The following is a 144,179-nucleotide window of genomic DNA, read 5'->3' as shown; positions in this document are numbered from 1 at the left end:
ATCAGTGCGTTTGTTTTGTCTGAAGATGCACCCCAGTAATGTTTTTTTCTAAGTATGTTTATTAAAATTACTTAAATTTCCTAATTGAACTATGGCCTAATCCTGGCTTAGTCTAAGTCCTGTCTGTGAAACCGGGCCTAAAGTGTTATCATCAAACTCGGAACGAGGTCATAACAACCCAAGTGCATCCTTCAGCTGGCCAGTTTCGAGCTGTTTTACTAGATCCAACAGCAGAGGGCGCCATAGACTAAATTAACAAGTAGCCGAAAACAGAAGACGTCTGTTCGCTTTGTTCAGTAAACAACAACCGAAATGATAAAAGCTACTCTATATAGGCATAAATTATGGTATATAATCATCTCTATAAATAATATAAACAACGTATTTGGCTAAATTATTTACTATATTTGAATATGCTGTTCTGCAGCACTGTAACATCTAAATTTATGTCAGTCTACAAGACAGCTGGATGCAAAGTTAGAAAAAAGTTTTTATTCTCAAGTTCTCTGTACTGAAGCCAGAAAACCAATACATTGATAGCCTATGAAGAATATGTTATGTTACCTTTTTCAGTCATGGAGCCAACTCAAAAGCTCTGCACAGCATAATGGTTCTTTGCTGAACCCAAGGTGCTGGAAAGGACCGCTAAAGAACCTTGATTTTTAAGAGTTAATCTGGTACAACCCTTTTTTACAATAATTTACTAACATTAACAGTACATATGACCATTCCATAGGGGAAGAAAAAAAACTTTTATCTGTATCATTTGCTAAACTTTATAATTTCATAGTCATGTCATGCTTCAAAACATTTGAATCATTTACATCATTCATTTACATAGTCTCAAGGGCTACATTTAGAAGGATATATTTGGAAATGAACCAATGTATGCAAAGAGGTCTGTTTGAAATTCCACAGATGTGTTCATTTATGTGTTTATATGTCGGAAATAAATATTTAAACTACAAATACAGGATGCCTTTGAGCACATTTGGTGCGTTCTATAATCATATCAAGTTTACAGAGTTGAATTTTGGACTCAATTACTGTCATTGACAGTTTGTCCTGAAATATTTGACATTTTTCACATATCCAAACATTATTACCTGTTAAAATATTTACATATGCCATTTTGCACTAAATACACAGGCCGACATAAATCATTTTGGCCCTCAGATGTCTAAAAATTACTGGTGGTAATTTCAACAAAAATATAGTATAGTTAATGTAACTAAAAACATTCAGTAATTAAAGTCTCTAAAACAGCACCATTGTTCCTCCCACTGCAGCATAATGAGGTATTATGTTTAGATTTTTTTGCACTTTTTTCCATTTCAGCCGAGAAAGAATGTTATCCACAATGAGCTTTTTTCATCATCTTATTTGAGGGACAGCTTGGCCTCAGAAACGAATATCTGACCTAATCTGAGTGCAGGTGGGTGACCGGTGTAAGGAGTAAAATCGCTTTGTCATCGCACGTGCTCTTGAGCGCGGCCCATGTTAAACAAGTCTCTCTTCTATTCTCTGACAGTAAGATAATTCACCCATTTTTTTCTCTCATGCCCCCCCCCCCCCCCCCCATTAAAGAACCACACACACACTCTCACATATACACACAAACACAAAAAAATACATATCCACAGGTATGGGGTGATTAGAAAGGGTTTTGTTGACCCCAAGGGGTGATGGTGATATTGATAACATTTTCAAACAGTTTCGCTCATCAAAAGGTTTCCTGTTGAAGTTGTAATCTTCCTTGAAATAGGGCTTTGTTAGCCACCGCGCAATTCACTTGACCGAGAATTCCTCGGCAGTAAGCTAATGGGGATCATTTTGAGCGGGGTCGGCATTGGGGATCAGAGCTGGGGACCCGATCGCAGTGGCCCTGGAGCTCAGAAGTGCCTTGCGGCGATTTGTAGTCCAGGTGACTTTGCAAATTCCCCTCCTGCTTAAAACAGGCCTAGCTGGATGATTATTTTCTAGACTTTCCCAAGTCTGCATATCAGGGATCAAAAACAGCAAATTAAGTATGTGATTAAAATGCCTAGTTGACATTATTTGACTCAAAAAACACTATTGTTTAAAAGCTTGGAGGCTTTGAATGAAAGCGATACTTTTATTCAGTAGGGATACATTATATTAATCAAAGTGAATGTAAAGGCATTTCTAATGTTACAAAAGATTTCTACTTTACATAAAAGATGTTCTATTGTAAATGTATCATACTTTACACAAAAAAATATTAAGAAGCACACACAAGTTGTAAATAAAACAAAGGAAAAGAAAATACCATTTGATTTGTTTTTACTTAAAAAAAAATCTTATTTAATTCAGTGCTACATGTTTAATGTTGTAAAATTGTTAGTAATTTTTTTTTTCAACTTTACGAATAATAAGAAATATTCATTGAGCAGCAAATCAGCATATTAGAATGATTTGTGATGGATCATGTGACTGAAGACTGGAGTAGTGATGCTGCAAATTCAGCTTTGCCATCACAGGAATAAGTTGCATTTTAAAATATATTAAAATAGAAAAGTATTATTTTAGATAGTAATAATATTTCAGATTTTTGTTTATTTATTTTTTTCATTTTACAGTACTTTTGATAGCCTTGGTGAACAGAAGAGACTTTTGAATGGTAGTATACAACTGTATTTATTTTCACTAATGAAACTATTGATTGTATCAATCAATAAATCAACCAAGAGATGGATGTTGGTCATTACTAATGTGATTCATACATCAAAAATCTATACTTTGCTCCTTCAAAACACACAAAAAAACGATTTTATACATAACCGTGCCAATGATAGATCAAAAAGTCCCGTGATGATTGATGGTCTGCCGCTGATAGCTGCAGATAGAGATCAGAGTACCTCAGGTTTACAGGTGCACTGCATTCTTGGCCAGCCAGCGCTGTGTCACAGGTGAATGTCACTGCAGGGTGTTAACTGATCTTAGATTTCTTCAAAAGCCAAGCTTGACCCTCAGATAAAGATATTATGAAGGAATTCAGACATTTTCTAATACAAGTAAGACACTGGTTTGTGTTATACTATCAACATTTTAGGAACAGTCTATGTTTAAAGCTGGAAAGTGAGTTGAAATAGTAAAGCTATTTTTCCTATAGGCTACTAACTTACATGAATTGGCCATTGTTTTTTTGTATGTGCTCCAGGAGTCCAGAAATACCTTGGCTGTCAGCACCGGGACAGAACAATAGCCTCCCAGTCCTGTAAAACCCAGGATCACTGAGGGAGAACATACTTTCCAATAGCAGGTGTTTGAGTCTGTCAGTACCTGCTCCTCACCACGACTGCCGGTGAAAGGCTCGGGTTGTCCAGGTGTGCATGTGCATGTGTGTGTGTGCAGGACTTATTCCTCTAAGGTTACTATTTGGCAAAGCTGGGGATTGAAACATACTATATGGCGATCAGATTGCTGAGCATGTTCATATCTCACGTGTTTTGTCAGTGTAATTCACACATTCACAAAGCCACTGCTTTTAAAAATGTTTTCACATCCTTTGTGCTTAGGGTTGCTGAATGCATTTGTTTCTCAAATCATTTTCTCAGAGGGTTTTTGTGCTAAAAAGAACAGTGTTTATTTAGCTGGAAAACTCAATTTTCTTTGTTTCAAACTTCCTCCCTGGACACATTTCAGTGTGTTCATAAAGCCGCTTACAATCCCACAAACCAACATCACTTGCGAGCCACGGTGCTTTTATTAATATGAGCAAAAGACTAATTATTCAGAGTTAGTATTTTATAAAGGCTGTGAGAAGCACAATAAAAGTTTAAAACTGACATAATCATCACTACAAGTATGATCTAAGATTTTGTGATGTAATCCTGAAACATTAATTTCATATCACACTTAATCCTAGAAGCAAATGATATTCTCATAGGCAGTTATACATATGTGTGTAATGATCGGCCTGCTCAAACTCCCATCTGTAGTTCATAGTCTCTTCTCTTGATAATTTTACACCTAATCACCACTTCTGCACCCAAATATAGCGAGCTCTAATGACAGATGATAATCATGCAATATATGCCTGAAGCATATTGATGTGAGGTTTCCCACACAGAAACACTGTGGTGATTGAATTTAAGAAATAAAGCACTCTCATTTGGCACCCAGTGGGTGATCAGAGTTATTCGGCTTTTGCGTTTAATAACATTTGCAAAAGGCGGCGATGGTAGATAAACATAACCATTAGACTGTCACAGTTTGTATTCAGTCGTCTTCACAAAGTATTCTTTTTCCTATTGAATACCTTAATACACGATTTAGAAATTTCATATATATATATAGATAGAGAGAGAGAGAGAGACGATAGATACTTTTTTCTAATCCTTACAATAAGGTGTGTGTATATATATATATATATATATGTAGACAGTAGAATTCTTTTCTAAGTCTTACAATAATATGTATGTGTGTTTATATATATATATATATATATATATATATATGTGTGTGTGTGTTCTTAACATTATATAGCCTACTGTTTAAAGGCAAGTTTTCAAATAAAACCAACTTAATCTTCTCTATCATTATTTTTAAAAGAACGATCTTTTCATTGATGAAGTAAAAGCCAGAGCAATCGTTTCTTGCTTCTTCTTTTTTGTGCTCTACACAATGTACAAGGAACAAAAAAGGTTAAATGAAAAGAACAATCATGAGATTTTATATCCTCTCCACAGAGATGCATTATCACATTGCAGTTGCCTAAGAAATTAAGCCAAATTGTGGATATAATGGCTGAGGCTTGAGAGAACACAACGTGGGGGCCTGGACGGGGGGAGAGCGGATGAGTGATTCCTGGCACAAGCGGAGAGAAAAGAGAGAAAGAAGGAGACAGAAAGAGTAAGAGCGAGAGAAGTATACTGACTGGTGCTTAGCTCGAATGAAAGCTCCTGCTTTGCGGACCAGAGATCAAAACTGAAGGGGCCGGTCTGGGTCTTCACCTGGGCCCTTTGTCATTGATAAGTCTGTCATCCCTGCTGATATTGGAGCAGTAATGGCAACCGATGATTAGCCCACTCCTGAGCCATTAACCACATTTCTTATCCCTCTGCTCATGCTCCGCAGGGGAAAGACACACAAAGAGATCCTTTATAGCCCTTCAGCCTTAAACTCCAAGGCCGCGTCCACCTGACCTTAAAAGCACAACTGTTACGTCGATCCCTTCACCGGATCGCAAAAGAAGAAGTAGTCCGGGACCAGATACATGTCAAAGGTCACGGTGTGGTGCAACGCCAAATGAGGGGGTTCTGAGTGACCGGCTCGCTGAAAGAGTCCCACCAAGAAAATTATACAAAATTGTCTGTTTTGTCAACATTTAGATTTGCACAAGAAAAAGACCCTCCGCTCGCCCTCAGACAGCTAGAATGGGTTCAGCTCGTCAGAATTTGACTGACAAACAAATCTCCTCATTATTTCTGTCTCTATCCTCCCTCAGTACGCCTCTTAACCGCCGATATTTAATATGATCTCTTTTTAATGATCCTTAAGTGGCTGAAATTACATCCCCCGAAAAACATGTAAGGTTTGATGGAGGTATTTGAGTTATGGAGCCTCGACTAAAAAAAAAGGAAAAGAAAGAACGAGAAGAAATTTGTCTCGGTTGATCATTATATAACAGAAACTGCACAACAAAAAAATAGTATTGGTAGCTACTTTTGCAGCATCAACACATGGCGGTTCACCTCCAGTCTACGAGATGTTTTCTTCAACTTTCATGGACCCTAAAAACCCTTTGCTGAAAATAGTTTGCCGTGGCCTGGGTTAATCCTGTAAAAATATTTCTCCAAACGCAAGTACCACGGTATGTGGCTCAGACACTGTCTGCTCCCAGGATTTAAACTTCCTGTTTGTAAAGGACGCAGCAGGAAGTGTCTTGACTTTTCACACACCTCTTCAGGGTGCTGACCGCTCACTTTAAATCACTTCCACTAGTCATGTCATGCTTGTGTGCTGTTCATGATAAACTGCCTGGTATGTGATGCCTTGGTTACATCTGATAAATCTGGCTAACTGGACACAGAGGGTTCAAATATCTGAGACCACCAGTGAAAATGCTGTAATTTGTTTTCTAATTTAATAATTCCTCTGATACATTCATATTATTATTTCAGTCTTTTTTTTTTCAAATGGTGGAGAATTTGAATATTTTTTTCCAAAAACCTTAAATTAGATTTAAATTAGATTTTGAATCCCAGTTTCTCAGATTTGTTTTTTTACGTCTGAACTTTTTACCCCATTCAGCATATATATACAAAATACAAAATCTTAATTTGCCGTTCTACAAATTAAAACCTTAAATGGTCTTAGTGTTGGAAAAACAAATGAATAGAAATGTATAAAGTCATGGCATTAAATGTATAAGCTTGTATAAAGTCATGGCATTAAATGTATAAGCTGTCTTAGCTTGGCAGAAGTCTTAACCCACAATGGCAGGGTTTGGGAATCTGTGGTGGACCTGCCGGCTCGCTGTGCCGCTGAAGAGCCGAACAACATGACATGATCACAAATAAACTGAAAATGTAGTTTTAACCCAGCTTATCCTCAGACAGGAAACAGGGTCGCGCTCAGAGTCGACGCATTCTTTTTATTCTCAGCTTCTAATTGGCCAGCTGTTGAGTAAGACATCATTAAAGAATAATGGATATGGAGAATGCTGCGTATATATATTTGCTTCATATATATATATATATATGAAGCAAAATGAAGGTTTTACGAGAAATTCAAATGAAAACAATTATCTGTCAATGTGGTATGAAATCTTGTTTTCTCTTTGAATTAAGCAGATTTTCTGAGCCCCTAGGCAGATATTTGAGCTTTTTAAAATCATAAATTCACTTCATTTGTAAATATTTCTCAGAAAACAAGACTTCTCATCACATTGTTTTCATATCCTGATTAGAATTTATTTTCCATATTCCAGTATATTTATTGAAAACGTAATTAAAATGTAATAGAGATTGGTGGTAAGATGTATTTTCAAACTTTGAAGTGCTGCTAATTAAACTCATTGTTCTTAATTTATTCCTTAGATTTCCTTTAATTGGTCTTTGAAAGGTCTTTAAAAGGTCTTCAATTTACCTTAATAAAACATGCAGAAATCATATTCACATGCAAAAAAATACAATGCAAATGTACTTTGAGGGGAAAGAGAATACATATTGGGTAATATAATAAATAATAATTACATTTAGAATGAAAGTATATTTTAAAAATACGAAGCATTATAAGTAAATTAACAAAACATATTTATGTAAACGTATTAAAATCTAATTTAGCAATTTATTTTTCAAATACATTTAAATTTATCTGAAAATGTATTTTTGCATTATGAGATTCCAAGCATTGTCTTATGACTCAAGCCAAATAATCTGCAAGAACAAGTACGCTGCTGAAGAAACTGTTCAAGACTATGCAACACTCAACCTTTCCATGCTTTCCAGTCAAAAACAGGTCAAGATCCCACAGAAGAACTGTTCCTCTCACCCCCAACTGGGTCTGTGTGTATGCTGTTGTATGAGAAGAAGGGCAAAATATCTTTCATTAAGTTACACAACCTCAGGAATAAGATGGCGGCTCTTGATAAGATCTGGTAATGCTGTAACATGAAATTATGGAAAGGCAAAATTGCCATTTTCAAAATAAGCACCTGTGATCTTGCATGAAAGCCTGAAAGCCCCTCATTTATGGCTCAATCTGCCGACAGCAAAAAAGAGAAGGAGATAAAGAAAGAGCGGGAGGGGGGTTTAACCAGAGCAGCAGCCTGGAGCAGTAATATCTCAGTCTTGAAGGGTCAGCGCTCGGGAGCAGACACTGAGCTCAGGTGCTCGCCTCAGAGAATTCAAACCCCTTTGGACTGTACTTCTCATAATCCAGCCAGACCAAGTTTAACCAGGCCTGCATGACCTATAGCTGTGCTCACTCACGTTCATTCAGGTGAAGTAACTGGTGGATGCCCACAGCTGTGTAATGCAAATTAACCTTTGCACCTGACCAAATCAACCTTTGACCTTTGGTGCTGTCATGGCATTTTAATTAGAGTGGGCTTTTTTTGTAGTATTACTTTCATAATAAAAGTAATGATTTTCTTTAAAATGCATTAAAATCAATGACAACAGGTCAAAAGTTTCTTTATTTTATATGAGCTAGCTATAATATACTGTATATATATATACACATACACATAAAACCTGTTCAATATGAATATACAAAAAACATACAATAATAACAACAAGTATGTAAAATGAAAAATCAAGTATTTAATTAGGAATTATTATTATTATTATTATACATAACAACAGTAAAATTAAGATTTTCAATTTCATTAATTTCATTTTATAAATTCAGGAAGATGGTTGGCACATGTGTTTTCAAATGATTCACATCATTCATTACATGACTTATAACAAAAAAGTTGAACATCAACAAGAACAAGTAACAACAACAACAAATAAGCTGGAAATTCGACTTTTGGTTCAGTCCGGAAAGGAACGCAGCATTCTCCATATCCATTATTCTTTAATGATGTCTTACTCAACAGCTGGCCAATTAGCAGCTGAGAATAAAAAGAATGCGTCGACTCTGAGCGCGACCCTGTTTCCTGTCTGAGGATAAGCTGGGTTAAAACTACATTTTCAGTTTATTTGTGATCATGTCATGTTGTTCGGCTCTTCAGCGGCACAGCGAGCCGGCAGGTCCACCACAGATTCCCAAACCCTGCCATTGTGGGTTAAGACTTCTGCCAAGCTAAGACAGCTAGTAGTTGACACCTCATAGAGCAAAGGGGGGCAACCTACGCTCCTCTGGTCTGGCTGCTCAGCTTCACCTAATTACCTTCCGATTACGCTGACAAATTCTTTATTTCCGTTCCTAAATGGAGGCTCTGGCAACAGCTCTTCCTGTGGTGGTTAATGTTCCCTACCCGTTCGTTTCATTTTCCAATCTCTATAAACATAATCCTCAACACCGGCAAAGTGGCCAGCGAGTAACACCTCACCTCCACAGCTACCCCGACCCCCGGGGGACGGGCCCGACACAGCTAGCCGGGAGAGAGTGGGTCGGCCGCTCTGCTCGTGTGTGTGTTTAGGTGGGAAGAGAAAGGGTATTGTGCTCCTACCAATGTGTTCCCTTCTCATCTGGATAGCTTCCTCATCACCTCTTTAAATCTTAAAGTGTTTGGCATGAAGCCTGAGCCGGGTTCTCCTGAGGCTTTCTACCATGAGCACTCGGGGTCAGTTGCCGCTGTAAATCTCCCGATTCTTTTGCTTTTGAGCAGAATCGTTCATGAATACAAATACATTTTCCCTGCTGTTTAATTGCTCGGTTTCTTTGCGATGCCAATAGATGAAATCATTTTTATGCCACTTTGAATATCTCAGTAAATATGTATGAATTTTATTTCGACTATATAGCTCCCTGCACATTAGGCTTGTCAGTCTCCCATAGGTTATGATGTTTTAGGTCTTTAATAAAGAAAGTGCACTGCCATTTAATTGGCTCCCTGTGGAAGGGACCTAAAGACTGCGAAAGCCACTTGGCAAAAGGTTCATATGAACGGCGAGAAATGTGATAATGAAAGGCCTTCAGACGTGTGGAGAATTTCCACACACGATCATGGCAACAGTACAGATGCGGTAAGCGTCGTGCGTTAACTTGGATTACCCAGAACCATCTTCCATTTCTCCCAATACTGTTTCTCCCAATATGATGTGTGAGTTGATAAAGGCTCCTCATAAACCCGAGATGAACGCCAGTCTCCTGCTTTTAAATGGGGCTTTTCTGGAGGCGAAATGATGGCAGACGTTTTGTTCTCACTTCATTCCAGAGCAATGCAATAAGTGACATGACCGTGGCCCCGACCAAGGCTCAAAAAGTCATGGCCTTTACCGTGTCTGTCTGTGTCCCTTAGTCCCTCCCACTGATGTGGGATCTCAACTCTGGATTCCTAAATAAAACAGACACATGTCCGTGTGGACACAGCTGAGCCAGAAATACATTCTTGGGCCCCTTTTAAAGAACACAAAGGGAAAAACACTGCAAGTATGGATCAAACAGGTGGATGACGATGTTGTGGAAATACTTGCAGATGCTTGACTGGAACACAGAGATCCCTGCACTTTTGTTATTACATCTGGAAGGATTACTGTGCGATTGCTGTTCGCTACGGTACCACGAGGAGGCAAAGTTAAGGCAAAAAGTTAAAAGATATACAGATAAACAGACAGACAGATTTGTTTCCTGTTCATTTTTCATGATAGTTAAGAGTAAAGTCTTAATGACATATCTTACTCTGTAGGAAAGGTCAAAGCAAAATCCACTTATTTATGTATACACAGCAAAGTTAGTGATTATTCAAGAGGGGCAGAAGTTCAAAACAATATTTACAAGCAGTGTGTGTGATTAAAAGCATAATTCAATTAGTCAGGGACTCACCCTTCTTTGGGTCAAAGTTCAGATTGTCAGCGGAAGGATACAGCGGATGTTTCTGTTAAATTAAACTGATTTATAATCACTGATAATGCTTAAGACCTGAAATCTGAACTAACACTAATATAAATACTTATAAAATGTATATATTATATTATATATTGTTTTTTATATATCATATATTTTTGTAATTAAATATTAATTACAGTAATAATTATACCAAGAATATAACAAAATGTAAACTAGTATTGCTTACAATTTTTTAGCTATAAAGTAAATTATTGTGAATTATTTATTATAAATAATGAAATTAAATATTAAATGATATAACTATTGTACAATTATACAATGTTATATTCCATAAAATGTATATAATATAATATAATATAATATAATATAATAATGATTTATTATAGTTTTATCTATAAAATATTTTTAATTATTTTACATTACATTTAAAAAAAAACATAAATTACAGTAATAATAATACTAAGTATAGTAAAATGTATAATACATATTTTCAGCTATAAATTATTATTAATATTATAAATATTACAATTATAGATGGAGAGAATGCTAATAATACAATAAAATGTATAATTAATAAATATTAAACTAAATATTACATTATATAACTATTGTATACTATGTAGTATTACACAATGTAATTTACTATATTTATTTAAGTTATATTTCAGATTTGTTTTCACAGCTGTGGTTTAACATTGCGGATGATTATATAGGGCTGTAAACGACAGAAATCACAGCTGTTTGGCCCTGCAGGAGAAAGTGCTCTACTGATATGGAAAAACAAGTCGAACAAGAATGAGAATTTATTGCATGCTGTGAGATGTCGTGACAACTCCGTAAAGGACATGCATAAATCAGTAGCAATTGGAAAAGTTGCTGGTTTCATCTATTGTGGCATGGAGGTCCACATGCAATTACTTGACCTCCTCTCAATGTGATGTAAAGCTACTCTAGTGACAAAAAAGGCCAGGAATCAAAACATTATCCAACAAGATGACATGGTGCTGAAAAGCTGGCTTGTCTGACAGGTGCAGCCCACACAAGGACAGATGTGCAGGAAATATATGTTTGTACTATATTCTTGGATGATATTGCATTGTAAGATTGAAATCTCACTGTTGGCATCAGATTAGGCTGGAGAATGGCCTGTCAAAAAATGGTAACAATAAAACAATATAGTTGACATTCACAATAAAAATGTCAAAGAAAAAAAACAAACATTCAAGACAGGACATTTGTCTTAGTACAGAAAGAGCAGTCGACACTACAATATATGAAGCACAGAAACAATATTTTGGACATCAGCATGAAATGAATCTGTATGAAAAGCAGCCAGATTTGCAATGTTAGTTTTATGTTTACTCAGGCCTCAGATTTATCAGCGTTTCATACAGCAGACTTAAGAAAATACATACCTTTCAATCATTTCTCTTAGTTTTCTGGATGTGATGAGGCTAAAGCTTCTAAGAGAACTGCACTGGATGCTAATGCTAACTTAACATCTCTGCTACATTGCTGTTTTTAGCAATGTAGACTTAGCATAGGCCATTCAGTGCATGGCCTGCAGCTAGCCATGCTAAGCTCTTGTGTATTTACGCAGATGGCGTTCTGTCCTCTTCCATCGACTGCTCCTATAATTCCCAGCGTAACAACTTCCCCTAAATGTAGCCTTTGAAAAATTCCAAAAGCAACATGCACTTAGCATTTTAATAAGAGAGTGGCTTGATTCGATACATATTGCCCAGTGTCCCGGTCCTCCCAGTCCATCTAAGACTGGATTTCCGAGCCTTTCATTCCAACCATCTGAGAATGTCTCTGTGAGAGAAGGACTGGAAGATAGCACTGAGAGATTTGAAGAAACGCAAACCATATGTAAGCAGAGATCTCTTCAATGCCCAGTGTCTGCTGTTTGTTTTCATAAACTTCACAGTCAATGCACCCCTGAAACCTCAAGCCATGGAGAGTTTGTGTCAGGGTGTTATGTTCTCAATGTCTTACTTTGCTTTTAGAGTACTGAAAAATATTATAATGGCGAATTTGATGCAACTGAACCACTGAGATAACTGAGAAAAAAATATAAAATGTTCCAATGATAAACAATTGCAAAAGTGTCCCAATTTACCTGAATTCAACCTAAACAGCAAACATGTATTTCATTGCTGAAGACAAATAAATTCACAAATGCTGATTACAAATTGTTGTAAAATCCATAAAAAGATTATTTCTTGCTGATAGAGTCAACTTAACAGAATTTATCATGTTCAAAATAAGTAAAAAATTGTGACCTGTAACAGCACGGCCAGGCTCTCCACCCAGCCAACTATCACGATCTGCATTACCTGAATTCTAACCACGCGCACCTGCACCTCATCATCACCCTCATCAAGAGCACTATAAAGGCACTCACCACAGTCACTTCATCGTCCGATCTCGTTTATGCAACATGGACTCCAATGCAACCAAGCAATGCTCGATGAGTATAATCTCTCTTACCATTCTGACATACTTATCTTCGTTCTCCGCTCCGTTGTAATCTTCTGTGCAGATTGCCTCCCGCTGTGGTCAGCCTCCGGTCCTCCACGTCTGCCCAGCTCCAAACTCCTGAAAAGCACACGGATTCCATTCAGTGCCTTTTCCACTGCCATCACCAACATATATAAGAAGAGCACTCACCCTTCGACACCTGCTGCACTGTTCTCTGCACTAAGCCAATCAATAAAGTCACTGTGTGTTAATCACTTACCTTGGTGTCCGACTACGTATCATAACATGACCTTAATTTGAGTTTTTAATAGAAAACTGAGAAACAGTTGTGTGGTAATTAGCATTATGCTACAAATGCAGTCAGCAGATTTTATACAACAAAGCAATGTTCAAAACAATATGGAGAAAAAAGTGAAAAATCTAATGCATAGCCCCAAACTCAAAATTTTACACTAAGAACTTACTATTTTTAACCATACAATCAAAAAGCTCACAATATCATAAACTCAGAAAGCAGTAATGAATAGAATGTAAACAGAAAAACTCTTTAATGGTCCCTAAACCTAAACTATGCCTCAATTTTAGCTGTAGCTCTACAGGGGCTGCAGGAAACCAACCGGGAGAAAGTTGTCATGTGTAACATTCAGCTTCAGGCTGAGAATATTGTTTTCTTATCAATTATTCAGAATGTCTCAGATGGGAAGGTGGTAACAAAGGGAAATCAATGCTGGGAAATTGCCAGTGAATCAATGGTGAAGAATTCTTCTCTATGGCCTCACATTTTTCCCCCTGATCTGTGGTTTACTGGCAGCTGACAAAACGCCATAGTGCATTATTAATAGACTCTTTGCTTACCTATGATGCTTTTTCCCACGAGTAAGCATAAAACAGAATCTTATTAAACCTTATTTACAACCTCAAAATGTCAAAGGGTCACATAATAACAGGGATGGAGAATGCAACAATGTCTGTTTCTGTCTGCAAGGAAACTACAGCAATGGGACATCCATAACAAGCTCACTAAAACGTCTTTACAAATTAGTCCATTTGGCTCTCACACAGATGAGGACCCCTTACTGTCTGTCATCTGTGTAATTTCTCTCCAATTTGTGTTATGCCCTTCAAATTAATCATCATTGCAAAAAAGTAAAAGGGAACAGTGTAATGATACGATTGTGAAACAGAGAGAGGGAGAGAGAGAGAGATGGCTGTCATCCTGGCTCTCAGGTAAATAATAAGGGATTAGGGTGCAGGTGAAAGAATTTTGAGTATGATGATGACAGATGATACGGACAAGGGGCTGAGGAGGCCTCTCACGGGGACACACGCCCGACTCAAGGGTAGGTGCTTCATTAAGACAACCATGCAAAAACCGCACTATTTTTTGTGGCTTTATTGCATTTTTTATATTGAATGTTATAGGGCTATAAAGCATTTGCAGTTTTTCAGTTTTATAGAATTAATTCATTTAAAACCTCCTAGTGAGCAAGTGAAAATTGTCAGTGGTGGTCTCAAAACTTGAAACCAGGAGGAACAAGAAAAAATGTATTCTATATTGTTTTGCTAAAAATGTGTGTGCTCAAGATACATTTCTTATTATTATCAATGTTAAAATCAGTTGCATAACATTTTTGTGGAAACAAGTTATTTATTTGTGACAATTTATATAGTTTTTCAAGGTTTTAACAAGAAAGTTCGATAACTCTATTTTATTTTATGGTCTCTTAACTAGTTGCTTATTAGCATGCATATTACTAGAATATTAACCATTTATTAGTAGTAATTAAGCACATATTAATGCCTTATTCTGCATGACCTTATTCTACATCCCTAATCCTACCCAATACCTAAACTTAACAACTACCTTACTAATTATTAATAAGCAGCAAATTAAGAATTTATTGAGGGAAAAGTCGTAGTTAATAGTGAATAAGTGTTCCCTATTCTAAAGTGTTACCGAAAGTCCAAAATCATTTATTTGAAATAGAAATCTTCTGTTACGATCACTGATCTATATAAAGTGTCTCTATTATAGATCAGTAGTAACAATGTCTGGTTACACTTTATTTTGTTATCCCTATTACAGTGTAATTATACATTTTAGTACTGAGTAATATTAAATAACTACATGTACTTACTATATGGTTAGGGTTGGGATTAGGTTTTGTTTTAGGGTTACTTGCATGTAATTATGCATATTTAATTGTTATTATAATAGTAAGTACATGGAATGTGTAACAAGGACACATTAAAATAAAGTGTGTGTCTTTATTGTGACCCCAAACAATTAAACAATAGCTTATATTTATATAGGGGAAGTTGTGGCCTAATGGTTAGAGAGTCGGACTCGTAATCCAAAGGTTGCGGGTTCGAGTCTCGGGCTGGCAGGGATTGTAGGTGGGGGGAGTGAATGTCCAGCGCTCTCTCCACCCTCAATACCACGACTGAGGTGCCCTTGAGCAAGGCACCGAACCCCCAACTGCTCCCCGGGCGCCGCAGCATAAATGTCTGCCCACTGCTCCGGGTGTGTGTTCACGGTGTGTGTGGTCACGGTGTGCGTGTGCACGTTGGATGGGTTAAATGCAGAGCACGAATTCCGAAGGGTCACCAATTGGCAGTATGTCACTTCACTTCACTTCACTTCTTCACATTTATTTACAGTATATATTTCAGGAAATGACAAGCAAGTTTCAGTTTAAAAGTACAAAAGGTGCCATTTCAACTAATATGTTCAGTTCTGACACATTTAATATCACAATGGTCTAATATCTAAGTAAAAAAAAAAAGATGTTTAATAACACTTCTTTGACCTTGAAGTTGACCTTCAATACAAAGTATGAAAAGCAACTGAAAGATCCGAATGATGAAAGTAAAGCTAATAATTTCGAAAAGGTTTCCTAATAATCAGTGGATGCAGAAGAGACAATATCTTGCCAATCCACACCGACTCTAATGAGTGACAGTTCAGCATCCTCTTGATAATTGTTTGTATATTTGTGTGTGCATATCATGTGTTTGCATGTGTACTGTAATGTCTTAAGAGTACTCCATCCTATGGGCCGACGCTTGTCTCAGGTGTCTTCCCTGACCTCCTTCATTGTCCAGTTCTAGAATAGGGTCTTTTGTCTGCTGTTTTCTGTAGGTCATTGTGAGAAGCTCTTCTTAGTGTCTGCCATAATTTGGCCAGTTACCCGATCTGGGATGACTCCACCGCCACGCCATTCATCTCATCATGGGACAGTGAGCAGGCAGTATCGGCCCTCTTAAATGCACCCAAGGGAGAGCTTGTAAAACTTTGTTGCTAAAATATTTAAATGGCAGTAATAGATGTCTAAAGGGCTGCACAAAGAGTTATAATTTGACCCGAGAAGCAATTGCTATAGAGAGGAATTCGAAGAGACCGTCTACAAATAAGCGGAAGAAACCATCTTATCTGAGGAGAGGACAGACGAGGGTGGAAGATATGGAGAGAAAGAAAGAAAAAGAGACAGATAACAGTTAGCAATACTGGACGAAAACACAACAGAATTAAATGCAGCTTGAGTTTCTCAAGACAAACAAAAGGAGCTACTGGAATAAACTGGAATAGATTTTCTCTCAAGGTCAAAAATATCGCTCATCCAAAAATGACAAATTATTTACTCACCCTCAAATCGATCCAAACCTGTATGACTTTTTTTTTACTCTTCTGTGGAACATAAAAGAAGATATTTTGAAAAACATTGCAACTTTTTTAGTCCATTCAATGAAAGTCAATGGGGTCCAAAAACAACATGACACCTTTGATTTTTGCTGTATGCAAGAAAAACATTTGTCAAAACATTTTCATTTTTCAACAGAAGAAAGTCGAACAGGTTTGGAACAACATGAGGGTGGGTAAATGATGACCGAATTTTCATTTTTGATTGAACTATGCCTTTTAACTTTTAACACACAGACGCGACTCCCATTCTCCGTTTCACGAGCGCACTGATCAGCATGTCTCCGTGTCATCACACTTCAGTGAACACTTTCAAGTGGTTACCCTAGCCGCACACACACACACACACACACATACACGAGAGAGAGAGTTCAAACATGTACATCTGATACATAAGAACATGTAGAGGCCATAACCCATTGCTTTTCAACAGTCAGACTCGGAGTCAGATCTACATAAACATTACAGATACACATGCTCACCAAAGCATCTTTATCTCTTTTATCTCACTCCCCCTCGTTTTTAAAAAAAATATATAATTAAGACATACAACACAAAAAGATGGTAGAAAAATTTATTTTCTTCCCTCTTGAGCTACACAGAGCAGTTCAAGGCATAACTTTTAATAATTTGCAGATTTTTTGAATTTCTTTCTCTCTCGACCTCCCCCTCCTACACTCCATAGTTTGGATCACAGTGATGCACAGAGACAGAAATATCAGAGGATCGGTTTTCCAACACGGCACACCCCAGCGAGTGAGCTGCTGCGGATCAAAGGTTCCCGAACCACCCCCTCATGCCTACCGCAGTGCATCCCTGACAGGCTCGGACAAAGTGCGCCCATTGTGCGGGTAGTACCAGTCAGAGCTAATGGACAGTGACCAGAGACGCCCCCTCGGTGGGGCTGAGGTGGGATCGCTTGCCTGCTAGTGCAGCGGAGATGCACATTCCTCCTCTTCACGAGCCTGTGTCATCGAACTGTGGCCTTCTCATCCAGAAAGGTTTCACAATCAAAGGGTTTTCTGAGGAGCACCATTTGCATTGAAGACCTGCTGGAGTCTCTTGTATAATGTGCTACAAATGCAGGAGAATTAAGCAAATCACATGAGCAAATGTGCTGTCGTACTGAATATCATCAGAACTGTAATTAGGCTGTAAACTGAAGGCCACAGACACAATGTAAGCATGATATTGTTTTATATTAAAGATTGAGATAGACTACCGTTTAAAAGTTTGGGGCGTATAAGATTTTTCTTTATGTTTTTAAATAAATTAATACTTTTATTTAGCAAGGATTCGTCAAAATTGACAAGAAAGATATATAATGTATACAAGACTTCTATTTCAAATAAATGCCACCCTTTTGAACTTTCTATTCATCAAAATCTTGAAAAACATTTTTATAAACAACTATTAAACAGCACAACTGTTTTCAAAACTGATAGTAAGAAAGGTTTCACCAAATCAGCATATGCATTAAAAAATATATGCTGTCAATTTAAAGGGATAGTTAATCCAAAAATGAAAATATGTAATTAATTACTCACCCTCATGTCGTTATATATTTTTGATGAATTCCGAAAGCTCTCTGACCCTCCTATAGACAGCAAGGATCCTTACACGATCTTACACGACAATTGTAGCAAGGACATCGTTAAATTAATTCATGTGACATCAGTGGTTCAAACGTACAAAGCTACGAGAATACTTTTTGTGCGCAAAGAAAGCAAAAATAACGACTTTATTCAACAATTTGTCTCCTCCGCGTCACCCTATAGCGCCATTTTAGAGAGTAGCACATACATAAATAACATATACAAAGTATGTACGTGGATACGCCGTTTACGTTTTTTACGTTTTGATCTGAACGTAAACAACGTATCCACGTACATATGTTGCATACGTTGTTTACGTATGTTGAACAAAGTTGAATAAAGTCGTAATATTTGTTTTCTTTGCACATAAAAAGTATTCTTGTAGCTTCATATGTTTGAACCACTGATGTCACATGGCTTTTTTTGACAATCTCCTTGCTACGTTTCTGAGCCTTGATCGTGTGAGGATCCTTGCTGTCTATGGGAGGGTCAGAGAACTCTCGGAATTCGTCAAAAATATCTCCGAAATAGTTCAGAAGATAAACGAAGGAACGATTGGAATAACATGAGGGTTAGTAATTAATGACAGAATTGTAATGGGTGAACTATCCCTTTAATACAAAGTAACTGTTTTCCAGACAATAATTTAAAAATTTGTCTAAATATTCTTCTTTTTTTTATTTCATACAATACATTTATATCAGGGTTTCTCAAACTGGTTTGTGAATTTATGAAAAGTGGATCATCATAGTTTGGGGGTCACTAGCAGCAAAAAGTTTGAAAAACCCTGATATAAACAGAGGAGAAACATCCCAGTGCGTTGGACTATATATCAGCACTTTTGGAATGCCACTCAGCCAATCAGATTCGAGGACCAACTGTACTAACTCTAACAAAGGAATGTTTGAGAATCTGCTGCTTGATTGAAGGAACTGATTGCTAAACATTTTTAATGCTGAAATTCACTGTACAGTGCCCTCCAAAAGTATTGGAACAGTAAAGACAAAATTGCTCTGTTGGCTGTCATCTGTAATGTTTCTCTCCTTGAAGGAAATCCAGGAAACCAGGTATAACAAAAAAGGTTATTTTAATAAGAAACACGAACTCAAAACAAAGGTTATACTTCATCTAACAAAGGTTACATCAATTCCAACAAAGGATGCGTTTGGATGACTGGACAAAGAATTGAGGGGAACTGAGGACTTAAAAAGGAACCGGAACAAATGAGAAAACGAGATAATTAATTCAAAACAGGTGACAGGACTAAACGAGGATTACCAATTAACTAAACCTGAACAGGAAGAACCAAATACGGGCAAAAGGGGACTAAACAGAAACTAAACCATGACACTGTGTCCTGTTGCATTAATTCTTCAGATATTAAAAGCAGGGAATGCGTCGTATCAGTTATATCCATTACATTCCATTCTGAATCTTGCATTCGATGATGACACACACAAACCAGGATGAAGACGATGGAGTGGACTTTGAGAGAAAAGCAAGCAATTTGGATGCTTAAAGAAAAGAGAAAGTCAATTAGAGCTCTAGCAAAAACAAAGGGCATGGAGAAATCAAGAGTTTGGAAACCACCAGTGACCAACAACGACCTGATCGAGAAAACAACAGTAGTTGATGACAGACAAATTATAAAAGCTGTGAAAATGAATCCTAAAAGACGTGTCTGTAAAATCACCAACAACTTCCAGAAAGCTGGGGTGATGCTCTGACAATCTACTGTCCTCAGGAGACTTTGACACAGAATTACAGATGCTACACAGCAAGATGCAAATCTCTGACCAGCACCAAACATAGAAAGGCAAGATTAGAGTTTGCAAAAAACAAAGGCGAGCCAGAAGAGTTTTGGAACTGTGTTTATGGAGCGATGAGACAAAGATGAACCTTTATCTAAGTGATGGGAAAGCAAAAATGTGGAGAAAAAAAGGGAACTGCAATGATCCCAAGCATACAGCTTCATCTATAAAGCATGGTGGAGGTGGTGTCATGGCATGGGCATGCATGGCTGTCTCTGGAACAGGCCCTCTCAACTTTACTGATGACTCAATGCATGATGACAGTAGCAGAATGAATTTGGAAGGATACAAATCCATCTTGCCTACCAGTATTCAAGAAAATGCCACCAGAATCATTGGAAGTGCTTCCTATTGCATCAGGACAATGACCCAAAACACCCTGCCAGTTCATTCAAGGAATTTATAAGGGCAAAGAAATGGAAAGTCTTAGATTGCCCAAGTCAATCTCCAGATTTAAATCTGATTGAACAGAATTTCACCAGCTGAAGAGGAGAGTAAAGGCAGAAACTCGCCAAAACAAGCAACAATTGGAATTGGCTGCATTAAAGGCTGGGAAAAGTATTTCAAAGGATGAGAACAAGAGTCTGGTGATGTCTATGGGTCACAGACTCACTGCTGTCATTGTGCTCAAGGGATCTGCAACTAAATAATAGCTTTTAATCTTTTATATCTGCTTTATGTTCAACTGTCCCAATACTTATGCTCACATCAATGAGTGGGATGAACACTAAAAGTGCTGTTCTTTTTATTTGGTAAAACATCTATGTGTTGAAACGGCTAATAATAAAATGTGACATTCTGTAGTTTTGTCTCATATTCATCTTTTAATCATAATTGCAAATTTCTTGACTCCACAGCCAACAGAGCAACTTTGTCTTTACTGTTCCAATACTTAGGGCACTGCATATCAAGAAGCAGGAAGAGAACGGCATATTACACGGCAAACGTCCCCCTTTCTCCTTGTTTGGTATTCTGCTGAAGCAGCAGCGTACAGGATTTGGTTTTCATCAAACCAGAAAACCTCTTTTTTCTTCACTCCATCCAAAGAAGCCACATCCGCTCCTGTTCCTCTTTAAATTCTCAGTGCTAAAGAGTATTGTGCGATGAGAGCTCTGATAACTATTAAAACAAACAGACGCTAAGAACACTTTTGTCACAGTAAACAAATCCTCACTGAAAACGCAAGCGTTGTATATGTGCTACAAATGCCTGAGAATTACTCAAATCACACAGGCACAGGCAAAACAGCACGCTTGATTTTGCTTTTATGTAACAGTTTGGTATACACGACAAGTTTGGGTAAGCTTTTTCTTTTTTCATATAGTAAAATAGAAAACAGTCATTTTAAAAACTGTAATAATATTTCACAATATTACAGTTTTTATTTATTATCAAAAAAATGCAGCCTTGCATTTATTTAAGAGACTTATTTCAAAAACATTTAAAAACCATACCAACTCCAAACTTTAATGCACATTTAAAAACATTTAAGTTAATTAATTTTGTATAGCATATTTCTATTCATCTTCTCCTTGCCACAATCACTCACCTTTATCTCACAGAATTCTCAATTCTCTGTAAAGCTGTTTTAGAAAGAAATTAATGTAAAAAAACACGAATATATATATATATATATATATATATATATATATATATATATATATATATATATATATATATATATTATTATTATTATAATTTTTTTTTTGAAATTCTTTCTCTTTAGGTTTACTGAACCAGAAAAATATAATATAATTTTCCAGATAATATTTTAAATATTTTATATACTGACAAAAATCTAATAATAAATAAAATCATGAGAATTAACCAAATCTCGAGAGCAAATGTGTTGTTGTACTGAATATCAGCAGGACAGTTATAAACATGATATTGCTTTAATGTAACAGTTTGATCTACACAACCATTCAAATTTTTTTTAAAGAAATCAATTCTTTATTCAGCAAACATGCAATAAATTCATCAAAAGTGACAGTGAAAGTAAAACTTATTTTTTCTTCTCAGTTCCAGAGTAGGACAGTATGAGAGTTTAATTAATAATTAAAACTTTAAAGAAATTTATACTTTTTAAAGATATTAATACTTTTATTCAGAAATGATGCATATATATATATATATATATATATATATATATATATTAGGTCAGAGGTTAAAGCCTTGTAAGTTTAAAGAATTCCAGGATGGTAGTTTAGAGCAGGGATTGATGGGAATTGTGTTGATAGTTTGATAGCATTGAAAAGTTTGGGATCAGAAAGTGTTTTTGGGATCAGTAAGTTTTTTTTTATTTTTTTTTTTATATAACAATGCTTTTATTCAGCAAGGACTCATTCAGTTGTTCAAACGTGACAGTGAAGTAGTATAATGTTATGTTATAACATAAAACCTCTTTTTTTCTTCTCTCCATCCAGAAAGGCAACATCCGTTCCTGCTCATCTTCAAATGCTCAGTGCTGTTCCAGAGTATTGTGCGATGAGATCTCTGATAACAACTAAAACAAACAGACGCTAAGAACACTTTCGTCTCAGAACAAATCTTCACTGAAAACTCCAGCATTTCGAGGGCCTACCAAAGAACTGCAGCGCTCGCCACAATTCCCGCTCCCTGTAGTGATTCATGCTATTTTTCTCTTACAGACAAACAGTGCCTCTCCTCTCTCTCGAGTCGCCGATATGAGATGTGTGTCTGACCCTAGCGTAGCGCTCGTCCTGAACTCTGCGTGCACCGCTCCTCAGTCTGAACTTCCTCACAAAGGCACACATTATTACCCGCACTCTCTGAGCCTCATCCATGGAAACTCTGGGAATCGAACCTGGCATGAGGCAAGCTGAGACTTAGATGAGACTTAAAAATGAGGGGGGGGGGGGGGGGGGGGGGGGCAATGTGCGGTCCAACTTTTGCTGAACCTACTCGCTTACACGTACGAGACACCAAAAGCACGAGGGGGTCAAGAATGTGCATCAAATAGGCCTCCTGCGGTACCCGTGTCCCTACCTAAATCTTGAGGCTCCTCAGACTCCCACAAACCCTGCACCCTGCCAGCCCTCTCTGCCCTGAAGGCTCCTCCAGACCCCTCTCAGGAATTTCACATGGGGATCGGACCAGGCCCGCAGCTGGGAGGGGGATTTATGCCCTCGGTTCGTTCTCCATTGTCCAGACTGGGATCCCGTGGAGCACTGTGCCTGCCTTTATGATTCTCCAACTCATGGATTTCTCGGCCGAGGTCAGAGGTTAAAGCATCGTTAGCATACTGTAGGGCATATTAGGAATTCCAGGATGGTACACTCTTAAATATTTCGGCTTTAACATCCATGGAACCTTTCCATTGTACAAAAGGTTCTTTAGGTATTTAAGATCGAAGAGTGGTTCTTTGCTAGAAAAAAATGGTTCTTTTTAGAATGTTCACTAAAAGGTTTGTTGGGGAACCATATGGTTCTTCTACGACATCTCTATGACAAACCTCTTTTTGAATGTTGTAGTTTAGACTAGGAACTAGTGGAAATTGGCTTTGGAAGGAGATGACGATGAGAAGAACTGAAAGAGATTTCAGTAGTGTTCTCAGGAACGATCATGTAATATTGTGTAGAATATGAAAGCGGTGATTTGAGCCATAACTCAGGTTAGCGAGCAGGCGGATGGGTCTCCAGAGGGGTCATGTCTGATAATGATGAGTTTTATGGCCTTTTGATTGAAGGCAAGCTTCTCTTAATAGCATTAATTTTAACGCACACTCATCCTTCCCTATTGTGCTGCTGTTGGACATTGACGAGCATTTATGATTACATCTAATAAAATTACAAATACAAATTAGATTACTGCTTTTTGCAGTTGAACGGTGCGAACAGCCCTCTGTAAAATTCAGAATCATTAACATATCAGTCACTGAATACAATAGCGTGCATCTGCAGAAGAAAATCACTGAACGCACAATCAATACTCTCACCATAATTATAATTTCTTCATTTTGTTGTTTGGAAAAGTCGTTAGACATCAATACACTCTAAATAAATAAAATAAAATAAAATAAAATATAAAATAAAATATTGTCACAATTATCATACATTTAAATAAAGAGAGGAAATAAAAATGTAAATAATATTTATTGTTGTTTTTCTAAATAAGATACTTATGTGTACTATTTATGTACATGTTGTTGGATTTTCTCTATTAAAAGGGTTAAAAATAAAGTAAAATAAATATACTGTGTCAAAATTATTATTTGTACTGTTTATACAATTGTTGTTGGATTTTGTCTGGGAAAAAAAAAAAATAAAATAAAATAAAATAAAATATACTGTGTCAAAGTCATTATCAATCTATATAAATAAAATAAATAAAAATGTAAATAATATTTATTAATGTTTTTCCAAATAAGATACTTATGTGTACTGCTTACATAAATGTTGTTGGATTTTGTCTGGTAAGAAAGGTAAATAACAAAGCATAACAAAACACAACAACAAAAAAAATCAATAAAACAAAACATAACATAACAAAACAAAATGTAATAAAATATAAAAAATATGAAAAAAAAAAAAAAAAATAGATACAGTGTCACAATCATCATGCATCTATAAGTCAATGCCAACCATCTGTTCTCTCATGTTAACTGTAGTGCAAAGGCTGAAATGTAGGGGGCAGTATTGAACTGAGAGAGGTTTTATTTCCATACCATGGGTTCTGAGCTGCTGTGGATTGATTCCTTCTCTCTGCAGCTACACCACTGACATAACATGAACTTACAGAGCTTGAACAGTTTGTGCTACAACACTGTGAATTATTAAGGCAGAAACCACAATTGAGAATATGCTCTGAATCACATACTGAACTATGCCAGACAGGGACATTTGAAGAGGCTAATCATGCCAAGAATTAGTGTCATGAGAAGAAAACCTCTGACTTACATTAAATGCTAAATTAAGCAGGAAAGAGTTTACTTTAGAACATGCATTGTCATCTGTTATGGTGTTGGTTTATTTCTTCAAATTTTTTTAGTCATCTAAACCACCCAGACATGTTAGTGCTTGCGCAGCAGGTCAACACAAACATGGAATTCATTATTGGAAACACTTCACAATTACTAATCGCTCATTTGCATAAACATCATAGAATGAGCTTTGGAGAGGCTGTGTTATATTCAGTGATATCACCATCAGATCTGTGTGTATTTGGTTAATGCAATCGTAAGAAATGATCAAAAATCTATCTCTTGGACGATCACAGAAGGTGATGTAGATGGAGAGACATCAGGAACAGAAGGTGTTTTCAGCTGCTAATATATGCCACATTAGTTTGCAGTATGTGGCAGGTTGTTGATAGTTTGGGACACGTGCAGCGCTCCAAGTAGCTCAGCCCAACCAGCTCTGACTGGGGAATGTTTTAATCATATCTGGTCCAATTACTGTAAAGTCCCGACTGGGATCTCGGCCTGAACTCCCACCACTTCAGCTAACACCATTCAGAGAAGTCTGACCATGTAATTCAATACAGTATTTTAATAAGAGGAAAACTGTTAAATTAATTCAGCATCGTAAAATATTAAGGCAATACTATTTATGTTGACTTCAAGTTCTCCCTTAATGGTGTCTGGATTTTTAAAAAATATGTTAACTGCAAAACTATTTGATTATGCTGAAAATTATATTGAAAAAAGTAACTAAAACACTATTTTAAAGCAATTATTTTGTGCCAATTGTGGACAAGTGTTCTCTTTGTTCCAATAACGTTTTAAACATTTGCATGTACATTATTCATTTAGCAGATGCTTTTATCCAAAATGACTTAAAATTTCAATTAAACTTTTCCAGAAAAATTATTTTCTGTTGTTCTGTCACTCACTCACTCACTCACTCACTCACTCACTGTTTATTTATTTATTCACTTACTTATTTTTATTCAGTTATTGTTTTTTCCAGTTATATAATTTTTTACCCCTTCAGATTGTTATTTACCTCCTGCTTATTTAGGCCTATTTTGCTTATTTTATTAAAAAATGTCTGCCCAATCCTTTAACAAACAACATGTAATATGTAAATTAAAATGATTATTATTTTAATAATAATAATAATAATGTTAAAAATATTAATTATTAAAATATTAATTATGCTGAAACTTAATTTAAAAAAGACCTGTATAAAGCAGTATATCAAAGCATATCATGCCATTTGTGGACACAAACAATGACTGTTCTTATGAAGAATAGTTGGCTATTTCTCAACATTAATATTTTATTCATTTACTGATTACTTACTGATTTATTTTTGTAATCAAAGGACATAATGTTGTTTATCTTTTATTTTGCTTATTGTTGCTCTGCTGGTGAGATTTGTTTTATTTTATTTAAGCAAAGACCTTTAATAAACGTTCTAAATATGCAAATAATTTTTATTAAAGTTTTTACGTGAATATCCTCAAATGCTACAGTACAACAAGTCATGCGCAATCCAGTATCAAGAATTCCTCCTACATCCACAATATATCCCATAGATACCGTAGATAAACAGAAATAGCCTACTTTATTGATCCCTGAGGGTAAATTCAGGAGCAAAACCCAGCTGCATTATTGTTAAATGCACATGCAAAACGCATACTACATAACTGTAACAGACAACAAGAAGTACACACACACACACACACACACACACACACAGCTCACAACCCTCCCTCCCTCTCCACACACACACAGCTCCATGGGGATTCAGATGCAGGTGGTAGCTGTCTGGTGTCCTTTAGTAAGTGTGCCCCCTCGGCGGAGCCTCAGGCTATCCTCTTCACCCTGTTTATTGTGCCTCTGCGAGTCGGCAAGATAAATGCCGAGCACAGCACACAGTAACAGCCAGTGCCGCTGAAGATGGATGCTCTGAGTCAGAGCTCCCCCGCCATATGAGCCAATTTGTAAAGGACAATAAGTTTAAAAAGAAGTGAGGATCTCAAACACAACAATCCACACAGACAGACTCGACTGTGGTTTTGAGTTTTCTGAGAAATATCACAGCGAAACAGTCGTGGCAACATGAAAGTTCAGAAGTGCTTTGTATCAGGATGCTTTCTCTGGTATTAGGGCGATTACGTAGCCACAATCATTATTTTAAAAATTTGGCCTTATAACGGACAACAAAACAAAAGTGATGGTGTGTTGGAGATGCCGATAAACAAACAAATTCCTCCGGCTCGGAGTCAACACACAATCTCACTAAATCCGTCCATACACAGTCGCCGCTGAGTTGTATTTCTGAGGTGATATTTTTGAGATGAATTTTTGTACGTCTGTAGTAACCACACAGCGTATTATGTTTAAAATTCTCCCTTGTAAAATACCAGACTGTATAATTCAGACGCAAAAAATAAAAAATGAGCCCACACTGTTTATTCCGAGCATGTTTTGATGATGTGTAAGCTTACCACTTTAGAAACCCTGAGCGTGTGTGCATGTGTGCACAATGTCTGCACAATCGGCCCACAGACCGGCCCGGCTGGACAGCCACTAATAGGAAGCAGGTCGGGATTGGTGTGGGAGTCAAGGAAAGGTTAGCCTGGGTTAACTATCAAAGATGAGTGCAAACCTATCCCTGTGGAAAAGACTGTTAGGAAAACATCAGCCTCTGCTATGCCAGCCTCCTAAAAGTGGGAGTATACCTCTGATAATTAATTCAAGACTGTGGGACCTGCTTTCTCCGCAACTTTTCTCTCTCCCTCAGAGTTCAAACGCAAGACCAAGTGATTAGACACAGTCAACCTGCAGCCAGGCTCATGACTTTCGCACAGAATTAGTGGAAAGACAAGAAAATGCGAAAATAATTAATGGAAAACAATGAATTCATGAATTTGATTTATTCAGATTTTTATGGATAGATATTGCCCTCATTTCATTCCACTTTTTTCTATCCAGAAAACTTTATGAGGTATTGGAGAAAAAAACCCATACAAATAAGTTATCCAACCTTACCAGGCATTCACATATATTTCTTTAAAATAAATAAATTAATTGATTAAATACAATTATTATTATTATTATCAATTATTATTGTAGGTGTTGTTGTTGTTGTCGTTTTATGAATTGTATTTGTTTTTAAGAAGTATCTGTCTATGGGCAGGTAGGATAACTTGTTTATTTCTGTATGAGAAATAATGAAGAAATATATAGGTTATTTCTCCAAATTTACATAAATATTCATATACAGAAATAAAATGTCTTAAAAAAAAAAAAAAAAAAAATAGATTTAAAAATTAAATTAAATAATAATGTTGTTGTTTTTGCATATAATTATATCATTGTACATAATATACTGTCAAATATACATGAAATAAATAAAGAAATAAAGAAATTAAGTTTGTGGCCTAAAGCACATAAAAAGCTAAGTAAATCAACAAAAGAGTGGTTGAAAATAGAGAAAATGCATTTTTTTTTAGTCCTGACCTTCAGTTATAATTTATAACAGGGCTATACCATAAAAACAAAACCCACATAAATATTTATAAATTGAAACATTTGTGCAGAAGGCATGGTCCAAAATTGGTTAAAAGTCTTATTATTATTATTATTATTATTAACAACAACAACAACAACAACAATAATCATTTATTTATGTTTATCTGTCTTTGACATGGTCAGTTTTATGGGTTATTTCTTCAGAACACATAGAATACATGAGGTTTTAACAAAGCTTTTAATTGCTTATATTTCATGGCTTTCTGCATCGACTGCAAGAAATAAATACACATACCCCCCCCCCCCCCCCAGGACTACTGAAACAAGAACATGGAAAATATACATGGTTAGCTATGGGGAAAATATGGTAATACATTTATTATAGGTCTCTTGTTTGGGGATTTTCAGAAACACCCAGTGAGTTAGAAAAGCCACAGCCTGATAGACAGTGAAAGAGCCATACAAAAATAAAGACAGATGTGGAAGCACAATGTTTAGTTCGACAGAAGCCGTAGCAGTGATGTGGATGTCTAGACATTTGTAATATGAAATACCGGCAGTGTCATTTCACCCTATTAAATTTAAGCCATGTTTCAAAATATTATCTAGCTCAAAGCACAGTTACGGCAAAACTGGATCCAAAACTATGATCTCGGCTTTAGCTGCTCAGCTCAATGGGACCAGGATATCCGATTTTTCCAAAACAAAAACTGGTTACCTAAATCATGTGGATTAAGTGGCGCTGAGGTGTATAAATATAATAGAGTACAAAGCCTGACTACACAGATCCCGCTGGATCACAACATTCCATTATCTGAGATCATTTAAAAATCGCAATCTAGCAAACAAACAAACTTAAAATATGTCTTTCCTGAAATATCCAACATGAAGTCATTTAAAACACTTCCACCCACCAATGCCATCACAGACATACACCTGCTAGTCTGCCCTTTGGCCCTGACGGTGGGCCCTTGATCACTGCCACCTCTTCTAGCAGACTGAAAGAGGAGCGTGCAATGCTGTTAACTGAGCCGCTCCTCCCTTTCTCCTCCCAGCTTTTTGTACTAATGATGGAGTGCTTTCTGTCCTCCAGCTGTCACCCATCCGCTGTGACACGTGCATATGCATGCTTCACACAAACACACATATGCATGCATGCATGCACAATTCAATGAAGTGAATGCAACAATTTTGTGAACAATTTACACAGCAAATTCGTTCTGCGTGTGTCTCATGAATGTGTCTCGTCTGCTAAACCATGAAGACAATCTCATCTCTATAGACTTTTTCTTGTGCCATGCTGACAATGCAAATTATTTTATTTCCCCACACTCAAAAATTGGGCCTCAATGCTGTACATTTATCAACAAATAAATATTTTGTTCATGCTACGATTGATAACTGGTGGTCATGGCATGAATGAATTTATGATATACCAGTGGCTGCTTGGCCAATGAATACATAGAGTTTGTCATTTGAGAATTTCATGTTGTGCGTCTTCACCGAGTGCTGGTTAGCCACACTCTTAGCATAAATGGTTTGTGGTTTAAAGACAAAAAAAAAAAATAACTAAGAAACAAAGCAGAAGGTATGCACCAGGATATACAATATGGGGGAGGAATGCTCTCCTGACATAAATATAGACACAGTTAATACAAATAGAAGGACTGATTTAGCGCTATATAATTTTGACCAAAGCATGCAAGCAATTCATTGATGTAGGCATTTTGAGAATGAGAAAACCTCTTAACCAAAAATAGCAATTCTGTCTTAAATCTCATGTTGTTCTAAACCTGCATGACTTTATTTCTTCTATGAAACATAAAAGGTAGAATATCCTGAAGAATATCCTTGACACTATTTCCATTACATTGAATATGAGTGGAGACTGAGCAGTCAACCCTAAAAGTACACCATAAAAGTATGGTTCATATGTTCTGTTGTTCATTCAAATCAGAAGTACATTAAAGCAAGGATGTCCCTTTTCTGAACAAACTGGCAAATAAGATATTCTCAATTAATCAGTTGATTCAGTTTACAGAACTGTTTTGAATGATTCATTTATGAATCAAACTGATCCAGTCCTTAAATTCACCCAGACTGATCCAGTCTTTCATCACACAAAGCTATGACTTGGAATACAAAGTATGAGTTGTATTTATTTATTTTTTAATCATAAACTGTACAAAAAAGAAAAAGAAAAAAAAAAAAATGTTGTAACTAGAGAGTTTTGGAGTATAAACTATCAGAATATAAAGGTTGGTTTTTAAGATAGACTTAAAAACAGAAAGTGTTTGGGCCTTTCTAACATGTAAAGGCAGGTTATTCCAAAGTCTAGGGCTCGCCACTGCAAACGCACAGTCAGCCCTGCTCTTCAGCCTTACACGAGGGACAACTAATAGTGAATGGTCAGCGGACCATTCGATGGAGCATATGGCTGTATTAAGTCTGAGAGCTATGTCGGTGCCAGACCATTTAATGCTTTAAAAACTAAGATTAAAATCTTAAAATCAATTCTAAAACAAACAGGAAGCCAATGAAGAGAGGCCAAAATGAGAGTAATATGCTCCCGCTTTCGTGTTCCCGTTAACAAACGAGCTGCAGCATTCTGAACCATGTGCATTCTGGTGAGGGAGGCCTGACTAATGTCTACATAAAGTCCATTACAGTAGGGGATGATATAAAAATGTGTATAATTCTTTCAAAATCTTTAAAAGACAGAAAATATTTAATCTTAGAAATTAGCCTCAGCTTGAAAAAAATAGATTTAATTACCAAATTAATCTGTTTATCCAGTTTAAAATCACTATGCATTAAAACACCCAAGTTTTTTTTACAGAGGGCTTCACAAATGGTTTTAAAACACCTAAATCCAGGGCAGGAGACCCACAGGCTCCCCCTGGAGTAAACAATATAACTTCTGTCTTATCCTCATTAAATAATTTTTTTTTTTTTTCCTCAAGGCAACACAAAAATGGTGCTATAGAATTTGGATGTTTTTGTTTCAATGGCAGATATAATTGTGTATCATCTGCATGACAATGAAACAAAACATTATACTTCCTGAAAATGGATCCTAGAGGAAGTATATATAAAGAAAATAGAATAGGCCCCAAAATGGAGCCCTGGGGGACCCCACACGAGAAGCATGCAGAAGAGGACATAAAATCCCCAAGGCGGACAGAAATGCTTCTGCCAGACAAGCACTTGCTTACTAAAAACATAATAATAAATAATTCAAAAAACATCCTACACAATCAACACAAACTCAGCACACCTGAGAAATTGATAGGTGCGTGGGAAAAACACTCAAACAACGGTGTCAAATCCAATCAATAAAAAATAATATTTGCTTGATGAAGGTCAGTGGACCGAAACATTGCTGTTTCTTGTAATAATACATTTCTATATTTAGCATGGACTGATAGTGTGCGGGATATTATTTTTTATAAAAAACATCCTACACAAATCCCACACCAATTTTTAGTGTAGTTCATTTTTTGTATTTTATTTATTTATTTGTATTTATTATTTGTATTTATTTATTTTTGTAGATCGAATGTTTCAGTTCTTATCTAATGTAATTGCATAGAGTGACCTTTTCCGTTTTACAGAAAACAGGTTGGACAAAACATGACGGTGAGTAAATGTATGAATGATATTTTGGCCAAATCCCTCTAATTTTGTGTATAGGGTTCATAATCAAGCACTCTGCATTTTTAGACACTCAGCATAAATGTAATTTGCTTTTAAGACAGAAATATCTCTACATGTAGGAAGGACTTTTTGTGTGTATTCCTGTTAACTGTTTCATGTCAACCTATCAGCGCTCAAAAGCACACAAAAAAAAAAAAGTGTTGCAACCAATCTCTACTGAGGAATCCCTCATCGCATGAAGCCCATTGGGCATCAGCGCTCCGTAACGTGAGTGGCCAGTGCATTTTCGGAGTTGATTAGTTTATTGTTTTAGAGTGTGATTCCCTGTTGAGATCATTAACAGCTTGAGACTGATGTAAGCTCCTGCTGAAACACACTTACTCTCTGGGCATCACTCATTAACTCAATTAGGACCATATAACATCATCTGGAGGGGCAAGCTGTGTCATAACCACTAAAGATGGCTGTCACCTGTTTGGAGACATAGAGAAGTAGAAAAGCTCTCAGAATTTTTCACTTAATTGCATTAAGTTGAGCAATGATCTATTAATAGAGCTCTGTTCCAATTTCTGTCGCCCTGCAATCATGCCATGTTCAGTACCAAGAGTTATTTGGTTATAGTTAGGGTTGCCAAGTCCTTGGTTTTCCTGCAGAATTGGGCTACTTTTAAACTGCTGCCACGGGTTTTTTTTTCTTTTTCTGCAGGTTAAAGGTTTGACATACTGCATGAATTAAATTGAGTGAAATGCTTGTTTTGAAATGCTTCACCCATTTTATATTGTATCAATGGTCCAACTTTGCTAGATGATGAGACAGAGTAAGGCCCTGATCAGACAGAACAATTTTCCAGGTTTGAAAACGCGAGGCGCACCACACACGGCCTTTTTTGGTTGATTTTTTAATTGTTTTATTTATTTAGAAAAGAGCAGTGTGCTGTGATTTGTTTATGTTGCTAGGCAACCTCCAAATCAGCTGTCCTGTCAGTCTTATCAAGGATTATAGCACGAGTGCTCTAAAATCTTTGGTTTGCTGTTAAGTAAACTGTCATGTTCGCAGAAACTTAAAAAAATATAAGTACTGCTCACTGCAGAGCCAAATGACCTCCAGATCCCCCTCTCTGGAGGTCCAGCTCCACCTCTGTGTGAAGTAGTGGGTGGAGTTATGTTTAGTGATAGGGTAAGGGGTCCAGGTAAACCACGACAGCCACCACAAATTTGTCCTCCATCACTGCAGTCTCCAGACTTTCCAAGTAACTGTAAACTTTCTCACCACAACGGAAGGCCTGCCTCTCCATCCATTCGATTGGACAATGGAAAAAAACGCAAATGACTTCGGGCGCTTTTTCTGCTCTGGGTTGTTGTTTTTTTCCTTACAAAAACACGAGGCTAAAACACGAAATCGCGAGGCACCCGCTGACATAAATAGAGCGCAAAATGCTCACTGCCAATGGAAAACAATTTAATAAAAGGCGCCTCTCACTGCAAAAAAAAAACATGTTCTGTCTGATCGGGACCTAAGTGAGGAAGAAGCACTGTTAGGAATTGTGGAATTACTACTAGCCTATACCATGATTTTCAAGCTGAAATTGTGTGCAATGCATAACAACGACTGTAAAATATTTATTTTAGGTAAGTGAGTGGCATATTCTGATGCTTGGGCTATGGTCATTCGGCTAACAGATCTGGCAACCCTAGTCAAATTACGTTTCCTGCAAAACTTTTGCCATTTTATATATTGTTTTAGTCTTGATTAACTTTGTGAGAAACAAAATATAAATGCTCACAGGCCACACTTTCAACTATGAATTTCATTTAATAGAGTACATTTTTCTGCCAATTTCAACAAAATGCCAGTTTTTACAATACTATCACATCCGCTGCCATGCCCTATCAGAAAGACAAGTCCTCCAAATGCTCTAGAAAACTACACGAGAGAGAACTCTGTGTTCCCAGAGGCATCAGAAGACAAGAACCGACCTGCAGTTCCTTTCAAGCGCCCAGCCACCGGGCAAGCAGTTTGTGGGCAGCTGTCTTAGGCTCCAGGCGAGCGAGTTCTCATTCCAGCATGGTTCACAACTCAACTCTCTGTCAGGGCTTGCAGATTTCGCCCGCTTTCCTCAACCTGTTCCTGTAGGCCTTTGTCAAAGTATTATTTTCTGCTATGTGAAACATATCGGGCCGATCCAGGCGTATCAGTTCCGTTCAGGATTGACAGCAGCTGCCAAGTGGATCAGAGTTTGGATTTAGGGCAATAACAATGTGTTGTAATGATTTTGAACACACAGCTCTCTTGTGTCGGTTTCGGTTGCCGTTTGTGCTGATGGTTGGAAGCTGTGGAAAAGCCATTCTGCCCATGATTGATTTACAACTTAGATGAGGGGTTATGTTACACTAAATCTAAGTTGAGGGAAAATGAACAGGTCATGACTATAAAGCAGGCTGAGGAAGCGACTGTCGATTTCATTCGGTACTTCTATGAATTTAATATAAGGCGTTTTCTGGCTCCTCTGCTCATTAACAAATCCATGCATGAAGCTCAGGAAATCCATAAAGAGCCCATACATTCGTAAAATAAAGTTAAGTGAAGCTTGAATCATCAAACTAACATTAACCCAAATGTAAAATACAGGCATCGAGGGGCAATTTCACATAAGTGCCATTCATCTTAATGTATGGCAGCTCTAGGTGGCTGGCGCTCAACGTAACACATCAACCCTCCCTTTTCAGCAGAGGAAGTGCACGGTGGCATTCGGGGGGAGGAGGGCACACTGACTTTGATGACAAGTGAGGAGAAGGAGGAGGGAAAGGGAAGGGAAATCCACACACGTCCGTTGCGACCCGGCAACTTCAACGACCCGTGCGCCAGATTGAAGCTTTGAAATAAAAACCGTACGCACACGTGCACGTACACAAGTCGGCGCACCCACACACACTCGTACGTCAACGCAAACACAGGCAAACACAGGCTGACACGCACTCTTAGTGCCACGGCCGGATGAGGGCTCTGCTTAACGTGTCAACACGTGAGGCAGCAGACTTGCTTACACAAGGCCCGGGGTAGAGGGCAAAGCCTGGCCGTGGGTGATGGTAGCCACGCTCTTCTCAGCCGCCACCGGTGAACACTGAGCCTCTGTGTTCGGATCATTCAGAGTGGTTACAGTCTGAATGGGTGGGGTGGGATGTGTGTGAGAATGAATGGAGGAAAGCTGCTGGTGGTCACCTCCTTGGTCAACTGTTCTGCTGACTGGGGCACAGCATACCACAGTCAAATCATAGGTTTCGAAAGATTACCCAATTATGAATATTTTATTTTAGAAAATCATAGTAATACATGCACCTATCGCTTTGCTTTTCAACTTTTGAAACGAACAGCAATCCTGCAACATGACCACTATCTGACAAAATACATTTCTTTAAATAACTTTTTTATAGAAATGTTTTTTTTATTCAGCAAGAACGTTTTAATCAAAATTTACAGTAAATTCATCTACTGTACACAGTTACAAAATATTTATATTTCAAATAAATGCTGCTCTTTTGAACTTTCTAAATTATAAATCTTGAAAAAAATTGTATCATGTTTCCACAAAAATATTAAGCAGAACAATTTTCAATATTGATAAGAAGAAATGTTTCTTGGGCAAGATATATATATATATATATATATATATATATATATATATATTTGCAAATGACTCCACAGCCAACGGAGTATTTACTGTTCCAAAACTTTTGGAGGGCACTGTATATATATATATATATATATAAAACATATATTCAGTATATTAAAATGATTCATCACCAAAATCGGATGAATTTTGTTGACAAGTACAATAAGATAAAATGGGCGGCAAATAATGGAAAGATGTTCCAGATGAGGCGAGCAGGAACGCGACAGAATGGAGATAGTCCTGGGATCACACCATTTCTTGTTAATCATGAAACATACTCCTCCACCCCTGGATTTACCGGCCTCTGCTTTTCTGTCCATCCGAAAAACAGAGAAGTTATCACTCGGCATAACAGCAGTGTCCGGGACCGAGGACGAAAGCCACGTTTCAGACAAACAAAGGATGTTGCAGTCCCTAATGTCCCGTTGCAAACTAATCCTGGCTCTAAGATCGTCCATCTTATTCTCCAAGGATTGGACATTTGCGAGCAGAATGCTCGGAAGAGGACGACTGTGAGCCCTTTTCCTGAGTCTATCTTGAATCCCAGCGCGTTTCCCGCGGTGTTTCTTGATCCTTCACCTCGGGAATTATTGTTCATCTCTGCATTCCGAAGAATCTCCAGAGGCCATGCTGGATTCGTGGCTAAAGTGTCCTGGAACAGGTTGGTGTAGCGGTTTCCAGTGTCCAAAAGTGTTTCTATGTTATAGGTGATCAGTGCCGACGTGAAATGTGTAAAAAGAGAAAGTAAAAGTAAGTAAGCAAAATCTTAGCGGAGCGGCCTGTACGGCGTCCGAACACAGCGGTGCCATTTTGTTGTTCACTGCATGCAAACTCACAACGCAACCATAATAATCTGATTCACAAACAAGTGAATCAAAAACAGCACAATGAGTGAAGTCTGATTCAGGAACAGATGACTCTTAAAATGATTATTTAGAAAAGACATTATCTATTTGAACCAATCTGAGACACTGCACTGTATAATTTACATTAGCAGAGCAAGATTTTTTTTCATATGCAAATAAAATGGACATTATAACTGAAATACGCACAAACTATTCTGAAATTAAAGCTGTCATAGACTGAGTTCAATGGTACATTTTCATATGTATCTTGTTGAATACGTTGAAATGTGTAAATTTGTTTAAATCCATAAATGAAAGCATTATGTTTAATGTTCCACTCAGTTTTAAAAAATAATTATTTGATCAAACAATATGCCAGAGGGGACTGAGAGCTCTTTATTAGCTCAGAGCAGTTCATTTTAAAATCCATCTTTATTACTGCAGACGAAAGGACAATCGGCTTTTATTAGCAAATCCAACAATTAACCTTACCAATCTGAGCCATTGGATAAAAGGTCCCCTTTTACAAATGTCCTGATGATTAATTATTAACTGTGGCATTTTAGAGTCCAGACTGGAAATGTTCACAAAGCTTTGGAAAAGGAGTGGAAACTGTGCCTGTTAGTTTTTGGTTTATATGAGTAATTTAGAAAGTGTATAGTACATCTGCCAATACAAAATTAGAGAGCATGGAGGTAGATATGTTTATCCATTCATCATAAAATGTCAGGGTCAGAAAGGGTCAGGAATCTCTAATTCTGGTAATAATTCTGATATCAGTATGACAACAGAAAGACTAAGGTTCAGCATTATTGCAGTTTAAGGAACCTTCTGGTGATACAAATCTTTTAAAAAAGGAAAACAATATATATCAAATTGATCAAACGTGACAGTACATTTACTGCATATACAGTATATAGATTTACTGTATACTGCACAAATTTTTTTATCACAGTTTCCACAAAAAAATAATGCAGCACAATTGTTTTCAACATTAATAATTATACAAAATGGTACTTGAGCAGCAAATCAGCATATTAGAATGATTTGCGATGAATCATGTGACACTGAATAACTGAATTGTAACGATGCTGAAAATTCAGATTTGCCATCACAGGAATAAATTATATTAGAAAATTATATCAAAATGGAAAACAGTTAAGTCAAAATGAAAAAATTATTTATAATGATACTGTTTTACTGTACGTTTGATCAAATAAATGCAGCCTTGATGAGACTTCTTTCAAAAAATTTAAAAAAAAAAGAAAAGAAATTAACCAACCCCAAATTTTTGAGCAGTAAATTTAAGTGAAAAAGTATTTCACATAAAATAAATTAGTTTTTTATTTTATTTTGCACATTCACTCCCTTGTATCACAGTCACACCAACATCAAAGCAACATAATTGCACTGATGACCTGACACAGACGCTGACCCTATAATATCTCACTGGAGGTCAGCCCGGGTCAAGCAGTGACATGTTAGAGCCCTCTGTTTTTCACCCTGTGAAAACATGTTATTATCAGGTCAATCACCCTGGGTCAGCCTGCCACACTAGTCCCCAAGCCAGCTCGGTTGTCATTTAGTTAGCTCAGTTAAAGAAGGAGGTGCAGGCTAAGCATAGCTCCATAGGGAAGGCAGGTTGCTTAAATAATTGAGAAGTCAGCAGATTGGATTTTGGCAGATTCATTGTTTTGCATTGATTGTGTGGAGTTAATCCTGTTCACTGTCTGGTCTGAACATTACCCAGAGGTCCTCTCACTGGGAATATCGCTCCCAGTGCTTGGTCACGTGACTATTGATGCGGTGAAAGTGGAAGACTCAATCCAACCTTCAAAAAAACGGGCCTTGTTCACTCCAGGTGTTCCGTCCACATCCTCACAATCTGTTTTGGCAGAAAAATCCATTAGGAGCATTTGGGATGTTTCTATTTAAAAGTGATACAATAAAAGCTGTAATCCAATACTTATCCAGGATTCTTTAGCTATAAAATTCCTCACCTTTGCACATAAATTCCTAACAAGAAAAACAGCACTCTAAAACTAGTCTACTGAATGTACAACAAAAAAAAAAAGCAAATAAGAGAGAGTCTCTCAATTCTTACAACAAGACTAAATACTAAGAGCAGATTTTTCACCCTGACTGGGTTGAATCATCAATAAAAGCTCCGACCAGGACGACATTTGGAGAGCCTACTTAAGCCTTACAAGACAGCGATGGCTTTTTGAATGTTCACAAAATAGGGCTGTTATTGGTGGTATTAGAACTCCATAATAAATGGAGGCAACGTGACAGAGTTTATGCCAAGGGCAGAAATCTTACCAGCTCTCCAGCTCATTCATTGGCTGTTGACATGAATATTTACTGTGGATTGACTGTTTTTTAACTTGTCTGCTTGGGTTTAAAGGCCATCAGTGGTTTACTGTGGAGAGTGGTTTATCTGCGGTAAAATACTATAGTGCTGATTGTCCATTCTCTGCAGTGTTATGGCTTAATGCAGTGGTTCAGGTATTGCACCCTCAAGAGTAAACCTCTCTCTTCTTCACCTTAAGCTGTAAGAGACCCGAACAAGCACTTTGCTATTGAATTTCACGTAAATTTGATTGTACAAGAGCACCATGAATGCAGGCTGCCTATCCATCAGGGGAAAAAGTACAGTGTCTCAGTGGTTCTCAAACTTTCACTTCAAGAGTAAAAATACATTTATGGACCACATAACATTCGAAATCTCATGAAGCGGTCTTATTTGATGTTCTTTTCACCAATTCTGTCTTAAGCAGTTTATCAATTTGCAATAGGCTTCTGTATTGTTTTTATTTCACTGACACTTCATATTTCATATTATAAAATAATATTAAAATAAAAAAAGTATTAAATAGCATTCAATTATCATGGAATTAAATAATACAATTGATTCTTTATAGTATTAATTATTTTTATCAATTTGTTAATAATATAAAGTTACACACAGTCATGCTGTACAGTATATACACTTGTTCAAAAGTTGGTGGTCGGTGAGTTTTTTTTTTAATAAAGTTAATAAGTTATTTCAAAAACATTAATACTGCATTCGTATTAAAACATATTAATGGCTAAAGTCTGATAACACTGTTTTCAGCACAAACTGGGCTACAATAATATGTAAGCGACATGAATGTACATGTTTGTGTTTTTGAGAAAGCAACGTTTATGCGTGGTTAGTGAACAACTAAAATTTTAAAGTCACTTTTCATTTTTAAGTTATTTTTATGTTTATATTATTAAATTAGATATTCATGTGATGCAAAGCTGAATTTTCAGCATAATTTCTTCATTCAGTGTCAAAGAATTTCCTTTAGAAATCATTCTAATATTCTGATTAGCTGCTCAAAAATATTTATAATACTTATTATCATGAATGCCTAAAACAGTTGTGCAGCTAAATGTGTATTTTTGTGGAAACCATGATACTTTTTCAGTATTATTGGATGAATAGAAAGTTCAAAAGATTAGCATTTAGAAATATTTTGTATTTTTGTAACATTCTGTAACCATTTGACATTGTATAAATATCTTTGCATTTCACTTTTATTCAATTTAATGAATCCTTGCTGAAGAAATGTTTATTTCAAAAAACAAAAACAAAAAACAGCTGACCCAAACTTTTGAATGGCAGTGTATAGAGAGAAAAAAAAAACAGATTGGAAGTGCTTTTGTGAACCTCTCGTGTAAACTGATACTCTACACACGCTTTCCACAAACCGCTGTCATTGTCATACACTGTTATATGTGAGAGTGACTCATTGACTAATTCACTCTACTGTACAATTCATGTCATGCAGGTTGTGCTGCAGAAATGGACAGACAGCTATCAGATTACACTGTATTTCTACAGTTCACTGACATTAATTATCTTTCGCTTCACTAAAATGCCATGTAAATAATAACTTTTATGTTGTTAGAACACATAATTAAACTTACGTGACCAGCTGAAGTTTCTCTATTGTTTGTCCAGATGGGATAGCGTTATTCATCAGTTTCATAATAAGACTGTCCACAGTTTAATTACAACTCAGACTACGTTAAATAATCCAAACCAAAGGGGAACAATAGTGATGGGTTTCAATGAATACAGTGCAATTGTCAAGGGTCTGAGGTTTGATGATATATGCTTTAATGACAGGTCTGAGTTAGATTCAAGGAGATAAATGTCTCTTGATTTTAATATGATTTGTAATAGTGTTTAATTTTGTACACTTTTGTTTTGCATTCATAAAATTGAGTCATCAAAAAAGGAAAATTATGATGCAAGCTGACAAAGTAGATAAAGGATTATTGCATTAGATTCATATGCAATAATCATCTAGATAATTTTAGGTAATGATGTGTTGATTTTCCATCTCAATCAAAATGTTATCATTGTCAAATCATCAAATACATGTTTTATAAGACAATACTCTTTCAGTTTTTCTCCTTAAAAACATCATGTTTAATTCAATGTGCTACTTGCTGGTTCTTTTTTTTTTTGTGAAATTTACTAGCAATTTCTAAATGAAAATTGTTTCTACATATTTTGAGTACAATAAAGAGCATACACAAATCTGTATTGCAGGTAGTGATACGACTCAGGATATGAACCCTTTGCAAACAGCACAGATTTATCACAGACATCTAAACTAACACTTAAACTCTGTGGGAAACATTGATTGGATCAAAACAGGGCTCTTGAATTAGTGATGTTATCTCAGGTTAGGCTAAGAGTGTTACTGAGCCACTGGCCACTGAGGTCACGGCCACTTCTCTCAATGCCCTCTGGCCCTAGAGAGTCCTTTTCCCACATCAAAACCAGCTGCCTGAATTCCTCCACCATGTACCAAAAAGAGCTAATAATGTCCAATAATTTTTTTGAGCAAAGTTTTGATTATATGATAATTTAGAGGCCTTAGAAATTCTTGCATCAATTAGATTACAGCAGGCTTTATAGGGTTAAATAAATGCAGAAAGAAACCATAATCCAGAATATAATCGGCTAAAAAAAAAAAAAACTCAACATAAGAACAAGCCCTAAATCTATTATGCGTGGAGGTGTTGATGGCTTTGCATGACGTCTCTACCTTTCACTGGTCACAACCTCCAATCTGTATAATGAAGATTAACCCTTCACATCACAAGACAGCTCTCATAGAGGTGTTAGATGCTAGATGATCTTACAAACTATGAATTACCACCTCCTGTCAAAATAAATAAATCACTTTTGGTTTGGACTGGCTCTTACTCTGGAATTAACTGGCCTAGAGAATATGTGTTTTAAGGATTGGCCGACACTGCTGCAAAGATAAGCTGAAAGATTGTAATTAAAGGATGCATCACAGTAGATATAAAGACGAAACGTCTACATGACAAAAGAAGATGGATGCAAACAAACTGTTGTGTTGAGGGATTTTTAGTTTACCTTATAAATCGCATGCTATCCTTGTTGGTATGAACAGTGCTGTGAACTCGTAGCAGTTTTTAATCCAAAATAGTTGCGTGACAGTCACGTCAATTACTTTATGGAAGGGGCGAGGGCTCCAAATTTTGAGAATTTCTTTTTTGTCAACATCAGACTTCAGAGTGTGTTTTTTATTTATTTATTTATATATTTATTTAGTAATTTTTTTATTTATTGCTAGAAGATTGCATGCTTTATTACATGCTCAGAAAAATCTGCATTTTTTTCAAGACAACAGAAAACAGCTTCTGATTTACAAAACGCGCTTCCAAACAAAGAGCTTGATGGCATAGCTACAGTAGGCATTTATGCTGCAATGCATGATCATCCTTCTGTTCAGAAGTAGGCTAGATGTGTAAGATTTTCCGTTTGTAATAGTTACAACAGAATCTTCCAATCTTTTCTTCAGATCCGACCAAACTGTGAGGCGAAGCAGCGATCTGTAAGACAGCGCATATATCACATGACTCAATAATAATGTCAGGCCAGGTATAAAATAAAATTATGCTGTACATAATGCAATTTTTTTGGCTTAATGAACTACAGTCTCAGGATTAAGTGTACAGTTATTGGGGACAGCATTGACATGGTGGAACATTTATATAACACCAGTTTTAATTTAGATAGGCCTACAGTAGTCAGCCTATAATTCATGGGGTCCTGGCAGGTGTAAGTCGTCCCTTTGGGAGCCATAAGAGCAAAATTGTCAAGACGTCAGATTCTCAGTCAGTGTCCAATGTTTTCCCCTCAGTGGGGGCCTGGTGGTCATGGGTGGTGTAAAGTTGTGCCATTTGTGCGTTTAGAAATTTTATGCAGTGTTCAGCCATTTTTTATATTTTCTATTTCTTTATTTTTACTGGAATGTACTGTCTTTAAAATAATAACAATAATGATAATAATTGTAAATAGTTCAAATGTGTTACAATAAATAGTTATTTTACTATCTTTCTTTATCTCTGTAAAACTTTTTAAATCCTCCTGGGCCTTGGTCAATTCTTTTCATCAGTTCTCTCGATTCGTCTTTGCACACTTTGCACAGCCCTTGCGATGGCTCTGTGTGGGAATATGACTAAAATATGCTGTAAAAATGAATATGTAGAGTGCAGTCAGTCTTCTATATAATCTGAGCTGTAACCTGCCTGTAGCATACTGTAGGCCTTTAGATTTAAATAAAAACAATTAATTTATATGTTACCACATGAAGCACACTTCATACCTGTCAAAACATATTTTACAGTAGTATACTCTCGGTATATACACTCAAATCTACGGTGGCCGAGAGTACGGTGGCCGTGAGAGCTCAACGCGCTGCAACTTCAGAAAACACATGCAAATAGACAAAACACCAGCAAATCAAGAAAACATCTTCATCATTTTGACAACACATGCGCTGCAAATGCTCACAACACATGCAAATTGAGAAATGCTGCAAATGCTCACAACACATGCAAATTGAGAAACGCTGCAAATGCTCACAACACATGCAAATTGAGAAACGCTGCAAATCCTCACAACACATGCAAATGTCCTTTCTTTCATTAGCCTACTAAAAGGGCCTGAATAAATTTTAAAATATTATTCTTACTGACATTTTTATTTTGACCTGGTTTTAACAATTAATGATGGTTAATGAGGTTTATTTTCATTAACCTTGAAATTATATTTAGTTGAGGATAAGTTAGCCATCTTACATAATAACGTTAATCGTGTAATTTGTCATTATTAATCTAATAATATCCAAAAGACAAAGAAATCATGCAATCAGGGTGTTAAAATAAACAACAACAACAAAAAAACACTCACCTTTCAGTTCACCAACAACTCAACCAATAGCCACTGCACAATAAGCAAATCCCAGCTGGTCCGTCACTTTTTTTGGGTCCCCTTGAAACATTTCCATTGTGGTCCATGCAGCACGTTTTTGTGAGGATTTGCAGCGTTTCTTAATTTGCATGTGTTGTGAGCATTTGCAGCGTTTCTCAATTTGCATGTGTTGTGAGCATTTGCAGCGTTTCTCAATTTGCATGTGTTGTGAGCATTTGCAACGTTTCTCAATTTGCATGTGTTGTGAGCATTTGCAGCGTTTCTCAATTTGCATGTGTTGTGAGCATTTGCAGCCTTTCTCAATTTGCATGTGTTGTGAGCATTTGCAGCGTTTCTCAATTTGCATGTGTTGTGAGGATTTGCAGCGTTTCTCAATTTGCATGTGTTGTGAGCATTTGCAACGTTTCTCAATTTGCATGTGTTGTGAGCATTTGCAGCGTTTCTCAATTTGCATGTGTTGTGAGCATTTGCAGCCTTTCTCAATTTGCATGTGTTGTGAGGATTTGCAGCGTTTCTCAATTTGCATGTGTTGTGAGCATTTGCAACGTTTCTCAATTTGCATGTGTTGTGAGCATTTGCAGCGTTTCTTAATTTGCATGTGTTGTGAGCATTTGCAGCGTTTCTCAATTTGCATGTGTTGTGAGCATTTGCAGCGTTTCTCAATTTGCATGTGTTGTGAGCATTTGCAACGTTTCTCAATTTGCATGTGTTGTGAGCATTTGCAGCGTTTCTCAATTTGCATGTGTTGTGAGCATTTGCAGCCTTTCTCAATTTGCATGTGTTGTGAGGATTTGCAGCGTTTCTCAATTTGCATGTGTTGTGAGCATTTGCAGCGCATGTGTTGTCAAAATGATGAAGATGTTTTCTTGATTTGCTGGTGTTTTGTCTATTTGCATGTGTTTTCTGAAGTTGCAGCACGTTGAGCTCTCTCGGCCACCGTACAAATCACTAGTGAACAGATTCATAGATGTCATCTATCCAGCTGTGCACCTAAGAGGCTACTGCAGAGAGTTTATTCACTCGGCCATTTAATAAACTGAATCAACAAACTGAGGTACAGCTTTTTCATAGTCAGTATTTTGAGAAGAACAGCACCAATACGGGGATGGGAGGTGATATAGGCATATGGCTGTTTCACACGTCGAAAATGAGGCAATGAGTTAATTTAACAAAAATATTGTTGCAGGGCTAATTTCCTACGTGGAGCCAGGGTAGCTGAAGAGAGAATGTGTGAAAAGTCGACTGGTTAAACTACTGCTGTCTGTGTCAGTGTGTGTGTCTTTGCTCATGTTACAGGGGAGATGTTTGTCTACTTGGGCCACCCCATTTGTCCTATCTGAAGTTTTCTGAGCAGGGGTATGGATTGCTCTCTGGTCAGTCAGTGAGACCTGTATTCACCTCAGTTCACTCTCTGTTTGGACACAATTAGCTACACTCTAATTTCGGACATATGAGCTGAGTGGTACAGAGGTTTTATGTTTCTGATTAAAGGGTGGCCCATGCTCCCTGTGACAATGCAGGCCTTTGTGTGGAAATGTTCCTTTCAAACAACATGATGTGATATGCAAAGATATATAAATATGAGATCAGATAAATCTGTCACACTTTGCATTCTAGCATCCATGTTAGAATATGTTTAATATAATATAATATAATACAATATAATAGGTCAGGTTAAACTTGTTTCCCAGGTTTTTTAGCAGCTAATCTAACAATTTAATAAGAATTACAGTAATATACTTATAATACAATATATTGTGCTGGAAGGTGTCTCAATAATCATATCTTTGCTAGAGCCCTTCGAATGTTTAAACCTAAGAACTCAGAGAGCCCCTCAGGGCCCTCAGGTAGTGACCCCAAGATTGCAAAAGTGTTGGCTAAAAATATCCCCTGAGAATGTAATTAATTAATGTGCCTAAATCATTGTATATGTATATATACATATACAGGCAATGTGAAAGTACCCAAAATATGTGTATAATTTGTTTTTTGATTATCATGCTAGCGGGCATCCATCTTGCAGTTTCAAACCCTTTAATATTTAATCTTGTAATGAAACTACTGTGATGAAACTATTAACATTAAGAACTCAAGAAAGCTTCTTAAACCACATCATAATTATCAGATATAGTATAAACAACGGCTTCAACCTTTTAGTCTACACATCTACAAACAAAAAGATGAATAAAACGTTAAAGAGATACCGGAACATTGCTTTGAAAGCATGACTTCCGCATAGTTTAGAGAAGAGTTCTGTTCTAATAATGCAGTTCAGCCCTTTTTGGATAAATGCTTGATAAACAATCCCTCTGGGTTTAGTGTAAACAGTCCCACCTTAGTGGTGTAGTCTACGTGATATGCAGGTATACGGCGTGTGTCCACTAACAAAGGTCAAGGATTTCCATATACTCACTTAAAAAAGCATGAGATACGTAATAACACCTTGTTCACTGAAGGTCAGGCTAGGGATTTTAAAAACAGGCACTCTTAAATGTTGCTAAAGCTGATAAAACCTGTGCTCCAGGGACCATATTCAGAAAGAAATTAGCTCTTAACTGGCTGAGTTAGATGATTAACACAGTAGAAAATCAGTCCAGTCTCCCCAGATGTAAATGTCATTGGTTGTCTTGTGTTGCTTATAATAAATTGACATGTTGATATCGCATAAGCAGTCTTTCAGAATGCTGCCAGTTACATGTAGATGCATACTGTACACATTAGTGAGTAGTGCTTATGGGGTGTCAATTTGGCACGGGTGAGGGAGGGAAAAAAAAATCACAGTATGCTCACAACAAAAAACTAGACTACACCACTGTCCCACCTGAAGTGTGTCACTTGCTCAGAACACTCACATGATGCACACCTTTACTCAAATGCTCGAGGGGACATTATCTAAATTTGTTTTTAACCGCACTAAATTATTGGTAGATGAGGAATTAACCACAAATGAATCATTAATCTAAACTAGCTTTGAATGTTCTGTTGAACTGATGTACCAGAAACATTACATAGAGGGAGACGAATCATTCTTGTTAAATAAATGGGAGAAACCATGGAAATAGAGGAAATAAATATACTAAAATGTATTTGAAATACATTTATTTCATGCTAAGTATGCTAAAAAATAGCTATATAGGCCACGGCTAGATAGATGTTTGAGAATACATTGCTTGTTTTACCGCAGATTTTTTTTTTCTTTTTTTTCGTGGTGCCCCCCTGAACGTGGTGCCCCTGGGCACTTGCCCAGTTGCCCATATTAATCCGCCTATGAAGGTACCTGGAGATGAAGGTGGAGATTTGCTTATACGTTCTGGCTGTTGACTGAAAGATAAAATGGGCTCGCTCCTTCCTAATTTACATTTAGGAACTTCATTGAAAGACCGATATCTTTCAAAGATCATACAATTATCCTCAATAGTGACATTAAAACACATTTTTATTAATTCCTTTTTTTAAATTCAATTCGAACTTCTGGTGACAGACTTCTCTCTATGTAGCCTATGCAAGATCTCTCCAATCATTTCATCTGATTAAACTTCAGCCCTCCATAACTGATCACAAGTTCACATTCACATCTGCCTCTATCCAATCAATAACAATAATAAAGTCCCTGTCCTACATTTTTTACTTTTCAATAATCCATTTCACTCAGATATACTGTATGTTCCAGAATAGAAGAAAAGATCTGTCACTTTCATTATATTGTGACATTAAAAAAGTCAGTTGTCTTTCTGATAGTGTTTGTTTTCTCTATAGAATAGACATGTGAAATTAACTAGACCAGCCTGAATATTAAAAAATAGTACATATGATTCTATTGTTGTAAGCTTTTATTCATTTGTAAAGTGTACTAAAACGCAATATTCAAAAGCATTTTCATCATCATCTTTTGCTGCAGGATAGCTATTGCGACATCTTTCCAGGAAGATTGAAGGTGAAGTTTGTTCAAACTATACAATGCTGGTACAACCATATATGTGGGTACAATATGCATCACATGACTAAATATGCGTCACCGTTTTCGAGTGCTGCGTTTACACAATAAATACTACAACTACTCCAGTTGGGAGAACATCTTCAGAAAGCTGTGGACAAAAATGCTGTCTCAGTGTGGACAAAAGGCCAAAACATAGAGAAAAGGTGCGTTTTCAAATTTATCCAGATGTAACCTGAGATACAATTTGTGACCATGGACCACAAAACCAGTCATAAGGGGCAATTATTTGAAATTGAGATGTATACATTACATGAAAGCTAAATAAATAAGCTTTCCATTGATGAATGGTTTGTTAGGATAGGACAATATTTGACCGAGATACAGCTATTTGAAAATCTGCAATCAGAGGGTGCAAAAAAAAATCGAAATATTGAGAAAATGAAGTTCTTAGCAATGCATATTACTAATCAAAAATTAAGTTTTGATATATTTATGGTAAGAAATTTACAAAATGTTTTTATGGAACAAGATCTTAATATCCTAATGATTTGTGGCATGAAAGAAAAATCGATAATTTTGACCCATACAATGTTTTGTTGGCTATTGCTACAAATATACCTGTGCGACTTATAACTGGATTTGTGCTCCAGGGTCACATTTGTGTCCTAGCACAGCTGAATTCTCAAATAACTGATTCCACTCATTGAAATGCAAAGGTATGAGTTAAAGTGGGTGGTCAGTATCGAAAGGAATGACAGAAATGCATTTCCAGAGGAAGCCACACAGAGGTCAGCGGGTCGAACAGAGTGCCACCCGCTTCCCCCTTCTTTGCATGTGAGGAGCTGCGTTGTCACTGTAGATTCAGGCTTGGCGGGGTGCCTGTGGTGGATCTGCTGATAAGACCTGCTCTGACAGAGACTAGATGAACAACCACACCTACTAACACCTGTGATGGCAGATGAGAGCGAGATGAGGGGAGAGATACACCACCACCTGATCATCAGAGAGGGCCGGCTTGCAGTGCTGGTGCTAGATCTGGCCTCCAGGCCTCTGCCTGCTGAGGAATCCAAACCTGCGCTGGATTAATTTACGACCTCCGCGACTTGGAAAGCGAAAGCTCCCACTGCTGTACCAACACGCATGCATGATCTCAGTGTGTGGCTTGTGATGCGTGATCGTGTGACTCATGCTCGCAAAGCTTTGTTCCCATCTCCAGTAACTCTAAACCTATTGTTGTAAGAAGACAAATTATATCCTCCGGTAAACATATTGACTTCATAGAAAACGTCCACTCAGGGCCTCATAATTAGTCATGTGTGACAGATGGAATATGCATTAAAATGTGTCCACCATTGTGTGTTTTTGTTTAGTCTGAGTATGTTATTAATATTTTAGTTGTCTGCTGTTTTTATATTGTTTTCTTTAATTATTATTCGTTCTTCTTATTATATTTGAAAGTATATTTTAAGTCAAGTCTTACTTAAAGCATCAATAGATATGTTCCCAATAATTAAACAATTATTTATTATTTAATATGAATCGATTATAATTTATGAAGTTGTTCATGTTAGTCATTTTCTATTAGTCTTTGTTTTGATATAACAAATAATAAGTTTATTATTATTATTATTTTCTTATTTCATTTCAATCAATGTTAAATATTTTTTTTATTATTATTATTATTTTTTAATGGTTACGTTTTAGTTAACAATAACCCTGTTTCCCTCCCATGCGTTCAAGGAAATAAAATCTTTATGTAAATCTTAAAATTAAAAGAAAAATGAAATATTTCTAACTAAAAGAGAAATAAATGAAATATACATTATGTAAATAATAAACAATGTACTCAAATAGTCTTGTGGAAGCTACAAAATCAAGGAGAAAAGGACTTTATTCATTGTACCAACAGACTTTGGCAAATTAGCAATCTTCGCATTTGGAAATGCATTTTTCGGCAATGTCAGGGCTGAAACAAATAAATAGCACATTTTTTTGCAGATGTACATTGCTGGAATAAAGATACATTGTTTTTCCTAATTAAAAGACATACAAGTGTGGTGTGAAAATAATGCATCAGCTACTTAAACATGATTTTCTCCTTTTTAAATAAAGCTTTTCAGTTTCTTAAGTACCTTCAAAAGCATGTTTTACTTAAATAAATAGAATGATCTCCATTTTTAACATGCACAACTGATTTGTGTGGGAAAAGTATATATACACATGGTTTGAGCTTTCAATGACAGTACCTTACCATCGCACAAACACACACACACACACACACACACACACACACACACACACACACACATACATACATGTTGTTTTTTGTGGTTTATGGGGACTCTCCATAGGCGTAATGGTTTTTATACTGAACAAACTGTGTGTGCTATTGCCCTACACCTAAACTTAGCCCTCACAGGAGACTTTGTGCATTTTTAGATTTTCAAAAAAACACCATTTAGTATGTTTTTTAAGCCTTTTGAATTACGGGGACATAGGCAGTGTCCTCATAAACCACCTTCATATTGTAATACCTCTGTCATACCCATGTCATTATCCTCATAAACCACACACACACACACACACACACAGGCCAAGGAGACAGGAACACACACATACACACATTCACACACACTAACATACTTACAAATGCAGATACACTATACATATCTCCCCCTCTAAGCTTTTCTACATCGTCTCTCAGAGGGCTAACCTATCAAAGTGATAAAAATGCAATGCTGAACATAATGAAAAAGAGGAAATTATGAATCCGAACATCACATTTTTAACATCTGAACAACACAAGATTTTTTTTTTTTTTCATTTTAGTTTTTTTTTTTTTAACATAACAATCACAAAGATATGGATTCATGCATTATGAGCTTTGTGTCTTGATCTTCCACCTCTCCTGGCAGGAAATCGTAAGTTGAGGCTTGATGCTACAGTGACGTCAAACTGTACATCAAAACTCTTTTTTTCCACAAGTCGATGAGGATAAGATGAAATGCTACTTCTGAGTCATGTACAAACAATCTACAAGTAACTAGAAAAAAAATCTGGCATCTGGGCATCCAGAGCTAGCGCTTCACTGCAGAGAAATAAGGACGTAAGTCTTCAAGTTCACTTGTCTTTCCAGTTTTTGCCTGTTTGTCTATCTAAGATGTTTCGTCTTTGAGCTTTGTTGACGATTCTGTTGTATTTCCTTGATAGGCGGCGTCTGACTAGTGAGCTGCAGCGAAGTGACCTACTTTTGCCTTTGCTTGTCTGTTTAGGTTTTCATGAAGCAAAGTAGGAGCTCTGCATGGAATAGAGTCGGTCGATGGGGTTCCCGACTCTCGCTTGCATTGAGCCCGCCTCGGACGAGGCCATGAAGCAGTCACTAAGGCTGGTCAATGAAGTGTCGCTGTCGATGTCGTGGAAAATCGAGTCGTTTCCTGTGGTAAGAGAAAAGAGAAAACAGGGGTCAATATGATGCTCTCTTTTTGTCTGAATCTATTGATTTATTAAAACATACATTAAAAATATCACTCATATATACAATGACCTAAATAAACTTATTTTGTGATGACCATGTTTTACATTTCTGTATTAAAATACATTTTTATATTTTTGGGGGGCAAGTCAAAAATGGCAGAGTGATACAACTGTCCTCATAATGAAGAAAAAAGCCTTATTGAAAGAAAAAAATATTATTATTATTATTATAAACATTTTAACATGGTTCAGCCAACATACAGAAGCATATTAGTGTTATTTTAGTATAACAAAGATACTATTATTGGTTTTATTAATACTTTGAATCAGTTTTTATATTTAAACTTTCCATTTTAATGTTAAAATTTAGTAATTTTGTTGTCATTTTTTTACGTTTTGTTGTTATATATATATATATATATATATATATATATATATATATATATATATATATTCCTTAAAAATAATAAATAAAAATAATGATTAAGAGTCAGTCTTCAGAAAAACAACATAAATTTATGACTGCTCAAATATATTTGTATGGGATCCAACATTCCAGACAATATTGTTTTGTTAAACTAAATTGTTTCTCACTAACAACCGAGCTAATAGCAAATGTTTACTTCTGAGCTGATCTTTCCGCTCTATCATTTTCCTTGTGGGCACAGTTAGCTGTAATACGCTTTCCAGTACTTAATGACACCATTCCGCAAGACAGTGACAGGTTGATGGGCTATGGTTTTTTAATGAGCTGGCAATGTTGTCTGTCCCTGCTGTTCTCCCATAAAACCCAAGCTGGAGGGTGATGAGACCGGGGATTTGGGCCTTGCCATTCAGGAGAATGAATGACAAGACACTTGGGACCTGTTCTTAGGTTGCCTGTGTCTCCAGATTTATGTGGCTAATGCTTGAAGTTAATGTCAATAATATGGAGAACAACTGGAGTTGTGCAGAAACAGCCTCACTCTGAGGAATTACAGTTCGCTTCTTACCCAAACTTTATACCAAATTTTGACGAATGTGGCTAGTTCTCAATGGTTTCGCTCAATGTGTTGTTTTGCTAGCAGACCCATGGATGCTTTCCCATGGTACTTTGTGCGTCAGTCATCATGGTTAACCATTGTTGTTTTACATGGCGCACCACAGATCATCGTTCGGCTCTTTAACAAATATCCAATAGACAGTGTCACACAGCATAACAGACTACACCATGAATCCCTATGAGACCCGGGCGAATAAACCAAACGGGTTGCTCTGGGAACAGTGGATGGGGAGAGTATGGTTTTGAAACACACTGAATTCATTTGGAAGGAAAACTTCAAAATAAAGTGGTGCGTTTGTGTAATCTCATGAGGAAAGAAGGGTGGTATGGTTGCATTCTGTGAATCTTGTGGTCCAAACACATGCCCCAGCTTCAGGGAGCAAATATGACAGAGCTCATGGGTTGATGCTCACCATATGGGTTCATGTGGTCACCGGGCATTTGAGGAGGGGTAAGGCCCTGCTGGAAGGGGTCGGTGCTGTAACCATTCTCCATAGCAACCATCTGTTGTTGGGTTGGAGCCAATGGCGTGTAGGAGTTCATCATTCCCTCCATCCGATTGGACATCACCTCTGGAAGGGGGAAAAGAAAAGTCGATGTTGATCAGCCTTTGAGATATTCTCATGGTAGGGATGACTGACATCATCTTTGCGAATTGGAGAGCGTGGTTAGTTTAACAACTGTACATAATGCAAAACATTAATGCTTCGTTTAGTAAGAATTGTTCTTTCTAGTGGATTGGGTTTCTCCAAAAATCAAGGCTGGGTCTGGTATCTGGCCTCGAAATCAAGTTGAATTTCACGAAAACCAGCAAACAAGAAACACTCTTGTTCTGTTGTGGGAGAAGACGCTATGACACCAGCCCTATAGGGCAGTACTCTATGAGTCATACTCAATGCCGAGGGCTAGGAATGACTCTTGTGGCTTCTAGTCTGGAGCCCACCATCTCAGCCCTCTGCTTTTGAGTGGTGAGCTCTCACAAGAAAGATGTCTGCATTTCATTTCTACAGGCTTCCACAAGTTTCCATTACATCTTCTACTCTGATGCAAAGACATCTGATTTTGAGTTTTACCACACTGACATTTTGCTAACCTATAATCCATGATTCTTCAAGTAACAGTATCATAAAAAACTCCCTAAAACTAAAAGATAAATAACTAGATAAGTAACTAAATAAATAAATAAAAAGTTAGAAAGAAAGAAAAAATTAAAGGAACAAAGAAAGGAAGAAGGAAAGAAAATGAAAAGTTAAAATAAAACAATGAAAAATAAAGTAAATTAAATAAAAAGCATACATATTTTGTCCAAATAAAAAGTGGTCCAACCAACATGAATATATTAGAGAGGACCAACGCAAACACTTATGAATGTATATCAATAATTATTTTTAAATATTAAATAATTTGAACGTTTTATGACAAGACAAGGCCAGTTCAGGCTGTAAAATGTCATGTGTGCAACTTTCTAAAAACATCATATTTATGAATTAATATTTTAAGATATTTGTAACAAATTGTCCCTTAAAAACATATTTTAAAATAAAATTAAAATTCAATTGAAACTTTTCATGATGGTGTAAAGTGGTATAATGGTGGTACAAAGGTTTTCATGACCATCCACTAAGTATGTCTTCATCTACAAAGCTTGATTTATATATATATATATATATATATATATATATATATATATATATATATATATATATATATAAATTATTTTATATTTCTTGCTTTCACTGACACAAATACAAAGTTGTAAGGTAGCGGTAAAACTTTGAAAAACTCTTGAACCACAACATGACGCAGCAAGTCCTTTCTAGAATGTTTTCACACCAATCACTGGCCCCATAGCTGAAACTATTGGAAAGCTGACACTTATAACCAAGACAGATAGGATTTACAATAACAAATATAACGATGTATTAACCGTGGGGCTCCATTGGATGACATATTCCAGCCCAAATCCATGATTCATGACATCATGGACTACTCGAGACCGCTATGGTATTTCCCAAAGGGGGGTCTGACTTCACAAGACTTCTCAATATCTCAGACCACCAGAATAGTTCATCTACACCTAGCTGTCTCTCTCGAGCGTCTCCATCACCCTATCATTTTCTTTCGTTTCTCTGAGAAAACATTTCTATTGGTTCATGAGGGTAAGGTTCATGACCAAAGATGAATCACTATCTGACTTCAATTATCCCATTAAATGTGACACAGCCAAAGGCCACAAAAGTGCTGAAGCAAACAGAGAGAAACTAGTGTCAATGTGATGACTTTACACTTCTAACGTTCGACAGTGGTCTTTTTGCTCTACACAGCAGAGTCAAAGCTCTATAAATGAATGCATCATGAGAATAGTCCAACATCGGTCTATAAAATAAAAGTATTATTGCTCGTGGTTTATCACTGAAGATGATTCAGTGATCGCCTGGATTATGGTTTTGCAGGAGAGCGGGCACAAGGGGGTCTGTTCAGCAATAAAATGTCAATATAAACCCTCTGTTTTACACAAAATAAAGACAGGAAGACTAGCTTTTATCTCAAACAACAAAAAATGTGTTTATATGTCTTTAAGGATCAAAAATGTAAATAAAATGTGCTAACAGGTCACATATATTCAGTGGAATTAATATGTTTGATTATTAAAAAATGTAGCTCTGGGAAGTACAAAAAAAATTGCTTTAAGAATTTAAAATGTAAATAGACTATGTGTTAAAATTATGTGCTAAAAATGTTTTGATTATTAAAATGTAGCCTTAAGTACAAGTACTTTTATTCAACACAGCCATAAAAGGAAAATGTGTTCTCTGTACTCAAACTTCATCTCTAAAATAAAACTGCTTTATGGTTATTTCCACAGTCTCTAAAGACAAACGCAGAGAGTGAAGAAATAAATATGACTGATGGAGGAATGGACTCCACTGCCTTACAACAAATATTTATACAGGAATTAAGACTCTTGAGCTGTAGAGGAAACATTTGTCCTCCTCCGTAGAGCTTGGAATAATATTCTTCACGTTTCTATTTTCCAGACAGTCTCATCCAAACTCATCTGTTACAGAAGCTCAGTTGGATCGTCTCAACAACATATTAACTGTCCAAAAAATGATGCTACTTGACGGATTAGCTCTTTAACACTCTCAAATGAAATATTAGCCTAAAAAATGGTGTTAATACATGGAATGTTGCCAAGCATGACCAGAAACAGATTGTCTTATAAATGTGAAGTGCATGAAGTCTGAGTGTGAAGATCACAGACACATAATGGCTCATCCTTTGCGCCTGGCTGCATGGCAACTTGAGACAACCACTTTACTGAAACCGGGATGCTGGGTTGCTTCCAGCAAAGGAGGGAAAAGGGTGGGTGGATCGGTCAAAGTGGAGGCAACTTCAATGCGCTTATGTTGTAAATTAATTCGTCCACCTCCACACTTCCTCCTCACACAAGAGCTGCACTCGTTTTTCGACCTAATCTACAGCGACCAGGGGTCATCGCCTGTGTCGCTCGCCCTGTTTTTTGGGAGGGTGGACACGACTCACACGGCAAGGGTTGATGTGGTTGGAGGTAAGTTGGGATACCTCACTTTCTACCATTAGATATTCTTTTAGAAATTGAACTTTGACCACAATGTCTAAGTAATGAAGCAAATCGGCCTATAAGAAGACAAAACCTTTTACAATATATGCAAAGTAAAAGTTAAAATAAATACAATTGGATAAACGTTTTAGTAAGTGCTTTTGACTGTAGTATTCTCAGCTGCATTTTATTAAAGCCAGTTTCTGCTGCTAAAAAAATAAAAAAAATAAAAAAGGTAATTGCGATTGTTTTCTAGTAATTGTGAGATATAAACTCAGAATTGCAAGTTATAAGGAAAGAATGTCAAGAAATAAATTCGCAATTGAGAGCAAAAACTCAGAATTGCAAAATTTAATCTCACAATTCTGAGAAATAAAATTCAGATTTTTTCTCAGAATTGTGAGTTTATATCTCGCAATTCTGACTTTATAACACACAATTGTGAGATATAAACTTACAAGTCTGAGAACATATCAGTCTTTTTCCCCTTCAAAATTGGACTTTAAAATTCGCAATTGCGAGTCAGAATTGTGAGAAAAAAGTCAGAATTGTAAGAACCAAACTCGCATTTGCGAGAAAAAAACGTCAGAATAAAAATGTAAAATCTCACAATTGCGAGTTTATATCCAGCTATTCTGACCTTATAACTTGCAATTGTGAGTTTATATCCTGCTATTCTCACTTTATAACTTGCAATTATGAGTTTATATCTCACAATTTTGAGAAAAAAAGTAAGAATTGCATTAAAATCATTTTAAAATGATTTAAAATGATAGCATTAAAATCATTTTAAAATGTAAAGTTCAATTGCACAGGATTTGTAAAATGCAAGAACAGTCTACAGATTGGAGATACTGTAAATGCTATTCATTCATGTTGGTTTCCGTCTTAAAGTCGTATTTGAGACCTATGCGGTTGCCTTTAGGTTCATATCAGGACATTTTACCTTGGCCCAGCCTTTGGGAGTTTTGCTGCTCCTGTTGCTGCTGCTGCCTCCGCGCCAACTTCTTCATCTGAAAAAATAACGATAAAAGCACAATCAGAAAACTTTGCGACTCCCCAGACCAACTCTCGGCTATCTAAAGAGAGATGCTCCTTGTTGTTCACCTCTGCTTGAACTACGCCAAGCTTGATCTGGCTGCATTATATTATCCACAGCCTTTTGAAGATAAAATCAGGGCTCTGAGGTGGGTTTCAGACGCTAATGTAAGAGCAGGATGGATGTGAATACATCTCTCTCGAACTCTTGGGGAGTTTTTTGTGGAATGCGTCGAGAGGTTAAGCTTCAGGCAGATAGCAACTGAGATTTGCTGTCTCGAGCCTCGCTTGCATTTTCCCTTTTGGCAGCAGTTGCGAGGAGTTTAGTGCGTTGTTGGAGGATTACTTGAAAATTGTTGTGTTATCTGGTCCTTGGATGTACATTATCAGGTTTGTGCGGGTAATACTGGATGATTAATAAGGTAGTGTACAGGGTCTGGACTCACCTTAGCTCTTTGGTTCTGGAACCACACTTGAACCACACGAACGCTCAAGCCCGTCTCTGCAGCCAGCGTCTCTCTTACCTAGATTATACAACAAAAATCATTGATTTCTTTAGTGACGATTCTGTGTAATATATGGAAGCCCAATTCCACCTTAGAGTGTTTAAAAAAAAAAGTGCATTATTGTGTCTTTTATTTAAATATATATTTCTTAGATCTAAGATCACAACTGCAACTTCATATCTCAAAACTTTAACATAATTGCGAATATTTCTCACAATTGCAATTTTATTTCTTGCAGTTGAGACCATCTCACAATGTTACAGTAATTATAAAAGTTAAAACTATTACTTCAAATCTCAGTTGCAATTTCATATTATTTCACAATTGCGATGTTAACTGCAACTTTAACAGTCACAGTCTTTATTCCATGTAATTGTAACAATGTTACAATGTGACTATATCACATCCTTTCTCTTGGAACATGCAACACAACTTCTTGTGTAAAATTCATTACTTCAGACTTATATGCCCTCTAGAAGCTTGCGTTCTTCAAGTGAACGACGCATTATTGTGCCATCCCATAGACACACATAAACACTTTCACGGACTTTTTCATTAACTGTTCCCATCTGGTGGAATGACCTGCCCAACTCAATCAGAGTAGCCGAATCCTTACGCATCTTCAAGAAATGACTAAAAACTCATCTGTTCCATCTTTACTTGACCCTCTAACTCTAGCACTCTATTCTAATTTTATTTTATCTGTATGTCTTTTTATTAAAAAACAAAATAAAATAAATAATAATAATAATAATAATTATCTGTACTGCGTTAGGCTAACCAAGACTTGTAATAGCACTTGCACGTTGTTGCTCTTGTGTTGGTTTTGATTGCTTCTTATGTCCTCATTTGTAAGTCGCTTTGGATAAAAGCGTCTGCTAAATGACTAAATAAATAAATATCTCGCAATTGCAATTGCATGTCTTGAAATTGTGATTTTTTTTCTCATTTTATTTGACATAAATGGAACTTAATATTTCATAACTGGGACTTCATAAACCATGGGATTTAGTTTCATGTAATTCTCACAATTATGACTTTATTTCTCATAATTGTGACTTTATATCTCATAATGTAACTATGCTACAGTGTATATCATAACTCTGACTAAAAATTTCAATCGCAACTTCCTATCTCACAATTGCGTCATTAATTGCAACTTTCAAGTAATTGTGATATCACAACTGCAAATTAAATCCCACTATTTCTTATTTTAAACTTCATCTCATGACATTATATTTTGATATATATTATGATATATCATCATACATTTTATTTTCTCTGAGTCGCTAATGACTTCGATAGAAAGATGGTGTTCAAGATATGGAGGAAACTGATCTCACCTTCCGGCAAGGTTTGGAAGAAACCTCGAAGGATGCCTTGAATGCACGTCTCTGCTGTGTGGTGAGGATGGTACGCGGTCGCTTGGGTCTTCTTGGGTCTTTCCCATCATCTCCCTTCCCAGTGCCTCCTGAGCCCTTCTCCGGCTTGATATCCAGCTCCTCATCTTCACTTTTCTCTGGAAAGAAATCCATCATTCACAGGAATCAGTACTTACTTTTAAAACTGCAACTTTTTAGACAGCCTACTGATAAATAGATATTTCTGTTCTTTTCAATTTTAAGAGATTTAGTCACAGAGCATCCATAATGAAAGGAGACACATGTGGTTTTAATACATTTGTTATCAATTTATTAGTGCATGAGTGGGCCACATCCATTGCAAAACGGCAACTCTGACTGTGAAGTATGTGAATTTGTCATTGGATTGGACATTGTGTCATTTAAAATTAATAGCGCACAGCTTTGGCTGTTTTACACTATATAAATCTTTGATAAGAATCCAACACACAGTGGATGCAACATTTTGGGGAAGGTATGAAAGTAGAGTACATATGGGAAATGAGGTCTAATATCCAGAGGAAGTGAAACAGATAGCAAAACCACAAATTCAAACAAATTCATGCTTGCAAAAAAGAACACAACGCAAGCAGAAATTTAAACTCGCCAATCCATAAAGTTCAATATCTTGCCTCATCACAAAATGTACACTGCCTGTTCATATGAACTAATCAAAGTGACTCAATTAGTCTAAGGTGATCCTCGGGCGGGTTAATCAAGCCTGCCCTGTGTCGTGATAATCTCTCTCAGTAGGTCCAGCTAATGTGCCATATTCACAAAATGGCTCCTGGCTTTCCTACTGTAATTATTATAGTCAAACGGGGGATTGGCTTTATTGTTCAGTGGGTGGAGGTTTCATCCAATAAGCCACATCAGCTTGTGTTTAATAGAATAATAATAGTAATTAAAAAAAAAGGTGCCAAACTCCATAACGTGGCCTGGTTCGAAAGTTAAAAACCCAAATGGGCACGTTCCCAGCGTGACTGTTTTTCGAGATTAAGGGCTTCTGCAATTTGGCACTAGTGGCTTTTGTGGCATCAGCAGTGAACATCTCTGGCGATTAGGCCTGCAAATGGTTTGGCCTTTTTAAGTGATCAGCGGGAGATACAAACATGATGGGCTAATTCGGTCCTCTCTCTCATCTGTTTCTGATCTCTTTTTCTGTGGTGTACTGCAAACTAAATGAATTCTTAGAAATTACACTTCACTTCTTGCATTCAGGTCAACTTAGAAACATTAAACACATATACCAAAAAAATGTACAAATGAAGAATAGAAAAGAGACGAACATCCCAGAAAGTTGACACAGTCTTGTTGAAGCATCTGACAAGTTTCTCAGTGTTTGAGAGAGTGGGCTGTTTGCGTGTGTGCGCGTTTAAATGAAATCCACATGGGGATGGTAAAAGTGAGGCTTGGTGAGATGCCTCATTACGGTGAAGTGAGGGAAAAGGAGTCTGAGGGGCTGATAAAAAGTGAGGGGATGCTGGTGAGCAGGTCCTAAAATCCTTCTTGTCACTCACAGAGATTCAAGCTCTTCTTCTTTCCAGCAACTTAACTTGCCCACATCAGACAGCACAGTGTGGCTTCTCTCTGTCAGAACTGCTCTTCATCTGCTGGATGTTGTTTAAAGGGGCCATATTCTACACTTTTGTGTGTATTTTTTCCTTTTTTCCTCTGTAGAACACAGAAGAATATATTTCTAAAAATGTTCCTACTGCCCATACAATAAAAGTCAATGTTTTGGCATTCATTGCATGAAAAAAAAACAAACAGTTGAAGCATTCTTCAAAACACTTATTTCTGTGTTGTACAGAACAAAAAAAAAAGTGTTTTGAGACTCCCCTTAAAATATATTCATAAATATGCTGGCATCAAGGTCTGTGGTGTATAGATTAGCTTGTATTCATACCTGAATCTGAGTCATCGGGGCTGACAGAGCCGAGGAGGTCTTTTTCCCTCTCATAGTCGTTCTTGCACAGCAGCTGTCCATCCTTCAGTACAAACTCGTCCCCTTTCCTCAGCTGTCGGTCACATACACAGCAACAGAAGCAGTTGAGGTGGTACACGCACTCAAGCGCCCGCATCACGAACTCTGTAGGGGCGATTTTCTCCAGGCACCCGCTACATTTGGTCGCAAATAACCTGAGAAAGTGACAGAGAAAGTGACAGAGAAAGAGAAAGAGAAAGAAAGCGAAAGAGAGAAGTGTGTAAATGATCAAAAAAATCTGTCTGAAAAGACATAAGGTCAAACTTTAGCTCTAAACCTACACTACCATTTAAAACGTTTGGGGTTGGTAAGATGTTTTCGAAGCTTCTTAAGGTCTTTACAGTCCGAAATTCTCGTCCAAAATCTTTGCACGTTAAGAAATAAATACGACCTCACCTTGGGTCAATCACGTTCACACACTTCTCCCAAAACTTTCAACCGTCATGAAATTTTTTTTGGATCAGGTTCAGATTTCTGTGTTTTCCCATCCGTAGCAAACATTTTGATAGGAAAGGATGACGAATACGAAAAAAACTGAAAAAAAAAAACGCATCCGGAAATTTTGGACTCAGTGTGCAAGGACCTTTAGAGTAATTTAAGATGGATTTATTTTATCAAAAATATTATAAAATTGTTAAATTCTGAAAAATTATTGCAATTTAAAATGACTGTTTTCTATTGAATTCGGTCATATTTACTTTTCAAATATTTGCACTGGCGGAAAAACAAACAGCATACAGGTTTTAAATGATACGACAGTGTGCAAATAATGACAGACTTTACATTTTTTGAGTGACCTACCCCTTTAAGATATTTAAAAATACAGTAAGAGTAATGCATCAGAAGGCATCACAGCACAGTGAATGTCTTTACATGTGCTTGTCCATCATAGTATGGTGATTAAGGGGGCAGGGGACATGAGGTTGAGCCCCTGAGCGATCTGCTTTGACACTGGCTCATCTGTTAATGCAGCCTGGATAACTCCTCAACGCTTCAACAGAACCCAATGGGAGGAAATACGGGATCACCTCTCGACCCAACGCACCAGCAAACCTCAATCAGCGGCATGGGCCCTCAGCTCCACTGGCTTTACCCCGCTCACTGCAGTGATTAGACAGGCTTCATCGCCACTCACACAATGCTACTGAAATGGGAAGTTATTTCTTAGGGAAGAGATGGCTTAAAATTTTGTTTTTGTGAGATTTCTACATTTTTTTCTGATTAGACAACCTGTTGATCGGAGAAAATAAAAAATAGCATAAATAAAATATTAAAATAGAAACAAAAATATTTTTTCACTCATATTTAATGCAAATTTACACCATATTGCTAAGAAGTGATCTCCTGTCAGATAAACTCTAAAATCATACGCTATGCCACAATACATGTCTGTTTACATAACAGACAACGGCCACCCCCGCAGCCTTCATTTCCTCCTAACGTTGTCGATAAAATCATTTTGGTTTCATTACAGGCAGAGATATTGCCAACTTGCTCTCATCTTGTGAGGTTCAGCGGGGGCCCACCTCTACAGGAAGTGGGTTTGTGACAGTGTCCAGCCCATAAAAGCTGATTTATTAGCCTTGGTTCTTTTGTTTGCTCTGGCTGGTAGGACAGCTGCCCCGGCGCTTGTGCGTATCTCTGTATTTCATCTGTGGCATTGTTCATCGGGAGGGAGACAGGGAGAATGCCCATCATCATCATATTCTGTTGATGGTGGACAGGGTTGGTTGACAGTGATGAATATGTGTTAATATGAGTTCAGATGAATATGTGTAAATATGGTGGGTTTTGTGATGGTAATTTCATTGTGAGATGGTGATGGGGGACTGATAATGACAGCCCGCTGGACACACGACCAGCTGCATCGCTGTTTGTTGGAGTTTTGTATAGCCGGGTATTTTTTGTCACGACTGTTGTTTTGCATGTCAGACTTTCTATGGGCATCCTTTGAGATGTCATGAGAATAAACCGATGTGGCATACAGTGGAATTGCCTTGTCATTTATGGAGCAGTATCATTATTAATGCTGGAAAATAACTGGCAAATACTCATTGACAGATACTGTTGGTTTTATGTACTATATTATGTACCATTTTTAATTATTACAGTTTCTGTTAAATTGTATTTTACTTAATTTAAATTAGTTTATATTTTATATTTAGTTCATATATTGAAATATTTGAAATAAACCTGAAATACATACACACACACAAACACACACACACATATATATACACACACACATATACATACATATATATATATATATATATATATATATATATAAGGATTTTCTAATCACATGACAATCTATAGTTTAATTTGGCTTATATCAATTATTTAAAATGTAGCATCATGTTCTCTTAATAATGTTAGGATTAGGGTTAGGGTTAATGTACAATCAATTGAGATTTTGTTTTAACTCCTTCACAAGGGGGTAATCATATTTTGGAATCTTTAGGATCAAAAACTTTAAGAACTCAGTTTTTTGGGGGAGAATAACAATATGTATATTGGCATTAGCAGGCTGAACATAAGCCTATAATCTTTTCTTTATTGTGGGACAAGAAGAAGATTAGAAGATTTTTATTTGCCATTGGAAAACTATTAATCCTAACTAAACTGTTGGCATGCCAACAACTCTCTCGTGTTTGTGGGATATCCATCTACCTGGCTCCTTTTTCCAATCTGAGCAAAGGAATAATTCTAAGAAACACACCTTCATCATTTTGTGTTTAGACGTGGCCTGATCTGTTGTGGTTACTCCCAATTGTTCAAGCAATTACGTCCATACAGATTTCATTAATCCCATGAAAATAGAATTATTTTCCCCCCACAAATCAAGTATTGAGCAAGTATTGAAGATTATCATGGTTGTAATTTTTGGCATGAAGACCACAGCGCTGTGATATGATCTTGTGAAACATCTGTAAAGAAGATGAGTTGGTAACAATAACAAGATGATTTTGCACATTCCATCATATTTATGGAGTTTTTGCTGTCTAAACACATCCAAACACTCACAACGTTCACATTAAAAGATGGCTGACGTAATATTTTAGCTAGATTAACCAGTTACATGCCGGATCTGTCAAACAAGTCGGACAGAATAATGAATCTGTCATCATGACTCAGTTTGAATCAAACGTTCATTCAACAATGCGAATCCTTGTCAAAGACTCCAGGACGAAAAAGGCCGGAAAGCACAGGAAATTAACCCTATTGAGCAGTGGTGACACTTTCCAGTTTTGCCCGCTCACCTTGACGCTGCCCTGCTCTCAGGATCCTTCTCATCCAAATGAAAACATTCCCTTTCATCCGCCTCTTTTCTTCTCACCTCCTTTTTCCCCACCCGTTCTAATCTTGTAAGCCATTATTTTTCTATTTCCCCTCTCTGTCACTTTGCATTATTTTTGCTGCTGTAATTCCCATTTGTTCCTTCTGGAATCTTCCTGTCCTGGCTTTGTCCCGGCATCTAATCCGGATTTTTTTGGCTGTTGTCAACCCCCCTGACCCGTTCCCCATTCTCAGCGGGACCTCTGAGGGAATAGCCACGCATGACGCCCCTGCTATAGCAACCACACCTCTGCAGGAAGGCGACGGCTAACTTTTCGGATGGGCAGAGAAAGCCTTTCACAAGCTGGCAGCAGAAGTAAATCCTTCTTGGAGGAACAAGGGGAATTAGCAGGGAGCAGTGGAGTAGGGATTTAACCCTACCCCTTTTTTTCCTTTTGAAAGGCACAGTCACTTCAACTCCCACTGATCGCTACAATCAAACAGGGCAGAGGCGGGGGGTAACAGAAAGAGAGAGAGGGAGGTGGCCGGGATGAGGGGGGTGAAAGAGAGCAGCCCAGTGAATGACACAAGCGCTGGATTGTGGAGGAGCCCCTAATCCCACTTTAATACCTTTCCAAGTTCAGCGCCGAAAGAATGCGCTTTAAAACAACACCGCAGTGTGAGCAGGAGAAGGCCAACCGGGGGGGGGGGGGGGGGGGGGGGGGGGTGGATTGCTCTCAATCCCCCGTAACATTACCTGATTAGCCTGGGTGAGCAGCGGAGTATGGGCATGCAGGGGAAGAGCAGACCGGACGTCAGGACAGACGTAAACAACGGCAGCTCTTACTGGGATGCCGCATGTCTTCTGGAGGGGATTTCTGTCCTGTGGTTTGAGATGAAAGCTGAAGAGAGACTAGAGAGTAGATGCATCTCCACATCTGAGCCTTTTTAATAAACCTCTACAGTGAGGGAAAGTACTACCACCAGACACAAAACACAAGATCTAGGCTACAGATCCCAATTTTTCTGCTATTGGTCTCAAGGAGCAAAAAGAGTCTGAAGAATCATGTACATTATTGAGCTTCCTTTTAAAACACCTAAACTAAATAACATAAAATAAATAAAATAAGTAATAATAATATGTTATTATAAACAAATATGGCAAATATGGCAAAAAAAAAAAAAAACTTCATGGAACATGCTATTATGAACAATATCAATAAAAACAGCATTTTATATGCTTATGCTTTTAAATAAAAATGCATTTAAACAATGTGTGAAGTAAAAAATTAAATAAAATAAAAAATTCAGGATTTAAAATAGTGAACAAAGCAGCATATATTATAAATATACCTATATATGTATCGTTCACTGCTAAAATTCATTGCGACAAGCTCAGTGAAAAAAATTAATCCAAGATGGCGTACAAAGTTAAATGATTATAAATAAACATACATTTAATTCAACACTGAGTCAAAAAATATGAACAACTCTAAAATTGCTTATTTTACCCAATTTTAGTATGTGCTATGCATTGTAATGCTCATTAGGAGTATTGTGGTGTTAGCTTAGCAACATGCTAACACTAAACTAATGAAAACAGGAGTTAAGTTATCGGTGCAGAGTGCGATGTAGTTGCCTATGTAGAACAAATCAATCCATCGGATTTTCATTCTAGATGGAAGGCATAGTAAGCAATAGACTGCAAGGCAGCTGACTGGGTTTTTGAAACAGAACTTATTGTAGATACTATAAGGAGAGTGAATAATGTGTGTGAATCATGAATTATAAAGACAAGACAATATATTGAGTCATTAATACAAATTACAACAAAAAAGGGGAAGAAAAAGACACAGACCAAACAGGATTGGGGAGGTGAGGGGGGAGATTTTAAAGTCCCTCAGACACCCAATTTGTTTGTCCTGAGGATGTGTACTCCCTACCAAACACCTGAGCGCACAGATTAGCAGATAAGACCCTCACATTTGGATCAACAGACACAATTCAGGCATCGCCATGCCAATATTGATTCAGACCCTCCCAGACCCCACGAGTCAAATCAGAGATAATCCACACAGATAACTTCAGAAAAGATCATTATCTGCTTCCAGACTCTCACAGTCCAGTGTAATCGCTAGAAGAATCAGTATTCACGCACCAAGACTGCATGTTTGGTGAGAAGAAATGTCCACCATTGGAATCTTAGAGCAACAGGTACCAGATGACATTCAATACATTTTCACAATTAAGTCAAATGAAATAAACTAAAATTGAAACAATTAAAATTAAATTAAATATTTATTAAGAATAAATATTATACAGATTTTTCTTCCCTGTTAAATAAAAAATTAATGGTTTGTATCTGGCATGCGTTATATCCCAACCTCATTCCCCTGCACATTACAGGCAAAAGTGCCCAAATTCCTCCACGTTCCCTGTTTTCTGACATGATATTTTTCCTGAAGGGTGTCTGCGTCTTGCCTTCCAATTCCTCTCAGAACGCTTGCCGTCGGAGTACGCACTTTCTCTTTGAACAGCTTATGAACAACTTAAAGTGTGACAACATCTTAAAGCTTTCCCCACATGTTGCCAATGATTTCCCGACCACTAAAGACCTTCCCTCAATGCCTCTAACTCTCTGATAAGGATCACATACCCAGAGGAGATTAAAGATGAGTCTAGAGAAGGGAGAGAGGTGTGGGGGAGTGCATGGCTCGATAATCGTCGTACATTTAGCAACACATGCTCTCATCCCCACCTATCCTCTTGTCTGTACTGAACATGCAAGAAAAAAAAAAGACTGTAACGATTTCGGAATGGATTCTTATATCACCACATTTCCATCAAAGGCTCTGTCTAACAGCTGTAAACAATCACTTTGAAGACAGTCAGTCCCCCCAGGCTTCTTCAACCGAGCCCCCCAGGCCTGCGATGTGTTTTGGTCATGTCAATCATGAAGAGAGTTGATGGACACTGCGTCTGGGAGCTACCTGGTTACAGACTACATGGCTTCTATGATCTTTTTTTTTTTTTTTTCATCTGTGACATGGATCTTGTCTCCTGAATGCCAACACAGAAAGAGAGATCCAAAGAAAAGTGAGAGAAAAAAGTTTAGGGCAGCTTCACAGTTTCAGATTAGAAGTGAAAAAAATCCTTTCTGAATGCTGCATATTCTTTGGGGAAAAAAAAATTCTGATATTGTATTTTGTATTTTTGAACATTTGAGAGGTATATACAGTATGTAAAGCAATGTTGTATAACATTTTATATACTATTGTTGCATCTCATTTTGCTTAAAAATGAAGTGTTCTTTCTTCCTGCTCCACAAAATTTAAATAAAGTCGTGACGTATTGTCAAGTATGGTGACCCATACTCGAAATTGGTGCTCTGCCTTTAACCCATCCAAGTGCACACACACAGCAGTGAATAGTGAACAAATCCACACACACACACACACACACACACACCGTGAACACACACCCGGAGCAGTGGGCAGCCATGCTGCGGCGCCCGGGGAGCAATTGGGGGTTCGGTGCCTTGCTCAAGGGCACCTCAGTCGTGGTATTGAGGGTGGAGAGAGCGCTGGACATTCACTCCCCCCACCTACAATCCCTGCCGGCCGGGGGCTCGAACTCGCAACCTTTCGATTACGAGTCCGACTCTCTAACCATTAGGCCACGACTTCCCCAAGTCGTGGGATCTATCTATCTATCTATCTATCTATCTATCTATCTATCTATCTATCTATCTATCTATCTATCTATCTATCTATCTATCTATCTATCTATCTAATCTAAACAGACTTTTTCAAACTTTGAGACAAGCCTTTGTCTAGTTTAAAAAAAACTTTACTTTTCTAGATACAAATTACAGTTGAATTTAATTTTAAAGGCATTTTCCTTAGTTTTTTATAGGACATAATGCTGTCATTAGAATCAGAACTGATATTTTATTTATATAAATCTTTTTTTTTCATCACCCATCATTACGCTAGAATGATTTGCACTGACTGCTGAACTAGGAATCTGATTAAGACACACGCTGTTACACTTTCCACACATACAAATGCTGGTTGCGCTTATATGCTGCTGGTTATACTACAAATTAAGTAAATATGAGCACTAAAAATCAGCATGTGAAACTGAGTACAACTCCAAGCCAATATCATGACTTGGTTGTGAACGACCAACATAGATAAAGTTTCTACTGGTTTAGTGTGCCATAAAATCTTTGCTCTTTAATATTCTTAAAGAATAACTGCAATGCTTCTACCATTTTGGGGGGTGCAGTGATTAAATGCAATTGATCATAACTCAAATGCTTAAACTTTAAACACAGACAAAAAAATGCTGTTTCATTAGACAAATACCATAATCATTAAAGTAAAACTTCTCTTTAATAATCCATGAGGAAATGGGCCTCTATTACTGCTTAGTATCAGCGTTTCTCTTCGGCGTGGAGAGATTACAGTGTGAACTAATGAAGGCAAGTAAAGAGTATCTTCACCACGTTCCCCTGGGCAAGCTCAAGTCAAAGCTAAGAGCTGCTTAATCACCTCCCTCTCTATACTAAATTAGCATAGTAATGGGCTTTAAATTGAGGCTCTTTGTTTTTTAATTAAACTCCCAGCAGGTAAAAGTAAAACACATTAGAGGAGAATGTGCACCTTCATTACTGGCCCAGAGGTGTTTTCCTCCATCAAACAATCTTTGGGCTCTTTTTCTCTTGAGGAACACTGAGGGAAGATCTCAGAAGACACGTTTCATCTCTCACTTTGTCCCCTGTTCGTTTAAAATATCTATCAAATTAGAAGCAAACTGTTTTTGAAATTTGTGGAGTGTTGATGATATGCTTTGTGGCTAACAAATGGCTCGTAAACCGCGGTATGAGTCACCATCACAACAAAGAACGTTGTGTGATCATCTACCTCGCTGTGATGGATCAGCGGATTTGCCTAGACAGGTTCTCCTTTCGGCTATGACACCATTGTCTTGTGCATCTAAGAATGCTGGGAGGTTTTTAGCGCAGGTAGGTGGCTGGCTGGCTTCAGGGATTGTTATTCATATTTGTTTTGCAACAGCTGATTTATTACCCCGCAGAATTCAACACCTGAATTGTTATACGGCATGAACATGAATTCCCACAATCATGAATCTGCCATTTAAGACTATTGAAATGAATGATGAGCTTCACAAAACATCTAATCACCGCAATCAATGCAACGAGGATGCGGATCGATGTTGCTTTATGCTCTGAAGAAATCCCCAATGCAGCTTTACGGCCATCGACATCACAATTTGACTGGTAACTCTCATTATACAATATACTTCATGTTCAATCTGTGTTTTTGAGTATGCTTTAGATCCAAAAACTCGTGTGATGTTTGAGGACTTAAATGAAATCAGTGCCTCAGGGTTCTGTCCAAGTCTTTTGGAAAGTGGTTATGTGACACGTTAAATTTTCTCTTTCTGTTCACAGAAACACATGTTTCGTGCGGCTCCTGACAGGAAAATATTCCATGCGTGGCTGAACACCCTTATTGATCTGACAAACTGAGCTGTATCACAATGTGAGGAGATGTATTCAAAAATACGATGCGTTTTCTACCTGGTTGAGCGGTTAAATTATTCTCAGGCCTGATTATCAAACATGCTTTCTGCTCCGGTGAACTGAAAGACGTAGTAACTTGAGGGGTCATTCGCAGAGGTAGGAGGCACGGCTGAGGGAGAGTATCAGTGTCCAAACATGTCTACACACTTACCTCAATGCCTCTCAGCGAAACATAGGGCCAAGTGCAGCATTCACAGGCTGAGTTAACACAAATCAAGCTGTCTTAACATATTTCTGTGAGAAAATTTGAGCAGAAAAGTCTGTCTACTGGTCACACATATCTGGAGACACAGTATCTCTGATTCAAAACCTAGTCAGTCGCCTTGCTTTCTATACTATCACTGAACCTCATAAATGACTGATTTGGGACACTCTCCACAGGCAACAAGTGTACAATTAGCATGACTCCTAATACATTTATATAATTCATTTATTGTTAGCATGTTGCCAATCTAACACCATATTCTAACTACACAAATATCTATTTTAATTACATGGAACATTAAAATATATATTACCTTATATGTAAATGGCACACGTCTGGATTGAAATCTAAGTTTAGTTACAATCAACATTTTGCCTTGTCTGCCATCTTCATTTTTTTCACCAAGCTTACAGCAATGCATTCTGGGATTGCCTTTTCCACTAATGCAAATACTGCCTTTACCTCATGGAACAGTCTTCACATTCATTATGCCTTGAAATCTGTCTTTTTCAGCAGCACATTAGGTTTTGGAGCAAAGAAATGATGCACTACTCAAAGAAAAAATAAATCTGACCAGGTTACACCAATATATATACGCTGTCCAAAGTTTGAGGTTGGGATGATTTGTTTAGTGCTGTCAAATGATTAATTGCGATTAATCGCATCCAAAATAAAAGTTTTTGTTTACATTTTATATGTATGTGTACTGTGTATATTTATTATGTATATATAAATACACATACATACAGAATATATTTTGAAAATATTTGTTTATACATTTATATATTCATATTCTTATATTTTATATTATAAATAAATATATTTAATATATAAACATAAAATTTTTCTTAAATATATACATGCATGTGTTTGTATTTATATATACATAATACATATACACAGTATACACATATATTATGTAAACAAAAACTTTTATTTTTGATGCGATTAATCACGATTAATCGTTTGACAGCACTCATTTTTTATTGTTTTTGAACAAAAACAATTGCATTTATTTGCTGCGTTTATTTGATCAAAAACAGTAATAATGTCAGTAATATTATGACAGTTTAAAATGTTTTGTATATATTTTAAAATGTATTTTATTTCTGTGATGGCAAAGCTGAATTTTCGCCATCATTACTCCAGTCTTCAGTGTCACATGATCCTTCAGAAATCATTCTAATATGCTGATTTGCTGCTAAATAAATATGATTTCTTATTATTATCATCAATATTGAAAACAGTTCTGCTGCTTAATATTTTTGTGGTGATACTTTTGGATGAATAGATGATATTTTTGGATGAATAGATTTTTGTAATCTTAATGACCCCAAAGTTTTGAACAATATGGGGATAAAGAAAAAAATCAAACAGTTCACAAAAAAAGATTGAAGGATGAGTGTGGAGAGATGGCTGCACTGATATGAAAAGGACAGCAGGGCCGTGAGCGGTGGAGGTTGAGTACACAGCTAAGCCTGGGCATCAGGCAGACAGGTACACAGTGTGTGTTTGGACAGCTGTAGATCTCCAGTGAGCATGTTCAATGCAGAACCACAGCGCCTATGTACAAAGAGATAGTGCTGTGTCTCACAAACCATGAAAGAAAAGGGGGATTGAGTGGGCGTGAGCACGAGGAACCGTATGCAAGATCTGACCCATCTGAATCTGATTTACAAATAAACATAAAATGCTGAGAGTTTGGAGAATCATCAGTTGCTTCATTATAATGCCGATTACAAGTTTAGATCAAACAGCATTCAAATCCCTTCTGAAAACAAAAATAAAGATTAAACCAGTTTAAGGTGGTCTGTTTTGATGGTTTAAGATGAGGATTTGAGCACCTTTTACCTGGTTAGGTTAAACACTTTTAGCTCTCTGTTAATAAAAAATGACACTAGTCAGTCTTAAATGGTTTAAGCTGGACTGAAATCTAGTATTTAGCTAATTTAACTGGTTGACCAGCTGGTTTCCTAGCCTGGATAGTTAAAAACATGCTCAAAACATCAATAAAGACCAGCCTAATGAGTTTGGCCAGGCCAGGAGACCATCCTATACATCTTAAAGCCAACAAACCAGCTTTTTAGAGGTCTCTTTTAGCAGGAGAAAAGACGAGATTCATAGATATAAAGATCAGTGAATTTCCCCTTTTTAGCATCTCCCAAACTCTTTGTCATTGTGCTACAGCGTGTTCCCTGGTAAAAGAGGCAGAAGTGCGTGAGTTACGGGCAGAGCTCTGCAGACTGCTCTGCTTCTCATCACAGCGTTCTGCTCTGTAACTTAAGCCTGCAGTAATGCTCATCTCCTCTCTGGCCCCGTTGGAGACCTGACATCTTTACAGCACATGCACTGCAAATGAGAGAGCATCTGAAAGAGAGAGAGAGGGGAAAGCGAGGACTCTTGAATCAACTCTATTTTGAAAAAAGTCTAAGAGTAAAAGAAAACACTCAAATGAAGCAAATGAGAAAAAAATGGAAGGAACAAAAGAAAAATGACAGAGATTTTGTAAAGCAAACAGACAAAGGGCTCCCTGTAAAGTTTTCTGTACCTGTTTAATAATACTAATAACTCAGTGGTTCACCCTTCCAAGCCACTTTAAATGAGGTCTAACAGGCCTTCTTGCTGCGCAGGCCACTGCAGACAATCTGCTTGCAGTGGGACTAATAACTCTCAGATGGCATAACGTATGCTATGAGCCATAACTTCCCATAGATAGCCTAATGAAAGGAATACTGGTCAGACCAAATCCTTGGCATTAGCGTCAGTGGATGACATGCCTTTGGAAGAAGACAATGTTAGACCACCATATAATTATGACACCTAAACGACAGACATATGGTACAATATTCAAAAAAGATAATAATAATAATAATTTATATATTATTTTAAAGCAATATATTTTTCAATATTATTTAAAAAATAAATGATACATGTTATCTATAATACATAATTTCTATCTATCTATCTATCTATCTATCTATCTATCTATCTATCTATCTATCTATCTATCTATCTATCTATCTATCTATCTATCGATATAGATACTATAATATAACATACAGTACATTACAATATAAAGGGTACTAAGGTGAAACAGTAATATAGTGTGTAGTATATATATATATATATACATTTATATAACATTGAAGATAAACCTCTCTCATGCTATTTGTAACTCTAAGAATGAAGATACATTTTTCTCATGTTATTTGTATGTTAAGTTTTCTTTTTTTTTATATATATATTTTTGCTATGTCACGCCATAGGACACAGTCCAATTTTTATTTGCCATCTACCCATAAATGTATGTATGTATGTATACATATATTAATAGTATTAATGATATATACAGTGTGATATAGTAATGAAAATATAGTAATATAAAGTAGTAATTTATAATACATAAACAACTACGTTTCAGTAAGAAATCCAATAAAAAAAATGTATTACCATATTTTCCGAATATGTAGCATTTAAGTATGTCAAAGTACCACTTGATAACATGAATTGGTGCACAGATCTGATTCACTGATCTAGTGTACCGTTCCCATCCGTTCCTAAGACACACTTGAGAAGGAAAACAATGAGCGGAATTCTTCAGCGCTGAAGTGGTTAAAAAGCAACATTTGGAGTAGAGGGCTTCATAATTACTATTGACCCTGGAGGGCCTTCTTCTGAGAAATAAAACAAACAGTAATATAAGGTGTTCTGAAGCGAGGGCTCTGCAAATATGCAAAGGCGGGATATGGTGGAGAACGTCACGCGTTGGCTCCTTTTCAGGGCAGCCTAATCTGTGGGCCTACACAATATTAAGATAGCTTTGGAGCCACTTGTGACCCAGCTGTTCACTAATGAAAAATTCCTTAGCTCCATACAGAGGCTGGAGAAGCTTGTCTGCTAACACACCCCAACCCCCTTTTCCGCCATGGAGAACCGTGCCTTGTCCATCTTGTGGAGTTTACCCGGAATGAATAAATAGTGGATTACCAAAAGCAGAGTCTGGAAAGATGCTTGTGCGCATATGTGTGTCCTCCCCTCCCTTCTCTCCGACCCCCTAACTCCCGAAAAAGTGAAAAAGAAGAGTGTTTACCTTTGTTTTAATTAGCAGGAATGACCCTGTCATTATTTGGATGCTAGTGTGTTGAGGTGGGGGGTCTGTTTACGCGACTTAGTTTAAGCTTGGAATCAAGAGAATGCGTGGTGACATGGGCTTAGTCGATGTGGAGATGAACGCGGACTCGTTTGTTTGCACTGTCACTTATTTCTTTATTCCTATAGATTCCCTCTCTTGTTTCAAATGGGGGAAATTCTCCACACCCACTAAATCAACTTTGACTCTGAAAAGGAATATCACTGTTTATTTCTTTATTACGTGCCCTTTTTAATAATAATAAAAACACTTTAATTGGGTGTTCGTGTTTTGAATGGTAAATTGGTCAAGCTTACGGAATCTTATTCTCTGTATTAAACTAACAATTAGCTGAAAAACTTACCTGTATGGCGTTTTCTCTTCTGTGGAATGCAAAAAAAGATATATCGAAGAAAGTCTGTTTTTGCCCTTGAAATTAAAATCCAAAAGTTCAGTGATGTTTTTGGACCCCATTGACTTTACTACTATAAAATCTTTCAGAATGTATATTCCACAGAAGAAAGAAAGTCATACAAGTTTAGAACTACATGATGGTGAGTAAATTCATTTTTGGAAGGACTATCTCTTTAAGAGACAAGATGCTGAAACCAAGCTTTCCATGGCTTCCACTTTGATTTAAGTTTGAATTTATCCAATGTGACAAGACAAAATCATTGGTAGATTTATCTTCAGCTTTGTTCTTTACAACTGATGTTCAATAGACATAATACATCTTAATGTAACTGTAATATTACATGTGCTTTACAGTCTCAACATAGTAAAGGACTGTAAGGAAAAAGAAGAATAAAATGAAAGAATATATGACTATAAAAGTCAATACAGTCCCCATTCCCCATTCTTTACCTCTATAATGACACCTCTTCTTAGCGAGATATATTTCAGTCGACTTGACAAGAGCATTCCAAACTTGTGTACCCCCTTCCCTGGCTGTCTTGTCACTTTCTGGCTGCGATGTGGCGAATGCACATTTAATAGACCTGTTTAAAGTCAGTAGCTAGCTGTGAAACGGCAGGCTCTGCAGAGTTATAAAGTCAACAGCTGCTTTCTTGACCCCATGAAAAGCTGCTGAAGAGGCCCATGTCAGTTCACGGGGCAATGGGAGAGATAGGAGCAAAGGAGGAACACACGATTTACTATCATCTATACTTTGTTCTGTTCTGTAGGTGAATGTAGTACTAGGTTTTTAGGTAACACTTTAGAATAGGGAACATATATTCACTATTAACTGAGTTTTCCCTGAACAAGCTTATTAATAGTTAGTAAGGTAGTTGTTAAGTTTAGGTATGGGGTAGGATTAAGGGATCTAAAATATGATCATGCAGAATAAGGCATTAATATGTGCTTTGTAAGTACTAATATTAACAGCCAATATACTAGTAATAATATGCATGCTATTAAGCAGCAAGTTAATAGTGAGAATTGGTCCTTAAAATAAAGTGTTAACGGTTTTCAAGATTGAATCTAGATTTTATCATTAGAACTACTAACAAAACTGCTTAAATAAGCCTAACCTAGTTTGCTGGCCTTTAAAATAAATATCTAAATAAAATAAACAAATAAATAAATGGGGGAAAGGTCTATATATTTATTTAGATATAATGTACATTTGATTTTTTTTGTAAGTTTTCTCATTTTAAAAGTATTTAATTAATTATTTTATTCAACAAGAGTGCATTAAATGAATCAAAAGTGACTGCAAAAACAATTATAATGTTACAAAAAAATTATATTTCAAATAAATGTTGTTTTTATTAATCAAATAATTCTGAAAAAATGTATTATGGTCTCCATAAAAAAAACTACTATTTTTAACATTGATCATAATAATCTATTTTTCTTGTAGACTGAAGTAATGATAACATTTGAAATATATTAAAACCGAAAACACTTATTTTAAATTATTTTATTAAATTGTGTATATAAACTGGAAAATCAGCGGGTTATATTGTAGCCATTTAGGTTTGGGTTAGTTAGCAGTTCATTACCATAAAAACCTGTTAAACCTTTATATTGTACTCTTCCACTAACAGCTCCCTAGCTAATACAATGATGCTGTAAATGTTGCCCAGTTTCTACAACTCAACACAAGAGGCCAAAATGCCTCGAGAATTTAACCTGAGAGTAACACTCTTAAAAGAATCTGGTTAGAGATTGTTTTGTACAGAGCCTTGTTGCCATGGCTTCACTAGCAGACTTGCTAACATTAAAGCCACCGGTGATGAATGAGGAAAAGAAGCTTAGTGCGCAAGAAAGAGCCGGGAGGGTACTGGGAGAGCACACATCCTCCATGATGGATATGTTAGCCGTAGCGGGCACATATTAACTAAGCCAATGTCTGGGCGGCTGATGGCGACAAGTACATGCTAAGACCAGCTGCTACCAGAGGGCAAAGTTCATGAGGAGATCCTGGTCTTGGTGCATTGCTGGGTTTCACTATGGGAACACACTATGGATATTCGGTGGTGGACGAAAGAAAATAAAGCTCTTGGTTATCGGTTTAACCGCGTCATGCTTCCTCGGTGCTGGTAAAGAATGCTACATTTGAGGGGGAAGTGCAGGAGAAAATGAAAAACAAACAAGGTTTTTTTTTGTTGACAGGATGTTTCGAGACCCAAAGGCTGGAGGATTACCAGCCAGATTAACATAGAGAAACTATATTTGAATTTGTGCTCAGCAGGGCCCTTCAGAAAGCTCAATTCCAGATTAGGAGGTGTTATGCTGAAAAGCGTCTTTCATTGTGGGGCCGAGTTACACTAGCCAAACAAATATGTCTGTAGAGTGTGTGGCTGGCATAAAATGCGTAGATGTCACCATGGCAACCATGGAAAAAGTGAGAGCACGGCGGAGCGAAGAGCGATGATGGAATGCGGGAAAAAGACACAAACACACACCAGAGACCATCCGAGACCACCAGTGAACAAAGGATGTTTTTCCGCTGTTGCCTTTGTTGCATTTTGAAGATGGTCTTTGCTGTTCTTCTAACTCATGTGATAAACATATATACTGTACATGAGACTGGGGCTAGCTGTCACGTGGAGATGATATCACAAGGGCTATACAGTACATATAGGGTTTTGAGTCAAAAGACCAAGGACAAAAAAACCCACATACAAATATGTAGAAATTGATTAGAAAAAAAGCCCTTGTTATGAAAACAGTGGCTCTCATTCACTAAGCACAAATTTGTACATGTAATCTGCATATAAACGTTTTCATGAACAAATCATGATTCATTAAAACTTTCGTACTAAAATTTATTCTAAATTTAAGAAAAAAAAGGAAACAATTGAAAGCACATGTACCCAAAAATCACACTCTGGTCTTAACAATCAATCAATCAATCAATCAATCAATCAATCAATCAATCAATCAATCAATCAATCAAGCCGTATGTCTGTCTGTCTATCCATCTACATACATGAATTAGGTGGAACGTTTTCATGAGAAGTTCAAATGTGCTTGTAAATACGAATAATCTACGCAATTATTAGTGAATGAGACCCAATGTATAAATTGCAATTTCTGCTGGCAAAAAACAATATTTTTGCATGTTGTCTTTTTGGCTTAATAATGTGATGATAATAATAATGTGACAACTTACCTCACTTAGTGTAACAACATGCCCTATTGTATTTAATAAACTTTAATCTTTGTTTTAGGTGATAATGTTGAAAATGTATGGATAATGGCTGTTTTGTAGCTTTGAATATAAGGCACATGTCTATACACAAATTAACTTTCAAAAATAAACGGATCATGAAAAATATTCAGAGGAGGAAACAATATGCAAAAGCACTCAGACTCTGAGACCAAAAAAACGTGGAGCAAATCTGCCTAAAATAATGGGCCAAATTTACACTCAAAAAAGTCTGTAAAATTACCCAGAAAACGGCAGCTGCTTCAAAAAGTGGCTCTCTGAAATATGTAAGAATTAAATATTTATGCCTTCACAAAATAAAGGTTCTTTATTGGAATTGATCATTCCATGAAGAACCTTTAGCATCTATGAAACCTTTCCAATACACAAAAGTGTAAAAAAGGTTCTTCACACAAAAAAAAAGAAGAAAAAAAAAGCTCTTTGAAGAACCGTTCACTGAAAAATTTGCATATAGAGCATCACTGTAAAAAAAAACAAAAAAACTTTAGAACCTTGATTATTTTTTCAGGTATACTATTTCAGTCTTATTTTTTTGACAATGCCACATATAATAAAACATTTTTAGTTTTAGTGTTTATAAAATACAAAAACCACAGATGTTCATTACAGTGCAGGTTTTTAAAAGTGAGTGAAACACTTTTCAGGGTCTGGATACTTTTGTGAAGGACTGTATCTGTAAAACAGCAGGTGTGTGCGATAAAAGGCGTCCAACAATTGTTTCGACCGGCCAGGATAATGTCCAGAAAGGAGGAGTCGGTCTCCTCTCCGCTCTCTTTGCCCTGAATCTGGGCCAGTTGGTGAGGCTCCAGTCGTGACGGGGAGCTGGCTGGGTTTGAAAGCCCATCCTTAAGCTGCAGAGGACAGGGTCAGATGTGGAGATGCCCCTGAACTCCTCTGGTATGTGAGGGAGAAAGCAGGAAGAGCACAGTGGTAAAGGATCCACCATGGACGCAGAGCAGGGCAAGAGGCAACAGCAGGTCTTCACGCTGAAAGATCAGCATGCTTTAACACCGCACTTCTCTTTCTCTCTGATGAACAAGTATTTCTTTAACGCCAAAACATTTTGATGGGCTGATATAGATAAGTTCTCCTTCCTTTCAAAAAAAAAAAAAACGAGTAATGTCACCATATTCCATTCATCTGAAATCAAGCAGAACAATACTTCTGAAGGCCATCATGCATGGCCTTTTGTTTGGAAAGAGCCAGGCCTTCAGATCTTTGTTAAAGAAATTCCACATGGCTGGCACAGGCAGGATGAAATGAAAGCCCCTGCTGGCACAGACTGGCGCTGGTGCGTGGGCACCGGGCTATCACATGTCCCATGGGACAAGGCACGTGCCAAACCGACAGACTTCCCCTCCAATCAGCCACTTACCAAAGGCTCTCCATTTCAGCCCACAAAGCCCCTCCAAACACACACATACACTCGCACACAAATTCGCATACACAGATGGAGTTGGCCGCAGCTGACTGAATTACAGTTACAAATGCAATTGGAGAAGACTTTCCAGTTTGATTCAGAAAGAATTTCCCTGCTGCTAAACTCACTCCTCATGTTCTACTCTCCTATATGTGTTCTGATGCAGTGGTAGACTGTTAACATGATGTGTGTATGTATGTAAATATATGGTAACTGAAATGCCAAATTTAGGCACATTGTGTCTGTAAAATTTACCGGAAAAACAGAAGCTGCTACAAAATGTGGCTTTATGTGGCTCCAATATTAAAATGTATGAAATAAATATTTATACCAATTCCAGTCTTATTTTTGTGTCACATTATATTTTTGCACCTGATTTCATTTGTTAGAAATGATCATTCATAACACAATTTTGACAATAAAACATTTTTTTTTAATAAATAAAACACCTAAGGCAAATACATTTTTAGTAACTCTCTTGCTTAACTTGAATATAAGAGACAAAATGTAGTGATGCACCAATATTATTATACACTGTGTGTGTGTGTGTGTGTGTGCGCGAATATACCAACAAGACAATGATTATTTTAACCAAGAAATAGCTGATGTAAAAACATTATTTTGTCTAAATAAATTAACACTCAAACCAAAAATGAGCCTTTTTGAATGTTAAAAAGTGAATTTAGGCATTACATCATTATAATGACTAGTATGAAAAATTATAACAGTTACAAAGATTAATATTGTGCTTTTAAATATTTGATTTAGGTGTGCATTAGATGATGTGCAAAGGTAATCTAAATGTTCAAAAAAAAAGGAAATGGGGAAAAATACAAAACAAAAAAAGAAACATCTTGATTACCTTTTGTTCACCATTGATATCTGTTGACCAAAATTTAATTTACCATTTAATTAAAATACATTTCAATAATAGACTAACATTCCCACATCTGATTGTCACTCATCATTACATTTCTACCCAGTCGAATTCCTCAGTGCTCTGATCCCACATGAGATCATTGCGTCATTGTGGCAACAAAACAACACATCAATATTGGTTGAGAAGGGTTAATACAAAAATTCCTTTTCATCTCAGAGGTAGAGCATGAACCCAACACATCATAATGTCTAGACATTACACCATAAATTCTAAAGCAGAAAAACAACAGGCTGAAGAGAACAATAAATTAATTGTAGAAGATTTTGCTTGCTTAAACACGTCCAGTGTATCTGATCTGGAGGGATGTTTTATCTCTGTCATCGCATTGGGGATTTTATTTTTTTCACCCATACATCTAACATTACTATGAATCTATTCTAGTCTTCTCTACCCTGTGTGTTCAACTATGTATATTGCCTCAAGTGATCTGGCAGTGAAAGTGACAGACAGGGGCGGACTGGCCATCGGGAGCACCGGGAGAATTATATTCAGGATGTAGCTATTGTTGTACCAATTTTGACATTTAGGTAAGATAAATGTAATACCTAATGTAATACTTATTTTTTTCTGAAATAAAGTATACTATGTGCAAACAAATTATAATAAGGTGGTTGTTTTGCAACAAGGTGGAGATGTGTTGATGAAAAAAATGAGTGAAAAAAGTAAACACACATAAGGGACAGAGAGATGTCAGGGAAAATGAAGAGACTAAAAACGGAAATGGAAGTTCAAGTGATAACCTTGAATTATTCTGCATGGCCTCAGCCTAGGGATTCAAACTTTTTTATGTGATGATGATGATGGTCATAAAAAAATAGTTGTCCGTGGTTTCAAATTTTGTTGTGAGTTTATGGGATGGCCTGGATGAGTGTGAGATTTCCCGGCCTGAAATTTTGTCCCATTCCGCCCCTGGTGACAGGAAACCCTCCATCTGAATATGGGAATTTCTATGTCAGCCTTTATATAACAGTTCAGAGATTCATTATTATGTTATCTGAAATAACAATTACAACTCCTAACGCAACTCCAAAACACATGTTGATCCGAGCACAGCTGAGTTCCAGCAGCTGTCTGAAGCACAGCTCACGTAAGCCCACAGGAGAGGCGGCTCCGTCACCTCCCTACACAGTGCGAATGCTTGTGTTGATCAGATATGCGTCTCTTATATTGTTACACGCAGACAACACACTCCCTTTAACAAACGCCTGCTCTCCCTTCGGCGGAGGGAGTGTGTGCGTATTCATGAGCCAATTTGACACCCTTTGACTTTGGCAGTGTGCATGGTGTATTCATGGGGTGATTTTACACAGTATTGGCCTGTTTTGTCCACATCGGCATGGACTATTGTTTACTCACGTAGCCTGTCGAAAAGCAGCTGCTTCTATAATGCAAAGCCAGCACTTTATGCCACACAGTGACTAATGGCTGGCAGTGAAAATGACTGGCACACACAAACACACAGCAAGAATTCAAAGATACAATGATTTTTAAAATACTATAATTTTTTTTTTTAAATTCATGTTGGTATAGTTCAATAGTTAATTATAATTGTTATTGTTTAATTATAAAGTTGATGAAATTACTCAACCTCTAAAAATTACTCAAAAAAATATCATGTTTTTTTTTTTTTTTAAATAATATCTATTTATATATATACAACTATTATTTCATAAATATCAGAAACTCACTGAATTTGACACAGTCATAAGGATCAGCATGGATTTTTTTTAAATGATATTATATTGTGTTTGTTTGTTTATTCATTTTTCAGTGAAGTTCAAACAAAAGATTGTCAAAATAATCAATACAATTAAGGCTTTTTGGTTATTAAAGCAGGACAGTTATATAACACCCTGACAATTTTGACTAAATACCATAAATAAATAAATAAATAAATCAAATAAAGAACTATTATTTCATAAATATCAGAACTATATATATATATATATATATATCACAACATATTATTTCATAAATATCAGAAACTCACTGAACTCGGCACACAGTCATAAGGATCTACAGGGATTTTCTCTGATATTATATTGAGATTTATTTATTTATTCAGTGAATAAAAAAAATGAAAAAAAATATAGGTCAAATATAGAATTTCTCTGATATTACATTGTGTTTGTTTGCTTGTTTATTTATTTTGCAGTGAAGGGAAAAAATACAGGTATTTCAAACAAAAAAATGCAAGATTATGTCAAAATACTTAATAAAGTTAAGGCTGTTTTAGTTATAATAGCAGGACAGTTATGTATCACCGTGACAATTTTGAATTTATGCCACAAAAAAAAATAATAATAATAATTAAAACTACATTAAATTAAAACATTAAAAAAATTATTTAAAAAAGAAAGACATTAAATTAAATTTAGAAATGAAAAACATGCTTATCATAAAGTAAACATTCAAATAATTTCAAATGCATTTTTGTATAAATTAACATTTAGGACAAAAAAACGATGAACACGTCATTGACCCACAAAACAAAACCAGAAAAAGTGGCAAAGGAAACAAAGAAATACAGCAGAACACACAGTATTTGAGTGAAACTACAGGACACCAGCAAGTCAAGACGTCAGATGTGTGATTGATATTTCTAACATGTCCCACCAACCCTGAGCTGGTCTCTGGTGTCCCTCGCCCCCGCTGAGGCTTTTCGGTACCCAATGACCCGAGGGCTGTCATCAACCTCCAACCCTTGTCGAATGACAGCGCCTCCGGGCCCCGTCCAAACCCCCGACCCCTCTCCCCTTCCTCCAGGTGTCTGTCAGTGGGGTCCCCTGCTCCGTGACAGTGCCGTCACCCGTCCTCTGAAAGCCCTCCCCCTGTGCAGTGTCTCCCCGGCCCTCAGGCCAGCCTTTGATATGACCTGCCTCGGTGTCATTGTGTGAGGGCCGCTTGAATAAGCCTATTATTTCAACTCAATTTAGTGTGAGTAAACTCTGAATGATGAGGCTATCCCTCACACGCTCATTCTTACCCTCCACCCCTCCTCTCTCGCTCTCTCAGGCTGACCGTAGCGCTATAATACACACAGACGACAAATCGCCTCTCTTATTCTGCTCTCTATCTTTCTCTCCATAGTCTCGCTCCAGGATTCAAGCTCAAAGTGGAGGACAAGAGCCATTTGTGGACACAAAAGTGTGTAACCAAATGCTTGTTTTGAAGAGGCAAGACTACAATTACCTGTAAACAATACAAAATAGGGATACTTATGTATGTAGTATTTGGTGTGACGAGTAAAACTGAAGTAATTGGTTGTAAAGTAGGAAGTTTAACCAAAAAAAAAAAAAAAAAAAATATGTTAAGATTAATAAATTTTGTGCCATTTCAAAACCTCTAGAACATTTTTTCTTCAGAAGAATTTATAAAGAAGAATATTTTAAAATATCTTACTATGACAGAAATTATTTTGGTTTATCTATCCCTTTAATGGGATACACAGTTAATATATGGGAAAGTTAGTTTTCAAAAAAAAAAAATAGATAGATAGTAAACACATAAAAATGCTGTTTAACCTGTTAATGTTTACCTCAGTGTAAAGACGCGAACCCCCGAACTGTGATAAACACGAGGCCCAAATCCTAACAGCATAAATGTGCTGTCTGATTCATTTTATAAAGAAAAGTTTCAATTTAAAGACTGTTAAAGAGCCTTTATTTGCAAAAGGATGCAGTAGTATGTCTTAATTACAGTGAATTAGAGGCTCGCTTTAAGTGGCGGCCGTTTGTACTGTAAGTCTATGGAGTGTGTGTGTGTGTGTGTGTGTGTGTAGTAACGTGATTACCGGCTATGTGCTTTATCTTGGGCCGAAAGAGGCTGACACAGTGCTAGAAACTAATGTGATAAACGCCAACGCTATCAGGGCTCCACTCACGGATCTTAAAGCTAACTGTTTATGACAAGCTAATAACGTGGCATGCAAAAGTCAGGGCCGTAAATTGGTTAGTTAGGAGCATGATGGATGAGGGCTAGCCTAACTTTATTTCCAATAGTGCCGCTTGATTTCCAGACCTGCGGATAATGAATTTGATTTAATTAGCCTGTCCCTCATCTAATTAAGAAGGTAAAAAATCTGACCCCGATTGTAGTCGCAGCACACTCTGCAAAACCAACACAACATGTACTCTCTCTGGCAAGAGAAAGTTTTGAATGACTGTACTGGCCAGACATATTTCTTTCTGATGATTGGCAGTATCTGAACCCTTGGGCAAAAATTCTCTCTTTTGCTTGACTGCACTGTTTATTTCATTAGGCACACATAATGGCAGGGACTTTTCTTTGGTGGTTCTCATGCTATGTGGTAAAAGTGAGCTCTTTTTTAGGACATTTCTTGAGAAGATCTGACACAATATCCAGTACAGGTAGTTTTTTTTTTCTTTCTAGCAGCTTCCAAGACATTCTGATGCTGTGTTTTGCAGATGTATGTGGTTAGGACAACAACAAAAGTGATAAAAACCCACATTAAATCAAGGTTATGCCCTATTAGTATAATAGTAGCCTGTGCAAAGTATCAATATAGTAGTGCCAAATACAAACTCAGCTAATTTTTTATTTATTATTATAATTATTACATATTTTTTTCTGAGAGTTTAAGCAAAATGGTTCAACTTAAACCAGATAAAATACAGGCTCAAGGCTATGAAAAAACTGACATCAAATTAAAAATCAATTAAAACCCATTAGTAATTTTCAAGAAATTCATATTTTTTCATATTTTTTTTAAATCAAATGCAAACAGCACATGATGCCGATAAAAAAAAAAAAAATCTTATTAATCAGAAATATTCATGGGTCTTGAAAATTTTTTAAGCATCATTAATCAATGCATCTGGTCACAATTTCATTATTGATTAGTTGGACGTATGCTGTAGCATGGAGAACATCAGTAATGTCATTTATAATATTAATCACATATACTATATATATATATACTACATATAAACTACAACTACAAGTAGTACCTAAACTTGCAATCAATCAATCTCAAATTCTATAGCAAACACTTAAGCTGACAACGATTAATGGGTTCCACGACTATAGGAACTGTGGGGACCTGTCGTTTTACCGTTTGTTTGTTTTTTATTTCTGTGAAATTATTTCCAGTCATGCTGAACCCCTCAAATTTTCTTCGCGTTGTCTACCAATTATTAAAAAAAAACTGTACTACAAGAATTCATAGTGTAAGTCCAACTAACCCTCATCTAATGTCATGACATTTTGGCACTGTTGGTCCACAAAAAGAAAAAAACCTATAGTCCACTGGTCTTTACCTGAAGTTAGCTCGGCAGCTTTGTAAATCTAATTACCTCCAATGCACACTTCAGTTTATCTCTTTGCAGGTCATTATCTAAATTGACGACATATCATTAGAGTACTCGGTTGTGAAGTGCCCCTTTGTGTCAGTGAACGTGCGAATGTTGCATGCGTGTCGATGTGTGAGTGTGTTTACGTTTGCTCTATCTCTTAATAGGGCCCAAAGGGAGGGTGTAGTTTGGTAATTAATCCTCTGTAGGCCATACAGGAACGGCTTCGTAACTGTTTTAAAGACGGCAAGCATAGAGCTGAACACGGCCTTTATGCAGTGAACGCAAACGCGGCTATCAGGAGACACAGAATAGCCTCTTGATGCCTGGCTTGTGAGAAGCATACATTAAGCGGTATTCTGAGGGAAAGCAGCTCAGACTGTAGTCGGCACACTCATTACAACGTTCAAGAAAAAGACGTGATTGATGCCAAACATTCATGCTCAGGTGTCTTGAAAGAGTAACAGAAGATAAAGCAGCTGAATGACTGAGCAATCTTCTTTCATTCAAATTAGCATAAAATATTAAAATCTTGTTAATAAAAAATAAATAATGATCATAAAGAAAATTAATTTCATTAAAATGAGAAAAGACCGGATGTCAGTCTTTAAAAAAAACAAAACAAAAAAAAACAGTTTAATTCTACAGAGTGGGTCGCCCCATGATGGGTGCCGCCATTTTTAAATCACATGATCAGTGATGTCATGCAGTCGACAAGTTACTACTAATTTGTTTAACATAAAAAATAAAAACAGAGTGCAAGATTTTGAATAAATGCAAGGCATCAAGTACTGAGCATGAACACACAATAGTCACTGCTGTCGCACCACAAAATAATTGCAAAGTGGCCAGTACACTACATACATCCAGGCCAGTAGGTGTCAGTATGAAATCTAAAACCGTTGCTACTACTGGGATAAATCTGATTCAGTTAAACACAAGCAAAACCTTGTGTGCATTATTAAATAGTGTAAAACATTATATTATTAGTATTATTAGTGAACTATTAAAATAGTATTATTAGATAGGACATACAGCGCTGTTGCGCTACAGGCGTCCCGATTTCGAATCCCGACTTGAGGATGTTTCCCAATCCTCCACACCTCTCTCCCTCACCTTGTTTCCAGTCAGCTCTGATCTGTCCTATCATAAGAAAATCAAAAATGCCAAAATTAAATATTTAAAAAAGTATTATGAGTGAACTGTAAACATAATCAATATATACTGTATACATATTTATATATATTTTTTTACAGTTTACAGTCCTATAATGATTATAATAAAACAGGAGTGCACTTATCAATGATTACTGCCAAATCATATTGCCAAACCAGTATGATACAGTTTGTGACTAGTGGTGAAATAATACATTTAAAATAAAATAAAATAGCCTCAATTAAAAAAGAGCTACATTTAGTCAGAAACCCAACGCAGCTTGGTTGAATTGTCATACATGGAAATACATAATAAACGATGCAACATAACTGTAATATCACAGATCAACTCTGAAATGGACAAAATACCAGAAAACCACATATATAATAATTCAGAGAGAAAAAACCTGAAACATCTGATCGCTACCCAGCCTCGCTTTTTACAAACCCTGGATATGGGAGCAAAATTATTGCTGTCCTCTGAGCCAACTGGCCCAAATGACTCAGTATATCATGTAGAGAGATAAAGGCTTCATGTCAGTCCCACTCTTAAAAAACAAACCACTATGGTGTTGGCTCTCCACAGCATTCCCACTTTGAGGTTGTTTTCGCTCCTTGCCTTATGTAACCCCATGCCAAGCAACCCTACGGGAACTACGGCATGAACTACAGCTACTGCTGCTACAATACGATCAGGCTTGGCTGGGATTTGTACACCGTCATTCAGGAATTTCTGAGTGATTCGTGTCCTGAGCCATTAGATTTAATTTCACCGGAGGAACGCTTGCAAAAGGTCCTCGTCTACCGGTTTTGTGAGGGACACACACGGATGCCCGTCACCACCGGTGTGTTTATTGGAAACATAATCACAAGGATGAAACGCGGAAGGAGAGCGGCCTTCGTGTCCACAGAGAGGTCCGTGCGCAATAACACTCTCGCCTGACAGATAGACAGCTAGATTAGAGGAAGTGACAGGCAAACAGACAGAGATCAAGCCGTATTCCCCTTGCCCGTCATCTGGCTATGCTTTTCTCAGGTCAGTAAAGCTAATTTAATTCCCTCGGTCCTCCACCAAAAGGCAAGTGCCACTCAGGAGAAGCGACGGAGGTGAGAGTGGGAAGGATGGAGAGAGAGAGAGAGGGCACTGAATAATTATGAATCAAGGGAGCTTAACCTTCTGGGGAGTTAATTTGAAGAGTGGCAGTGATGGGTAGTTTGAGTGTGTGTGTGTGTGTGTGTGTGTGTGTGAAAGAGAGAGAGAGAGAGGGAGAGAAAGAGACAGCTTATTTCCCAGGGGTGTCCCTATAGCCTTTTGTGTGAGTATGAAGAGATCAGAGCGCAGAGCAATATTATATCTGTTAGCAACCATATGACGAGCTGACCCCGGCAACCTGCCCTGGCGACCGCACCTGCCATCATCATGGCTAATTTGTTAAACAAATCAATAGCGCTCTATTGGCCCTTTCACACCCGCCGCTCTCTCTTCCCTGCCTGATTTCATCCCTCTGTTCTGGCCAATATAGTTTTGAGTGCCAGTCAGTCTGTCAAGACCAATCCACAGGTTCAGTTTCACGGAAATACAAAAACCACATTTGGCTCGCTGTAACTTGTTTAAAGCAAATCTTTGTAGCATTTTCAAACACCATATTTACAGACAATAAAAGTTGAGGGCACAAAATATGCCTCTCATAACCAGAACAAAGCAAATTAGATAAAACTAATCTGTAAAAATATAATGGTACATTTACAGGATATTTCTGGCTACTAATTGCAGTATTTCATTGCAATTTACAACTAAAATTTTTTTTCACAATTAAATGACTACTCTAAATGGAAATGACTTATCATGAATCACTGATTAACTGTGACTATTTACTATAATAATGACTTAAAACAAAACTATTTACATTACACTAAATAATAAAACTACTAAAAAGCACTACTTTGTTATTACAGAAAAGGACCTAACAGGCACTGATTTCACAGAAAACTTGTAACTAGATTCTGCTGTTTTTGTAAGAAATTGCCTTTCATTTTTTAAACATTGGCTATAAACGCTGCCATCAAGGATTTCAAACACCAATTTTTTCATTAATGCACACTGGCTGAACACTGTTATTGAAGTAATGAATACCCACGTTTTCTAAAAAGACATTAAAATATTGCCTATATCCAGAGTTTGTTATGATTTCATGAGAAATGTTCTAAATATTAAGAAGGTTAATAATTTTGCAGGCTGGCTTTTCATAACCTAATAATAATAGAGTCAAAATTAATTTACTTTCATCATCCTTGTGCCCCTAAAACATTTGCCGCTATCCAGAGAAAAAATAAAAAATAAAAATCACGACTACAGCCCCTTCAGCCCAGGTCTAGCGACACATCTGGTGCTACACCTCAGTCAGAGAGGATAAATCAGAATGTATTTCTTTTATCTTTTTTCCACCACACTCTCTCCCGCAAATTCAATCACATTCCTCTGATCTGCCACAAAGATCAAATTAGGGCAGAAAGTCGCTTTGGGGAGAGAAGGAGGGATGGAGCTGAGCAGAAATGCAGAGATGAGAAGAAAAGAGGGGGAGAAGGATGAGGCGAGACAAATGGGAAAGCAAAAAGAAAGAAAGAAAGTACTAGAACTAAAAAATAAGAGAAGAGGCAGATATAGAGGAACAAAGTGATAAAACAAGGCAACTGGTTAGCCCTCCTTATGACTCGACCACAGCTCTGGGCTTTGTCATTACTGAAAGCAGTCAGAGAGTTTTTCTCATTTATTGTGGCGACTTGGCTCGGCAGCACCGCTGGGCTCCAGCACGTCTCATGGTGGTGTGTGGTGCTGTGCGGGCTGAGAGAGGGGGACGTGTGCATGGCAGGAGGGAGCGGAGGCCCTGCTGAGACACTCTAGCAGTCTGGTCAGGGCCCTGTGGCAGCCCACATCTGCTTCCAGTTTGGCACAAACCGGCTAAAAGGAGGGCCCACTCTGCCAAGGGGAATCACAGGCCTTTGATTGTACAGCTCTTTGACTTGGTCTAATTGTCATCTCTCATTATGCAGTCAAAAGGTGCAAAGCTGGAGCAAAATGATGGGGAGGGAGCAATGTTTTCGTAGTCCTGGAAAATGGAGGGCACTAGATATATTGACAGAACAGACAACAGAATGAAAAATAACACGATAGAACGAACGAATGATAGATAGATAGATAGATAGATAGATAGATAGATAGATAGATAGATAGATAGATAGATAGATAGATAGATAGATAGATAGAATGACAGAGATAGATAAAAAGATAGAATGACAGAACGATAGATGGAACGAAAGAACAAACAGATAGAACGAACGAACGACAGACAGACAGACAGACAGACAGACAGACAGACAGACAGACAGACAGACAGACAGACAGACAGATAGACAGATAGATAGATAGATAGATAGATAGATAGATAGATAGATAGATAGATAGATAGATAAAACGATAGAATGACAGAACGATATGGAACGAAAGAACGAATGACAGACAGACAGACAGACAGACAGACAGACAGACAGACAGACAGACAGATAGATAGATAGATAGATAGATAGATAGATAGATAGATAGATAGATAGATAGATAGATAGATAGATAGATAGATAGATAGATAGATAAAAAGATAGAATGACAGAACGATATGGAACGAAAGAACGAATGACAGACAGACAGACAGACAGACAGACAGATAGATAGATAGATAGATAGATAGATAGATAGATAGATAGATAGATAGATAGATAGATAGATAGATAGATAGATAGATAGATAGATAGATAGATAGATAGATATAGAAGATATAATATTACTTTTAGAAATAAGATAAAATAAAGATAAATATGTGGATAAATGGATGGATGGATGGATGGATGAAGAATCAAGAATCAAAGTCCAAGATGGCGGCGCACAAGTGTGCAGCGGCTCTTAACTCTCTCCTCCAGTGTCTTATAGTATGTTTTTTGGTGTGTTCAGTGTTTTTTCTTTCTGGTAAGCTGTGCCGAGCTCAAGTATCGTACAGTCATTTGGACTTAATTAATTTTGGTTAAATGTGTTGGCTCTATGTGGATTGTGAGAGGCTACAATAAGCGGCGTAGATGGCGGAGAGACAGAAAACAAGAGCAGGGATCCTCGAGCCTCTTTCTGGCTAATATCAGATCCATTGCACACAAAATGAACGAATTGGGAGTTACGAAGCGCAACTCACCCCTTTGTCCGCGACTGTAGCGCTATGATAGTGACTGAATCCTGGCTTCATCCCGCGATTCCTGATGCAGCGTTGCAGCTAGCGGGACGCACTCTCTATCGCCTGGACCGCAACAAGGACTTGGGTAAAGGCAGAGGAGGAGGACTGTGCATATACGTTAACAATGACTGGTGTGCACAGAGTCGAATTGTAGATAGATACTGTTCCCCAGATCTCGAAGCATTAACTGTCAGCTGCTGTCCTTATTACTTACCAAGAGAGCTAACTGTAGTTAATTTAACTGCAGTTTACATACCTCCAGATGCTAACATTAGCTTAGCTCTCTAGACAGTAGACAGCAGCAGGCTCATCCGGATGGGGTGCATATAATAGCTGGTGATTTCAATCAGGCATGCCTAAGGATTGTTCTTCCAAATTTCACAGAATATGTGAAGTGTGCCACCAGAGAGAAGAGTATATTAGATCATGTATATTGCAACATTAAGCAAGCATACAGGGCACTGTCACAACCACACATAGGTCAGTCAGACCATCTGTCACTGCACCTTATATCAGCCTACACCCCTCGTAGGAGACAAACAAAGCCCATCAGAAGACTGATCAGCACTTGGCCGGATAATGCTCTCTCACAGCTACAAGACTGTTTTATTAGTACAGAGTGGAGTGTTTTTGAAAATCAGGACCTGGAAGAATACACACGTGCTGTCATGGGATACATCTCATTCTGCACTGAGAACGTCACTGTTAAAAAACATCTTCAAATTTTCCCAAACCAAAAACCATGGATGACGGAGGAAGTCTGAAATCTTATACGTGACCGTGACATTGCATATAGATATGGGGACAAAGCACATTATTACATGGCCCTAGCGAATTTTAAGAGGGCCATTAAAGTTGCAAAGAAGTTATACAGACAAAAGATTGAGGGACATTTCATCGATGGGGATCCAAGAAGGGCATGGCAGGGGATACAGCACTTGACCAACTATAAAAGTCGTAATATTACACCTGTCCACACTGATGAATTGCTGGCAGAGGAACTAAACATTTTCTTTGCCCACTTTGAAGAAAATAGACTGACTGCACCCCCGCCTGTCTTCAGTAGTATGTCACTAACTCTTCAGCAACATCAAGTGAGGAGTGAATTAAGGAAAGTGAACCCCAGAAAGGCTTCAAGACCTGATGGAGTACCAGGGAAAGTACTCTCAGTACGTGCAGACCAGCTTTCGGGGATCCTTACAAAGGTCTTTAATCTTTGCTTGACCAAAGCCATCATCCCTAGCTGCCTAAAAATGTCTGTTATCATCCCTGTCCCTAAAACAACCACAGACTGCAGCTTGAATAATTTTAGGCCTATTGCTCTGACATCAGTGCTGATCAGGAGCTTTGAGAGACTGGTCTTGCACCACATTAAGGCCTGCCTTCCACCGTCATTTGATCCCTATCAGTTTGCCTATAGGGCAAACCGCTGCACAGAGGACGCTATCGTCATTGCCCTCCACACTGCACTCAGTCACCTAGAGCATGCAGGAAACTATGTAAGGCTGCTTTTTATAGACTATAGTTCAGCCTTTAATACCATCATTTCTGATATCCTGATCAATAAATTACTGGATCTGCAGCTTCCACCTTCTACTTGTGCCTGGATAAAGGACTTCTTAAACAAATAGACCGCAAACTGTAAAATTTGGCTCTCATGTATCCTCCTCCCTCACACTCAGCAACGGCTCACCCCAGGGCTGTGTGCTGAGTCCGCTCCTGTACACTCTCTATACTTATGACTGTGTTTCAACCCACCCGACAAACAAAATTATAAAATTTGCAGATGATACGACAGTGGTCGGTCTTATTTCAGGAGGGGATGAGACGGCATACAGATAAGAGGTGCGACATTTAATAGATTGGTGCACAGTAAATCATCTTCAGTTAAACACCACAAAAACAAAGGAGGTCATCATTGACTTTAGGAAAAACAGGGGGGACTATGCCCCCCTCTACATAAATGGAGATTGTGTAGAGAGAGTCACAGCTTTTAAGTTCCTTGGAGTACATATTTCAGAGACTCTTTCCTGGACCATCAACATCTCAGTACTGACAAAGAAGGCCCAGCAGCGCCTTCACTTTCTGAGAGTACTCAGGAAAAGTGGGTTGGAACAAAGGTTGCTGGTGTCCTTTTATCAGTCTACTATCCAGAGTGTGTTCACTTATTCCATCACGGCGTTGTATGCTGGGAGTTCGGCTGGAGACAAGAAGTTATTACAGAGGGTCATAAACTCAGCTCAAAAGATCATCGGTTGCCCTCTGCTCTCCCTAGAGGAGATCTCCAGCACCCGGTGCCTCAAGCGGACCGGGTCCATTATATCAGACTACTTCCATCCAGCCCACCATATATTTGACCTGTTGCCCTCAGGTAGGCGCTTCAGATCGATAAAGACTCGAACCTCTAGACTCAGAGACTGCTTCTTCCCATGGGCCATAAGAACACTAAATAATCCAATGAATTAATTATTTATTTATGGTTATGCTAATATAGTTATTTATTTTTATATTTTGTATACTTTTTATTGTAGTAGCCTATTATGAAATGTCATATGGTGTTTTTGACGTTGTATTATGTGTTTCTAAATTGCACTAAGGGGAGTTGCACTGTAATTTCGTTGTATTTTAATACAAGGACAATAAACTAAACTAAACTAATGTCATTGAAAGCAAAACATTCAGTGAATTAACAAGGGCGTGAGAATCAGTGAAAGAGCCTCATAAATTGTGGAAAACATCTCCAGATGAATTAGATTGGGAGTGGTGAAGTTTTGTACCAGTAGCAATTGCTGGAATGACTGAGAATCAAAACAATATGTTCACAATATTTGAAGGACACACTGGCCCGTCATCAAGACTTATTTTGACAGCATGCATATTCTCATTTGCAAATGCAGTATGTGTGATTACATTGGTTTTCAACACCCAAGGATGCAAGAATCATTTCCCAACAACCAAGAGAAAAAACTCATGAAGCCACTGACTATTCAATGTCTGAACAGCCATTGTCTATTAGTCCAAAACTTCTCATCTTTTTTATGTTGTTCCTCCAAACCATTTAGAACTGTTACCATATTCCTTCAGTCAATTGTAACCATTTTCCCAAGAGCATCATACTACAATGAATCACTGTCACCTACAACTGATATCCTTTTTGAATTTTTTGCCATTGGACGAGACAACAGTATGAAGATATAAGAGTCTAAATTGGATAAGAAAAGGAAGAGTCTCTAGCTCCATATGAGACCTCCTTTGTTTTGGCCCCCATGGCTCTGCGGTTTCTCCTTACTCTTCTTAAACTCTTAATTTATTATGCTATAATCGCAATACAAAGAAGCCACATTGAGTGCAGTGCTTCTGAAAAGCCTCCTCAGGTGTTCGCAAAGACTACGTGCTCAGTGTTTAATGAGTCCAAAGGTTGGCTTTTACCTCAAGGTGTTAAAATAACCATCAACACAGAAGCCTTCAATTACAGCTGGGTAATCCCTCCAGCGATGGCAGGTATGTATCAGGTGAGAACAGGTTAAGTCACACACACATACACACACACACCCCTGACAGGCTAGGGTGTTGCCCTTCTTTGATGTGTAGCCAGTTTGTTTGAGAAACACACTTGAGCTGCTGTGACGTGCCCGAGAGATCACCCCACACATGATATGTCCCTTGTCTACACTGTCTTGACATCCTGGGAAACTCGCACACACACACACACACACACACGCATATATATATATATACAGTCATGGCCAAAAATATCGGCACAGAAAATTAATCTGCATTGTTAATCCTTTTGATATTTTATTTTAAAAATTCACATAAATCGAACCTTTCATTGGATAATAAGAATTTAAAATGGGGGAAATATCATTATGAAATAAATGTTTTTCTCTAATACACATTGGCCATAAAATACTTTTTGAAACCTCCATTTGCCAGTTGAACAGCTATATATTTTCTAACCTCTGATGAGGTTAGAGAACACCTGACAAGAGATCAGAGACAATTCCTTCATCCAGAATCACTCCAGATCCTTCAGATTCACAGCTCCATGACGATGCTTCTACTCTTCAGTTCACCTCACCCATTTTCTCACTCATTTTCAGGTCAGAGGACTGGAATGGCCACAGCAGAAGCTTGGTTTTGTGCTCAGTGACCCATTGTTGTGTTGTATTTTAGGTTTGTGTTTGGATTATTGTATGGTTGGAAGATCCAAACATGGCCCATTATAAGATTTCTAACAGAGTCAGTCACTTATTGATTTTTTTATCTGTTGGTATTTGATAGAATCCATGATGCCATGTGTCTAAACAAGATGTCCAGGACCTCCAGCAGAAATATAGGCCCACAACATAAAAAATACAGCAGTATATTTTATTGTACACATGGTGTACTTTTTATCCTTGTTTTCACCAAACCTATCTTGAGTGTTTGCTGCTAAAAAGCTCATTTTTTAGTTTCATCTGACCATAGAAGCCAGTCCCATTTGAAGTTCCAGTCATGTCTGATAACTGAATATGCTGGAGTTTGTTTTTGGATGAGCTAGGATAACTTTTCTTGAAGCCCTCCCAAACAACATGTGGTGATGTAGGTGCTGTTTGACAATGTTTTTTAAAGGTTTTCTGACCCCGAGACTCAACTATTTTCTTCAATTCTCCAGCTGTGGTCCTTGGGGAGTCTTTAGCCACTCAAACTCTCCTTCTCACCGTGCATTAGGACGATATACATGTTCTCTTCCAGGCAGATTCGTAACATTTTATGTTGATTGGAAATTCTTAATTATTGCCCTGATGGTGGAAATGGGAATTCATAATCACCCTGGAGTGCTCAAAATTGTGAATATGAATGAGAATATACTTCAGAGATATTTTACTCATAAGAATTTCTAGGGGTGCCAATAATTGTGTCCAACGTGTATTTGAGAAAAACATTTCATAACGATATTTCCCCCCATTTTAAATTCTTATTATCCAATGAAAGGCTAGATTTTTGTGAATTTTTAAAATAAAAGATCAAAAGGATTAACAATGCAGATTAATTTTCTCAGCCTTCTTTGATCATATTTACCAAGGGTGCCGATATTTTTGGCCATGACTGTATATATACACATATACACTTATATAGTAATATATTTACAAATTTTTTTTATTATATATTAATTACTTTATAATGATTATTTTTAATATAAAATTTTAATTATTATTTTACAATTAATTATAATTTTGGTCCATTTAAAATATTTTTCAGGATTAATCTGAACAAAAAGAGTAAAACAATGAAATCTATACATAAAAGGCATTTGAAATGAATGCATGAAAGTAAATGTTGAAAGCATAGTAAAAAGTTTGAAAGAAACTGAAATAACAAATAGGGTAAAATGATTATCTGTAATCTGTAGTTTCAATAAAAATCAACATGGAACATAAAAGTGCCCATAGTTGAAGAAACACCCAATTATGCTTATCCATCCCTGGCATTCTCAGTCATAGTAGACAGGAACCATCGCTCTAATCTCTTTTCAGGTTGGTTTCTTTTTTCCCCCTCTCTCTAGCTCTCTGTTTGTCAAGCGTGCCATCAGATTAGCCTGCGCTCTGGTTTCAGTGCTAATTGTGCTCGTCCACTTAAAAAGCTGACAGACTCTTGAGTGTGGAAAATCGCAGGCCTTGGGTGGCTTACCGCTCATCCATCATCAGCAAATAGATCCCTCACAAGAGCTGCACACCATCACCATTAGCACACGGCACACCATCACTATTAACCTGCCGCATGCTCCCCATCAGCTAGCGCTCAAACACGTCTAGCGTGGCTTGTGTAGGACACTTAGACGTGAAGATTAATGTGCACCTCAGAATAAAAACGCAAGAACGAACAAATGAACTGCTAAAAATGTTAATATTCGAGGAATGTTTGGAGATTCAATGCTGAAGTAACCTTGTTTCGATGCAAATCCTAACAGTAGCACAAATAATTCCCTCCTTCATTTTATCAATATCTTTCGAAACGAAAGAAGGTGGCATTTTTCCCTCCTGGTACTCATTCAATCATTTATTTTATTTATATTCCTTACGTGATGCTTTTCCAATTTTGTCTGTCTGGGAGATGCTGCTATACATCCTAGCGGAGGCTTAGCTTCCTGTTTCTTCCTCTGAAATACAATACAACTGTAATTTCATATTTCACAATGACAGAAAACCATGGCAAGTATTTTTAATTAAAAACCGAATGAGTGAAATGAAAATGGGAGGAGAGACAATAAAAGCAGGAATGTGCGCATCCGCGGACAGATTCCCAGCGTATTTTTTTTATTTAAGACCCGCGCCTGTGAGCTAACAGCATTAATGACATTATAAAGAATTATGGGCAGAAATCGAATTTGCTTCGCCACTTGAGCGCCACTAAAATGCCAAACAATAAACTACCAGATTGCAAATTAGATCAGTAAAAATATCAAACACATTGCGGTGGTCGGGGAGAGAGAGAAAAGGGAGAGAGAGGGGAAAAATCCATAATTGTGTTTAGCATCTGGACCCCAGGGAGCGCAGACACTAAAGATCATCAGGGCCCGACGTGCGAGCCTGCTATTGACAGTGTGCTAAAAATCGACAGGCTAACTAAATAAACACCGCAGGCTCCATTAAATATTCAACAGCTGAGATTTGACTAAATCGCCTGTGTTTCGCTTCTGCGCTTCCCCCTTGGAATCGCTACTCTCTCCTGTTTTGCCTCTCCTTCTCGCTCTCTCTCTCACACTCTCTACTCATCACCCCATCTTTTTTCCCTCCCTGACTCTTGACAGCAATAAATGATGTGGAGCCTGAGGGCCTGACTCCGAGGGGAGAGAGCGGAGGCCTCAGCCTGCTCAGAAAAAGCAATAGAGGAGAAAAAGCCAATGACCAATGCTCATCACGCCAGCACTGAGGCGAAGATCAGTGACATTAAATAAAGGCTTCGAACACCTCCCGCTACCAAGATGGAGGACCTGTCATGGGCGCACACATCCACAAAATCTACCCAGCGTGCACTCTGTGCAGGCAAGGCTGGATGGATGCACACCGTCAATGAAACCGGGAACCATTTTGGCAAAGCAGATGTTTATGATGGCTGCCATACAAGGTCTTATATTCAGGGTTAAACAAACAGATTTGTTAACCATATGAGACACTGTTTAAAAAATGTATTTGATTGTACCAGCAGTGATTGGCTGGGTTTAGAGTATGTGAATGGAATGAAGTGATGGTAGTTTTCCTCCACGCTCAAACGTTCTGTGATCACTGAGCTCCAGATCCATTCCAGGTTTTCTCAATCGCTGAATAAAGGAACATGGCTCCAAATTTGCTTCATAGCAAAATATTGCCTCCGTCACAGCTAAATCGTAGTTCTATCAACATGTTATATCATACAAATTAGTGAAATAATTTTTTTTTTTACAATTTCCATACAGCTGCAATGGGCTATAGTTGATCTGAAAATTTTAATCAGTTTTTTTTTCACCACAATTTGTACAAAGAACATTTCATCATATTGTTCTCACTTTTTTTTTTTTTTTTTATGTAATTTTTTGTATTATCGACTTTTTATCTGTTCAATACACTGAAGAGAAATTTGGGGTAGAAGTAATTTCACGAGAAATTGAAAGTAAATTTCAAAATTAATTACAAAGAAATGGCAAGTAACACACTGAATTCAAAGAAAGACTTAAATACTATTTTCTTGTAAATCTTTGTTTTATTTAGATCTCTCTTTTATTCAAACTGCTTGAACACTTGTAATAATTTTTACAAGATGGCAAAACCATTTATTTATGAGTTTATTTATTTATATGTGACCCTGGCTGTGAAAACCCATAAAGTCTTTTTTTATTTTTTTGTGATTTACTGTTTTCTACATAAAATCATCATTCACATGGTCAAGAACATTCTGTGAAAATGTAACCTTGATATCTATAATATTGACTGAGTAAGGCCATGTCAAAGATGGAAATCGCAGTGCAATTAATGATTGGAATCAAACTTTGATGCGTGTTATCTCATAATTAGATTCTGAGACTTTAGCTTGGATTTCACAAATCATGGCTAGGGTTCCGTTGGGCTTGTACGTTTTCAAAAAACGAAGATTTCAACATCTCACACAAATTATGAAGACTTTTTGAGACTGGGTTGACTCATAAAAAGTTAACCCTGCATTGTGGTGAATTCTCGTGGACATGCGATTGCATTATGGGCTGTATCCCCGTTATGATCATCACAGAGTGGTAGTAGAGTGAGAGGGTCCACAGAAGGTTCAACTTTCAAATCAAAAAACAAAAAGTATGTGAACCACTCAAATACTTTAATTGAGTTTCCTGAACTAATACATCAGAATTTCCATGAAGCTGTGTGATCTCAACTGACATTCAAGGTCAGCTGTGTTGCACCAAGACAGACCTCTCAAGGACCATCACCTTGCATGTGTTTTAATCATATCAGCATCCTGACACTGATGGTCCAACTCAAGGGACAATCTCCCGTCCCTCCTCTACTATTCTAGCACTTGACTATCGCCCACGCCATTATATATCTGTGTATTTCTTGGGGAATAGATCAGGACAGATGACAGTCCTAGCCGAACCCGTTAATCTGAACTGAAAACCAAACTCCGCCAGGTTTCTCCTCCTCTGTCTGTGCTCATCTGCTCCCGCGAGAGCAGAGAAGCACTTATGCAAATGAGCAGTGACAGCGTTATTGTGGAAGGAATATCAATGGAGTAATTACAGCACAGCTAGCACTCCTTTCCCCACCACCCCTGCCCGACTTCATCTCACAGCCTAGCTATGGCTCTCCCTGAGGGCAGCAGCCACACTCTCTGGATCCAGAGCTAATAATGGAGGAACAGGTACAGGCACTGAGGGAGTCAGCCCAGGGGTCCTGAGATGCATACGTGGCTAAACGTGGCCTGCGATCCCGAGGAGTGATCACAACATGATCTAATGATTAATGTGCAGTGAGCTGCGTTTTAAGGCTCCAAACAGTGTGTATGTGTATGTAAATCTATGTATGCTCAAGTGGATTGAGGTGGTGAGTTTTGAAGGCACCTGTACAATTGAAGGATGCCAAGTCTCAATGGTAAAATGCCACAGTGGTATATACACTCAATAATTAACTTTGCAATTGTAAACATTAGCGAATTTGTTTAGCATTTTGCATCTGTTGAGATCACCTATATTAGTAATGCATATTGTATATATAATGCATATATCTGTATCATCCGTTATTTTAGATTTTTTTTTTAATTCATCAGTATCTTTAATATTACATTACTTTTGTCATCTAATCCTCACAAAAAGTTTGAAAATAGTAATAATTTAATACTACTCTAAAATGTAATTTATGGCAAATCTCCAAATGAATGTCTATTATTTATACCGTACATTATAATACAGTGATGCCTAAATGTACTTGTAGCTTTTAAAATAATTTATTTTATAGTGTATTTTCATTTTAAATTTTTTCGATTTTTAACAATTATCAGCTTATTTTATTGGACAGTTTTAACATAAGTGCATCCCTAATATATAAGCTAATTTAAATTCTTGAAAAAAACAACAAAAAAAACAACTTTGAAAAATTTATTTTTAGCAGATATACACATTTATAATATACATATTGCCTCTTCAATAAAAAAAGACCAAAAATATTGATGACTCATCTTGCACTCATCTACGCTTCCACGTTTTTTGTCTAATAAAATGCTGTAGATTGAGAAGCTGTGTCTCTGTCTGTGCCTCTAAACCCAAGTAACAAATAATGGTTCACTGCTGACATACACACTTAAGGCAATTGACTATTTAAACAAAAAAGGACAAGCCCTTCAATATGTGATATGTCATGTTCCAACTTGGCGTTTCGATAGATCAGCACATTAAAACTGCGCTCAAAATCATTTCAAAGGCTTCTCAAATAAGTGTTGATGGTTACATGAACAATAACAACTGCACATCACAAAATTGCAGAACGTCATGTTGGTGTGAATGAATTACATCCAACATTAAGCTTCACCACTGAACTTCAAGGGAAAGCAAAAAAAAAATACTTTTTGTAACTACCCATGAAACATCACAGCATATTCCTGCAGTCTGAAAATATACTGCTCGAAGTAAGATTTACTTTAGCTTAAAAGAATATAACAAGGTCTAGAATCTTAGCGTACTTATGCTTGCTTACAGGATTAGCGTTCATCAGTGAATCTAAGGTGATTTACTCTGACAGGCTCTGGAAACCAGTTGGCAATTGTCCAATGAGCAAACACTTTTGGCATGTAAGAGTTGTCTAATTTAATGCTCAAATTTGTCTCTTTGTGCTTAGGGAAAGCACTCCTAGCCCCATTAATCCATGTGAAACAACAGTCATGCACGCCTGAAGAGCAGTAATCTTTCATCCTCACCATCTATTCACAGGTGAAGGATGGGTACGGCCATAAATAATAATGGGGAGAAGAAAAAAGGAGGCAAGAGGGATCAAGGCAAACACTGGGAGACCAGAAAAAGTAAGGGAGAGAAAGCTAAGGAGAAAGAGAGGATAGCTTCAAAGGCGCCACATTCCTTAATACCCCCCTTAGGCTGAGCATTAACACGGCCAGGACTGGAATGCTCCTGTCACCCTATGCACACCATTACTGGCATGAGCGATACCCCTAAAAACTCTTCTGTAAACACTTCTCACACTCTTAAAAGCAAAGGTTCCTTATTAGCATCGATGGTTCCATGAAGAACCTTGAACATCAATAAGGTTCCAAAAGCAATTCCATAGAAGAACCATTTCTGGTTCTCAAAAGAACCTTTCAGTGAATAGTTCTTAAAAGAACCATTTTTGTGTGAAAACTCTTGAATAATCTAAAGAACCTTTTTCCACTTTGAAGAACCTTTTGTGCAATGGAAAGTTTCCATGGACGTTAAAGGTTCTTCTTGGAACCATAGATGCCAAACCTTTATTAAGAGTCTGGAACATTTTCATTGCACAAAAGGTTCTTTACAATGTGATAAGGTTCTTCAGATTATTTAAAGTTCTTTCACACTGATTCAAAATTGTTCTTTCAAGAACTTTTCACTGAAAGCAACTTTGGGGAACCCAAAATGGTTCTATTCCATTGCTACGAAAACTCCATCTCGGAAGAGTGCAGCTAACGCTTAATGGAAGCGTTTGAAATCAACAGTTACAGAACAATGCAAAAGTTACCGGATGTGTCACACATCTGTTTAAAGGGGATGAAAAATTAATTAATGTGTCAGAGATCAGGATATGTCTTCAGAGGGCAAGAGGAGTGGAGCAGGGGTCAAGCCCAAGACCCCGAACACATTATGTTACTGCACGGCACAGGCAATGTCCAAGCACCTCATAGATCAGAGCACGCTTATCCTCACACTTATCTCACCAGCAATAACTCCCAATTAAAACTCGAAGAGAGTAAATCACATGAAGTGAGAGACAGAAACCAGAGGTTTCCGAGGCCGTTCGCCCCTTCCGTCTGCACCAGCCTCTTCATACGCACGTGTTTGCACTCCAACGGACAGCCAAAACAAATCGCTCACGACCCCACTGGCATATAAATTCTGATGATAGGGGTGAAATGTGCTTGTGGATTCCCTACCACACATTTCTGAGGTCTGTGTGGCCATAAATAAATCAGAGAATCATCCCTAGTAGTTTCACCCGATCCTGCGCGGTCCCAAAACCGATTTCTAACAAAAAACAATGTTTTGCTTCGGATGGGAATCAGCTTACTGGCTTTGAAAGCGGTAAACATATTGGGATATGCAATGGTGATATAAACAAACAGCTGTGTTTTCATAATGATAACGGTTGGAGAACAGATACGCGTGTAAATCAGGTCAATTAAGACTTGCGGAACACGAAAGGATTGGCATTTATTGCGAAAACTTGCCTGACACACGTCGTATCATTTATACAGTGGATTGATGAATGTTTCCATGCAAAGCAAACCTGAAAAATAAACAAATGGGATGGTGAATGTAGGAAAGAAATACGCAACTGTCAAGTATGATCTTCATTTGCTCACTGGCCTTTCAGAAAACAAATTGTTACAGTGCAATAAAAAATACGCAGAAATAGGATATAGGTCTGTGGTGTGAAGTTTTGTGTTTCTTTTTTTTTGTTCAATTTTAACTGCCATTGTTCTTATGTTTAAGAGGTCTGTTTAGCGTTTTCTCAGTTTTATTTTTCTTCACAGTAATAAAAATAACGAATTAAAATAACGGGCAACTCTCCACAGCATGAGCCCCCGCCGTAGGAGGAGCTGTAAAGCCGATGCTAACATGATTAACAGTGTTGACAACCAAAAAATAAAGAGTAAGAAAAAACATGCCCTCTCTATTTATTTTTCCTGTTCCCTTCTATGCCGTTTTTTCCTGCTTTTCTTTGATCCTGTGGGTCTTATGAACCTACCAATAAACAGCTACGTGCGAAAGACACTTTTAGTGCATCATGGGCTTGATGCAATGCATCTGCATGGATGTCCCCACAATCACCAATCTCAAGGATGAAACGGACATCTACACTAATGCAACCTCTGGAAAATGACATCTCTTTCTATCTGAAATATCTTAAGAATAGGTTACCTGCTCCCAGTTTAGCACCTAAACGCATTTGGAGGATAGTGAGTGAGCGCAAGCTTTGAAATACAATTACCTACAGGCCTCTGGTGGTTTGCTGCCACAGGGCGAGTGTCCATCTCGAGGAGGACAGCCGAGACATGAAAACCAAGATAAAGAATGTGCATGCAACAGAATTCAGTCTCTGATGTCCATATCTCTGGAATATAATCAAGATACAAGCATAGTCATTCAAGGACCAAGGACAAGGTGATTTATAGGTAATGAGGGAATTGTACATGTAGGATGTTTTTGAGATAAATAAAAAATTATTTAAACACTCTAAATCCCATGTCACGACTGTTTATAGCTGTTCAATATACACTTTTCCTCTGTGGAATGATAAGAAAAAAAAACAGCTCAGCTACGCCCAGCATTGTTAATTGGACTACAATTAGTCTTGACATTGTGCATGTGCAACAACTGTCTACTAAAAGTAAAAGTAGATAATTTAACGTGTTTAGAGGTAATCAAAATGCGCAAATACTGCCACTTTCCTCTTATACTACCCTCAAAAGACACCTACTAACCCTAACCCTGGACAAACTCCTGCCCCTACGTGCACTCCTGTGAGAAGACATAGGTTTCTCCATCAATTTTCCATTGAGGTCTTCGTCCTCAGAGATATCAAAGACTCAGGGTTAAATAACTAATTAAATAATAACGAAGGAAACAGAAATGCAAATGCAACCAGAGAAGAAATGAACACTGATTGCAGAGGCCAACTAAGAATTTCCATTTGGGGTTGCCAACGCACCGTTAAATGTTATGGGCACATCAGGGTGCAAAGAGAGCCTGTTGGTCAGCCCAGAGGGGAGTACGACATCTGACACAGAGCAGAGGCGTTCTGGACCACGCAGACCCCATGCTTCAAAAGAACCGCAGGGGAAACAGAAAACACCACTGCATTTGGGTCACAAATAGGGCCTTCCAGCAGAAAAATAGAAGAACAGGTATCATGAGGAAAACAGGTTATACAATCCTAGTCTTTACTGAATGCAAGCAAAAACATATCTTAACGAAGTCATGTGAAACCTTAGAGCGCATGCTGCTTACTTATTTATCTTGCTCTGACTTTCACCAACTGCGGTTGAACAACCCCAATAGTTGTCGGGTCTCAGATGCAGTATGGCTTGAAGGCCGATCTCCAATGCTGTATCAGGGATTCTGCTCTAGTTGTCGGTTCACTTTTATAGCTTCCTTGAAATATCTGTAAAAGAGGAGCTGGTGAGCTAAAGAAAACTGCTTTAAAACATTGGGGTGTAAATCTCTTTTAATACTACAGAACCCTGTGTTAATGCTGCCTTCAGAAACCGCTCATCGTATTTTCTCTTTCTTCCTTTCCCTCCTTTCTTCCTCGCAGCTCCCCGCTCATTACATACAACATGGAACTAAAAGACCACATCTTCAAATTCTGCAAAACTAGAAGTGTTTTTCAGATACACTACGTGAGTTCCGGCCAAGAGTCCACAAACTCTTCCTGTTTGACTCTCAGGCTGCTCGTTTGTATTTCTCTCACTGGTCAGAAGAACGTAACATTTCAATTATAAAAAAAAAAAGAAACTTCTCTCATAATCCTTGACGAATGTCCGCTGAGGTTCATCCAATGGCTGGCAAAAGAGTTTCTTCGCAGCTGCTCGCATGTCTCCCACGGAGGGGAAAAAAACCCCACATGGGTGGGAGATACTTGGAGTTCTCAGAAAATAATGATGTTTGAGCCTTTTGATTGATCATACATCTCTCCCTGGAGTTTGATACGGTTTTTGGGAGACTTAAAAACCTGACAGAGAGAAATACAGCCTCGGAGAATGAGGAGAGGCCAGTATCGAGAAAACATTCGCTGGAGTAATGCAAGGTCTGTCTGAACAACACACTGCTTGTGATGTTGTACCTGCACTGATGACATCACTACAAAATAACAATCGAGCAGAAAGGAGCGTTGGGACAAAGCGAACGAAACCCTGGTGGAAAATCAAGGCCAGCTTTTCCTTCTCTTGAACACTCAGGGCTGCGGTGAGCTTCAACCCTATAATAAAATAATGCACAGCAGTGTGTGTAGTGGATCTCTGTTTGAAAAATACTTGTGGAGAAAAAGAAAAACACATGGTGCGTAGTGTGGCACAAAACATATTTCATGCATGACTTTGGAGAATGTTAATAAGGATTAGAAACATACTTCAACTAATGTTGGGGTTCCCTCATGGGGCCATGACTGATTTTTACTCATGTTTCTCAAATGGAGAGACATAACATCTGAGGTAAAAGTTAACATTTTTAAAAACAAAAAAGGTAGAAAACGCTTTTAGGGGTATAATTTGTGAGCACAGTACGGAGAAAAGGACTCATTCTTCTCTCCTAATAGCTAATTCTGAGTGGTTCTCTTGCGTTCGCTCTCTTTCTGCAGTCTTTATTTCATTAGGATGTCATGTCAGGGGCCCTCAAGTCTCCCTCTGACCCCACACTCCGAGCACGGCTTCTGGTTAATGTTACATCGATACGGCTCTTGTAAAAAAATGCTTTAACGTACAATGTATGTTCGGTTTCCAAGGAAAGATGGACCAATTAATCTGATTATAGTCTCAAATCCGACAACATGTGTACGCGTGTATCTAAGCATGTGGGATGCAGATGTGCGGTGCGTATGTGCGTGCCTGCAAGCGTGTAACTGGTGGATCAGGCCAAAATGTTGAGAGGATACAGCAGCTGCCCTTCCACTGCGAATAAACTGAACATCAGCTCTTCAAAAAGCTCTGCAGCCTGTCAGATACTGAAACATCAGCACTACTTGAAAACCACGAAACAAATACGCCACCATGCGCAGTCACTTGTTAAAAAGGCAAAAACCCACAGCACAATGCCACTGTGTCCGTCTGTGAGCATCGCATGGTATACAGTGGTATTTTTCAAAATTAGGTTGGAGGTTTGTTGCGAACAACAGGTGGGGAAAAACAAAACTATGCAGCCAACCATGAAATCATGTATAGCATTGGCAGAACAATAAAGAGTGTTTAAATGTCAATATGACACTTTTCCCAAAGGATATACGATCTATCAAAATTTGCCACAATTCTGCATCCCAAAGCAAAACTAGTTAAGATTTACTGGTGAGCACATACACTTTTGTTCATCACATGATGCTGTATCGTCACGTACAAAGACAACTCAGCAACTGTATGCAAATACAGCCCATGTGTGAGTGACAGACAGCTGCTTTGAGACTGGGAAATAACGACAGGAAAGAGCAATGAAAGGGATACAGAAGTGAAATCATAAACCTCTGTCCAAGCCTTCATGCTCCATTTGATATCATAACACTAAAGCACTTAACACTTCAGAGCAGATCATTTGTACTTCTCCACTTACATCACTGGGTCCAACGTTATGGACGATATGTTTGCAGGGCTCTCTTATGAAAGCAGTGATACTGTCCTTGCTTTGATTTTGCTTTGTCAATAGTATGTAAATTGTTTGGTAGAGCATCTTACCCAGACCAGTTATTCTGTTGATTTGTGATCCAAAAATGTGTTGCGAGTCTGTTCTAATATATCAACATAAATTTTAAACAAATGCAAAAATGTTTGATTTTAAGATTTTTTTTTTTTTTTACTTTTACACTGCGGTACTGTCACTTGATGTCCGGTGCGAAATTCAGAACTTGAAGCAAAACTACAGATCTGAACTGGTGCTTCTGCTGATAGGTAAAACATTTCACACAGATTAAAAGAAAGAGGGGAGAGGTAGGAAATGTCAAAATATTAGAACAGAACACAAAACAGTAAAACAAAAAGGACAAAAAGACACTGCCCTTATTCAAAAGTAACTTTCAGAAAAGTAGCCTGTTGTAGCAGTACCATGGTAAAGTGACGGAATCAGATGGTAATACCATGGTGTTGGAAATAAACATCATGGTATTGGCCATTATGGTATTCCTTGTACCACAGTATTTTGAATGATTTCATATATTTTGACTGTTATAGAGGTAAAGACTTTTCAAACAAAACACAGTCATTCACAATTTTCACAATGTAGGTGCTGAACCTACTAAAACCCTTCTTTGTTGCTACAAAATGAGAGCATTTTCAAAGGATTGTAGATAAATGTTTTATGAATGTTTTGTCACAGATACCACACCTTCTGTACACTAAAATTAAAACACCAGTCCAGAGCCTTACAACCAATAAGAAAGGACATTAGCCAAATAAAGAGTATTATTTTAGACATTTATAGTATAACACTCTTTTTTAATCCTTTTAACTCTTGTAAAGAGTACTTATGCAAACAAGGATGAATGTGACAGCAAATTGTTTGGATTGCAGCAGACTGTTTATCTCACAGACGGAGATGTTTTTGGGTGCGTGAGGCATTCGGGCTTTGCCCTCAGGTGGTTTGGCACCGTGTCCCACCACTGCAGAGCTGAAGAAGGAGGGCAGAGGAGAGTCTGGTGCACGGTGTGATGTGGAGCTGGAGGCCAGGGCTCTGCCGCCTCTCCAGCTGAGCACCAAGCGCCACACACCGGCTCTGGTTTCATGTTCTGGGCCAGGGGTCAGGATCGCTTTCCCCCTGCTAACTGCAGGGGCAGGGGCCGCTCCTCACGCCTGACAACAGACAGACGCCCACCTCAGGAGGGGGGAATAGACTTACTCACTCGCTCCCAAGAAAAAACAACAGAAGCAGGGAAGCCAGGAGACGAGATGGATTGGTCTGAGATGGAGAACATGTTTGAGGCCATAACAGAAATGTTTGCCTCTTTTTAGGGGCGAAATATGCAAAAGTCAGGTCTATCTTTTCTCCATATGTGACTCGAGTGAGTTTTGTTTCTCATTCAGTCCTTACCGCTGAATAAGCAAGTCTAAGGTTCAATGTTTCTTCGAAATACTATTATGTCTGAACAGCATGTTTGCGTTTGTGGTTATGAATCCTGCCAAAAAGAATGGGCATCGAGAGGACTGGTAAAAAGTGTACTATCAAAACAATAGCATTCACAAGGTAAAACAGAATAAAGAGAATGCATTGTTTGACACAAAAACAAAGAACATGTAATATCTCAATATTAATCAGACAATTGTTTTTAGTTTTTTTTGGCGTCGCTCGTATGTAAACAAAGACACATGAGTCTTCATTAAAATGGCACTGTGAAATAAATCATTTTCCTTTATTCGATTTTCAGAAATCCTCAATATTTCATTCCCTCATCCACCTTTTTTTTTTTTTTCCTTTTTTTTCCCAGACTAGCAGATCATTTTGCTGCACTTGCGAGTGGTGGAAATTCCCAGGAAGATGTATTGTGGCTCTTTTCAGAGAAATATTAGCATCCAGCCAGGAGAGACATGGAAATACAGCAGAGAGGGGGAGAGAAAGGAGGGAAAAAGGCACAAACGATCAGTATCGTACTTTCAGGAATTGTTTTTTTTTTCTCACAAAAGTGGCATCTCTTTGTAAAAAAGCAAGATGAGACCTGACCAAAATATTACATCACAACGATCTCTGTTGAAACCTTCTCTAAAATAAAACTTCAAAACTGATGATAAAAAAAATCAATAATAACAAAAAAGATCTGTTCTTTTTCTATTAATATAATATTCTGGGTTCAGTAAGTTCAGTTGACAGCATTATGAGGAGTGCCACAAAACTTAATTTTGACTCAACTCTTGTCTTCTTTACAAAAGCAATAATCAAGGTTACAATGAGGCATTTACATTGTAAGCAATTGAGGCCAATTTTTGAATGATTGAAAAGTAGAAATGTAAGGCTTATAATTTTAGAAAAGTACTTACATTAATTCTTGTTTAAACTTGCATTTTATGTTAGCTTTAAAGTTTTGTAGTCATTATGGTTGCTTTAGGTTTTTATATTGTCGTGGAAACAAAAATGTACAACTGGACATAATTTTAGGTTAGTATGCTGTTTCACACTATAATCATATTAACAGTCACTGTTTTCCATTGTTTTTCTGTTTAGCTGTTTTTCCATTTTAAAATGTATAAATTGGTCTCATTTACTTCCATTGCTTCACTAAACAAGATTTCCTTCTTCCTTTCTTTTTTCTTTAAGAAAACAGGGACAAGCGGCTTTGTTGTAATCAATATTACGCCACAAATGCTGTTGATCGATCTTAACTTGCATTGAACCCTGAATATTCCTTTAATTTCTATGACTATAAAATTAAAGCCAATTGTGTTTACACTGCTGTGGCTTTGTGTTTAACTCCTCTCAATCGTCTGACAGAAGAATATTACAATTTTAAACATCTGCAATCCAGTTAGCTGCTTACTCAACTCTTTTTTTTTTCCTGTCTCAACTTCTTTCATTCCATTCATCATCACTGTCTTCTATTGACTCTTCCTAACATCCAAATATTTCCACTCTACACTTTTTGAAGCCGCCATGGGTCTTTTGACCTCCAGCACAAATCATTTTAGCTGCTTGCAGGGGGCTCGCAGTCCCATGGAGGTATGGAAATACGATCCCCACCATCTCCTGCTCACATTTGTTTTCCTTGGTCCAGTCAGCGATGGGCCGATCAGCAGCGATCCCCATAGCGACAGAAGATCAGGACCGTGGGTGGGGAAACAGAAGGTCTTTCTGGTCAGAATGCTGTTTTTTCAGTTTACTTTAACCGTCTTCTACTTCAGCTTCCCCTCAACCCTGGGAGGGAGATGAGGAATACTTAGACTGCAATGTTCAGGATTCAGGATTTTGTCCTGGATACACACACTGAGCATTGGCACACTCACTTTGATGCACAACAGGATGAAGCCATTTAATTTTCATATACCAATGAACCACACACACACATATGGACCACAAAACCAGTCATAAGGGTCAGTTTTTTTCTAATTGAGATTTATACATCTGAAAGCTGAATAAATAAGCTTTCCATCGATGCATTGTTATGATAAGACAATATTTGGCCGAGATACATATGCGACTTATGACTGGTTTTGTGGTCCAGGGTCACATATGTATAATTCATATTATCATGTACAAGACATTGAATACATGATTTCACAGTTTTAGCAATCAGGTTTTCTTGGTTTTGAGCAGAAGCTTATAATGAGGAATTTACAATGGAAGTTAATAGGGTCAATTTTAAATATAGGATTTAAAATATGAAGTTTATCATTTTATAAAAACACTTACATTTATTCTACATTTAAATGTATTTTATTTAACATATCTGCTTGTAGAACAAGTTTAAGATTCTTCTCATGAAAACTAAGACTGACTTCTAATATTTGAATCAAAAAATAAAAAATCTAAACTTACAAGTGTAGTGTTACAACCACTTAAAATATTGCAGCCAACCAAAATGCAATCTGCCATGTTCACTGCAAACACCAGGATGTGCTAAATTGTAAGAATTCAATTGCTGACCAGAGTAACTTATCCAAAATTTCTGTTTAATTTTCCTGAAAGGACCATACAAGTAATATGACAACACTCGAGAACGTTTTAACTGCTGTTCTTCTCTTTTCCTATATAATGAAACTGAAGAAATATCAGAATGTGGAATGCGGAGCTTTAGAACTGTGGTTGTGAAGAAGAAGGTAATTGGCTGGTTGAGGTAATCAGATTGGTTTCAGAGCATCTGATCTGGAGTCTAACAGACTTCCAACTGGTTGAATGAGTAAATAAAGAACTGTGGGAGCTCCAGCTGAAGACAGATTACCTCTAGCTCCAGGAGGGTCCGACCCGGAGAAAGCTTATTCCACGTGAAGGAAAACTGAGAGGGCACAAAAGACCACAAAGCATCCAGCAAGAACCAGCAAAAGTCATTCTTTCAAGTGACCCTAAAAACACACTAATATAGGGCCCAAACATGGTGAGGAAGGTTTTCAAATTTAAAGTTGACCCAAAAATGAATATTCTGTCATCATTTACTCAACCTCTTGTTGTTCCAAACATGTGTGATTTTGGTAACACTTTATTTTAGGGTGTCCTTGTTACGCATGTTACATGTACTTACTATTGTAATAACAATAAATTATGCATAATTACATTCAAGTAACCCTAAGACAAAGCCTATAATCCTAACCCTAACCGGGGTTAAGTAAATGTAGTTAATTAATATTACTCAGTGCTTATATACATAACTACACTGTAACAAGGACACCTTAAAATAATGTGTAACCGGGATTTTCTTTCATCTGTGGAACAACACTGGAGTCCAAACAAAGTTCTTAAAAGAATCAATTTAAAGACATCTTTTGTGTTCCACAGAAGAAAGAAAGTCAGGTTTATATCCACATGAGGATGAGTAAATTATGACAGAATCTTCCATTTTTGGTGGAATATCCAATGGTGCACCTGCCAAAATTCCAAAATGTTACCGATTATATTTCTGTACTTTTCCACCATCAAGGGCTTTTTATTTTATGAAAATGCCTTCAGAACAAGGGTTAAATGGAGGGAGCAAACTGCCTAATGCGTGTGTGTGACTGTGCCTGAGCCTCATAAGATCCATCTCATGCTCACTTGGCTGTGAGAGAGGTTTCGGAGGGAGGAAGTGGCAGTGGTGCCATTCCAAAGCACTGTCCCATTCCACATCATTCTTCCCTCTTTTCTCCCTCCGACACAAATAAGAGGATTAGGGCACACAGCTTCCGTCAGTCCCTCCATTCAAGACAATGCGGCGAAGAGCTTAGATAGTAGCGGAGCAGACCTGTCATTCAAATCAGCTAGTACTATGGCGGTTGGGAGGCTAATCTCATTAGGATGTGACAAAGAAAGAGAGGGAGGGAGAGAAAGAGTCTGAGAAGTCCAAGATGAGATTTGATTATCATCCTCATAACTTGCATCTAAGACATGCGCCAAGCTTAAATCTTCTTGTCTATGACAAGACAGTTGAAACACTCTCACAAGACAGCTTAATAGTCCAGGATTATTTTGGAGGATGTGGAGACTTTGAAAGAAACCAATAATTGTTATATCACTGGATTATGTTGCTGTTGTTTTTGCATTTACAGATTCAATTTTTTTCCCCGGCTTTGCTTTCATTTGCAAACTCAAGATTCTTGTTTTGAGATAAGCCCACTTGCAAAATGTCTTCATGCACAGGTAGAATGTGTTAGGTGGGTGTGATAGTGGGACGTGGGCGAGCCATATGCCCCGTGGCACCGCTTGCCATCCCAGTGCCAGTGTTTTCTAGCATATCTGTGAAAAGCCTGTGTAGGAATAACACTGTGGAGACACTGAGCTTCATCATTATGTTGAGAACACTGCAGAACAGAGACAAGAAAAGAGCCTACAGCAACATTAGAGAGGAATGATGGAAAGATATCGTGCTTATGGCTTCTTAATATTATGCTAAAACAGAAACAATCTTTTTATTTGCATAGTGAATGATATATCCGTTTATGTGTGCAACTAAGTAAACCAAATTGTAAGTTGATTCCCCTGAAATAAACACTGTGGCTCAGCACCAGTTCAACTCAGAAATGCATTTTAAATTGCAATTGGGGGCGGGGTTATCTGTTTGCCGAACCAATGGATGAAAAGGGGCATGCTCCTGTCATTATTTATGCAAATCATTTTGATGTTATAATGGCGAAGAAATTACAAACTTAACATTAATTATCTAATACAGGATAATTAACCGATGCTTAAAATGATAGATCAGATCAGTTTTAGGTGATTTATATGAATTTGATGCTATAGTAACATCTACTTATTGAAGCTTATTCTTAGCAATCATTATATAAATAGTACAACAATACATACAGTGTGTGTGTGTATGTTTCTAAATCATTAAGTGTGTCAAGCTGGAGTCAACAAAATCATTGAGGTCAATGCAAATAAATTAAAACTAGTGGCTGTGACAAAATTTTCATAATCCCACATTCATAATATAGAGTGGTTCAAGAAATGTTAGCTTCGGCAAGTACTATATTTATAATAGTAAAATAAATACCCTTTAAAGTTGGCTCTGGCTGGCACATTAAGCATATAGACATAGTATACATATTTTCCATGGTTAAATACTATAACAGCTGTGGAGTTACATGTCAAGGACATTAAGTAACAACAGTCACAAATCTAAAAGAGGAGAAACACACAGAGAAAACTAAATAATCTATTCCACGAGTGAATTTAAAAGCAAAACCCAGTCATCTAACGTTCCCCTCTACACCAGAATAACATCCCGTTAGGTCAAAGCATTAAACGTCTGGTGGTGGGGGATGTGTGGCATAGTCATAAGATGACAGATGATTGCATCATTTTAATGCTGCCAGGAGAGGCTGGGCTCATGTTGACACAAAACCTAATACTTCCTTGCAGAGGAACAGGCTGGCTCAGGCTCGGCCTCATCCCAGAGAGCAGAGCGCTACGAGGGCCTTCAACACGGCAAGCAAAAACGCCTGAATGCTGCAGGATTAGTACCCGCCTCACTTCTCTAAACGTGTGAGTACTACCTTTTCTCACATGTTCATTGAAACACTGCTTTTTACATTTTTATATTTATATAACTAGCGAAACATGATGATCTACAGGTTATTTTAATTGAATCAATAAATGGAGAGTAAAGGCATTCTTGTTAAAAACACAATGTCAGGGTGTACTGGGAGGGTGTACGGCTCCATTCATGTAGAAAACACACTGCCAGGCCCAAAATCCACTCATGTCAGCGGGAATGCAGCATCCCGCTCGCAAAGCAGAGCTAATTAAAAAACAACACATCGCAGGAGGACGCCCCCACGGTGCTAAAATAGAACTATCAGCACACCAGGGGATCATCCACAACTTCCTACTTCAAGCAAATTATCCCTGGACCAAGACTAAAAACAGACTTGAGCCAGGTTCTACTGACTCTAAAGACCAGACGAGAACACTCAGCATTTGAATATTACAGAAATATATACTCATCAGTTAAACAAAAAGGAATAAAAGAAATTGAGGCATATCTATCTATCTATCTATCTATCTATCTATCTATCTATCTATCTATCTATCTATCTATCTATCTATCTATCTATCTATCTATGCACACACAAACCCTGAGTGCACAGAAACCCTCCTTACCTACTTCTTTCATGGTACAGAAATCCTGTTGTCTGTTTGAGAATAATTCAAATCACAACAATGAGTTAAATAGAACAGCAAGAAACATTTTGTCTCTCTCTCTCTCACACAAACAAAACATATTTGCTGAAAACAACTTCTAATCTAGAGGAAGTGCATTATTCACAATTTCTTAACATTAGAAACAACAATCATTCTTTTCCTTTGCAGAAAATCATGATCATTTTGAGTATTTATTAGGATAAAACAATGTAATTATAAAAAAATATATATATAAAATATATTTATATGTATGTATAAATATATAAATTTATAATTATAATAACATTTACTGATAAGAAAATAGCATTTCTAGCTTCCATTAATTTAAAATGTAATTTTAAGATAATGGGCTAAAAGGTGTTTGTCCAAACTACTTTGTAAATGTTTTTAAATTACTTTATAATGACAGACGATTTATAAAAGTCTGTTTAGGTTAAGTTTTTTCATCTTTAGGAAAGAAAGAAAGAAAGAAAGAAAGAAAGAAAGAAAGAAAGAAAGAAAGAAAGAAAGAAAGAAAGAAAGAAAGTGCAGGCTGCATGGAAGTGGCGTTGCAACTCCAATTAATTCCGATTAATTTACCATACAGTAAAGAGAATTCCCAGTAATAGCTTGAAAACACAGTTATATTTCCATAACCTGTGTCTTTAATTGGCGCTAACGCAAAGGTCTGCTCAGCCATTTAAAGAACATTATATGCAGATCGTAATTCCAAAGCTATTGGTCTAATAACGAAAGCCTGTTATTCCAAGTTACTCTTGAGCTACAGCGAGGTGAAATTTCCGCGCCAAAACAAGCTATAAATTCCCGCCGGTAAGCTCGTGCTGTAAATAGCTGACAGAGAGGTGTGAATATGAACGTTTGCCCAATGTTGTGATTTACGCTTCTACTGATTATAGGGCATGAATCAATTGATGCTAGCATGTCATTAGGCGGAGTTCCACCAGAAACGGCCAAAGGCTTCAACTCCGTGCCACGGGCGATTTGCGGGGTTGACAAGTACAACCTAAATGAACGTCATAAAAGTCAAAAAGGTGCCAATTACATCTACTAAGTGGCCCGTCATTGCGAAATAAATAAACAAATATTACTGCCATAGCTACCTGTGCAGCACGCGCGTGAGAGGACCCCCATAGTAGAGGTGTGAAATGAAACGGCAGGGAATAAATTGAAGGTTTTTTAATGCGAGCAAAAAAGGAGATCAGACCAGGAAAATATGATTTACACGAAACTATACCTGATCGACATTCACAAGGCTTTAGAAAACATAAGATTGCAAGTGGTGGATGCAAACGAAAAAAGTAAGAATAACAGGTTTCCCAATAAGAGGTAAACAAACAGGCCAAGCCTAATCTAGCTTAAATATAATAGGCAACCATACTAAAAGAAAAACGTTTTCACATGTTTGGCCTGTCTCCGCGCTAGCTGCTGTCTCCAGGGCAATAGAATATAAGACCAGGGCTATGAAATTAATTTTGTTAACACTAACTCTTCACGGTCAAGCTGAAATAATTGGTTATTATTAAAGTCAGGCGGTAGATATGGCCCTTTAATTATTGCATGGTGTCGGACAGGGACCTCCCAGTTATCACCATGAGAGAGGGAGCGATATTTCAAAACCCCTGACACAAAAGCTTGCAAAAGTTGTGACATACATGTGGAGAAGACATGCAACATAAGGCGCCCCGCGGTCCACTCACAGCTTCAGGACACAGCACCCACCCACTGTGCAAATTCAGACTATCCCATACCATGACTACACACGATTTTATAACCGAGGAATAAGAAGTGCGATTCGAGAAGATTTTAATTGCTTAAAACGGTGTTTAAAAATAGGCATTTTGTATCGGCATCACTTATAGCGCTTGTACATTCATGATGGCATGGTTAGGGGTTAATTAAATCAGAAACATTCTGCAACAGAACGATAGAAATGGCCCACGATTGCAAAATACAATAACAACACCAGTAATTTAATAGGTCGAATAATAATAAATTAGCTAAATAAAAATATACAATAAAAGTAATAAAAGATGAAACAAGAGTGCATAGTTAAAAAGAAAAGAAGAAAAAAAAACAATGTATTATTTAAAGTCAGTCAGGAAACGAACGTGTGTGTGTGTGTGTGTGTGTGTGTGTGTGTGTGTGTGTGTGTGTGTGTGTGCCATACCAGAATTAATGTCAAATGCCAGTGCCAAATGTCTTACTTAAATCATTTCTAACCATTTATGAATTTATGATTGGCATGTAAACGATGTAAATAAACGTAAAATTAAGATGAGTTAACCAGCATCCATCTGCGTTAAATGGACAGGGGCCTACTGTACGACAGGTGATCAAATAATTATGTCGTCCTCGACTGATCGATCCAAGAAAAGACTAAATTAAATGAAATCGCTTAATTTTGACTGCCATTGCGTTGCAAAAAAAAAAAAAAAAAAAAGAGAAAGAAAGAAATAAAAGATCCAGTGCAGCGTAAACTTAAATGAAAATTCAAGCCAAACAACCACTCACTAAATCACAGGACTGATGCGTCTCAGTTTAGAAAGATAGTTTAGAACTAGACAACGCAGGAAGGAAATAAATTCATTATGGCTATAACGTGCATAAATGCCTAATAAATATAAAGACAATTCTTCGACAATACCACAGGGCACTTGGCGTCACAATTGTAAAACCAACAGAATTTTAAGATGATGACAAGTTCAACAAAATCATACCATCAACGACACCATTCAGTTCAACACTTGACACTTTGTGTCGTTTGACACTTTCTGTGATTGTTCACAGTTGAATAAAATCAAGTCAAGCAGAAGCAATGAACCTGCGTGCGTGTGACACCAATAATATCTTTCAAATAATCCATGCCCTTACTGTTGGTAGTCGTGTTTGCAGTAAAGTTTCCTCTCCCGGAAGTAGCAGCTGGTGGTGAGCGGTTGTTGACACACGGCGCATTGCAAACACTCCTCGTGCCATGAAGACTCGTTGACGCGCATCAGAAAGCGGTCGGATATCGGCCGCTGGCACCCCTCACACACCGCCTGGTGATGGCACTCCGTCCCTGGAGAGCAAATCCATAATTTTAATAATACTCTGACTTCATCTACATTTTTAAAAATAAGGATACATAAATGGGCTATTGAACAAGTGGTTATGATATAATTTTGTAATATTAGGCTTTATTAAATAAACCAATATGAAACGGTGAAGAAAAACAACAAATGGCGTGTGAATAATATTAACAGTTCAAGAGCATACAGATAGGATTTATTATTATTATTGTATTATTAGTAGTAGTAGTAGTAGGCTATATACGCGTACATTTTAAATAACGCTCAAATTATCAACCAAAACTAAATCTCAAAAAAGTTTGAATAAATGTGATTCTAAAATAATTGGCAATATAGCCTAATATATTTGTACGTTTTATTTATTTGCCCTACATAACATTTGAAATCAAAATTGATAGCCATTAAAAATGAAATAAAAAGGTTATGGAATTGTGTAGGTGTTTTGTTGTTGCTTGTTTTTGTGCGTGTTTGTATGTGTGTGTGTGTGTTTGCATTTTTTAATTTTTTTTATTTATTATTATAATTTTTTGCTGCAGGCCTATTTTTTATTTATTTTATTTTTTTCGCCAGTATTTAGACAATACAGATAGCCTACTAAAATGAAGCAGCCATAATATTTGTGTAGGTGTGTGAATGAGAAATAAGTATAACGGTTTGTATCCAGAAAATACAATACTGGAGCATCGAAATAAATACATTACGTTGTCCATGAAATGTAAGAAAAGGAAAAAAATAAAATAAAATAAATACGTCAGCTGTGTATTGGGGCTATTTTCTCTGAGAAACAGCATCTATTATTCGACAGATATGTGGCCGGTATTCCAGCCGCCTGCACAGCTCGACTGCCACAGATCCAGCTTTAGTTCTCGCGTACGTCTCGATAAAAACAGCATTATACAATTCTTATTCTTATTACAGGAATACGTGTTCACAATAGTAGGCTATAATACTGAAGACAATGAATCATTTACCCAGCATAACTCCAAGCGTAGCCTGTCCCGACCGCAGCGGATGGTCTTCGATTTTTATACCGTCCAACATCTTTAAATATCCCCACTGTTACCAGCAAGGAAGCGCCGTCCTATTCACTCAGGACCTGTTGTAATATCCACAACAACACATTTGTCAGAGTTGTCCACGCTTCAGATCCCAAAACTATAGCACATAATATTACAGAAATCTCAATCTCACGGCTTTGCCGCTAAAATGGCCAGCTCAAAAAAACTTTTCATTGCAATTGACACTTGCAAGATCAGTATTTTCTCTCGATCAAACCTTGACACAGAAGGACAACAAGACGTAACTATAAAACTTATAACACGCACTAAATCACCTGTTATTTAATGGCCGGGTCAATCTAGACGTTTTCTGCACGAAGCGCAAAGTTTGTATCCAGGCAGTGCTGTCACGAGCTGCAAGGGAAGATCCTCCCTTTCCTACACCGCGCACAAGTCGTCTCGTCCCGCAGAAAGTTTTCAGGAAATTAGTAAAATCCACGAAAACGTAAAGGAGATGTCTAAACGTTAACTCTTAAATTTGTGCTCCATTTAGCTCCCTGCAGCTTGAGAAAGCTCAAAACTGAGATAGGCTTGAGAGAACGCACCCTCCCCTTTTGGTCTCGTCACTTTGCAGACTATTGACTGACATAGGGATGCTATTGGTCCGCCAGTGTTCCTGCACTCTGCCGAGTGGAACTAAATGCGTTCCGCCTCCAAAATCGCATTGCCTCCCAAACTAGAGGCGCACAAGGATGGTAAACAACGTTACGAACATTGTGGTGAAACAAATGAGTCTAAAACAGTCTAATTCAGACAAAAGCTTGGCCTAAAGAAAGAAAGAAAGAAAAAGAAAGAAAGTTAGTCTACAAATTCACATACATACATACATACACAAACATAAATATATATATATATATATATATATATATATTTATTTATTTATATTTATATTTATATATATATATATATATATATATATATATATATATATATGTGTATATGTATATGTTTTTTATCATTTCAAGTATGAATTTTGATGCCTGTCAGACTATGTAAAAATGTAGCATTTAAATTTAAACAAGTATGCGTACATATATCTTTAAAGACACAGAACAGTGGCACGCATTTGACAGCATTTTGGACAATATGCGATTTGCGTAATAAGCAACTGCTTCTGTCAATTTAACGAAATTACAAAAAAAAAAAGAGAGAGAGAAAGAGAGAGAGAAACGGCAAATGCGTTTTATCTGTCAGCAACACAACAACAATGTATTATTACTGTTAATTTTATTCTTGATTATTATTAGTAGTAATAGTAGTAGTAATTCTAACAGTATGCTTTTATTGTGTTAATGTTACAGTGCGATTAAGATGAATACGAGAAACATGTCGTTTGCAATTAATCTGTGGCAATTACGCGATGTAATAAACTTGCAATTACGCGATGTTTCTTTTGTAATTAATCACAATAACCTTCAATTTGGAACATGCCTATTGTAATGTAAAATGTTACTGTTATTGTTGTTGATGTAAATAAATGGTGTCACTTCAAACCTTGAAGCACATGTTACTCTTTGGTTTTATTCCGGCTGCTCCGAGGCCCTCTCCTCTCATGCAGAGGCTGCTGGCTTTGATATCAGGTAGCGGAGCATCACGCCTGGCCCGTCCGCATGCTTTGTGCTTTTGTGTCCATTATGAAGCCTCGAACCTTCTGACCCTCTTCTGATGCACCTGGAGATCAGGGCTGATAACTACAGACAGCGGCTGACAGAGTCCGACGAAATAAAAAGCAAACCCTTGTGCAGTCCTATAGGATGGCAGAGATGGAGTAATAATTCTACCGATTACACAGCAAAGATAAAAATCGAGCTAATGAGTTAAATGTCCCAGATTTTATTTAGAGAGCTTTGTGGTTTTGTTCCGGAGGGACCGCTTTGGTTAGATCTATTCTCATCAAAAAAACAATAAGCCAATAAAAAGAGGACGCATCTGAACAAATGAAATGATGCAACAGATAAGCGATGAATCTTTTATACATTATTAAAATATGTAGCTTCTTTGTAATTGCATTATTCTGTTACCTTGGCAGTTTACTCAAGAGAGTAAATTCCAGTAAATCCGTCCATTAGACATTTCGTCTTATTAAAAACAACGAAGAATCGCTTAACTGTTTAAATGACAAATCAATTTTGCACAGCATAATTTATAGCAGTATTGTAAAGGAAATATTTTTTGCTCATGTTTTGATCATGAGGGAAAACAATAAATCAGCTGTATTTATGGCAGCTCCATGCTTCACAAATGTTTGAGACAGGCTAACGATAGCCATGAATACCAATGATATACATTGACTACCTATTGAGAGCAATTGTTAGGATCCCAGTGCTGGATATTTGGGTTGAGAACCACAAACGGTTGTGCCTTTCATCTTCAGGTCTTTATTAATTGCATGTGTCCTCAGTTGTTGCTAAGATTAACTACACTCAAATCAAGTCCTCGTTCTCTCTCTTTATTTATCTGGAAAATTCAATCTCAAAGTATAAAAAGCCTCTTTTAAAATTCGTCAAAATAAGAAAAGAGAATGTGCAATATTGATTTAGCTCATTGCATATTTCATAACACATAATTGGATTTGGCCACTCACTCAAACGTCAGTTTTTAATATAACTAATACTTGCGTTCAATGCCTCAAGTCATATACTCAAGCATGAGAGTTAACACGCTCTTTTCCGAGCATCATATAGCTACACTGAGAGGGAGGAATGCACGCGCTTAACTCCTCGCCTTAAACGGAATTCGTCACGCTCCCCTGTTACCGCCTCACTCCCGGGATTCCGTACCACCTCCGAGCCATTTAGGAGACTTCAAGCAGTCGCCAAGTGAGATACCTATGACGACCCTTCATTATCGAGTAACCCCCACCAGCCCAACACCTTCAAAAATAAATATCTTCAGCTGACACTCAGAAAACCATAGGCCACGGCGGCCAGTTCATTACGGTCCCCTAAACGGTTTATTCTCGGTCGAACTCAGCTGAAGATGTATTTTTAGTAGGCTACTTAGACTGCAGCAATGCCTCATGATGATCAGAAAGGCTGCTGATTAAATAATCAATCGAATAGAGGAGGCGAGTCAAAGGGCGAACTGTAAATTTCGGTAACAATGATAAATTGTGGGCATAGTTTAAAGGTGGAGAAAAATTATTATAATTGTTACTACTACTACTACTACTACTACTACTATTTACTGTAACAACAATATAGTTTTATTCATTAGTAAGGAGGTGAACCGCACACTAAAACGTAAAATAGATAATAATGCAAATATATAAAAATATAACAAATATAGGCTATATAGCCTAATTTTCATTGTTATTATTGTTAAATTAATATTTATACTATTATTTCATTGTTATATTAAATATGGAAATTACTCAATAAATGGTTAAAAAACGGTTAAAAACAGCTTTTAAACCCAGCCTATTTTTGAAAATTAATTTCAAAGGTGGAGGATTTCATTGTTTGATATGGCGCATGTCACGGTTGCCCCATATTGAGATCACATGACAATTTTTATTTAACATGTATTAACGAACATTTCCCGTTTTGGAATTAAGTAATTTGCTTTTTCTAAGGTGTCGAAGGAAATTCGCAAAATGTTTACTTTGGTGAAGCTGTATTCTTGCAGATAGTGCGTCTTTAATTAAAGAAAAAAAAAGGTTGCACTATTTCCTAATTTAATGTTAAAACAATCGCGTGACTCACCATCATTAGGGGAGATCGATGGATAATTTACCTTGATTGAGGTTCATTGAACATCCTTAGTAGTGAAACTGGAGCCCGAGGGTCATGCTTGTGCCTAAACAAGATTTGTGCAAGGCTCCCCCTTGCGTTTCAATTATGATCTGCAAAGAAACGACTAGGCCTATAATGACAGATTGCTTTAGGTAAATGTTGAAAAAATAATGATAGCTTGTTATTTAAAAGGATATACAATCGTGAAATGATTTAATATGTTTGATGCACAAAGTCTCTGACACTGGTTTAAACGAATTATGTATTTTGAAAAAGAAAACAGCATAAACTAGCTTGCAAACCACCTAAAACCAGCAAACTAGCTTAGGCTTGGTTAAGACTCCCCCCACCCCCACCCTCACCCCCATTATGTGCTATGAAGAATGTAATTGCTAGGAATGAACTGTGTCCAATGCCTTCAGCAATATGCTGGTGGCGTGACTTGTGTGTTTCAGGGACTTGGGCTTTTGTTTGGAACTCTGGTTTACGAAGTGTTTCATAAAGACGGATCTCATTGGACAGGCATGAAAGGCAATCAGGGCGAACGCCTTACATGTTTAGAGTCCCTTGAAAGTCGTTTGACTTCCGTCACTGGTGGCGCAAAGGCCCAAATGTTGTGCCCACAAAAGTTGAAAGGGTTTTACGCACGAGATGACTTCTGAACTCTGCTTTCAGAAGAATTTTGACAACGAGGCCGAAAAGCAAGAAACGCAAATAGATGTGATTTATGTAATGTTGCTCGAGAAAATCTTTAATTGTTTTCTCTCAGACACCCCCTCCCTCTCTCTAAATGGTGTGCCTGAGCGGCAGGTGTGTGGCACGTGCACCACAGTGAGTGAGAGAGAAGCCAATCTAAACTCAATAAAGGTTTGCAAGCTTTACTACACTGTTTTAGTTAAACAACTCGGATAATTCGACCACAAGGTAAGAACAACGCAACACGCATTAAGAGGAATTAATCTGTTTGTTTATAAAGAAACGAAAATAATGAAATAATGGGGGGAAAAGAAAAGAAAAAGAAAATAAACATTACTTTTGTCATTTCAAAAATATTTGACTGAAAAATGTACGACGGCAATATATATATTTTTTTGCAAAGACATTATTTATATACAAATTAATGGACGTTTATTTATTTATTTTAAAGCGCGTTTGCATGACAAATGTTCACAAGACTATTAATAAATATATCAAAATTCGATTCATGTATTCAGTCGCAATAATACGTTTTTAATAAGTTTGAGCAAAGAGGTGAAAATATAGGTTATAATGTAGGCTATCTACCCAAATAACCACTAACTACTAGCTAAATGACAGATGTTATATAATAAATAAATAAAAATAAATAAATTGTACAATCACCAAGCCTAACATTCAAAGGAAGGGTATTTTGTTTAGTCTCTTTTTTTTTCTTTAAATATATGAAAAATAAACAAATTCATATAAAATTGCCAAATAATTTCGTTTCACGAGGGGAGCATTCCATTCAAGTGTAATGCGAGATATTAAATTAATAGCGAGTTCACATTTTTTAACATTGTTAAATTTGCCCAGCCTTGATCAATATTAATCAAAGAGCGCTTTACAATAAATTATAAATGGTTATAATGCAAACTAAAATTAAAGCAACGATAACAATATAATACAATCCTGAAATAAGCAACAACAGCAATAATAATAATAATAATAATAATAAAGGTTACTCCGTATACAATGAATGTGCATAAAACTAATGTATTATCACTCTGTAAACAAAGTATGAAGTGACGTATGGGACGTGTTTAGGCTCTATAGCAACACCTCAGATGTCATCACGGACTCTCTCTGAAGTGATAAGCAGTGTTTTCACAGCTGAGACGCGGCGCGATGAGATGCGCTTTGAGAGCATCACTGCCATCTAACGATGCTTACGTCTCCTTTGATTGCAACGAAATAACGTCATCGAAATTGATTTATACACAGATTTATATATATATTAGATTATTATAATATCAATCGAAAAAGTTAGCAAAATGCCTTCAAAGGGTTTTGCACAAAAATATACCCTTCTGTAGGCTAGCACTTGGACAGCGTCAGCGTTCGGGTACTTGCGTAATGTAAATAATAATAATAATAATAACAATTCGTTAAATATAAACTTTACGAAACATTTGTTACGAAACAGTCAACAACTTGAGCTACACAAGAAACGCGATAAACTTTAGCTGCATAACCGCGTTAATTTCTGCGCTCTAAATATGTTCTAAAATTATGATATATATATATATATATATATATATATATATATATATATATATATATATATATATATATATATATATATATAGATTATATTTATATTATAGATTATATTTATATTATAGATTATATTTAAGATTTTTTCTTGAAGTCTCAAACTTGCACATAAGGCTAATGAACACAAGAATGTCTAGTAAAGATATATGTTAGAGGTTAACACATAATATCTTGTATTTGGTATCGGGTAAATCTTGGAGCTGTTTGGAGCATACGGGTCAATCCTTCACTTATCTGAACAAATCCTGAAAAGAAAGCAAACCTTGCTAATGGCAGTGAGAAGCAGACACATACAGTAAATTGTACGAGGCAGTGAACCTTCAAGCTTGGATCCACTTTGATCTTTTAATGAGTTTTTGCTATAACGAACCATTGCACTTTCAGAGACTTGAAAACAAGATAAAAGGCAGCTTTAAGTTATTTTCACTCATTTAAAAATATGCGTTACAAACGCCACTGATAATTAATTAAATGAGAATTAAAAATTAAACAAGAATAACGTACATTTGGTGTAGCATTTAATGAAAAAATAAGTTTTTCTTTGCAAAGTTCTTTTCCGTAAATTTCTTTATAATCTGCAGCCATCAATTTTTGCGTAAAATTATCTTGTTGGCTAACAATAAAAAACCTTGAGTAAGAAAAAAAAAAAAAAAAAAAAAATTGCAGCATACGTTATGTAGTGCTGAACGGAAAATTTACGTGTTAATGTTTTCAAGTAGCTGTCATGTTGCTTCGTTAAATTTGGATTAGTAGGCTATTATATATATATATATATATATATATATATATATATATATATATATATATATATATATATATATATATATATATATATATATATATATATATATATAATTTATATCACCTATTAATATGCATTAAACAGAGTAATATTGATTAATAATTTATTATGCAATAGTTATTACTTGTTTTGCACAGAATGCAGCTCAGTACAGTTTGCCCAGGATGGACTTGTCTTAATGCTCAGTGTTAGGCTATATAGAGGGTCAATATCGCCCTCCAGTGGCCAATCTACTTTTAAATTCTTCTGTTTCACTGACATAGCATACTAATAAAGAAACACACTTTTTTTAGTTCGTATTTACCAATCACTGCACTAAATATGTATAATCTACTGTTAGCTGTAAATTACCTTCAAAAGGGATGACCGTCACGAGGTCTTCATCGGTTTGAGTTTGCACAGTTTTTAAATGCACATACCAATAGTATGCACTACGATCTAATACTGCAAACGAAAAGCAAACATAGAGTGTAAATAAATAAACAAACAAATACATAAATAATTCACATTAGACTGTAATGTTTGACTCATGCTCAATGTTTTAAACAGAAAACAATTAATACAATTTTTGTTATTAGTGTTGTTATTAACATTGTGGTAACGTGTCTATTCAGACAAGGTCTAAGCAAGAATTCATTTCAGCGACTTTAAGAAGATTTATTAAACTTTAAATAAAGTTAGCACATTTCTAAGGACAGGAGGGAGAATTAATAAAGAAGACATAAACAAGATGTAATCATGGCTACTCAGACTGTTAACCTTGCATTGCAATGCACAAACTCTTTGAATAACTTAATTCTGCAGGTCCAGTAAATTTAATAATTTATGAGCAAATGAGGACAATTCATTTGGATGTGAGTTTGATTTGAACATGCTGGAAATTTGTTGAAAATGTACTCACCCTCGGGCCCATCCGGTGTAAACGAGTTTGATTCTTCATCGGAACAGATTTAGAGAAATTCAGCATTACATCCCTTGCTCACCAGTGGATCCTCTGCAGTGAATGGGTGCCGTCACAATGAGAGCCAGTTGATAAAAACATCACAATAATCCACATGACTCCAGTAAAGCGAAAAGCCCCAAATCCTTGCTTCCTGCTAAAATATGAGTAGTATTGCTTTGTTTAGTGAAAAGTCTGTCTTGTCTGAATCAGGAGAGAAATATGCACAGATCAAACACCATTTACAAGCCCAAACAGTTCTAAATGACAACAGATTTGATTATATATAGATTTTTTTTTTCTAGAAGAAGCATTATGGTTTATGGATTTCTGCATTTTACCAGAAGGAAAGCTTTAGAGTTAATCCGCTTTAATGATGAATTAGTTTATTACAAACACGCCACTTCTCACTCAACAGAACTTTAACTGATGTACTGGAGTCGTGTGGGTTACTTGTGGATTATTGTGATGTTTTTATCAGCTGTTTGGACTCTCATTCTAACGGCACCCATTCACTGCAGAGGATCCATTGGTGAGCAAGTGATTTCTCCAAATCTGTTCTGATGAAGAAAGAAACTACATCTTGGAATGTCTGAGTAAACTTTCAGCAGATTTTTAAGTTGATGAACATTCCATAAGTGCCAATAAAGGGGGTATAAATGACACACTACATACTACATAAAAGAAAAGAAAAAGGTTTTAGAGCCAAACAAATTGCACTTGTATTAGTAGGCTTTCATCCAGGCCTCTATTATCTAAGGTCAGGATCTGACGCAGATCAAAGTTAGCTTAAGATGAAACAGACTATTTTAGGTACAGCTAACAAAGGCACTCTGTTGAGAGAAGATGTGTTTGATTTCTCCATTGAATCTGGAAAATTTCACATAGAAATGCTTTTAGGTTTTGGCAAATTTGTATCTGTTTAATGCTAAAGAAATACTAGCACACACAAATAATCTTTTATGCTAGTGCATTGATCATATCACAAATAATCTATCAGCGTTTGCGTTGTTGTTATGGAAAAGATTTAAGGCTTTCGTGAGGCCTGCAAATCCTTACAGTGCAACTGAAGGGATGGTAATGTTTCCCAAACTAGACGAGATTTACGATGCTTTTCAGCAGATGGTTGTCTTGTTCATTGGGTTCTTCTCCAGACTGATTTATTCATCCCATGGCAAAGCGGGCTCCGTGGCGTTTCCAAGTCTGATTTTAGGATACGTGCCATTTACAACATACATCCCCTGTTTCTCTTTTGTGGAAGGAATAACTTCAGTCAGAGCTCTTGAAATGAAATGTGTGTAACCAGTCTTGTGGCCTGAACACTGAGAAGTTCTAAATAGATTTGAGTCGCCACATTGATGAGAGCTTATGTCTGAAAATTTGTCACTGGTATGTAATTATGGCGAACCAACAGTGTGCCGTGAAGATTAAAGGGGAAACGCAGGGATCAAGGTAATTGCTTAATGTTTCACATCAAGACTTCAAATTGAAATTTCAGGTGCTTTGATGACTGTCAGGCCTCTTGTCTCTCTCTTATTATTTTCAACCTTGTTATTACTACTCTCTTAAATAATAATAATAATAATAATAGTAATAATAATAATAATTATAATAATGGTTGTTGTCCATGTACCATGATGTTTCAACATCTCTACCTATATAAAAAATAAAAGTTTTAAATAGTTTTAGATTATGTCAAACTGCAGGACATATCTACGTGCTTATTGAAGAAATATAACATCTTATAACACCACCTAAATCAACAAACATGACAATTTCACAGGCCACATTCACCATGGCTGTGTTATAAATGTAACTCACAGCACAGCTCTCAGTGTCTGCGTCTGAGTGTGGGTTGCTCCAGATGTTCCTCAGCTGGCTGGATCTGGAGATGAAGATCTGTGCAGCGTCTGTCAAAGGCTAGCATTTCTAATCTATCCAGCACCCCCTCATCTCTATCAACACATTCAATGCTCCCTGCATGTGCTGACCTGGGGGTCTCCATGTATCCCACGAGAGCAAAAAATGACTTTCAGAGCACTGAAACCGGTCCAAACGCTGATCCTTTCCCCGTGTGGTTAAGATCAGGAATAAATAATGACCTGGAGTGGAGCTGTTGATCTCGCTTTTATACTGGAACACAAAATGTTACAGAAAATATACTTGAATAAGTAATGAATGCTGAGATGAAGAGGCCTGTATCAGACATGCTAACATAAAAGTTCATTTTGCTAATTGACCACAGAAATTATTTTTAGCATATGGTGAAAATAATATAGAGACAGTCAGAAGTGTAAGGGTAGTAAAGCAGCTTTGGTTTAAACTCTTCAGATTTGTAGCCGTGTCCTGGCCATCATTTACTGGTCCATCTGCTCGGCTATTAGAGCCTGCAGTTTTGAACCCCCTGAATGGTCAAATGTAGTTAGCGGGCTGAAACATGAAGGTGTGAGTAGATTCTGCGCAGGATTTATTGCTGTGGTCTCCCTCATCAAAGGTCAGCATGGAAGATGGGTTACAGCCTAGAAAAGAACAGACCTGCGGCATTAGAGCTGTGAAGTTCTCAGTCTTATGTAGTTTCCAGGTGTCTAATTGACTATTTTAAATAGCGTATCTCTGCCAGATTCAAGACTTTGGGTAACAGAGAATATACATGATTTCATATTAAAATACTTAGAAATAATATAATATCATATCATATAATTAATATAATATAATATAATATAATAACATAGTACTATTTAAAATTAGTAGAAAATATTACATAATATAATAATGTTATTTCAACAGCATTTCAATTTAAGAACATTAAAAATTAATAGTGCTTATGATTTAGATGGGGATGAATATTAAAATAATTATCCACATCTAAAACATTTTAAGCACAATAATAACAATAACAATAATGCATTTTGACCATTAAAATAAACAATATAAATTATGATAAATATTTCCAATTTAGTTAAATTTTTATATTAAATAAAATATATATATTAAATAAAATATAAATATAAAATAAACACACACACAACCAAAAGTATTTGCCATTTGTCATGATACAACATTATTAGAAGATAATAAATAATACCATTATTTCAATAGTATATTCAAATTTGATAGTTCTTATGATTTATATGTGGATGAAAATGATCAAAAATACTAATACTAACATTAATAATAATAATAATGCAAATAATACGTTTTGACTTTTAAAATAAACAAACGTTATAAATGAATTGCTAAATGTTATATAATACAATGTAAAAATACAAAATTATTACATTTAAAAAAGGCCATTAAATTGATGATTTAAGTTACAAGGTCTGACCACAGACCTATATATCAATGAACAGGAAGTATGTCAATCCTAATGAAGTTATTAGAGCAGCCCATCTGGACACAAGGGACTTTAATTCACTGCACTTTAATTTACAAACTTTTAATGGAATCTAGCTGATTCATATCTAATGAAGTTCATTCCGATTTTCTGAACTAAATGAACTAGATCTAACAAATATGATTGGCATATACGAAACAAAACCTAAAACCAACTGACCTGAACACAATTAAGCAGAGTTTAAAAAAACATCTAAATCAATCCTGTTCTCCCCATGGGTTTACTCAGGAAAAGAAGATGGAAAACAGCTCTCTGGGGGAGTGTTGGGAGTAACAAGAAAACAAGCTCCCTCTACAAAATCCCTCTATGTAGTTGTCAGTGTTCTCCCCCTGGACCACTTTTTGAATCATAAACATCTTAACAGGGCTTGCCTCCCGCGGGAGCCCCTGAGAGTTTCCTACAAGCAGGCTCAGGAGCTGCACTCTTATTGCATCCAGGTGGCCGTGGTAAAAAGCGCTGGCCTACCATAAATGTCCCATAAAATGCAAGTGGCACCTCCAGAGGTGGATAGGGTCACTGCACCTGTCTGTGGACTGAGACTCGATGTTTCCTCTTCCGACTCCACTCTCACGCTCCCTCACTCCTCTACTGACACTGTTTCTCTCTTTTATCACCTCACATTGGTTATAATTTTTTATGATTATGATTACTTTAATAAGTAAGGATTCAGAAGTTCTGTGTTGCTGGCCTCCAAAATAACACTATTTATAGTGAATATCAAATGATAAGTATACAGATTTGTGGCGTTTTTATAGCATATAGTTAAATCCATAGCATGTGTCCAGTGGTGAGTGGTCCACAGGGACCAGCATCCTTCTGCTCAGGTTTAATTGGCCTTCATGCCTGGACATGGGGCCACGACGCTTTGATCTCACTTAAAAGAAGCTAATTGATCACTGTGTTCAGGCCACTTTGTGGTGTCCTAAAGGGGTGAAAAGAATGAGCAAAAGCAGCACAAAACATTCTTTTTCTTTTAAGGAAATGTAAGAAATTTCATAGGGAAAATGGTTATTCAAAATTGAGTTACTAAGTCTAAAATGATTATCAATAAAATTTATAAAAAATAATGCATTTTATAATAATATATTATGACATTATAAAGTTATTATTTTTATTATTGGTAGTAACATTATTATTAATGTTTAGCAGTAAAACATTAAATCAACACATGCTGATTGTAAACATGTTGATTATAATATCAACATTTTATCACTAACAACCATCAATAATAATAATAATAATAATACTAATAATAAAAAATTAGGTTAGGTTTAGTATTAAAAAACACTAAATCAACAAATGTGACCCTGGACCACAAAACCAGTCTTAAGTCGCTGGGGTATCTTGTAAATAATGTAATAATTTTGTAATAATGTAAAATTATGTAAAAAATGTAATAATGTAACTTTCTTACCGTAAATATATCAAAACTTTGAAGGCGATTTTCTCAATATTAAATTTTTTTTTTGCCCCCCCAGATTCCAGATTTTCAAATAGTTGTATATCTGCCAAATATTGTCCTATTCTAACGAACCATTCATCAATGGAAAGATTATTTATTCAGCTTTCAGATTATGTATAATTCTCAATTTCGAAAAACTTACACTTAAGACTGACTTTGTGGTCCAGGGTCACAAATGTGCATATTATAAATGTTGATTATAATATTAGTAATATAAAATTTGTATCACTAACAATTAAATGATCAATACATGCATTAATAATAATAATAATAATAATGTTTACCATGAAAAAAACTTCAGAGGCTGCATTCAACTTTGCCGCCTAAAATTCCATTCAGAACACACCTCTTTTTTTTTTAAGAAATAAAGGAAGGAAGGAAGGAAGAGAGGAAGGGAGGAAGGAAGAGAGGAAGGGAGGAAGGAAGAGAGGAAGGAAGGAAGGAAAAAAGAAAGAAAGAAAGAAAGAATGAAAGAAAGAAAGAAAGAAAGAAAGAAAGAAAGAAAGAAAGAAAGAAAGAAAGAAAGAAAGAAAGAAAGAAAGAAAGAAAGAAATTCAGACAAGACCAGGGGAAAATGATTGGATTGATGAAAAAGAATGGGAAAAACATGAAAGTTAAACTTCCAGGCTTAGACAATGGTAGGATGTGGGCCGCTAGTGGGGGTGTGGAACAGGACAGGGGAACAGAGCAATAAAAAAAAAAAAAACAGAGAGAGAGATCACCTCACGCCCGGGCCCATTGCTCCTCAATTACTCTAATGTGCCTCATATGGCTGAAGTACTCTGACAGAGAGAGGGAAAGAGTTCTTGCACTTGCCTTGCTCTTTGAAATCACTCTTTGCTCCGTGCCAGATCCAGACGTCTCCCCCTCGAGTCCAGTTTGAGCTTGTTAAGGGAGAAGTGCAGTGAAGACCACACGGTTCAATCTCCATCTACGCTTCTCCTGCAACGCCATGGTCGACATGATGTCATCAACACAGAAAAGCATATATAATGTGCACATGCTTTATGGCTTGTCATAATAACTCTTGTTAAAGGTGATTGGCAAAATGAGAGTGTACGGATGTTTGTGTTGAGCAACAAAGTGCTCAGGCAGTCAGAGTCCTTATATACCTAACTTGTTTGAGTTTATGTTTTTTATTCTTAAATACAATTTTTTTAAGCAAAATTAAAACTTTAATTTATCAAGCACACATTAAATTCATCAAAATTGATTGTAAAGTTACTTATAATGTTACAAATGATCTCTGTTTCAAAAAGTTATTGAGGTTTTCACAAAAATATTAAGGAGCACAACTGTTTTTAACATTGATGATAATAGGAAATGTTTCTTGAGCAGCAAATCAGCATATTAGAATTGTGCTATGACAACTAAATGTTTCATTCATTGGCTGATGCATTATTCTGCACATGCTAAAGTTCTAAATCTAAATATATTACAATTTAAAAGTAACTGCACATTGTTCTTAAGGTTAGCAGGGTTAGAAGTATGCACCTGTAACCTGTAGACGAGTTATTCCACATTTGACTCGTGTAAACCGATTTACAGTGCATTGTTTTCATTAAACATCAATTTGCACGCTTCCTAGTTATCAAACAAACTCGTGATACCCTATGAGTACAACACGATCTTTTCCACAAACGTTTGTCATCTCAATGTAGGACTACGAAAGTCTAATGCACATTGCAGTGCGCTATAGTGTAGTGCATGAGGAGTTCAGCCTGGGTTCTGTCAAAGGTTTAGACTCTGTAAATTTCATTATGTAGGTTCCTCCTCAGAGACTCTGTCCATCCGAATACATGAAAGACCCATCACGGGATTCCAGCTTATTCTCATGGACAAGTTTGCATGTATTCGCGTATGTCTTACTTTGTGTGTGAGTGTCTGTGAAAAGAATAGAGAGACTAACAAAGTAGGGTCCACGTGCCCAGCGATGGATGGCTCCCTCTACTCTTCTCTACATTGGAAGCAGATGACTATATCAGCAGCCTGTCCGCTCATGCACACCAAGTCATGGTATGACAAACCTCTCATCTCATTCTCCCTCCATCTCCTATAAAATACAAGAAACAGAAACCAATTTTTCATCCTGAATGTGCATTGCTCATTGAGCAACTAGAAACATATGAAAATGAAGTTTGTTTTCTAATTATAAGTATAAAGATAAATAGACTAGCTGAGAATAGTTTCCCTTCATATTTCAAGCCAAACCATTCCCTTCAAACACACATGGATTAAACACACTAAAGGCTCTGACCAATGAGAGAGCCAGTCCTCTTCATTTTACAGTGCGGTCTCAGGATATTATTATTTTCCCTATCATGAAGCCATAGCATGGCTGAAAGTAAAACCATGTGAGGTGGTTGTTTGAAGAAGCAGTGATGCTGTGAGTGGGAGTTGTGGTTCTGAGAAAGACCTAATATTTAGCTCCATTTGGAGTTGAGGGTCCATGGTGAGGTGATCAGAGGCTCAGGAAGGGCCCCTGATCACTTAAAAGGGGACAAATCATGGAAATATGGATTTTCCTGCAATAAAAGCATATCATTTTACAGTATACTCTCAGAACAAAATGGTACCAAACTGTCACTGGGGCAGAACACTATAGGTACTAATGTACTTTTAATATGTATGTAATTATTTGTATGTAATATGTATTACTCGTATAGGAGTAAATAAGTTATACAAAGATGTACCTTTTAGCTTTTGTCTTAAGGTAACAGCGACAGCTTTTTTGTAAAATAAGAGTGTAGAATAAGAAAAAAAAGTTGTCATTGGATCATTGAGATACACTCCTTACTAATCACTACGCAACAGTATGAAAAACACTGATACATAGCTGGTCAAATATAATAGAGAAAATTTGAGGTACAGTAGCAAATACAGCCTACTTTATTCTGAAAGTAAGACAGAAGATTGAAAATTGCCATGATACATTAAATTACAATGCTTTTGGTATAAAAGGCCAAACATAACATGGTTGATAAAATATAGGGTTGCATGCATAATAGATTAAAAATTAAAATTCTATACCATCTTGTCTAACTAAGTTTAAAATAAGACACTAAAAACTAAAATCAATTGTGTTTAATTTTACAAGTTAATTTAAGCATTACAACGTCATATTGTACAGTAAGGATCTTAATTTTAAGATTAGGTAAACATCACATTAAATAATGTATAATAATATATAATATATAATAATAATTTACAAAATAATAATAATAATAATGAAATAAAATAAAAAAACAGTACAAATAAAAACAGCAGTTCACAACCAGAACTAGAAATAGAATCTATCTAATCTATTTTTTTTTTTATCTATCTAGATAGATCTGGAATGACAAGAAACAGAACAAACTGAGACAGATCAAACCCAGAAGAACTGTGGCAATGTCTCCAAGATGCTTCAAGAAACCTACCTGCAAAGCTACAGTACTGTTAAAAGTTTTAGGCACTTGTGTAAAAATGCTGTAAAATGAGGATGCTGTCAAAAATATTGTCATAAACAAATGTTCTTCATCAATTAAGTTGTATTAACTAAATTAAATCAACAATTGGTGTGAGCATCCTTTGCGTTTAAAGCAAGTTTTGGCCTCGGTGCACTTGTGCAGAGTTTTTCAGGGAGCTTTGCTTTCAATATACATGTTGCCTCTTGGTAATATTATTAGAAAATACAGGATTAGTTTTCATTGTTATACTGATGATACTCAACTATATATCTCAACAAGACCAGATGAAACTTCTAAACTATCTAAGCTAATAGATTGTGTAAAACATGTAAAAGATTGGATGACCAATAATTTGCTCCTATTAAATTCAGATAAGAGAGAGATATTACTTATTGAACAAAAAAACAGTACACAGAATCTCTTGGATTACAATTTGCAACTAGACGGATGTACTGTTACGTCCTCTAAAGTCAAAAATCTGGGTGTTATATTAGACAACAACTTGTCCTTTGAAAATCATATTTCCCATGTTACAAAAACAGCATTCTTCCATCTTAGAAACATTGCCAAGCTTCGAAACATGCTACCTGTTTCTGATGCAGAAAAGCTAGTTCATGCATTCATGACCTCTAGACTGGACTATTGTAATGCACTGCTAGGTGGTTGTCCTGCATCTTCAATAAACAAGCTACAGATAGTCCAAAATGCAGCGGCTAGAGTTATTACCAGGTCAAGAAAATATGATCATATTACCCCAATTTTACATTCTCTGCACTGGCTACCTTTTAACTCCTGCGTACCTAACTCGTCTTCTACCACGCTACAATCCAACCCGCTCCCTAAGGTCTCAAAACTCTGGACTTTTGGTAGTACCTAGGATAGCAAAGTCCACTAAAGGAGGTAGAGCTTTTTCACATTTGGCTCCCAAACTCTGGAATAGCCTTCCTGATAACGTTCGGGGTTCAGACACACTCTCTCTGTTTAAATCTAGATTAAAGACACATCTCTTTAGCCAAGCATTCACATAATGCATTTTATAATATTGTACTGCAGTTATATCTGATCAAATGTACATTATTATTATTCTTTAGCTTGGGTTGAACAAATCATTTTTGCTTAGATGGAACAGCAGCTACGCTAATTATGTCTCTACTTGTTTCTCTATTTCTGCCACGGGATTAACATCCCGTGGTAACTAGGAATTACAGAACTTCAGTCTGGATCCAACCCTTAAATGATCTGAGATGACCGAACACCTGAGAAAAGATGATGCCAACCCCTCAGAGGATGCCAACGCTCAGACAACATACAGAATTACCTAATTATATTGTGGAAACTTAATTTCCTGTAGAGCTGCTTTGCAACGATTTGTATCGTAAAAAGCGCTATACAAATAAACTTGAACTTTGCAGGTAGGTTTCTTGAAGCTTCTTGGAGATGTTGGCACAGTTCTTCTGGATTTAGTCTGTCTCAGTTTGTTCTGTTTCTTCATGTCATTCCAGGCAGACTGGATGATGATGAGATCAGATCTCTGTGTGGAGCACTTGCTGTTGTCAGACTCCTTGTGCAAACTCTCACCAGATTATTACAATTAATGGCAAAATAAATGTTTGGAAATGTAAACTGATATTACTGACACACTACAGCAAAAGATAGAAATAACTGACTTAAAACCATTTTTTTTTATACTAATGTTCTAATAATTTTGGCCACCACTGTATATGGGGAGCCTTTGAGTCAAAATACACTGATGATATTTACTTGACACACTTTGGTTGGTGGATTAACTGGGAAACTAAATGTTCTACCTGTTCAAAGGAGTGTGAAGTGAGTTGATGGGAAGGACAGCCGTGAGAGCGTCCTGTCCCAGTGCTCATGATGTCTAAACGGGCCAGTGAGACAGAACCTGTGCTTTGGTGCAGCACCTGTGTATCTCCTTTCTGAAATCATCAACACACCAGTGACTCTGACACCCACACACTCTAAAAACCCCTATTAGCTTGTCTGGGGAGAAGAGCAAGAATGGCATGAACAAAACATGCATCTGTGGTCACAAATAAGAGAGAATCTTCTGGGAGAGCAAGAAGTCATTAACTAAGTTTTATTTATTTATTTTTTATTTTTTATTTCTGTAAAACTAAACACAAATTCAAGGCACTATGGGATTAATGGAGGTTGATGGGCTGTAATGTTGTGCCAAGGGATGTTTTATAAAGCATAAAGTGTGTCAATAGTTACTAGAAATCAGACTGAAAACAGGAGGAAGGATCATAAGACTGGGACTAGTTTTCACACTTTTTACTGAAAATTTCTTAGGGTTGAGAGCCTAACCACATATATATTAAAGCCCTTGTGGCAAGAAACCTAACCCTAACCCATGGTTCTCTTGAAATGTTGTTGCTGCAATGGACATTTGCATGCAGTCATTTAGCAGATGCTTTTATCCAAAGCGACTTACAGATAAGGACAACAGAGCAATCAAACCAACAAAAGAGCAATAAGTGCTGTGACAAATCCTGGTTAGTCTAATGTAGTACACATCAAATGTTTTTTATTTAAATAAACAAGTAGATATAACAGAAATAGAACAGAGAGTGCTAATGTTAAGAGGGTCATATTTTTTAATAATGAACAAAAAAAAAATAAAACAAAAACAAAGAAAAAATTGAAATAAAACAGAGAATGCTTTTGAAAGTGCAATATCAAATGCAAAAATTAATTCTAGAGCTTTTTAAAAAACGAAATTTTTTGGTTCTCAAATTAAATAAAATGACATTCAATGGCAATTCCTATTCATGTAAAATTTGAGTGTAGTTACTGTCCTTTAAAAATCAAACGTTACAAAAAAAATAAAAAAAAGTCATTTTAAATTAGGCTATTTTATGGCAGACCACATCAATAAAACTATTTACTAAAAAAAAAAACATATTGAAAATCTCCCTGAGAATATTTATAAATGTAAAAATGTAATTATAAATGAAACTGATTACCACCCATTTCACCTGAAACAAGATAATGAATCAGAAAAACATGGAAGGGAGGACTTTTTATACATTTGAGTCGATCATGTAAAGTTTTTATATGGCACAAGGATGGAGGCAAGTTTTCTGAAAAGAAAACGATTCCCAATAAGACAAGGAAGAAGAAAGCAATAGTGTGTATAAACCCTGATCTGTGGATTCTTAGTTAGATTAGTTAGTTAGTCTCACTACACCGTTTGATTCCTTATAGTAGTGTTAATGGTGAATCTCCACTCTCTAAAGTCACTGAGTCCATGTGAAGGCTGCAGCGCTGTGTTCAGTGTTGAAACAATAGTTGTACTGCAAAACAAAGAGAAAACAAAAAGAATTATGACTTTGGGAATTCAGCTGTAAACAATGGTGACAATGATATTACCAATGATAATGATTTTCTTTTTTTGTCTCACATTGTATTGTTACTCATTTTCTCATTTGACTGAAAGCAGCATAAAAGTCACCATTGCATCATTTCATCCAAACGCAACTGGTACACCTTAAGTCTTCTTACCCTCTCCAAAGCCTTTTATTTCTGTCTTTGCCTAGTAAATGCTACTGAATGGCGCCCCCGTGTGTACGTGTCCAGACACACAGCCACTAAATTATTAGGGTAAATTCAAACTAATGAACAAACTGCATTTCCACAATAGACAAAATCTCATGACTTATCACTTATTTAAGCTTACAAATTACGTAATACAATTATTACATCTAGAGGCCCTGAAATTAGGTCTAAATACAGTGCAGGAAGAATTCACTGATAAGTTTTTTTAACATGAGGCAAAACACAAACACAGACAAATCACAAAGAATTATGCTGATTATACACCGAGAGATCATATGTTCACTCAATTCACTGAATCACTGACCCCTGCTTCTATCTTCAGCTGCATTCTGAATAATACTAAATAATAGTTATAGAAAAAAACAAACAAAAATTATAATAAAATAATAATAATAATAATAGGAGAACTTGGAATTATATTCAATAAAAGTACATTACAAAACTGCATTTTCTCTAAAAATATCTAAAAATAATGAAATAAAAATAAAATAAAGGCTGAATGGATTTAATGTGTTTACCTTTATCATTTTACAATGGAAAATAAATATGATAAAAATAAAAGCACAAAAATCCTGCTTTTAACATCTTGCTTTTAAGCTTTATAAAATGCCCTTGTAATATGTTATGCAGATTCGCAGCACTAGGTGATGCTGGAGGATCACACAACAACCTTATTCTTCCTTTCAGAAATCTCTCTCTCTCTCCCCCTTCATACCTGCAGCAAAACTGCAAGTTCCACCAACATGTCACAAGCCGCTTATTTATAATAAAAAGTCACACACAGCACCTAAGTAATAAATAAACAAGTATGTGTGTGTGTGTGTGTGTATGTGTGTACGCACGCACATGTATAAATGATGGATGGGAAGGAATGGGCTGTTATCACAGAGTTCATGTATCACTGCCTGCCATTTTTACAGAGGCCCGTGACAGGATAGTGACATGTGGAACATGGGCGGCAGCCTCCGAGATGAGCAGATCTTCATTTCCTGTTCCTGCTCAGAGCAGGTGAAAATAAGTGACATGTTGTCTTCATTAATTCCCCCTTCATTTGAATATCTACCCGTCTCCTCTCTGGGTGTCCTCTCAGAGTCTTTTTCTCCCTCACATGACAAAATGTACAGTCACACACACACGCACACACAGACACACAGACACACAGACACACAGACACACACACACACACACACACACACACACACACACACACACACACGTCCTTTAGAAATACATTATAGCATGTGATTGGTCTTGTCTGGTTTAAAGTGTCACACTTTCATACATGCATGAAATCACATATTGTGCATATATATTTATATTATCACATTTTCTTTCTAGGTAGCAGAAAAAAACGTACACACACACACACACACACACACACACACACACACACACACACACCCGAATCATTAGCCTCCCTTCAATAACATTTTTCAGCTGTGCAAACTACATAAAGACGTCAGTTCAAATCACTAACTAATTAACACTTAAAAAGACACAAATTAGATATGCGTGGCTAAAAGCAATTATAATCTCTACGAGTTTTGCAAATCATTTGGGAAATGAAAAGAATGCGTAATTGCTGGAACCAACATCTTCAACAAAAAAATGGCTCAAGTGATGCTTGTTAGGGAGCAGTCTTATCGACGGACCCGATTGTGATTACGACGCTCTTCCGCAATTACATGTGCATATGTTTAATGTCACAAAATGCCTCTTTTTAATGAATGTGTTTTTAATAGAATTAGCAATCAGTCAATTACGATGTGCGTCAAGGCCCTGAGCAGAGAAGTTATCATCCAGAGACTAATGAAGGAATACGTGCTGATTCCTACTGGAAATATGTATTCAGCTCCCAGTCTGTAAATGCAACTGTTATATTATACGCTCACTTAAAACCGAGACTTCAGTAATGCTTTACATTACAGCATCCGTGTTATGCTCATTACATATTGATAAAATTAATTACTACGATAATAACAATTACATTATGTGATTACAAACAGCTCTACAAAATAATTACATTAACATAGATATATTATTTTGTGTAACAGTAGGTAAGCACTGACACAGAAACACTTTATAAAATAAAAAAAATATATATTACTATAAAAATTCAAATATGTAAAATTAAACATACACACACACACACACACACATACATACATACACACACACACACATTTGTTTCTGTGAATTGTGGGGACATTCCATATACTTCTATTAATATTTTCTATCCCCTAACCCTAAAACTACCCCTAATGATTTTTGGTATAAAAGAAAAATAGATAATTTTGACCCACACAATGTATTTTTGGCTATTGCTACAAATATACCCCAGTGACTTAAGGTTTTGTGGCCCAGGGTCACAAACACACACACACACACACACACACACACACACACACACACATGTTGGGTTTCCATGTTTTATGGGGACATCCCATAGGCGTAATGGTTTTTATACTGTACAATCTGTATGTGCTATTGCCCTACACCAACCCTACACCTAAACTTAGCCCTCACAGGAAACATGCTGCATTTTTAGATTTTCAAAAAACTTTATGCTGTATGATTTATAAGCTTGTTTCCTCATGGGGACCAAAAAATGTCCCCACAAGATTAAGATTTACTGGTATTACTATCCTTGTGGGGACATTTGGTCCCCAGGACGTGATGAATACCAGGTGCGCACACACACACACACACACACACACACACACACATACACACACACACACACACATATATATATAAATAAGTTTTAAAAGACAATAATAATAATCATAATAATAAATATAACTTGTCCTTTAACAAAACTGTAAAATGTATTTCCTTTTATCCTTGTTTTTATTTATTTATTTATTTTGTTCATGTCACAGTGTTAGGCTATCCACAAGCAATATGTAACCAGTAGGGACTGATTCAGAGCGAGAGCATCCCGGCTTGCATTTTTGACAGGGTGGCAGGGTGGCGTTCCAGGTCGAAGATGCGGCTGAAGAACAATAGCTGTGAATGCTCTCACACCGATTCTAATTATCAGGGCAGCGCTCCGACTCCGTCGCCGTCAGCCCTCGCTTCTCCATTAATCTTGTGCTGTCGCCCACCTCACTAAACCCAGTGCTGTTACACTATCTCTGCTTTACTTCATCTGCAGAGCCTGCGTTAGGCTGTAATTAATGAATCCCCCTCCCCTCATGCTAGGTCTGCTGCTTCTAATCACAGCCTGCTTCGAGGAGAGATGCGCCATGAAAAGTGTTGATGGGGAGGGGGGTCAACGTGATAGTAAATATGTATAACTAAACAAAGACAAACTGCCATCATAAAACAAAATCCTGTTGTTTTCACATAATTTATTCCAGATATTCGATAATGACTTGTAATGAAATGAAAGCCATTATCAGTCTAGTGTGTCGCCTAGTTCATTTTCTTTTGTTTTTAACTCACACTACTGCCTTTTTGCACAATATTTTTTATTTCATTACTTTTACTACTATTATTGTTAATATAAATAACAATTTGAACAATAATAATAAAACATTTTGTTACTTCACTGCAGCTGCCTGCTCTCTCAACATATTTATCGTGCCATTTTGGAGCTTAAAAATATACCTATACTTGTACATTTTAATTTATATATATATATATATATATATATATATATATATATATATATATATATATATATATATATATATATATATATATATAACAATAATAATAATAATAATACAAATATATTAAAATTAAAATAATAATCATATTGGTAAACATTTTCAGTCTGGCTATCATCATGGCATCAAACAACTGAGACCACGTATAGAAAAGCCTTACAAGTTAAATGTACACCAAAAATTATTTTTCAAAGTTGTAAACAAAGTTTTACAAGGGAATTTTTTTTTTATATATATTTCTGTCTTTCATGTTACCTACCCTTTGTAACTTATTATTTGTGCAATTTCTACAAATTTTTGAGTGAAAATCACAAAACAATACAAAATAATGTATGAATATGTATGTTAACCTCAGCACCTTAGTCTACCTGAGCGTATTTGAACTTACTTCCTCTTCAATCTCTTGTGGTGATTTGATGGTAATGTTCAAGAAATGGACAGGAGCTATCTGGAAAAAAAGGGAAAAAAAAATGACATATGAAAACAGACAGCGGGAACAGTATGGTGGTGACCACGGTTAAGTAAGCATGCTTAAGATCTTTAATCCTCTCACTCGCTCTCATTCTCTCTCTGACAATAAGAACAGAGCTCTTGTGACAGGGGCCAAATGGCCCTCCATGAGCCAGCTCTGCCTGGCTGCATGCATTCATCAGCCGCAGATCCATTACAGTAGTGATGAAGGCTTGTGCAGCACTGACTCCACATCACAGCTCAACATCTGGGTGGGATGGGGGTCTAGCAAAATTTTGGTTGCATCAAATAGCATAGTGACTGATCTATTTGAGCATCAGTGTCAGCCCGACACTGGCTCAACCAATGGGTGGGACAATCTGTCTTTCCAACCAATGAAAGACTGGGGAAGTGTTTGGGGAAACTTGTCATTATTTGTAACACTGTACAATACAGTTCCATTTATTAACATGAGTTATATTAGTTAATGAACTAACAATGAAAAATACTAAATAAGCATTTATTTATATTGGTTTATGTTAATTTCAGCATTTGCAAAATACATTATTAAAATTAAACATTTTATCTATTAATAATATTTAATGCACCTGAGGTAACACAAACTATCAATAAACATATATTTTGATTATACAATATATTTTATATTATATATTTTATTAGTTATATACTATATATAAATTATGTATTGTATGTTATATATTTTTTATTAACTTATATTAACAAATACTAATAAATTCTGTATTGCTAATAGTAGCTAATGCATAGTTAATGTTAACGTTAACTAATAGAAAGGGTTAACTAATTATTAAGCAACAAACACAACACTATTAATAATTATTATTATTATTTTAAAGAAACACTAATACATTATCAAAACTAAAAACAAACATTTTATCTATCAATATTATTTAACGGACCTGAGGTAACACAAACTATCAATTAACTTTTTTATATTATATATTTTAGATATTTTTATGATAGCTATATACTATATATAAGTTATCTATGATACACACACACACACACACACACACACACACACACACAAAAACAACCTTAACAGGGTGATCAGAACATAAAGCCAGATCCGGAAGGAGTGTATTTATATATATATATAACTGAATTTTTTATTAAAGAAGAAAAGGAGAAATCAATAGAGACATGAAACTAGTACAGTGCAGGAAACTGATTGCCAACGGTCAAATACACAATCATTATACAAGAATATTCGACAACTCCGCTACTGACCAAAGATCAGCGTAATAAAATACGATATAAAAATAAATATTTAAATATTTCACACAAACATCTTCAATATCGAGCACTGCTCTCTATGTTGTGAAAATGCTTTTGATCTAATGGTCGACAATAACAGAACACTGAAAGTTCCCCAATCCCCTCGGAAACTCGCTCAGACAAAGCGAGATGAAAGCCTTTTTATCCTCCACTGTATTTGAGCCCCCCCCCCCCACTCGCTCTCCTCCCTCTTTCCCTGTTAATTACTCTTGATTATTCCTGATCCTGTCTTGTCAGGGAGACGTTCGACTCCAAAAACAAAGCCCCACTCGCACACGTCGAAAGAAAAAGGGGAA

The 144,179-nt window shown here is 36.9% G+C and overlaps 1 protein-coding gene across 2 annotated transcripts; it reads right to left on the bottom strand.

Annotated features, from left to right (window-relative positions):
• Nucleotides 1-49,798: 49,798 nt before the first annotated feature.
• LOC306849028 (LIM homeobox transcription factor 1-beta) lies at nucleotides 49,799-119,311 on the bottom strand. 2 transcript variants are annotated; one of them, XM_079383878.1, is made up of 9 exons: nucleotides 119,060-119,310; nucleotides 118,698-118,822; nucleotides 117,530-117,716; nucleotides 60,877-61,109; nucleotides 58,911-59,086; nucleotides 57,508-57,585; nucleotides 56,970-57,036; nucleotides 52,854-53,012; nucleotides 49,799-51,358 (listed from the first exon to the last, which is right to left on the bottom strand). In XM_079383878.1, the coding sequence occupies exons 2-9, from the start codon at nucleotides 118,765-118,767 to the stop codon at nucleotides 51,201-51,203; spliced, it is 1,128 nt and encodes a 375-aa protein (XP_079240004.1). In that variant the 5' UTR covers nucleotides 118,768-118,822; nucleotides 119,060-119,310; the 3' UTR covers nucleotides 49,799-51,200. The 2 variants fall into 2 exon arrangements, with proteins under 2 accessions (XP_079240004.1, XP_079240005.1); XM_079383879.1 differs by lacking the exon at nucleotides 118,698-118,822 and having other exon boundaries at nucleotides 119,060-119,311.
• Nucleotides 119,312-144,179: the final 24,868 nt, after the last annotated feature.

This window comes from Barbus barbus (genome assembly GCF_936440315.1).
Source record: "Barbus barbus genome assembly, chromosome: 29".
Classification (NCBI taxonomy): Eukaryota; Metazoa; Chordata; class Actinopteri; order Cypriniformes; family Cyprinidae; genus Barbus; species Barbus barbus.
The sequence above is the reverse complement of the archived record's forward strand: the minus strand, read 5'-3'. Positions and strand labels throughout refer to the sequence as shown.

Excerpts from the sequence above, each read along its gene's own strand:
- LOC306849028 (XM_079383878.1), bottom strand. The coding sequence starts at position 118,767 with ATGTTGGACGGTATAAAAATCGAAGACCATCCGCTGCGGTCGGGACAG. Across the intron at positions 117,717-118,697 it reads TACGCTTGGAGTTATGCTGG|GGACGGAGTGCCATCACCAG; the intron begins GTAAATGATTCA and ends TTTGCTCTCCAG. Across the intron at positions 57,037-57,507 it reads TCCAGAACCAAAGAGCTAAG|ATGAAGAAGTTGGCGCGGAG; the intron begins GTGAGTCCAGAC and ends TTATTTTTTCAG.